A 130505-nucleotide genomic window follows, 5' to 3' on the forward strand; every position below is an offset into this window, starting at 1 on the left:
CTCTTCTTCACCGGAAAATGCAAACTCAACACCTGAGCCAGATCGGCACGGTTGAGATTAACACGAACCAACTCAAAGAGAGGGGTTGGTTCCTCTTGGATTGCAGGGGTTTGGATCGGGGAATGAGTTTTGTGGGTCATGTTGTTTGGGTCTTGCTAGTTTTTGTAGGGGTTTGTCTTGTGGGTCATGCTGTTTAGGTCTTGAGACCGAGAGATTTGATCTTGATTTTGAGTGGTCATTTTGTTTGGGTCTTGAGACCAAGAGAGTTGTTCTTGTTGCGAATGAATGGGAGAGCTCGGATTCAACAATGAAAGAGTGAGAGATGATAATTTGTTTTTTCTTTTCTTTTCTTTTCTTTGTTTACCCAACCAACGATGAGAGCTTCAATCTTTAAGTTGAGAAATCTAAGAAGAACATGAAGAACAAGTTGTAATGTTCTTGAGTTCTTCTGAAAAAAAATGAAAAGTATCAATTTTTTTTTTTATAATCTAGGTTTGAGTTCTTGTAATTTTCTTATGAAAAATAATAGTGAAAAGTTCTTGCTGAGTTTGATCTGGGAAGAACATGAAGAAAAAGTTGTAATGTTCTTATGAAAAATAATAACGAAAAGTAACAAATTTTCTTTAATTAAATTAGATTTAAGGTTTTTTTAATTTAATTTCTTTGTATATATAAATTTTCTGACGTGGCTTTGTTTAAAAAATTAAAATGCTAACGTGGCCTATAAAAATGCCAAATAATTATTTTTAATAATATTTTAATGGTCGCGTCAGTGCCATGTCAGCAAGCATAGCACTTTGTCTACCACGTAGGAGGTTTCCGTTAGTGGATTGACGGCAAGGACCAAAATAGAATCAATTTTCTTTTTTTAGGGACTACATTAGTAGCAAAATCAATTTAGGGACCAAAATGAGAATTGACCCAAAATATAGGAACTAATGCTATGTTTGGATGTTGGAGGAAGGAGGGAGAATAGAGTAGAGGGAGGGAGAGTAATTTAATTACCTTATTTAGATGTTTTTTAAGGAATGAGGGGGAGGGATTTGGAGGGGTTTGAACTACTTCTAACCCCTCATTTTTAATTCCCCCAAATTGGAGAGATTTGGAGGGAGAGTGGAGTATAAAAATGCTTGACCAAATGAAATATCAAATTTACCCTTACCATATTAACAAAATTATAAATGAAAAGACTAATTATTCCCCTCCCTTGTGCTTAATTTTAAAAACATCCGAATAAGGTGAAGGATAACCATTCTCCTTTACTCTCCTCTCCACTACTCTCCTTCCCTCTACTCTCCTCTCTCTCAAAACTTCCAAACATAGCATAAAAGTGCATTTTCGCTCCTTCTTCTTCCTTTTTTTTTTTTTTTTTTTGGGTGGCTCTATACTTTCTAGTACCTAAAAGACTTTGGTAGTAGTACCTTTTCTTTCCCTTTTTTTTTTTTTTTTTGGTGGCTCTCTACTCTCTAGTACATTCTACATTACTACAACTACATAACAAAAATAATATAATATATTACATTTTTAAAAAGAATTTATGTAAGTTTTTAGCATTTTACATCTTATATTTAGAAAATAAAAATACCAAAATGTAACAAAGAGGATCTTATTTCTAGAAAAGTAAATTAACAAATCCACATACATTATAATAAATTTGTACTAAAATTAATTATTATTTAATATTTTAAAAAAAATTTGAGAGATAATTACAACATGCTGCTAACCTCGCAACTCGAACCCTTTTCCCCTGGTGCCAATTCAGTTACAAGGCCTTATACTATGAATAATTATAATTTAATATTTTAAAATTACATATTAAATATTATTGTACATTTCTTATATATAATATTATACTATGTAAATCATGTAACTATGTAAGTTGTTCTCCAAAAAAAAAAAAAAAAAGTCATGTAAGACTACAATGTGGCTCTCTACTCTCTAGTACTATCTTTATTTTTTTTTTTTTTTTTTTTTTGTGACTCTCCACTCTCAAAGACTCTAGTAGCAGTACCTTTTCTTTTTTTTTTGGTGGCTCACTACTCTCTAATAAACTCTACAAAACTGTGGGTTCCAGTTAGCTCAACTGGTAAAGTCTCTGATGGTTGTATAAGAGATCTGGGGTTCAATCCCCGCCTACACCAAAACTGATTGGTGTCTTGGTCTGATAATAAAGAGCCATTATCAGGAGCAGACGCCATAGGTTGAAACTCTCTCTCAAAAAAAAAAATACACTCTACAAAACTACAACTACATAATAATAAATAATAAAATAAAGAACCCTATTAACTAGGCAAGGTGGCAAATCCATTAAATACCCACCTACCTCCATCTCTCTTTTTTTTTTTTGATGAAACACATTTGTTTGTAGAAATCATCAAATTTGCAAACTGCTAGAAATCACCCAACAACAAATGAACGATACAATATGTCATTCACGTAGATCAAAGAATTCCTTCTTTTTTGTACGCTAGACAGGTACTTTTGGTAGATACAGGTGAGTTTTTGTTTTCTTTGGTGATTTTTATGGTTTCACGTTCGAGGCTGGAGCTTGTTTTCAGTTTTTATTTTTTATTTAAAAAAATATATATTAATTTTGGTGTTTAAATAATAATTTCAGCTTAAATGTAAAACAGTGCCTTTTTTGGTATTTAACCAAGACTAAAGGAAGACTTTGATTAAATAAGTTTGAAGTTAGATGACTCAATTATTGAACAAAGTAAAATTAAAGGCCTAAAATAAATTTCAGTCAAATTTATAAGCTGTCATTTGTAATTGGGTTTTACTAACGTGTGTCCTTAGACATACATTAATAAACCATTTTAAGAAACTTTTTATAGAAAAATAAAAAAGTGATTAATTATTTTAACAACTTTTTCAATTTTTCATAGAAACTTTCTCAAAATGGATACATTAACTGGACTCTTTATAATTTATGGCCTGTTTGGATTGAGGGGAGAGTGAGCGGGAGTAGAGGGGAGTAAAATTGACTGAAAATATAATATTTCTAACCAATTCTACTTTATTCTACTCTCTCAATTTAAACAGACAGTTGATCTTTATAGAATTACCCATAACTAGTCCCCTTAACAATATGTACAGTTGCAATTTGCAAATATTAATTGCTTGCCGCTGAAGATGTACTAGTCTTCATTTAACTACAAATCCCACTTGGAAATAAGTTGGGTCGTGTATACTGGTCTTCATTAACTACATAACTTGTCATTATAATCAATTTGAAGGGCTACCAACCATGTTGCCTCCAATCAGGATAGCAAACTAGCATGTGAAGATTGCTTGAGATCTATTGTGGGGACTAGTTTTTGTACGGACCCCAGTTTCTGTATTTCTTTTCATTATCTGAATATCATCACTAGTTTAGAACCCCACAATTTAAAAAAATAAAATAAAAATAATTGCCCACACACATAGCATACATACCTAATTGTGGGATCCAATAATTTATGGGTCCGGCCCACACGCTTATGGGAAGCCCACCGGTCTTAAACTGAAGGAGGCCAGGACCCCAAGCTCGAAACTAGGAAACATAAAAATAGCCTGAAGACATAGCCGAGGACGGTTTCGTCCTCGGCAGGTCCAAAACCTCATGGATAGAAATGGAATATGAGTAAGTTGGAAAGATCAGAAAATATCCTGGGGAAGTTGTCTTTAATACCCTTCCCTGACATGACACTGCCCCTAACAGGGCCGGGATCTTAGGCTTTATGGATCATCTCCTGCAATTTTTGGGATTAGACTGATGGGACAGATAACTGTCCTAGAAAGATCGACCCTACACGTGGACGAAGGACAACAAACGTAGGCTAGTATAAAAGAGAATGTTATGTGACCAAAGAGGGGGGCTCCCATCTAGCTTCTGGAGAAAGACTTGATGAAAGAGAATGCCTGGATAATATATGCTGGACACCACATAAAAACCCTCCGACGGGTAACCGGGGACAGCACCATCGTTCCTCGGACATGATCCGAGGAGCCAAATCCTCCTAGATACAAGGTTGAAGGGCCTGAATATCCAGCCCAAAGCTCTTTCTCATATTGGTTCATCTATAGTCCGGCCCGAAATGTCACCCTGTGATCCAACGCTGGCCTTTCAAGCCCACTCTCTACAAATATTATTGTGAGGGACTTTCCGTGTGCGAGCCCAACATCGATGTTGGGCCGTTAAAGATTTTGTGTCCTTACACTAATTATTAGCATTATATAAAAAGTTAATAAATTTGAATTATTTTAAGCTAGATGGACAAATGACATTGAAAAGTATAATCTTTTTTTTTTTTTTTTGAGAAAGAAGCTGACTTATTTTATTAACTTGAAACAATTACATCCAAATCTAAAATCGAAACAATATGCGATGGGACATCTTCCATCCATACTTGAAAATCTGGTATGCGTAATGCATTTTTCGCCAAACTATGAACAACCCTATTGTCGTTTCTCTTAACATGAGAATACAACAATCATTCAAAACTATTAGCAACCCTTTTCACATTGTCTACCAGTAGACCTATTGGAGATAGGCTACACTCTGTTGACTTCAAAGCTTTAATCTGACCGAGAGAATCTCCTTCGAGAGTAGCTCTTTGAAAACCCAACTCACGCGCAAATGTCACTGCCTTCAAAGCAGCCAACGCCTCAACCTCATCAGGCTTGTAAGCTTGATGAATTTTTTCTGAACAAGAAGCCATCACAGCTCCATTATTATCCCGAATTACCACTATTGCCGCCACTTGAAATTGATTTCCCTTGGAATATTTTTTCAAGGCATTAATTGGATTAACTCCAATTGTACATGCTAGCTGGCTGGTAGACTCCAAATTGGGTGTAACAATCCTTGCCAATAATAACTCTTCATTATTATTTATATTTTAAAAAAAAAATTGAGAGATAATTACAACATGCTGCTAACCTCGCAACTCGAACCCTTTTCCCCCGGTACCAATTCAGTTACAAGGCCTTATACTATGAATAATTATAATTTAATATTTTAAAATTACATATTAAATATTATTGTACATTTCTTATATATAATATTATACTATGTAAATCATGTAACTATGTAAGTTGTTCTCCAAAAATAAAAAATAAAAAGTCATGTAAGACTACAATGTGGCTCTCTACTCTCTAGTACTATCTTTATTATTATTTTTTTTTTTTTTTTTTTTTTTTGTGACTCTCCACTCTCAAAGACTCTAGTAGCAGTACCTTTTCTTTTTTTTTGGTGGCTCACTACTCTCTAATACACTCTACAAAACTACAACTACATAATAATAAATAATAAAATAAAGAACCCTATTAACTAGGCAAGGTGGCAAATCCATTAAATACCCACCTACCTCCATGTCTCTTTTTTTTTCTTTTTTTTCTTTTTTTTTTCCTGAATTTGGTTTGTAAGTTGTAACTGTGGGTGGGTTTTTATTTATTTTTTTGGTTGGGCTGTTAGGGAAAAGGGGCCAAGGTTTTGGAAGAGAGGGGCCCAACCCTTAAAAAATAGTTAAATTATACTCAATAAAAAAAAAATTATTTTTTGTGCCGGGGGGCTGAGCCCCCTCCTAGGTCAGCCATTTTCTAGCAATCTGCAAAAATTTGATGAAACACATTTGTTTGTAGAAATCATCAAATTTGCAAACTGCTAGAAATCACCCAACAACAAATGAACGATACAATATGTCATTCACGTAGATCAAAGAATTCCTTCTTTTCTGTACGCTAGACAGGTACTTTTGGTAGATACGGGTGAGTTTTTGTTTTCTTTGGTGATTTTTATGGTTTCACGTTCGAGGCTGGAGCTTGTTTTCAGTTTTTATTTTTTATTTAAAAAAATATATATTAATTTTGGTGTTTAAATAATAATTTCAGCTTAAATGTAAAACAGTGCCTTTTTTGGTATTTAACCAAGACTAAAGGAAGACTTTGATTAAATAAGTTTGAAGTTAGATGACTCAATTATTGAACAAAGTAAAATTAAAGGCCTAAAATAAATTTCAGTCAAATTTATAAGCTGTCATTTGTAATTGGGTTTTACTAACGTGTGTCCTTAGGCATACATTAATAAATCATTTTAAGAAACTTTTTATAGAAAAATAAAAAAGTGATTAATTATTTTAACAACTTTTTCAATTTTTCATAGAAACTTTCTCAAAATGGATACATTAACTGAACTCTTTATAATTTATGGCCTGTTTGGATTGAGGAGAGAGTGAGGAAGAGTAGAGGGGAGTAAAATTGACTGAAAATATAATATTTCTAACCAATTCTACTTTATTCTACACTCTCAATTCAAACAGACAGTTGATCTTTATAGAATTACCCATAACGAGTCCCCTTAACAATATGTACAGTTGCAATTTGCAAATATTAATTGCTTGCAGCTGAAGATGTACTAGTCTTCATTTAACTACAAATCCCACTTGGAAATAAGTTGGGTCGTGTATACTGGTCTTCATTAACTACATAACTTGTCATTATAATCAATTTGAAGGGCTACCAACCATGTTGCCTCCAATCAGGATAGCAAACTAGCATGTGAAGATTGCTTGAGATCTATTGTGGGGACTAGTTTCTGTACGGACCCCAGTTTCTGTATTTCTTTTCATTATCTGAATATCATCACTAGTTTAGAACCCCACAATTTAAAAAAATAAAATAAAAATAATTGCCCACACACATAGCATACATACCTAATTATTAGCATTATATAAAAAGTTAATAAATTTGAATTATTTTAAGCTAGACGGACAAATGACATTGAAAAGTATAATCTTTTTTTTTTTTTTTGAGAAAGAAGCTGACTTATTTTATTAACTTGAAACAATAAATTTTCAATCATGTCCAATTGATCATGATCGAGTTTTTTTTTTATCAAATTAATTTCCAATCGATGATATGGATAATTAGCAAATGAAATCAAGCCATGTGATAACATCAAATGAAGAAAGACACATGCCAATGTCAGAAGAAAAGACTCATATGAAAGGTTCTTATTAAATTGAAAACCAAATTAAATTCATAATTAACTCTCAATAAAAACTGAGAGAAAATTTCAAATCAAATGTTATTGAGTTGCTTATAAATAGAGGCTTCTCATATGAGAAAAAGGGGACAGAAACTTAGAGAAAAAAACCCTACTAATACTCTGCCAAAATAGAGAGTCATCTCTAAGTTCAAAAGAGCACCCTTGCTCCCTCAAAAATCAAGCTCATTCCTACTTTTTCAAATCAAAATAGGAATTTTCTTTCAATTTAAATCGAGATCAAGCCAACAACCCTCGCATCAAATCATGTACATTCAACTTAGAGGCATTAGGGCACGATTCAAGATCAAACTTCATAACCCTTCAGATCATAAAGTTTCTTAGAGATCGAATCATATGAATTTATTATATTCTTTTATTTGTAAAGAGTCACATGAAGGATTGTAGTCACACATCTATAAATCAATATAAATTGATAATTTGTTACACTATTTCGTAACCATATAATTTATCTTTTACAAAAATTGTGTATACAATTGTACACAATATTATATCCCTACCATATCTACTAACCTCATAAACTACAAGGTAGGCTTTTGATTTGATTTTTTTTTTTTTTTTTAAGTGTCAATTTGGGCAAAAACTTTTGTCTATTTTAGTATAAAAACTTAGGGCTCATTTAGTAACGTTATTTTAGTAACGTTATTTGTATTTTTTTTAAATACATATGGGTGAAAATATGTGTGAAAATACATGTAATGTTGTTTAAAAACTGAAAACATATGTTTAAACATATGTACCAAACAGACTCTTACTTTTCCTATTTTACATACTCACTTTTAAAACATCTCATATCAAATTATCTATTTTACACTACATTTTATTAAAATATCAATTTTTCTTGATTATTTTTTTAATTATTTCTCTTTCTTCATACTCAATAACCACCATCCACTTTCTTCCTTCATCATGAAGATACGTAAAGAAAGAATAAATAACTAAATGCAAAATGAATAGTGTCAATTTAAATTTATATGATTATTGTTACAAAGTTATAAATTTACATATACACAAACTAATGTACATCATTTTTAAGCAAAACTATGAAAATTTTATACTTTTTTCTATTATACACAAACTGATGTGAATGTTATAAAGCTCCAAATCTTTCATATAATACATCTTTGTAAAAGACAGAAAATTTTGAGAAAAAATACAAACGATATTTTAATGAATCATGTTGTCCCCAATGGCATATGGTATACTATTTAGGGATTCAATATAGGTTTATGGGATGATCATAAGGTCCAAAATAAAGAACGAGGTCATGCAAGAGTAGCTTTGTAATTTGGAACATATCACCGAGTATGAAAACCATATTTTCTTAATGTATATATTACAATGACAGTATAAAACGCAAGCAAGCAGATTTTATAAACTGTTACTAGTACATATTTCCTGGTTTTTCAAATGGAAAATAGAACACAGCAGAGTTTCTCAGACATGAAAGTTTCACATTACAGTCATGGACATTATCTGACGAGCAAGACCGGGATCTTGCTGCAACAGCTCCCTCAAGTTGTTCTCCACCTCTGCCATCTGGTTCTCTAAATATTCCTTCGACGCCTGTACATAGCACAACAACAAAAAAATAGTACTACCAAAGTTAAAACAGAGAAACTTGAACATATTTTTTTCAAAAGAATGATGATTTGCTTCAGAAAGTTAAGCCAAGGTTGGCCAGGCACAGCTAAGGCCTAACAAGTCAACAAAGGATTGGCTGAGTTTGGCTAATTCAAAACCTTTATTAAATGGCTGATTGCCCATGGCATTTATCAATCTACACAATGGTAAAATCAAAATAACACATGACGTATGGCTGCTATGTTTTCTAACTAGAAAATTATATCTTCTAATTGTTTACTCCTGCTTAAACTGAGCAAATCTTGCATTCTCATCCGTAAATTGAGAAAGTTTAAAAATTGGAGACACTCCTAGAAAGAAATTCAATAACTTTTTCATTATCCAGTTTTACCATTTTCACCCGACTTTTACTTGGTAATGGATAACATCATACAAGATTTGCTTAAATACATCTGATCATGATTCGTGATACTCAATTATTTTTATTAAAACAAATAAGATTGCTAATTACTATGTAATTTCACCAGTAATAACTTTGTAAAAGGTTTGGAAAGGGGTGGTGTAGAAAATAACATAGAAAGAAGAGGATTTTTAGCAGCGAGGAAAAAAGAAAATGCACCTGTAATGAGGCAATTGCTGTTTCACTATCCTTTAGCTTTTGTTCCTGTTCATTCATCAAAACTGACTTGGGCTCTAAAACAAACCTGGACACGAGAGGGAGAACACAATGTTCTAAAAACCAGGCCAATCAACAAACCAGACAAGAGTCAAGTGCCAGAGGTTTGACCTTCCAGCCAACCATGGTCAAACTGTGAAGTCATTCATTTTTAATTACTAATGATTAACAAAAAGACAGAATATTTCAAAAATTAGAAAAGTAAAAATAATACATGATGACATGTAGAGTTAGTCATATCCACATGGAATTTAATCTTATAATGTACGCGTAAACATGAGTATGCTTCATAAATAATTTTTGAATTAATGGCAAATGGTTTTCATATGTAATTAACATCAGAATAATTATATTGACAGTACCAAAACTAACAGAAAGTAATCAGTGGTTTGTTGATTAGCACACCAAATTTATAAGTCAATTCTCTCTATTGAAAGGAGAAGGAAGGCTAGAATCCAACAGGTGCTTATTATTGAATACACCCAACCCAATAGTACCCACTTTGAGATAATCTGGTGCCAAAACCACCAAATAATTAAGTCATCAATCCCAAAAAGTGACTATGTACTTTACCTGCTAGATTACAAGTGGCATTTTATCAGAGGTTTCTACCCCTGATACTTTCATTAAGCTTCATTTTTTCAAATGAAAAGATATACCCAACTGGACCCAAAAGGTTAGAGAACCCAAGGCCAGGTCAACGGTTGGACCATGTTTGACAAAGTCTCAAATCCGTTTCTTTGACCAAGTTATCTAAGGGGCATGACCAGACCAAAATCGAGGCCAGTCAGTGGTTAACTGCTCTGACCGGCCAATGCAGTCTAGGTTTTAAAACTTTAGAAAGTGTCATATCTATAATCTGAAAGCTCATAAATCCAAAATAATAATAATAATAATAATTTATATTCAATTAACGGCAAGCTCAGATAGGTTAATTAGAACTCACGTTCTCCCTGCAAAACAAAAAAGAAATAGATGTCATATTGAGGATAAATAAGCAAGAGAAGCACAATCACGAAATTAAAATGTGAGATATAACTGCTGTTCATGATTGATATGAAAATCACAGAGCCTCTTTTCAAAACTTTATACAAATAGAGAGTCATTTTCTAAAAACTAAAGAAGGCACATTTATCTTTTTTGGTGCTTCAGGCACTTTTACCTACAAGATACTCATACACAACTGGCGTTTTTAACATATTTCAACAAGAGAATATGGTTTTCTTTACATACCTATAGATTTGTAGGTATTTGTATCATTAGACAATTGTCGCAGCTCCTCCAAGGTAAGGAAAGCACGCTTCTTTTCTCCTTCTTTGTTTCGCATCTGATTTTGCACCTGAAAGACAAGTGATCACAAACTTCAGCTCGAAGTACATTCATGAATCGTCATAAATTTATTAAGAGAAACTCATAAAGGCATAACCCTAATACAAGGGAACCCTTAAAAAATCAAAAGAGAAGCTAAACTTCATATCTAAAAGAACCAAAAAGTCAAAGTCCGAAATTAAAGAGAAACAACTAGTTGCTTTCATCCAAAAAGCAACCTCCATGATATAAAGTTAGTAAGCCTTAACTCAAATGGCACTTCCTTCTCTCACAAGGGCGGGTGAAGAGTGAGGTCGTCAGTTCAAACATTCATACCATTTCTCTCCCACTAAATTCTCCTCATAAGACAAGATGAGATTGCATTCAAAATCACTATACTTGTTGTCTATGCAAGACCTTATAAACAAAACAACAAATCCAAAACCAAGCTAGGCATAATTGCGAACAACAACGAAAGACAAACTAAATTTTATGTGCAATAGGCAAAAGGAAAAAAGAAGATCCATCATCCCTATGCTTATTTACACAACTGGAGCTTTTTTTTTTTTTTTTTGATAAGAATGTTATATATACAAATGGCTACTCTATGCATGAAGAACATAGAGCAAACCCAGAAAATACAAGAAGAAGAAAACAGAGAAAAAACAAAAAAGAAAACCAATCAACAGATTAATTACAAAGAGAAAGAGAGCTAAGGAAAGAAGGGAGAGAATCACTAGTGAGACCAATCAAAAAGTGTCCCACTAAAAACAGCAAACATCTAATCACCGGAACTCTCCAAATCCTCAAAAGTCCGCCAATTCCGTTCCTTTCAAATACACCAAAGGATGCACAACGGAACTAAGTTCCAAATCTGAGACAAGTGCTTCCCCAACCAATTCCACCAGCCAAAAAGCAAATCTGGGATCGATCTAGGTATAACCCACGACAAACCAAAAGTTATAAAGACAAAGCTCCATAACCGATAAGCTATCTCACAATGAAGAAGTAAGTGGTCTTCCGTCTTTCCACAATGTCGGCACATAATACACCAGTTGACAAAAACCAATCTCCTCAATCTCAGGTTATCACCCGTTAGAATCTTATTCCAAGCTACACACCAAACAAAAAAAGAAACTCGCCTAGGGGCCTTTGCTTTCCATAGAGCTTTCCAAGAAAGACAATTGAGGGAGAATCCCTTAATTTGTTATAATACGACCAAATGTCAAAATCCCCATTAGGTTTCAACTTCCATCTCATCTAGTCTCCAACATCCATTGGAGGAGTAATAGCTCCCAATATACGAAGAAAATGCAGCCCTTCATCCATCTCCCAATCATTAAATTCTCGAATAAAACGAACATCCCAAATTCTTCTATCCTCCGCCTCCTACCTTGACAAAGAAGCTTCTACAGATGCCTCCTTATCAATGGCAATACAGCCTTGGGGAAGCCAATTGAAAATGTTGATCCCCATACCACCCATCCTGCCAAAACCTCACTCTATTCCCCAACCCAACAACAAAATGACAATTTTTGCTAAAATCCTCCCATCCCATGTGAATACCTCTCCACAAACCACACCCATGAACTCCCCTACCCAGCTTTGAAGTCCATCCCCCACATTCTTCCCCATATTTTGAAGCCATGACCCTTCTCCATAACCGATCCTCTTCCTTCCCAAAACGCCACAACCATTTCCCCAATAAGTCCTTATTGAAAGTAGTAAGTTTCCTTATCCCCAAGCCACCATTAGCTATAGGCGCACAAACTTTATCCCATCCTACCAGATGAGTCTTGCTACCACCCCATAGAAAGTCTCTTTGCAACTTTTCAATTTTATTAGCCACATGAGTAGGAATGGTGAATAACGATAGAAAATAGGTAGGAAGACTAAGTAGCGTACTCTTGAGAAACATCAATCAACCCCCCTTAAACAAATACAACTTCTTCCGCCCGGCTAATTTCCGCTCAAAATTTTCCAAAATAGAATTCCAAATTGAAGGGGAATTATGTGAAGCCCCCAACGACATGCCAAGATAAGACATCGGCAAAGTTCCAACTCTTGCAGCCCAAAATTTCAGCCAGGGCATGTACATCATCAACCTCCCCTATTGGAACCATTTCACTCTTATGCACATTAACCTTCAAACCTGTTACCGCCTGAAAACTAAGTAACAACAACCGAATATGAAGAATTTTCTCCACATCTGCATCAGAAAATAGGATAGTATCGTCTGCAAACAATAGATGTGAAACACGTTCCCCACCACCCCTCCTACCCTCAACTTTAAAACCATGGATCAAGCCAGCTCCCTCCACTCTTCTCAACATCCTACTAAACACCTCCATCATAATCAAAAACAGCATAGAAGATAGCGGATCCCCTTGTCTTAAACCCCTCAAACTACCAAAAAATTCAGCTGGAGACCCATTAATCAAAACAAAGAACTAAATTGTGGATATGCAAGTATGGATCCAGTTACACCATTTCACTCCAAAGCCCATTCTATTCAACAAATTCAGCAAAGCCTTCCCAATTCACATGATCGTAGGCTTCCTTAATATCAAGTTTACAAATGACTCCAGGAACCCTACTCTTCCCTCGGCTATCCACACACTCATTCGCAATAAGAACCGAGTCAAGGATTTGTCTCCCACCCACAAAGCTATTTTGAGTCTCAGAGATCAACTGATCTAAAACCACTCTCAATCGATTTGCCAAAACCTTAGCCAAGATTTTATACACACTCCCCACCAAGCTAATAGATCGGAAATCTTTAATATTAAAGGCATCATTCTTTTTAGGAATTAATGCAATGAAGATAGCATTAAGGGATTTTTCAAACTTACAATATTGAAAAAACTTGTCAAAGACCACTAAGATGTCTTTCTCCACTACTCTCCAACAATGATGATAAAACGTCATAGTAAACCCATCCGGACCTGGAGCTTTGTCCCCTTCCAAGTCACTTACAACTTGAAGTATCTCCTCTCTCTCAAACTTCCTTTCAAGCCAAACCCTCTCCATATCCCCAGTACAATCAAATTCCAGACCCTCCACAAAAGGCCTCCACCCCTCAGTCTCCTTGTACAATTTTTATAAAATTGTACTACCTGATTAAACCTTCTATGCGAGTTGGCCATTTTGTGAAAAAACTTGGTTTTATTATCCCCTTCCTTGATATATAACATCCTAGATTTCTGTCTCTAGGAAATTTCTTCCAAGGAAAGAAGATGCTCCACCTGGGACCTCAAAGCTGCCCTATGACATTTCTCCTCCTCAATGAGACCAAAGTCCCCTTCCTTAGCATCTAATTTTTTCAACTCCTTCAGTAATTGATTCTTTTGACACTCTACATTACCAAACTCTTGGCGATTCCATTGCATAATGTCCTCTTTCAGAGCCTTCAATTTTTTTGCAAGCACGAAACTAGGTGTACCTACAAAAGAATGCCGATTCCACGAGGATTGAACACTATCCACAAATCCCTCCGTCTTTAACCACATATTTTCAAATCTGAACGGACTTTTCTCCCTTGCCATTCCCCCTACCTCCAAGAGAATTGGACTATGATCTGAGATAGGACGGGGTAAAATCCTTTGAATAACATCTGGGAAATAGTCCTCCCAATCTGGAGTGACCAAAGCTCTATCAATCCTAGACATCGCTGGTTGATCAATACCACTTGACCATGTATAGCTACCTCCTTCCACAGGCAAATCAACCAAGTTAAGATCCTCAATAAATTCAGAGAATTTTTCCATAGCCAGGGTCAAATGTGTTGAGCCCCCATGCTCACTAGGAAAGCGAACAATATTAAAATCCCCAAAGCAGCACCACAGTATCCTCCAATACTGCTGAATGCCCACCAACTCATCCCACATGGGACCCCTCTCATTATTCTCATTTGGGCCATAAACCCCTGAGCATGCCCATATAAAACCGTCCCCCACCCCTTGCCACTTTACCAAAACTAAGAAAGTACCAACCATAACCTCCACCTTATCCAAAACCCTTTTATCCTACATAAGCAAAATACCACCAGCAGTCCGATTAGCCTCCAAAACAACCCAATCAACATATGGACAACTCCACAAACTACAAACCAGTTGTCTATTCATGCTAGCAATTTTCGTCTCTTATAAACAAACAACATCACACTTCCACTCCCACAACAAATTCTTCACCACAAGTCGTTTCCGAGGATCATTTAAACCTCTCACATTCCACGAAATCATTTTTATCTTCATAAACACAAAAATATCTCCAACTACTAACACCAACACAAGACCATCCCTCTATCTCCCGTCATAATTCACCGAAGAGATCAAATTTTGCAGCTCTCTACGTCCCTTGTTTTTGGACTTAGCCACTTTTTTGCTACCCATTGCTTTCCTGTGTAACACATTGGCTGCCTCCATCTCAGTTTCTAGCCTCTATAAGAGAGCAATGCACAACTTCTCATGTCGGGTCATCGACAACCCCACCAATTTACTGAAACCAAGAATTCTGTGTTTCACCCACCTAGAAATATGTAACTTAGTCTCAATACTCAATACCTTAGTGACCTCCTCCAACTCTGCCAAATTTGTCGACACACTTGGAGCAAAGATTTGCAGAGGTAAACAATCTGACAATTCTGTTTCACCAACCACAGAAAAATCAGCTGCATCCTCCACAAGCATGACCTCCCTAGGAATGCTTAAGAGTTCCTTACCAGAAGAAGAATTAACCTCCTGACCCGATACTCTAAAACCCAGTGACCTAGCTCGCAAGAACTCCAGAAAAAGATCGAGAAAAGAAGGTCCAACCAATCGCGGCACAAATTCGAGAATCACCGACCTCTTACCTTTAGAAATCAACCCACCCAACAACAAATTAGAGCCCAAAATACTGTTCCGGTCAGAGCTAAACCTGAAAACCATCATCGGAGGAGACTCAGTGCACCCCAACACTCCTACCGGCAAAGCACAACACTAATGATTAGACAAAACTCCATCTACATCAGTCTGTGTCGCCCCTACCGGCGAAACCACATGCAATTGATTGACCAAGAGGCTCCCTTCATCATCACTCCTTGACATATCTACCGGTGTCACTAAACCAGTTGTAAAGACCGTGGGATTCTCTCCAATCTCATCGGGATTAGATGTAGAAGAGAGTGGGCCTAAAAGAGTGTTGGAGCATTCTCCAGCCTCTGAATTACATGGGCTTGTACTCAACAGGCTTAAATTAGGCTCACAGTGGGCTACGGACTGTTTTGGGCCCAACCCGATACTCAACTTCTCATTCTGTTCAATGGCAGCCCGTATCACCCATTTAAAAGAAGTTTTTCCACCTTTGGACTTATCCCAAGAAACCCGTCTCTTCCCATTCTCAGCCACCTCCACTATTAATCCCTTCCCAATCCATCGTGAATCCCTCAAATCATGCACCTTCCCATATTCAGTTTTATTTGAATTCAAACTAAAACTTAACAGAGATCTTGTTTTATTTTGTACCGGTAATTTCTCACCTAAATTAAAATCCAAATTAATGCTCCTCTCTCTCCCCTCCCCTCCCCTCACGGCTGTTGTACCAGGCTGACCCACTGGACCATCCACCACCTGATTCTGAGATTGTTTCAGAGGCACTGCCGTCGTTTCCTTTGTCCTATTTTGCTGTTTCTCCCCCATCGCCTCATCTATAATATTTTGTCCTACATCCTTGGTTTTATGGAACGAATGAATACCACCTTTTGCCTGCATTGGAACCTTCACTGTCTCGACAAAAGACCGAGATGGGTGAAACACTGAATTGCGCTTCTGTGCCCGAGGGATAAACTTTGCATGTCCTAAGTCACCAAAGGCATATTGATTGGGTTCTAACATCTTCCTCAGTTCTAGACCAAATACCTTCCAACCATGTTTTTCTTTCCCTTCAGGGATTATGACAGACCTCCAGAGCCCGCCAATTTTGAGTTCAGACATTAGCAAGAACTGACCAAAAGAGTTTGATGCCCGTTGCAAGGTGTAGGCAGTATCACCTTCCCTAAGCGTGAAAAATTGTTTGGGATTTACCCCAATCACCGTATGTTCTATATTTTTCATCAACAATAATGCCGCACTTTTGCCCATACTGATTTCGTGAAGTGTTTGCCCCGTTCAAAAATTCGTAACGCAAAGAAACTCCCTCCTTCCTCCACCACTAACTAAAAAAGCTTCAATTCAATGAAAAAACTACGTATCCCTCCCATACTGATCAGAATGAAAAAAGAAATAGAAGAAACAAAATCTGACCAATCTGAGGTAGCCAGGCCTCTCAAGAAGTTGAAAATGCTACAACTTCTTGACAAGTAAATATCTTCCATAGATGCATTTGTAAGTGTCCACTTCCTCTATCCTATTAACCTGAGAACTCTTTGTTCCTAAACACGTTTCAGTTCCTCGCAGCAGGAGCAGGATCAATGGTCCCTCCGGAGCTGATAACCTCTCTCTCTCTCTCTCTCTCTCTCTCTCTCTCTCTCTCTCTCCAGTCCAGAGGCATAAGAAAGTTGGAAGGTACAATTGAATTATCCTGCTATAGGAAATTCAATCCACACCAGAACAGAAGTAATAGAAATATAACAATTAAAGAGTTATTAGTTCTTGACTTCTTTGAAAGCTAGGAAGGATAAGTTCATAGTGTTTCATGTTTAGGTTTGTGTTACACAACTGGAGCTAAACAAATACTATCTTCTTTCACTATCTTTTTTTTTTTTTTTTTTTTTGAGAATATATTTATTCACTATCTAAGATAAGCACAGCCACACACATGACATGACATGACATTCTCAAAAAATAATTAGGACACAACACAACAGGGACACAGCAATTAATTAATTAATATTTTTAGGTATATTATCTAGGAAGCACCTACATGGATACGAGCACAAGTACGGGTACAAGTACGAATACAATACACTAACACAACAATTTTTGAAAAAGTAAGACACGAATACAGTGGGGATACGTATATTAATTAATTCTAAAATATATTGTTATATATAATTAAGCATTTATTTTCCATATAATATTAAACATATATCAATTTAAGACATATAAATATTTTATTTCTATATATTATTAATCATTATTTTTTATCAAATTAAGAGTACCAATGAATAATAAAGCAAATTTATGACTATTAAAGGATTTTCATAAATTAGAATACAAATCGAGGATAAAGATATTTATTAATTTTCAAATGCAATATTATTATTCAAAGCATGAATGTTCTCTTTGCTTTGTGAAAGGGTGTTCAATTCCTCTTGTTCTCATGTCCCAGCTATGTCCTGCATTTTTTTTTTTTTAATTTTTAAAAAAGGACACAGCTGGGACATGCATGCAGAAGTGTTCAAGGAGTGTCAAGTGTCCGACGCATATCTGACACAAGTACAGCAGCCCAAATGAAGTGTTTGTGCTTCCTAGTATATTATATAGGCATATTTTATGTTTATTCTAAGTTTTTGAAGTAACAACCGTCAAAACGTTTAAAAACATATCTAATAATAGGCAGCAAAGAAGTGCACTGATACCCATAAAATGATGTCTAGAATACAAATAAACTATGATAAACATCTAAATAAGAGAAAATAATAGAGAAGACTTCAAGATGATCCAATGACAACATCATCCCCTTCATCACCTTCACCATCATAACCATCAACATCATCATCACTAACATCCCCAAAAAGACTTTTCACCATCACTACCATCAAGTTAAAGATCTACAATCTCAAGCAACCCAACTCCTCCAAATAGCTCATCCCAAGTATCCCCTATAATTATCCACATATGAGTTTCTCTTTATTGTACCCTTCCTTACTCTTTGAAAGAAGTTGAAGATTAGCATGCACGTATACTAGATCTTAAGCATGCTTAGAAGCCATTTGTTCCTCCTCAATGAAAGAAGATCAAAGGTACGCACCTATAAACTTACTAAATCACCCTTTTATGATATGATGTACACATTGATTGATGGATTAAAAATTACACACCACTCATTGCAAGGCGTTGAATCCTAAGTAAGTGTAATAATTTTTTTGATAATTAAGTTTGCATGAGGTTTGCATTCCCAAGTAACACAAAACAAAACACAGGATCCATATATAACATGACATTAAGCAGCAACCTCTAACTAAAAAAATGAAAGATTAAGCCAAAAAAAATAAACAAAAATAAAAAATAAAAATAAAAAGACATAGCTCACACCTTATACAACTAAATAATGAAAAACCCAGTTCACACATTGTATTTACTAAATCATGAAAGACCCAGTTCACATTTTGTTACCAAATTCATGCTACCATATGATTTAACACAAAAAGAACCCAACTTTAAGTTGAAATTGAAACTAAAAGCTAAAAACAAACAAATAAATAAATAATCCAAAATGTGAAACAGAGTGACTGACCTGCTTCAGTTTTCCAGTGGTCTCAATCATGCGACCTTGAATCTCCATAAAAGCCTGTATTTAAAAAAAAAAAAAAGGGTCTGTTTGGTTGCTAAGAAAAATGAAAGAAAATATTCAAAAACTTACAGCTCTGTTCGCTTCGTCGGCCATTGCAGAACTCAAAAGAAGATTTTTATCAAATCAATTCCGATTGTGATTTGCTAATTAATTCCGACTGAGTATTTGTTAATTCATTGATTTTGGAAATGGGTCTTAGGGCACGAGATGTTGGATAAGGGCTTGTGTCTGGTCGACCCGGATTGTTTTGGGCCGTATTACTTGACCCAATTGTTAAATTTCCCTCTTGAGAATCTGAATATAATGGTCTAATGGATGTCTTTTTGTTTTGTTATGATTGACAAACAATGAGAAAACAAAACAAAACAAAAAAGGTAAAGTTTATCTACAAACTAGTTTATAAGCAATAGTTACAAATTCTCACTAAAAAATTTAAAAGATTACTAATAGGATAAATACTTTTATTTTGTTATACTAATTATTTTAATTAATGTCATTTTTCTAAGATTTATAGAAGAATTGATTTGAAGAATGGTATTTTTGCTCAAATTTAGTTTCTTTTTCAATTTGAAATTAAAAAAAAGTCCAAGAAAAGAAAAAATAATAATAATACACAATTAATCATGTAAAAAATAATAATTGAAAGATATTTGCATTTTTATTTTTTCAAAACAATATTTTCATTCTTGAGAACATGCATATATATTAGTCACTATATCATACTATTTTCAAATTTTAAACACATATAATATGATCAAATCATTACACCATTCTTATTGTCTATCTATTTATTTATAAAATAGAACACAAAATATTAAATTTTTTATAAGAAAAATTATTAAAATATTAAAGAAAACTAATAACAAATCAGTGCCATGATTAAAATATATGATGCAATTTGTCAAAGGAGACTTAAAGTAGTAGTTCATGGAATTCTGTCATTCTGATCATTGTTCATAATGACGTTGACGTAATTGATAGGTTATTTGGGTTGTGAAAGAATCACATGGCAACAACTGTAGTATGTTCAATTTTCAAGAAAATTTATGTATTTATAGAAGATAACTTACAAAAACGATTGAACATACTTTAGAATTTTCAAAACTCTGATGGAGGATATATGAATTGGGGTTTTAGAAATTTTCAAAACTCTATTTGGTGGGTGAGTTAAACTCACATTTTTACATTTTAAACAACATTACACATATTTTCATACACTTTTTTACCCACATGTATTTCAAAAAATTTCAAATAACAATTTTCAAACTACTTTATTAAACACCCCCTAAATTTCTGGATAGTAATTGTGATTGTGTTTGGTATCAATATGTAATACAAGAGAGGAAAGTTTTTGAAGAAATGGTAAATAACAGTTCAAAAAAAAATAACTAGGAAGAAATAAAAAATTAAGAGGGATGAATGGAAAAGAAGAATATAGATTTAATCTTTCTTTGCATTTTCTGTTTTCTAAACTTTTTTTTTTTTTTTTATAGGCAGTATGGTGTGCTATAAATGTTTTTATAGAAGGATTGATTGTGTTGATGGCTGTGTACTAGCAAGATATTTCCATGAAGAAAATTTATCTACATATAATAAAAAATGTCAAAGAATTAGTGTGTTGTAGTGCTAGGCTAAAAATATTCTTGTGCTGTTTATAAAATCCAATGTTAAAATAATTCTCAAACAACCGTCTGAAACAATAGCAAATAATTAATAGGAATGATAATTGTTTACGGCTTAAATTACATAAACACATAGAAGATAAGCAAATTTGTGGTTGAATCATTACCAATCTTCCAATAACTTACCACTGAGGCATAAGAGAGTTCAAACTTTTACATTTATTATAAGCAATATAGAAACTAAGTCCTGAGTATTATTTGTTTGACACAATAAACAGATATCTAAATGATACTGTGAATTGGAGCACTCAACAGTAACTGGATCCTTTTGAAGCAAAGAGCGCAAATTCATAATCTCTTCAGCATGATTCTGTCCAAACAAAAAACAAAAAAAAAGAGAGATGATGAATTTCGTGAAGGTTCAATTCATAAGAATATAATGAACAATTAGAAAAGATTACTTATTTATCATGTTGGAAACCATTAGTTCCAAAAACTTAGGGCCCGTTTGGTACATGTGTTTAAAAACTGAAAATTGTTGTTTGAAAACATTTGTGGAAATACGTATGAGTGAAAAAGTGTATTGAAATACGTGAAATGTTGTTTAAAAACTAAAAATTGTTGTTTAAAAACACAAACCAATCACCCCCTTAAGTCGTAACAGAGTGGATTAATAATATAAATTGAGCATGTCATGAATGCAAAAACCATTAAATTCAAGATAAAAAGAAGAAGAAAAACATATAGGGTTAAGAAGCTCACCTTTCTAAAAGAGCCAGGGCAAACCTTCATGAAAAATCCTAAGTTACTTCCTGACATAGATCTTTGGGATGTGACACACCTTGACATTCTCTCTGGATGCAATTTTTAAGTTCCATTGAGACAGATCTCAAAAACAGTTCTTTGGAAATTAAAGGTATTAAGGGTGCGTTTGAATCGGCTTCAAACGAATTCAGGAAATCAATTTCTGGAAAATAGGGCGTTTGGCTGTCATGGAAAATATTATTTTCCGGAAAATGTTTTCCTGTTGACCGAAGTTTGAAGCCTTGACCACGGAAATGAATTACTGCCCTCATTTTCACTTCAATTCATTTCCGTGGCTTGCAAAACGCAGAGAGAGAGAGAGAAAAAACAGAGAACAGAAAACATAAGCGAGAGAGAAAGAACAAAAAAAAAAACAATCGAACGAGAGAGAGAGATCAAGTGCGGAATAGATCGACGCCAACGAACGAGATCGACGCCCTCTAACGAGATCGAAGCGCGGAATAGATCGACGCCAACGATCGAGATCGACGCCAACGAAGTCGATCGAAGCCAACGAAGTGCGAGAGCGAGATCGAAGCCAACGAAGTCCGATCCGGCCAACGAGTGAAGCTTATAGCTTGAACGAGAGCCAACGATCCGAGAACGCCGATTGATCCAGCCACCCAGAGCTCCGATCCGGCCAACCAAACACAAAAAGCACGAGAGCCAACGGTCACGCCGAGCTCTGCCAGACGACCACCGCGCCAAACGTCGCAGACCCACGGTGAGAAAATGACCTGCTCAAACTCACACCGATCCACCTAGGGCGCACACCTCACCTCCGACCCACACGTCCGATCCACACACTCACTCACCTCACCGATCCACTCACCTCACCGATCCACTCACCTCCGATCCACACTATAAATTTCATAGTTGTTTATTTATATAAATATTTATATAATTTTTTACATGTTTTTATTTATTAATTTTTGTATTATACATTGTTTATAACTGTGTATTTGTTGGTAATGGATATCAAAATTTTGGGACTTTTCTGATTGCAGGTTTATTAATTTTTTCAATTATCCATTGTTGATTAAACTGTGTATTTGTGGATTATGCATATGAAATGTGATGATTGGTTTATGAAACTGTGTATTTATGGGTGATGCATATATCAATTTTGGGGCTTTTCTGATTGCAGGTTATTCCCAATTGCTTTGTGGTTTGAATTTTTTTTTAAGCTCTTTTGGGGCTTGACTGGTTATGCATGATTGGTTTTTGCTGTGATTTTTATTAGAATTTGGTTAGTTGGGTTCTGTGTAGAAATTTTGGGGCTTCACCCATGCTTGGTGTTATTATGTTCTTGCAGACCAATATGTGTGTGTTTAAACCTTCATTGAAGGTGCTTTGGGTATATAGGTGATTATAAATAGAATGTAATGTGATGGTATTGTGCTATATCAATGTGCAGTTATCAATGTGATGGTATTGTTATAGTGTAAATAGAATGCAATGTGATGGTTTGGATGTTATATGTTTGTGGTTGATTTTATTTATGGTGTAATCAATAGCATACTTGTTTACATATCTCTTAGACTACAATGTTTGTGATTTTGTTAGATGAAGAAAAAAACCAAAGCCGCAATTCTTACATCAGTTGCATCTGTCCTCCTTGTGGGGGTTGCATTGTTAAAGAAATTACGACGTAGACGTAGAGATCTGCCTAGGGTGCCTTATGTTAACCATGCCGCCGAGAGAGAGGAATACATAAATAGTGTTTTGCATGGAAGTGAGAGACATTGTGTGAATCAACTTAGGATGAAGCCTATAGCTTTCCACCACTTATGTCACACCCTCACTGAGGGGGAGCACGTACGTCCGACTGTTCACATGTCTGTTACGGAGCAAGTGTTCATTTTCTTGCACATTATTGGTCATAATGTGAGGTTTCGTGTAATGGGTGGTCGGATCTATAGATCAACTGAGACTGTTCATAGATACTTCAAAGTTATCCTTAGGGGGGTCCTGAAATTATATAGAGCTCTAATAAGACTGCGTAGCGAAGATACACCTCCAGAGATAAGGAATAGCAGAAGGTTTTACCCATATTTTAAGGTAAATATTGCGACTTGTGTATTTTTGTAAATTGTGAAGATTTATGTAATTTTAAACCATTATGTTTGTCAAAAATTAGGATTGTGTTGGAATAATAGATGGTACACATGTTCGTGCATCTGTGCCACCTGAAATACAAGGAAGATTTCGTGGTCGCAAAGATGGAACCACGCAAAATGTGTTAGCTGCCATTAGTTTCGACTTAAAGTTCACTTATGTGTTGGCTGGATGGGAAGGCAGTGCACATGATTCACGTGTATTAAATGATGCATTTACTAGGCCAGGGGGATTTTCAATTCCCAATGGTAGTACACGATTACTTCACCCTTTTGGTTTGTTAGTTTAATAAATATTATGTGTTTTCCTAAACATAGTAGTGATTTGGTTTTTTTTTTAATATATGTAGGTAAATTTTATCTTGGTGATGCTGGGTATGGTAATAAAAATGGAATATTGTCACCGTATCGGAGTGTACGATATCACTTGAAAGAGTTTAGTGATCGTCCTCTTGAGAATGCGCAAGAATTGTTCAATCTCCGACACTCTTCATTGAGAACTACCATTGAGCGAGGGTTTGGAGTGGTGAAAAAACGTTTTCGAGTGTTGGATGCAGAACCATATTGGTCTTTCCCAACCCAAGTGAAAGTAGTGTTAGCGTGTTGTGTGGTTCATAATCACATTATGGGGGTTGAACCAAATGACCATATTATGGAAGATGCAATGAACCAAGTAGAGCTTAGTGACCACCAAGAAGAAACACAATCCCGTCGGGAGTCCGTCGAAGATAGTAGATCATGGAATGCTAAGAGAGATGAGATATGTCAAGCCATGTGGTCTGATTATATCAGGAGTGGAGAGTAGTACTTTATTTAGATTTTTATGATTGTAATGTGTTTTTTCTTTTTGTTTTTTTTAAAGACAATGTATGTAATATAGACTTTTGGTGATGTAATGAAAAAGTATTTTTAGCATTACATTGTTATTTGATGGTATTACATTGTCATTTCCATAGTTAGCATGTTCCATTTTGTTGTGCACATTCATAAGCGTGGTTGTATGTGTGTTTGATTTGTTATTCATGTTCCGAGTGTAATTACTAAATGCTACTCTCACTATACTATTTTCATATGTAGTAATGTCAAAGGGTAAGGAAAAAGTTAGCGGCAGCAAGCAATTTAGGTGGCTGCCACCTATGCATGAAATGATGCTAAAGATACTAACAGAGGAGGCTGGAAAGGGCAATAAGCCCTCTAATACTTTTAGGGCCGGCTCCTTTGCTCTTGTAGCGAAGGAGATAACGGCCCATTTCGAGGTTGAGTGCCACCCTGTATTTGTGGAGAACTGGATGCGGACTCTAAGGTCCATGTGGGCAACTATTCAAGAGCTTAGAAAGAAGAGTGGATTCGGTTGGGACGAAAATCTGAAAATGATAACTTGTGACGCCAAAACATACCAAGAAGAAGTTATGGTATGGCTTCCAACTATATTTTCTTAATATAGATAATAATATATGTTTTTGCATTTTATATGAAATTTATAGTGTCATTCTTTTTAGGATTCCATTGCTTTTATAAGGTTTTCCAAACATAACTTTCATGTCACCTTACCTATGTATTATATCTATACATATCTATGCGTTTTCATCTATCTATATGTGTATATGTGTCTGAGCTACAATTTTATTTGGTTCTCGGTTTGGTTGCTAATAAAATGTTAGGAAAGTAAAGAAAAGATTGATACTTTCTTTTTAAGGTGATTCTTTTAATGTTGTGCTTGCTGTTCTATTTTTTTTTTTCTTTTTTTTTTGTTAATTGGGCTCTCTTAGCAGTGAAGTGTGCATAATAGTAGCATAATGTATTGACTTGTTTCATCCTTATTTGAGAGTTTTTTTGCATTACTTGTTTGATTACTGAGAAAATGTAGGAAAAAGTATGGAGTATTTGCTTTAATTGTTATTGCATAGTCTTTTATATTGAATTTATGAGTGAAGTTATTATTGCATTATTATATACGTTCTTTTCTCCCTTATAGGCACATCGGAAGCATGCCGAGTATCTGAACAAAAAAATTGCTTTTTACGATGAATTAGCGATTGTGGTGGGGAAGGACACAGCCACAGGTGCCTTTGCTAAGTCCGGAGTGGATATCGAAAATAAGCCAGATAATGGAGATAATGGGGATAGTGCAGAGTTTGTGGCAGATAATGTGGATGAATGTGTGGTTGAAAAGGGGAAGAACGGAAATGAATCATCCACCACTGGGTCGGGAATTTCCAAGTCCCGCAAAAGAGGGCGTGCAGCTTCTAATGCTGATGATAGTGTGCTGACTGATCTGTCTGGTCAGCTGAAGGAAATAGCTGTCGCTCTAAAAGAAATTAATTGGGGCCCGGTAGATTACACAACTTTGTATAATGAGGTAATGGCTATGATGGCGGATGGATATAGCGAAGATATGCTCGCTACTGCCTTCGACCATCTTTGTGAGAATGAGAAGACGGCACGTGGATTTTTAGCCAAGAATGCTAGGTTGAGGAAGTTGTGGTTAGATGGTTATTTTTTCTCACAAATTTGATTTGCTTATTTCATGTTGACTGTGATGGTAGATTTAGGAATTAACTAGACATTGTAGTATTAATATTGACGTATCAATGTATTATATATGTACTCTTTTGTATTATTGGGACGATACAATTGCCCAAATTATGTATTTGTACTGTTCAGATACCACAAATAGGTATCATTTTTGTATGCCATTGAGGTGTAATGCCAATGGTGAACGATTAATGTGGCTGTTTTTATATAAATATTATGGGTATATTCGAATGATTATGTTTGATGTTGAGCCAAATGTGCTGCAATTTTTGTATTGTTACAGATATGTATAGGGAATGCAGGTTCTTGAATTTTATCTATAAGAGCAAAATATAGCATTGATCTTCTCCAATTCCTCCAAAACTTCATTCAAGGATGGACGATTTTTTAGGGCCAGATTCTAGATCATTTTCCGTAAAATGATCCAAATTATTTTCCGTAAAGTATTTTCCGAACCAAACATGGGAAAACGTTTTCCGTAAAGTATTTTCCGTAAAGTATTTTCCGTAAAATATTTGGACGAACCAAACACCGGAATTAATTTTCCGTAAAATATTTGGACGAATCAAACACCGGAATTGATTTTCCGTAAAACGATTTTCGAGACAGCCAAACACCCGAATACATTTTCCTTTTCCGGAAATTAACATTTCCGGAAAATATGTATTTTCCGGAAAACGTTTTCCAGCAACCAAACACACCCTAAGTTTCATTGGATAGTTGCTGGTTCAAAAAGAGAAACCCAACTACAAAAATAATATATATAATAAAAAAGGCCTATGGTTTTTAAAGGGAGGTCCAACTACAAAAAAAAAATTTTGAGAATCTAACTACAAAAATTATATATATATATATAAAATAAGAAAAAAAATTTGGCCATGGGGCCCGAGCCCCTTGAGCCTCACCTGAATCTGCCCCTGTTTAAAACTAATTATTTATATAGTACTTTTTTGCAAGTATAAGAAAACTTTATATGTGATGCCGCCATTGCTTTTTCAGTTTTTTCCTCACATGGCATTTTTCTTTCTTTTTTTTTTTCTTTTTTTTCTGGTAAACTCGAATGGCATTTTTACGTGACTTCTCTTTGTAAATTTCACGAATTTCATTACAGTCTCGTTAAATAGCACTTCCTCCCCAACTATGGACAAAAATGATATTCTTTCCTTTGAAGTTATCATAGGTTTCACAAAATAACTCATCCCCAAAATAGGGACACGATATTCTCACTTCTTTTTCTTTTTCTTTTTCTTTTCTTTTTACAATAATTCAGTATTACAATGTGGAGGGGGATTTTGAACCATGATTTTCTTAATAAAGAAACACATGTTATTTATGCCACGCTACAAAGCTCCCAAAGTAGTTGCCCTAACTCACTCTTTAATAATATGGCGCTACTTGTCTCTCTCTAATATTGGCATGACTATATATTAAACTAGCCTCATCACACACGCTTTGTACGTGTGATGAGGTTTTATTTTTTGGTCTAGTGTCTTAATTTCATCCTTTTTTTTAATAAAAAAATGGATAAGTTTGTTTTGAAGACATGGATTAATAAAAGAGTGTCCTATTTTGTAAGTAATTTAAATGGAGTTGGAAATATATTTTTATTGGATTATCCTTAAGTTTTTTTCTTATTAAACATAAAGTTTAGAAGTATTTCTTGACCATATAAAAATTCAGTCTAAAAATGTCACACTACAAAGCTCACAAAGTAGCTGCCCTAACTCATTTTCTAATAATATGTCACTACTTGTCTCTCTCTAATATTGGCATGACTATATATTAAATAAAACTTAAATAATTAATGGCTAAAATATTGCCACCTGTAATACTAATAATATTCAAAAATAAATTAAGCCCCCAATTCCTAAAATTGACAGATACTGTATGTGCTAGATTACAAGTGGGCCTTCTTTTTCTCTTCCTTTTTGAGGAACACAAGTGGGCCTTTGATTAGATGTTCCCATCCCTGATACTTCCATGAAGCTTCGTTTTTTAAAATTAAAAAATCAACCCAACTGGACCCAAAAAGCTTGAGGACAAGGCCAGGTCAACAGTTGGACCATGTTTGACGCCCAAATAATTCAAGGGCAAAACCAGACCAAAGTCAAGGCCAGTCAGTGGTGGTCTGACTGGCCAATTCAGTATGGGTTTTAAGGTGAATTTAGTTCAATTTTTGAAACTGGGGTTGTTTTAAAAAGTGCGGTATGAAATTTGATTTTTCTGTTTTAAGCCAAAGCAATGTAATAAGAGAGTTTATTTCATTCTTAGTATCAACTTCTTAATAATAATAATAAATATACTATTGGTATTATTATTATTATAATATATTATTGGTACTATTATTATTAACGAAGAGAAATGAACCAAAGGAGCAGCAACAGCATAGAGAACCTCGAGCCTCCTACAGAGAGCAGCGTGTGAGATTGTGAGATATGGGCTGACCACTTGTGTGTTTTTTCTGTATAATCAAAGAGGTAAAGTTGGGTTTTTAAGAAAGAAACTAAGAACAAATTAAGGAAATTGATGTACGTTACAACGGAAACAGTTATGTTTTGAACTAATGCAGTAATGCATTCGTTGCGATTTGCAATCACAGCTCAAAGGCTGCCACGCAAAACATAGAAAAACACAATTCCAGAGAGAACGTGCTTTTAAAATTTGTTACTAAACACATGTTTTCATAAATTAGATTGGTAAACGCATGTTTTGGACCTTTAAAGTTGAACCAACGAGCACTAAAAACTTTTAATCTAGAAGCCCATAAATCAAATAAAAAAATTAAATTCTTACTGGAGTGAAAATAAAACTTAAGAGTGATTGATATGAAAATCACATATAGCCTCTTTTCAAAACTTTATACAAATTGAGATTCATTTTCTAAAAACTAAAGAAGGCACTTTTATCTTTTTTGGTGCTTCAGGCACTTTTATCTACAAGGTACTCATACACAACTGGAGTGTTTATCATATTTGAACAAGAGAATATGGTTTTCTTTATATACCTATAGATTTGTAGGTATTTGTATCAATAGACAATTGTCGCAGCTCCTCCAAGGTAAGGAAATTAAGCACGCTTCTTTTCTCCCTCTTTGTTGAATAATGCTAGGGATACAAATATTTTTACAAAACATTTTACAAATTGCTGATGTGATGAGTAATTATTGGTAAATGAAAAAATGATGTCAATAATGAGTCTAAATGAAAATCAATAAGTAACTGACCATATCAATAGTTTGTAAAAATGTTGTAAAATGGTTTATGGCTGTAGCATTACTCTTCTTTGTTTCGCATCTAATTTTGCACTAGAAAGGCATGTGATTGCTAAATTCAGCTCAAAGTACATTTATGAATCGTATTAAATTTATTAATTGAAATGCATTAAGGCATAGCCCTAGAACAAGAAAAATAAAAAAGGAAAAAACAAAACAGAAGCTAAGCTTCAAAGCTAAAAGAACCAAAAAGTGGAAATCAGAAATTAAAGAGAAACAACTAGTTGCTTTCATCCAAAAAGCAATCTCCATAATATAAATTCAATAAGCCTTAAGCTCAAATGGCATTTCCTTCTCTCACAAGTGTGAATGAAGTGTGAGGTCGTCAGTTCAATTCTTCATAGCATTTGTCTCTCACTAAATTTTCCTCATAAGAGATGATGAGATTGCATTCAAAATCACTTCACTTTGGTGTCTATGCAAAGACCTTTGTAACAAGCCAACAAATCCACAACCAAGCTAGGCATAATTCGCATAATTGCAAACAACGAAAGACAAACTAAAGTTTCCTTGCAATAGGCAAAAGGACAAAAGATTATCCATTATCCCTATGCTTATTTACACAGTCGTAGACAAACAACTACTGTCTTCTTTCACTATACAAGATCTAAGAAGCACAAACTCAGACATGACATAACACGACATTCTCAAAAAAAATTAGGATACTGCACGACAGGGCACTAATTAATTAATATATATTTTTAGGTATATTATGTAGGCATATTTTATGTTTATTTTAGGTTTTAGAAGTAACAACTGCAAATGTTTAAAAACAAGCCTAATAATAAGGAGCAAAGAAGTGCATTGATACCCATAAAATGATGTTTAGGATACAAATAAACTATGATAAACATCAAAATAAGAGAAAAGAATTTAGAAGACTTCAAGATTATCCAATGACATGACGTTCTCAAAAAAAAATTAGAATACGACACGACAGGGACACAACAGTTAATTAATTAATATATATTTTAAAGGTATATTATATAGGCATTGTAAGGGCAGGGTTTGAATCTTGAGCCCAAAAGGTGAATGGATTGAGGCCCAAAGAACCCAATACAATAAATTTGTAGATAGTGGGCTTAAAAACTAGGCTTCAATGGATCGAACAACACGCACAGTGAATTAAAGATAGTAAGAAAGCAAAGAAAGACAAACTCTATCAAAGAAATCCTTCCTTGGCAAAATCCGAGGAGAGTGGTCCTTGAATATATTTCTTTTAAACTTGGATACAATTTCAGTTCTTGTTGCTACAATGTTTTCTCTACCGATTTCTTCATGGATCCCTGTCCCTGGAGGATCTCTCTCATTATATAGCCTCCTTTGATTGATCTTGGCTCTCCATTTGTTGATTATGCAGGCCACTACTTTAGTGTTTGTTCCATCAAACACCCTCCCAAGTCTTTTGTGAGTTGTGGCAACCAAGACAGTACTATTCAAAGGTCTTATCTACATAAATGCGACAAGGGTGTTTGGTAAGGTGGTTAAATGTGATGGCAGCTACCATCCCTCCAATCACGTCAGAGCTAACCCCCTATTTGAAGCTCTTCCTCTACAGTGTGGCCACCTCTTGTAATGTGCCATTGACATGGCCATGACCCAACTCTCTGACCTTACCATCTAAGTGCATGGACTCCTCGAAACTATATTGGCCTCCTCGGCCTTGGATATGACACGTGGCATGATTAAATTTCTATACCCCACAAACATATTTTATGTTTATTTTAAGTTTTAGAAGTAACAACTGTCAAAATGTTTAAAGACATGCCTAATTATAAGGAGCAAAGAAGTGCATTGATACCCATAAAATGATGTTTAGAATACAAATAAACTATTACAAACATCAAAATAAGAGAAAAGAATAGAGAAGACTTCAAGATGATCCAACAACATGACATGACATTCTCAAAAAATTTAGGATACACAACAGCTAATTAATTAATATATATTTTAAGATATATTATATAGGCATATTTTAGGTTTTAGAAGTAACAAATGTCAAAATGTTTAAAAACATGCCTAATAATAAGAAGCAAAGAAGTGCATTGGTACTCATAAAATGATGTTTAGAATACAAATAAACTATGATAAACATGAAGATAAGAGAAAAGAATAGAGAAGACTTCAAGATGATCCAACAACAACGTCATCCCCTTCATCACCTTCACCATCATCATCACTACCATCCCAAAAAAAAACTATTCACCATCCATACGATCGAGTTAAAGACCTACAATCTTAAGCAACCCAACTAATCCAAATAGCTCATCCCATCCCAAGTATCGCCTATAATTATCCCACATGTGAGTTGCTCCATTATTGTACCCTTCCTTACTCTTTGAAAGAATTTGAAGATTAGCATACACATACACTAGATCTTAAGCATCTTTAGTAGTCATTTGTTCCACCTAAATAAAAGAAGATCAAAGGTACGCCTTTTATGATGTGACATATGATATACTCATTGATTGACGGATTAAAAATTACACACCACTTCATTGCATGGTTCAGACCTTGAATCCTAAGTATAATAATTTTTTTAATAATTAAGTTTGTTTAATAAGTTGAAGTCAAAGTAGTTGTATTTTTTTCTCTTCTCTCCATTTTATAGTAAACAAACTCATTTTTATGACTATTATTGCTATTTTTTATCTATCCACTATACCAACCAATCACTTGGTGAGACTCCAAATCATGTTCCTCCACATAAAATATTGAAATTTATGAGGAGATGAACAAGTGTTTAAGAAGATTCTTTCCAAATAATGAACATAGAAAGCAGGTGAATGCAAAGCATGGTATGTTTATAGGAAATATGAATGTGTTTGATTCCTTCGATTACTTGCAAGATAGGTGGAATTTAAAGCCAAAGGTTTGGTGTTATATCCATGGGACTCTTCGAATCTTAGCCTTCAAGCTTTTTGGACAACCTTGTTCGTCATCACATTGTGAGAGGAATCAGAGTACATGCCCCTTCATTTATTCATTGAGGAGCAACAAAATGACTCCTAACGTGTTGAAGATTTAGTATATGTGCATACTAATCTTCAACTTTTTTCAAGGATTAAGGAAGAATACAATAAAGAAGTATTCTAATGAAACTATTCCCATAAGTAACGACACTGCTTTGTGTTTCCAACCTTGACCAAAGCAAAGATACTTAAAAAATGCATATGAAGCAATTCCCACAAATTTCCTTTATCTTAATTAACTATGACAAAGACTAGCAAGAGACAAAGTACCCAAAAAATATATATGTACGTATGCATGTACAATCAAATAAATAAAAGCATAAGTTGTTTCAAAATCATGAAAGACATAGCTCACACCTTATACAACTAAATCATGAAAAACCCAATTCACACCTTGTATTTACCAAATCATGAAAGACCCAGTTCACATCTTGTTACCAAATTCATACTACCATATTATTTAACACAAAAAGAACCCAACCTTAAGTTGCAATTGAAACTAAAAACTAAAAACAAGCAAATAAATAAAGAGAGAGAAATAATCCAAAATGTGAAACAGAGTGATTGAAAGAAAATATTCAAATACTTACAGCTCTGTTTGCTTCGTCAGCCATTGCAGAACTCAAAAGCAGATTTATCAAATCAATTCGGATTGTGAATTGTTAATTTGTGATACACTGAGTAATTAATATTGGGCCTGGATTTGTGTCGGGTCGATTCGGATTATTTTGGGCCCAATATATTTGACCCAATTGCCAAAAAAAATAAAAAAAAATCTCCGAATAATGAATGTCTTTTGTTCTGTTTTCTTTGACAGAACAAAACATATTCCAAAACAAAACAAAACAAACAAACAAAAAAATCTCTGCCTTCCAACATTTGTTTTGCGCTTTTTTTTTTATTTTTTATTTTTTTATAATAAAGATAAATGTGTTCATATTTTTAAATAATAATTTTCTAATAATCTGAAATAGAAACTTTCCAAATTATTTTGAACTATTGTAACAATACTATCACAGCTTTCTTACAAATTAACCCCCAAAATATAAGGTTTTCTTATACATAAACAGGAAAGTATGACAGCAAATGAAAAAAAAAAAGTTTGTTTATATTCATTTATTTAGCAATGACCCAATTCACTCTTATTTTAGGCTTTGATTTAATAATGTATTTGTGAACAAGCTTATAAGTATGGGACTGGATTCAAGTATATATAATGTCATATATTTATTATATATATGAATAAAAATGTATTCATAGAGACTTGAGATTGGATTTTGTGGGTTAATATATAAGTTCATAAAATATCTATTATTTATAAATTATTTTGATGTGTGATTATTATTTTATATATTGATAATATAAATAGTCTATTTTGTAGTGAAAGTCATATACTTATATATAATTTCTAACAATATAAGATTGTTGAATCTAATTTTTGTAACTTCATAAAAGAACATCATTCTATGTAATTAAATTAATAAATGTAATTTGAATGGAAGAAAAATATTAGTTGTAATGTTTATTATATATGCTAAAATAATCAAGTAGCTTGTGAACCATCTCAAATTTGCTCAATAAAAAAAATTAATCAAGTCTGAACATGTAAGGTAGTTAGTTTAATAGTTTGAGTTCAGTATATATTCAAAATAAAATAAAATGAACAATCAATAACTTTTAATACCCAACTCAAAGATAGAATAAGTAGAACATGTATTTTCTCATTATACGTAGTTGCATTACACCTTCAAAAAGAGTAGAGTGGAGAATTCTCACAAGTAATGGTATAGAGGGAAATTTGGAACGCCTTTGGTCTTTACATGTCCCCCCAAAAGTGCGAAGTTTAGAGGAGGCCATGCCTTCTTTGTGATTCCACCCATGACCACACAGTAGCAGATGGTCTGAGAGTTTATTGGACATCCATGTTTGTGCAAGAAGCATTTGGCCTATTTGCTTTATGGAAGTCATGATTTGAGGTGTTTGTCTTGTATGACACGGATCTAGCTAATGCTTGTGCATGGTCTCCCCTTTAGCCAAAAGGCTTGAGCCTTTCCATTTGGTGTCCTTCATGGCTTCATCTGTATTTTTTTTTTAAATAAAATTTCTATCATTTCACACCAAAAAAAAAAAAAATTAGAGTGAATAAAGAAGGTGCAGCTTGTCCCATCAATTTTATTTATTTATTTATTTTCATAGGAACCTGTTGAATTATCTTCATTAACAAAACTCAAACAAAGTCATCAGGTATGTCATGAGCAATTACAGCTTCTAAGAAAATGGGGGTTTCCTTCAACCCATACTATAAAATCATCAAAGAATTTTGCTTAATGAGCTAAGATATGGGCTCCATTTGTACTCAATAATATTCTTTCTTTGTTTTCTTTGAAGGATTACAAACATGAAGGTGGTCCTAAACCTTCTCCCTTTTCATAACACAAAATACACCTAGGGAAAGAAGGGTATAGGACCACTCTTATTACAATGTCTAAGTTTGTTATTGTATTTGATATGTTTTTTTGTGTGTGTGTGTGTTAGGCCATAATTTTTCTTCATGGATAACTTTGTCAATTCATCAATAACTTTGCTCGATTTATGAAAGTATAATGGATGTATTATAATTATTTTTCTTCAACTACTTTATTTTTTATTTGTTTTGAATACTACTCACTTTTTATTTTTTTTTTGACTCGATCAACTGCTTAATAATTATTTTTCTATCTCTTTATCTTGGTTCTGGTCCATAAGATATGATCATTTTAATATAAATCTTATAGAAATATATTTACATATTTTTTATCAACCAACTGCTACAAAAATCCTAGTTTGGATACCTTACAACAATATTTTGTTAAACATCGTTTATAACTCACTAAAGTTTTTTTTTTTTTTTTGACTGAGGAAGCCTCAACTGGGAAGATCAAACCAAATCCAACTAAAAATTACAAACTTTGTAGAAAAAAAAAACTAGTGCTCAATGGATGTAGAACTCTGTGTGTTATAACAAATTTGAATTGTGTCCAATTAAGTCGAAAGCTTTATATAACTGTGAAATTCATCAACTCAACATCAAAATAAAAGGGTCATCAGCCAAAATTGAAGTTATGTATAACATTTCTAAGAAAACCAAAACAGTCAAATCTAAATCAATCAACATTTTTTTAGCATACAAATCATATAAATATGCTTACACTAACAAGAATATAAACAATTGAACTTTGAGAGGGTCAAGTAGTTATGACTTTTTTTTTTTAGATTTACTGAAAAAAACATGATTTATGGAATAAAAGACTATCAGCCTATTGTAGATTTCTTCTAATTTATAAGTTTCAAAAAAACAAAAACAATTTTTTTTATAAATATGTATATTTTCAATGTCATTCAATTGTTTTCTAATTAATGCCTGAACAAATGTAATCTCTAGACAGATGCTTAGTTGCATTCAAGGCTTGTGAATCCACAATCATCAAATAATATGTTTTTTAAATAAAAAAAATGCATACGAAAAAAGATAAATGCAATAGCTTTATTACAATTAACAAGGTAACATAAATGTTTGAGCACCAATTTTCATATTTTGAGTGGGTTCGATAATACTTCAATCAAAAAAGCTCTCTCAATTGAAATTTGATAAGCATATCAGAAAAAATCTCGAATAATAAAGAATGTATGTTAAAATACTTAGTATTCTAAAAAAATAATAATAATATAATGGAAATTCATGACTGTCCTCAATCAACCTCCAAATAAGACTAGCACTAATTTCTCTCTCTCACACACACACAAAAACATATATATATACATATATATATATATATATATATTCAAAGGTGAGAAAAAATTCAATTAGATTTTCAACTACAGTCTAATTTTGTGTCACATGTTCATATAATTTTTTAATTTTGTGTCAAGTAAGTTATTGGTGCAAAAGTTGAAAAGTCAAAAATAAAATAAAAAGTAAAAAAGAAAAGTTTGATTTGACTTTTGCAAGGAAGAAGAGTAGTTTGGAGAAAATTAAATAAATAAATAACGAAATGTTAGACTTAGACTTCAACTTAGGTTTCGTTCTCATCTATTCTAGACCAATTTTAAATCAATGAAAATTAAAAACAAAAAAAAAATTAATAACATTGAGAATTTAATAGATAACAATTTAAATGATTTTTTATATTTTGTTTTTCATTTGTTTAAGATAAATTTATATTTATTTTATAAGTAGCTATTTTATATTTTCAAATATACAAACATTATATATAAACTTGGTAAAATTTTTATTCTCATTTAGTTATGCTTATTTGTAAATGTATCGCATGCATATATATAAAGATTATAAGCTAGTATTCTTAATTGCTACATTATGCCTACCCTTAAGATAAAATTAAAGTAACAAATGCAGATTTGTTTGAGAGATTTGAAATTGAAATCCTCTTCATTTTTGCCTCCTCAAGTACTATAGAGTCACTCTCCTAAAATTTTAGAGCAATTATTTCCTTCATATTTGCTTCGAAAGTTATGGAACTTCTCTCATTATTTTCTAGTTTTTAAACTTCTTTAAGTATTGAAGTCTTTTTTTATGAGTGAATTTAAATGTTTGAACTTTTTTTATTTTGAAGAAAAATATTCGAAATATTTTTGGGTTTGACTTACTTCTAGTACTTTTTTAACTAGACATGTTCTGTTATTTTAAATATACAATGACAAGTGGTAGTGAGTTTTAATCTCCACCTTTTATTTAATTAATGGGTGATGTGGCAGTTTCTTATTAAAATAAAAGGAGATTCCAGTTAAAAAAGTACTTAAGGTAAGCCACACCCAATAATTTTCCTTGTTAGAAGCACAATCCCCCCAAAAATAAGTCATGTAGTTCTTTTAGGTGAACGGTCTAGGGACACCAAATAGTTTCGATTTTTTTTTTTTCCAAATATCGGTTGATTTTTTTGTATGGAATAAAAATAGGTTGATATAGCCTATTTGTGATTGATGCATAACTCCAATAAATAATACTTTACTTTTTGAAAAGTATTGTGTTCCTAAGATTTCTCTAACAATATTCTCTATTTATATATTTTCATTATATATGAATTTTGACTTATCCACCATGAAATCGCGTTTTTTTTATTATATGTTCACAAAATTTCAAAGAGATTAAATGTCATCAATCAAATGTTTAAATTTCAAGTTTTTGTAGTCTTAGATTATGCATAAAAAAATAAATTTATAGATCGAATAATAAATAATATCCAATTTAAACGAAATTTAATATGTATATTAAGAACATAGAAAACATATAATCAAAATGCTAGATTTTCAAAATATGTAACTATGCTCATTTTTTAATGACACTTTCTAATCATTACCTACAAACTAGTTTGTAAGCAAACTTTTTTCTCATTGTTTTACCGAAAACCTCCAAATATGATTTTACTTCTTAGGCAAATAAAGTCAAACTACAAAAATCGAAAAAAAAAATCACATTATCTCAAGTACGTAACGTTTGAAATAGTACTTTATCAAAATCGTTACAACATAATAAAACATGAATGGTGTGAATAAGTCAATGAAACCGTGTTGAGAAACTTTCCAAAAGATAAAGAAATTCAAATTAGTGTAGTCACAAAATTAGATATTAAAAAAAAAAAAAAACAAAAAAAGGATTATGCCAGTATCTTAAAGAGGAAACAAAGCATATAAAAAAAGACAAAAGCAAAAAAACAAAAACAGGAAAACAAAACTCAAATGGGAAATTGAGTAATAAACTCAAACTGAGGCCCAAAGGAAATGCAAACCCATTAGCTTCGGCTGCGAATCGTTTGGCGCTATCGGCGCCTATTGTAAACCAAACCATTGGAATCGTCCACTCATTCACTCTCTCTCTCTGTCTGTTTTTCTCTCTCTCTCTCTCTGTCACGCGCGGACACACACACACTAGACACGCTTTCTCTCTCTCTCTCTCTCTCTTAGTTGGTTTTTCTTTCGAAGTTTGTGCCTTTCACTTTGAAAAAAAAAATTCTGGGTTTTTGTTTTTTCCGGCAACCCGGGTCAGAATCCAGTGAAATTGGCAGAAATCCCAGCAACCCATTTCGGATTTGGAGCCACTCGGATCAAATCTGGACATTTTTTTGGGAGAAAAATCCAACATTTACATTTTTTGACGTTGTTTAAGATAAACCCACAAGACAAGTTTTTGAGTTTATGAGTGACCGTGATGAAATAGAAATGGTTTCTGTAGAATTGTAATGGGAAGATGAAATGCAAATCTGGATTGTGCTTGTGGTTGAGACTCATGGGGATTTGTTTTAGTATTGAAGAGCAAGAACAATTACAACACCACCAACAACAACAACATCTATACCAACGGCAACAACAACAACAACTCCAGTTGCTTAATACGAGTCAAGGTAATTTTTTAAAAAAAAGTAATTAAATGAGCATTTTTTTTTTGGTTACATTTATGGATATTCTTAAATTTGTTCAATCTACCTTTTCTTTTTAGTGTATTTGTTGATAATGTATTTCCTTTTTCATTTAAAGGAAATTTAGTTTTCTGGGGATCCATAAATGTTCAATAATTGGTGGTTTTAATAGATTAGTAGCCACTTAATAAGACATTATGAGAATTTGCATCTGGTAAGAGAGACTCAAAGTGCTAATAAAAATAAATGGTTGCATTTTTTGGCATACATTTTGTTTTTTGCTTTTTTCATAATAGAAAAATATGTTACATCCATCGACTCTTCCACTCAAAATTTTTTGGCAATGAGATTAAATTAACCTCCAGATTCTTGAGCCGTTATATAGTTCTTGAATATAATTTGGTATGTATAATACTTGGAGAAGTAGATTTGAGGCCTATGCCAGTAATCTTGCATGTTTGTGTTGTTGTCCTCTTCTAATTCTAAACTAATAAGTTATTGCAAACAGCAAGTGAGCATTACATTTTTGTTTTGAACATTCCAAAACATAAATCAACTGAAAGATTTTGTGAAAATTGTTTTCAATTTTTAAATTACGATGTGCTGAATTTATGTCAGAGAAGTTGTTAAAGGCAAGTACACAGTATTTAACTGATATAATTATTGATGTTTAACTTGATAATATTTCCTTCTTTTGTGAAATTTCAGTTGAAGTAAGACATGAATCGGCTACATGTATTAATTCACAAGAAAAAAATGCAAGTAGCAATTCCTTGGCTCCCAAGAATGTCAACGATCTCCGTGAAAATCCTGTTAATAGTAATGTTGATATCTTTACATATGAGGAAATGAGGTTGGCTACAAAGCGATTCCGGCCAGATTTAATTCTTGGTGAGGGTGGGTTTGGAATTGTATACAAGGGAGTTATTGATGAGAATGTGAGACCCGGTTACACTTCCACCCAAGTTGCCATCAAGGAGCTTAATCGAGAAGGGTTCCAAGGTGACAGGGAATGGCTGGTATTTGACTTTCCTTGTTCTCTCTGTTTATTTATTTGCTTTATCAATATGAGGTTTACATGGAAAAATTGACTTTTGATGAATGAGAAAAGGTAAATTAAATCTGTTTCTGCTGATATAATGAGTATGCAATAATGTGAAAGGATCAAACATCAATCAGCATTATAGAGATACAGTTTCTTAACTTTTAAAGAAAGCTTTATAAGTTTATAGATCAGGAACACTTGGTTTATTTCTAATTATTAGTTTTTTCACTTAGAAATACAGTTTCACAGCAGATTTTATTATTATTATAAATGACTTTACTACAAAATTTAATAATGCATACAAGCAGTTGCATTTTACTTTATGTTGCTGAAATAGTTGGTCTGTTTTACCGTACAGTACTCATTTATTTAAGGATGTATCCCTTAGTTCTTTTTCTTTTTTCTTTTTTTCTTTTTAATTTAAATAACTAATGTATCTTTTATTATACAGCTGACCTTATTAGCAACCATCTAATCTACTGAAGATGGGTTTTCTAATTTTTGCTCAGATGAGTTATCCATGCTTTAGTAGTTTCTTAAGACAAATCATGCCCAATTGGGGAAAAAAATGTGGTTGGGGGGGTTGGAATTTAACCGTTAATTAAAGTCGGTATTCCTTTTTCACAAACTTATACTTTTTTTTTTTTAAATACTTTGCATTAAATGATGACCCTTAAAAAGTTGGATTTTCTAAATAAGACCAAAAATATAGGATGGAGAGTATTTATCTTAGATTGGTCAGTATCTAGCATATTAGAGAAATCAATGAACTGTCCTGGTTAATGGGCTTGAGAAGTGACTTGGTAAAGAAACGAACCTTCTCACATATAATCTTCACCCCTAATGGCTTAGCTCTTTACACTTGCCTCAGGGCTGTTTTCGGCAGGGGGCAGTACTTCAAAATTGTGAAATTAACTTGGTAAGGAAGACCTAAAAAAGGGAGCATTATCTTTCTTCCCGTTGTACTTTCAATGACTATTCCTCTATAAACAATTACTAGTTATGCGTTGTACTTTCAATGACTATTTAGCAGATGTCATTATGTAAAGATCACTTGTTATTGCCATCGGCCATAAACCAAGCTAGTTATTAATAATGCCATTTCATGTTTTGGGTGTGGGGGAGGCACGGGGGGAGGGGTGGTGTTTAATTTCTTGTATTCACCATTCTTTATTTGTTTTGTAGACAGAAGTCAACTATTTAGGACAGCTCCGTCACTCTAATCTTGTGAAGCTTATTGGGTACTGCTGTGAAGAGGAGCACAGACTGTTAGTTTATGAGTACATGGCAAGTGGGAGCCTGGAAAGACATCTTTTTCGCAGTAAGTATCCAGTGGAACTTTTTTTGACTTGATGAAATGAGGTCTCATGTGGTACTAGTTACCCTTAAACATTAACATATTGTTTAAAGTTCTATCATGAGTTCTTCTGTATTACAGTATGAAGTAATGCATGTGATGCTTCACTACCCAACTCCACTGGGTATGGAAAGTAGTGGATATTCTCTGACAATCCAAATCTTAAATGTCCGGTTTCTCAAAAAAAAAATTTCTTAAATGTCCTGAATCTCATGATGAAAAAAATGCACACTTTTAAAGAAATTTAAGCCTTTGGTGCTTATTGTTTCTTCATCCTATTTGGTTCTGGTGGTAGGAGTGGGCTCTACATTAACTTGGTCAAGAAGAATGAAGATTGCATTAGATGCTGCAAAGGGACTTGCTTTTCTTCATTGTGCAGAACGACCCGTCATATACCGTGATTTCAAGACGTCAAACATCTTGCTGGATGTGGTTAGTTGTCTTTTCTTTGATATATGTATGTTGCTTTTATAATACATACACACACACACATCTTGCTTCAGTTGCCATTTGGAAAATAAAGAAAACCAGCCTCCTGAGCATGAGTTTGGAAAAAATCCAATATACTTCCTAGCAAAGCTCCAATGCAGGACTTTGCTCTGCCATAGACTAGGAAAGAGAGAAGATCCATTCAGTGAACTTGTGCTCTGTATTGTCATGAAGTTTCATCTTTCTTCTTGTTCTCTTTTGGGAAGATAAAAAACTGGTATCTTTTTTTTTATCAAACAAACATAAGTGTGCAAGTGCTTAACCAATGAATGCTTTTTCCTAAGGAAGTCTGGTTGTCTTCAACTAAATAAATTAGAAATAAAACATGCAGGATTTTAATGCAAAACTTTCAGACTTTGGCCTTGCAAAGGATGGGCCAATGGGAGACCAAACCCATGTTTCAACACGAGTGATGGGTACTTACGGATATGCTGCTCCTGAGTATGTAATGACCGGTGAGTTCCTTTTATTTTTTTAAGTAGTCAATTATGCAGATTTATTTTATAACATAGTGATTTTGCTTTCTTTTTTCTTTCACTTTTAAGAATATCTCTGCCAAACAAAGGAATTTGTTCTGACTTGTAATTATGATCTGGATCTATGACTAACATTTCACCTATAAAAAAAAATGACTGTACAACCTTCACTATATTCAATTAACGTTGAAGAACTGCTAAAAGACATTTTCATCACTTCCAAGTAGGAAAAATGGTAACTTAGATTGCTTATTAATGTGAACCTTAACAGTTTTTAATTGATTTGAATCTTCTAAGTTCTTTTGTTACTAAGATGGAAGGAAAGAGGAAGAAATATCTTATTCTTGTTGTCTGTTATGCTCCCATATAAGTTAAATAGTATTGTTAAAACTGGACAGGATCTGTGACAAGCCAAAGAAATCTGAAAAACAATTCAGATATTTTCTTTTTGGTTTTTTTTTTTTTTTTTCTTTTGCATATAATACTAAAAATAATAAAAATAAAAATAAAAACCTTCTCCAATTTCATTCACACAACCCAACATCAAAATGAAATGAAATAAAATAAAATATTTTCCTACTTTCTCTTCTCTTTTACAATTGTATCCTTTCTTATATTTGAAAGTCAATATTTGATCATTTTAAAGCATTCAAATATGGCAGTTCAAGGTATCATTGATGAGTTATTTTTAAATTATAACCCTCAGAGATTGTTATAGAAACTACTATAGTCCATAAACTGAAATTTTAATTAATCTTGACCAGGGCATTTAACAGCTCGAAGTGATGTTTACGGATTTGGTGTGGTACTACTTGAGTTGCTCATTGGAAGGAAAGCATTGGACAAGAGCAGGCCCAGCCGAGAACATAACTTGGTTGAGTGGGCCCGCCCACTCTTGAACAATAATAAGAAGCTTCTGAGGATCCTAGACCCTAGGCTGGAGGGGCAATACTCTAATAGAGCAGCAATGAAGGTGGCCCATTTGGCATACCAGTGCCTTAGCCAAAACCCAAAAGGGAGGCCTCTCATGAGCCAAGTAGTTGATATCCTTGAGACTTTCCAGTCAAAGGCAGAAAACCATGAAGAGGCAATGCTTCAAAGTGGAGGCAGTCTAACCCTTTATGAGGTTCCAAAGGGTACCTCTGTCACTCAGTCACAGAAGAGAGAGCCATTTAGAAGTGAGAGGGCACCCGAGGTGCGGAGTAGCAAACCAGGAAAAGGAAGGAGCAAAAGTGAGCCTTTCAACGATGCTGATGTATATAGTCCTTCTCCAGATTTATTGTCCAGTGAGAAGTCAGCTTCTACCAGACGTTAAAACTGTACCAAATATAGACATGGAAGTTGAACTTGTATAAGATCTGTAAGTGGTGTTTTGAGATAGTAGTTATCCTCCTTCCCTTAGTAGCAAATCCAGCCAAAGTATTAGTACTTTCATTCTCTACTTAAGCTTAGTCTATTTTATGATCTATCAAGGAAAGAGAAAACCCTTTTGAAATTGTAACCTGCTGTGCCGGCTGTTCATCTTTCTATGATCATCTGATGGTAGGTAGTGGGTTTCTCATCTTGACAATCAAGGCAAGGGTGTAAATAAGTCTGTTGTTGTTATTGTTCTTATTTGCTTACAGCAAGTGCGGAAAGGACGTAGAATCCAAGTTCTCCTCCGCTAAAGAACTAGACGGTGCTGTTGAGTCATTAAAGTCGAGATATAAGCCAGTTTATTTATGATCTTGTAATTTAGTAATATTTCTTTCTATGATAGACAACAATTTTGGTTTCAATTGGGAAGAGGACTCGAACAAGTCCTCCTCCATGGAAGAACTTGATTGTGTCACTAAATCATAAGGCTCTTGATAGATGCCAATTTATTTATGATCTTGTAATTTAGTGATATTTATTTCTGGGATAACCTTTAATTTTGGTTCTTGAATTGTCTCATTTGGGCATGAGTTATTGATTGTGTTCATTTATTTCCTAGAGTTTGAAAATGTACCATATTACCCTTCCCTCATGTTTTTTGGAAAAAGTTTGATGCTAAACATGTTTGGAAGCTAAGGATTCAACTTAATACGCATTGCACATTACAGAGACATTTCATCTTCCTAGCATGTTGGTGATGAAAAATATTTTATTGCAATCCTCAAAATGAACCCATAAATATTGCTTCTTTGGCTTGCACTAAAAATATTTATATTTTATGAAGGCATAGTGATGGTAAACACAATGGTGGTATTGATGAAGGTGGTAAGGTGGTGGTGGCAAAGACATTAACGATGCTGGTGGTAGTGTAAAGAAGTGGGGAGAAGAAACAGTGGTGGCATCACATGGGAACTAGGGGAGGAGGTGCGAAAAAAAATTTCACTTACCTTTTGTTGACTTTGAAGAAGGTTTAATGTTAACTAAAATTTATAATTATGTTAAATATAAGAAGAAAAAAAAACTATTTTTTACTTAAGAGTTACCAAATTGCCCATGACCCATAGATTGGTCCAGTAGCCGCCAGCCCATCGAAATACCTTACTACCACGCACTTAATTATTGGATGGTTAAAATATTTATGATAAATTATGTTTTATATATATATTGCTAGTAGTTTGGTAACTTTGATTTTTAAAATATATATAAATAAATAAGAGTTAAACAATTTGTTTATTTAAAATTAGAAAAAGAAAAAATTATTTAAAAAGCATAGTTGGCCGAATCTAGTAGCCCAACCCGCTAAAGATAAAATAGGCATTACCCATAAACCGGGGTTTTCTCTTTCAACCTAATCTTTTGAGTAATCAACAACCTGCTCGGCCTAATCCACCAAGCCTATAGGCCAAGTAAAAATGGGGTAGACCAGCCCCGCCCAACCCATCAACAAACCTTACCAAAAAAAAGCATGGAAATCAAGTGATTAAGTGAACTTTAATCCTTACCAATCTACTAGTATCAAATAATTTAAAGCATATAAAATACATACAATTTCAGCAATTAATTTTAACTGCTAATTGAATGTATTATATTGAATTCTGACAAGTAGATAAAGGACAAATATAATTATTTTATCTTTTTATTTGGGAAAACATAGAGATTCAACCTATTCAAGTCATTATTTGCCAATCAACCTATTCAATTAAATTTTCGTTCTTCCTATTAGAAATAAAAATAAATAATTTTTCCAATGGAACCTTCGTTTCTGGTCATGTCATATAAGCTCAAGTCAAACATCCAATTGCTACGATTTGAATTATCCGAAGAATGCTTTATATCAAAAAGATAGAAAAATCAAACCTATTTCTCGATTCAATAGAAGCCTAAGGAGATGAATAAAGTCCCAAATAACAAGGGAGGTGTAAAAAGCAGATCCAATTACGCCTATTCCAAATCTTAAATGGAATGCAACAACGTAGGCATCCATATGTTTGCAATAAACAAATGTAATTTGCAAAAATCTCATCCATACATGATCATCAGGAGTTTAATATTATTATCATTATTTTATTATGTGAAGGAGGTTATAATTCATAATTAATACAAAACAGAACATAAATACCAAAAAAAATAGATTGGAAGCCATCCAGAATATAATTCATAATTAGTAAAATTAGAAACTTCTTAAGTTATGATTTTAATCATCTAAACAATGTAATACTGCTAGGCAGCGCGTCAGGCTTATGATGTTAAGCACCATTACCTCCTGCGAGAACTTTAGCTTGAAAAGTTTAGCATTGGAGAAATCAAAATATTCGACCATTATATAATAATAATAATAAAAACTTCACTGTTAGATCAAAAAAAAATTACTAGTATAAAAACACCTAATTTATTACAGAAGAAACTAAATTATTGAATTTACAAAAATAAATAAATAATAAATAAATAAATAAATCAATATATTACTAAAAGCTGAAGCGTATCGTTTAATGCTACTGCGCTCACGTTGAGCCACGTCAAAGTCCACGTCATCATCTTTTTCTTTTTCTTTTTCTTTTTTTTTTCCATTTTCTTATAATTATTTATAATTTTTTTTTATTTCATATTTACACTTCTCCAACCTTTCTTCCTCCCTTACCTTTTCATCTCCCCACTACTTCTCTAACCTTTCTCCTTCTCTCATTCTCTCACCTTCTCATCTCCCCACTACTCTCTACATTAATATCATTCTTCATCTTTCCCTTCATCTTCCTCTATTTTTATCTTACTAAAAGCTGAAGCGTATCGTTTAATGCTGCTGTGCTCACGTTGAGCCACGTCAACGTCCACGTCATCATCTTTTTTTTTTTTTTCTTTTTCTTTTTTTTTCCATTTTCTTATAATTATTTATAATTTTTTTTTATTTCATATTTACACTTCTCCAACCTTTCTTCCTCCCTTACCTTTTCATCTCCCCACTACTTCTCTAACCTTTCTCCTTCTCTCATTCTCTCACCTTCTCATCTCCCCACTACTCTCTACATTAATATCATTCTTCATCTTCCTCTATTTTTATCTCTTCTTATTCACACTTTCTTACTATAAATTTGTCACTATCTCATTCATTCCATGCATAGTTTTTCCTTACAAAAAAAAGGTTCTCTCTCTCTCTCTCTCTCTCTCTCTCTCTCACACACACACACACACACACACAATTTTTGAGTGGATTTTTATTTTTTATTTTTCTTGCATCTTCGCTTTAGGTTGATAATTTTTTATATTCTTTAATCTACTTTAGGTTAATGCGATTCAGTTTTCTCTCTCTCTCTCTCTCTCTCTCTCTCTCTTTGATTGTTAAATGTTATCCTATTGCATTATAAAGGATTAAATATAAAAATATAATATTATTCTAATACATAGCATGATTTGGATAATTTAATTTGGTAGCTACTATAATTTGATAGCATGATTTTTATAGTGCTCAATTTAGATGTTAAACTATGAGACTTTAACCATTTTTGTTTATTTTTTAATCCTTTGTGGTAGACAAAGTACTCTATAATGCAATTTATTTAGAGAAAAGCAAAGGTTGGCTAAATAAAAGTTATTGGATGAGAGACAAATTTTATCTTTCGCAATTTTACTTTAATTATTATTATTATTATTTTATAACAATGCATATATAAAAATTTAATTCTTAGATTTTGCTAATAATTGATTATTTGATAATATGTTTTGGGTGGACGAAATTACAATTTCCGCAAAGAAAATAACCTTAGTAGATTATAAATAACAAATTTTTTTCCTAATTGGTTCAATTAATCATAGTTAAGTTTTATTAATTTTTTTAGTTACTTTTTTCAGTGTTTTGGATTGTAGGCAGAAAAAATAAGTTTGAGAAAGTTTGTTTAAAACTAAAAGAATAATTTCTAAATTTTATTTTCTTTTTAATGATTCACAAAATGTTATAAATAACTTTTATTAAAAAATAAATATTTTCGTTAAATTGCCTTTTGAATTTTTGAGAAAAATTGTATTTTTTTTCATTTTAGTACGACAAAAATTATTAAATTTATGATTTATGATTGTTTCTATATTACATTTATGATTATTGTTATAATGAATAAAAATATAATTACAAAATACATTACTCTTTATTAAATTAGTTTAAATTGTATAAAAAAAATTTAATAAAACTACCATAAAAATAATTATCATGCGCAACGCGCAGGTTTGTGGCTAATATATATATATATATATATATATATATATAACCGAAACCTTTGGAACTCCCACAATTTTCCACTTCATCACTATTTTCTTTTTCTTTTTATTTTAGATTCTTTTTATTTTTGGTTTAATTTTCCACGTCATCACTATTTTCTTTTTCTTTTTCTTTTTATTTTGGATTTTTTTTATTTTTGGTTTTATATCTTATCAAGTATTACAATAGTTTAGTTTAAATAAAATTCTATTAGATATATGTTTCAAAAGCTTGAAAATAGCCTTTGGAACTCCCACAATTTTCCACGTCATCACTATTTTCTTTTTCTTTTTCTTTTAGATTCTTTTTATTTTTGGTTTTATATCTTATCAAGTATTACAATAGTTTACTTCCTCAAAAAAAAAAAAAAAAAAAAGTATTACAATAGTTTAGTTTAAATAAAATTCTATTAGATATATGTTTCAAAAGCTTGAAAATTCTATTTCAACTAAAATTCTATAACAAAAATTTTCACAAATATAAACTTCTGCCAAGGTCGAAACCCTTCATACTCACTCAAATTTTCACAAAGAAAACACACATATCAAATTGAAGCCATAGCAGGAAGCAAGTTGATTCTTCAACGAGAACAAATCCTGTAGTACAAAGGCCACCTAATTGCTTTTAGTTTTGAACTCGATTGTCTTATTAACAACAAAGTCTATGAATTGCAATGATGGACAGCCGTCCACAAATAACATCCACGCAATGGCTTGATGTTCTTCTTAATTATCTCATATAATTCTAGGAATTATTTTATTTAATTGTTTTTGGAATTAATATATTTAGATGGTTGGCATAGCAGACAACGTAAAAACAATTTTCTGTTATTTATGTTGCCTTCTGCATAACCCTAAATCAATGTTGAAATGTTGTGTTTTACAACTATCTGATCTTGGTAACCAAACCCTGCACCTATGATTGTTTATGATTATTTTTGTTCATTGTTTGTAGTTTAAACCCATTAAAACTTATTGGCTGATGGTATTTCATGGTTTTTTTTTTTTTCCCTTTACTTTTACTTTCAAGGTTGCTAGGAACACAACCTAACATGTGATTTTTTTTCATTGTTTAAAGTTTAGACCCATTAAAATTTAAAACTAATTACTTTATAGGTTCATGTACTTTTTTCTTCTTCTTATTTTTCTCTTTTGAATAGTCATATATTTTGTGTTAGTTTTTGCAATATTTGAACATGTTTAGCAAATTTCAACAACTATACCATGTATTATTCTTTTGAAGGTAATCAATTTTTCTTTTATATTTTTCTATTATAAAATCATATATATATATATATAGTTTTGTTTCAATAATTTATAGGATGTAAATCTTATGATTCCTTAATATTTTTTGGCCTTTTGGAAGTTTTAACATCTGACTTTTTGAGTTATATTTTTGTAATATTCAAAACTATCTGGAAAATTTCAATAATTATAACCATGAATTATTATTTTGAGTGTAACAAATTTTTCTCTTATATTTCTCTGTTGTGTAGTCACACACACATATATTTTTATAATTTTTAAGCTCTTAATCTTTTGATTTTTTTCAATAGTTATAAGTTTATAGTCATGAACTATTCTTTAATATTTTTCGTAAGTCATTGCACGTTCAAACAATGATTTCTTTATCAAATTGTAACACAAATTGAAGTTATACAAGAGCAATTCATGCAATAATATAGTTTATTAATCAATTTAAAATTTTATAAAATCAATTTAGTTTACCACATAAATAGGTAGGTTCCCGTGCATAGCACGGATTGGCGACTAGTTATTGAATAAATTAGATAATTCAATAGTTACAACAGGGAAAACGTCTTTATTTGCAACACAGCACTGGTTAAGCTACAATACTCTTTGCTACATTAGCCATAGTACGTGTAGTCATTTTGTGGAACGCTCTGAGTTATGGTGACTAATTATCGTTTAGCTTGGGAAAAAAAAAAAAAAAAAAAGTTCTGCTACAAGACGCCCCCAGATGGAATTTAATTTGGTCAAAGAAACACAACATAATAATCAAGCAAAAATCCTCATCACAGGTACATCTCATAGACTGACAGAAAACCAAACACATGGTATACTAATAACAGAAAACAAAGGATTTGGTCATTACAATGGAACTTATGACAATTCAAATATTATTACACTAAACAAGTGATGCCCAACCAGAAAGCACAAGTGAACCGTTGTTGAGATGACCATACACCTACAAAATCTCATTTGGCTACAATTCTTCAACTTTACAATTACTGCACACAATGAGTTCCTACATGAAATCAGGAACATTTTCCTATGGACACAAAAATCTCATTGTCAGTCACATCTTCCTTCAGAAGAAAACTATTTCCAAATTTGCTATCATTAGAAAACTGAAAGTCTAAGCTACATGTTGGGAGTAAAACATTAGTATTTTGAGAGGAGAAATCACCTAAAAAATAATAATAATTGGAATCTGAGATATCAATCAGAAGCAAACAGCACCACATGGTCTAGTCTCAGCCAGAAAGAAATACATTGCAAATGGAGAATGTTTGAATCACTAGAGATGCAATTACTGGCTTTCTAAATTGTCCAAGGACATAATGCATGAATATATTACATGCCTTCATTCACTGTACAATCTTATCACTACCTTTCCATTTTCAGTATTTAATTGGGAAAAAAAGTTAATTAACACATTAAAAGTTTAACTCAGGTATAAAAGAAAGAAAAACAGCAATTATAATTTTTTCTTATGAAGAAATAGTAATTTATTACTCCAAACACAAATGATGTCTAGCAAACCAAAACAGGACAAAAACAATATGTCAAATTCCTGAGATGAACACCACTCTAAGGATCTTTACATTGAGCAAACATCAACTACACAAAGAAATCAAATTTGCTACTAAAGGTAGTTGGCAAACTGAAATGAGCATAAGTCATTCTAACCACAATGTCATTATTTTTTATTAATTTCAAATCAGGAACAGTTAACAAATCACATGAGAATTTAAGTTGGGCCCGATTGGTAAAGTTGTTCTAGTAACGTTGTTTAAGTGTTGTGGAAATACTTGTAGGTGAAAAAGTATTATGGAAATACATGTTTTGTTGTTTAAACAACAAAAACTGTTGTTTAATCAACACAACCAAACAAACCCTAAAATTTTCAAATCCATGCAAATGAAATAAATAAGCATTCAACTAGGAATTGACATAGAATGAATTGGTTTTCTGAGGGAGAGAAATTAGTCTTCCCACAGTAAGACATCGTCCTCAGTTTGACGGTTGGGATCAATACAATCAAGAAATTCAAAATATGGACAATATAATAGAGATATAATTTGTAGCACAGCATGGGAGAAGGAATTCATGTTCAACCTTGGTTTTTAAGTATTACTAATGTCTGACAATTAAGTGATTCAATTGATTGTCAAGCCTTTTAGACTCAACTATATTTTTTCTAGCACAAAAATATTCCAAGAAATTTACATTTCCCGATTCTCTCATAACCTCAACCTGGATTGAACTTAACTCCTAAAAACAATTTTGAAAGTGTAAGTTTTAATGCGATATTTGCATAGTATAAGTAGTCAAATGGAGGGTAGCTTACCCCATATATGGTGGAACTTCATTGCTAGTTGAGTCACATATCTTCTCTCTGCAGGATTAGAAAACTCCATGTTCATAGCCTCCTGAATTGCAGACAAGAATTCTTGCCTTGCTTTTGCAGAAATAACAAGGTAATTTGGTCCATGAATAGTGCTCAAGTCCACAACCTAAAATGAGGAAATAAAAAAGGTTAAAAATTTGCTCAGGGACATTAATTACATTAGTACATAAGCAGATGTGATAAATGGTCAAAGACAGGAAACTACGCTCTTTAGTTTATTCTCAGTTAGTTGTGAGTTTAAGTAATTGAAAGACACATTCAAAACAGCAATAAGTGACGTCAGAATTGAATGAGGGCTCATTTTTGCTGTCTCACTTTGCATGGAGTTTCATTTGTGAGATTACAACTAAATCAGGGTTCAGTACACCCAAATTGCTCTATTAAAATGTGTAACCCGTTTTACTTTAATGAAAACAATGCCATCATAATCTCAACAATCAGGAACAGAATTATTAAAATCAGGAAAGCAAACCATATCACATTATTAAGGACTAGGAACCACAGCATAATAGATGGGTAGTTTAGTTTGGAGCCAAAACTGACCACCTTCCTGCCTCTTGCTTAATATCTCTACCTTTTTTGCTCACTCACATCCCCTCCCCATTCCAGCACAGGATTTCAGATTGCAAATTATTGGTCAGAATTTTTATGATCAATTATAAAAATTCTAACCTACACACACACATAAAATTCCCACTCATTGACTATTCTATGTTATGAAAGCTAAACTGGTTGCTTAAGCTGCCAGTGCCACCAAAAGTATATCATGTATATAACATGTCATAACTTGTATTATTATATTTTTTTGTAAATCATTTCACATGTGCTTAATTAGCCCATTTAAGTTGAATACTTCAATGTTCTCTGACATAAGTAACTGAATATGTAACCAGATTTACCACAAGCATGGCCATCTAAAAATATAGAAGTTATTACAATAATTTATGGTTAATTTCATTTTTATAGATTAAAGGAAAACTGAAAACACGCCATTTGATTTTTGTATTATCATTCAATATTATGATCATCAATTCTAACTTAAGAGATGCATGCACTTATTATTTACTCTTTATAGAGTGAAATTTTACATTACAAAGAGCAAAAACATGAGAAAGAAAAAGGGATCATTATGAGTTTATCTAAAGCATGAAACACTAAGAACCAACAATATCACAAATATCCAACTAATCATGTGTAGGAAATAGAGTTTTGCAAATGTTATTATTTCAGAATTTTCTCTCTGAACTCTACAACTAATTTACAAAGCACGAAACATTGAGAACCAACAAAATTACAAATATCCAACTAATCATATGTAGGAAATACAGTTTGCAAATGTTATTATTTCGTAATCTTCTCTCTGAACTCTACAACTAATTTACACTGAGCACAAATATGCAGTAATAACACAAAGTAGTGCCCATAAAGTCAAACATACATATCACAGTAATACAAAGCACAGAGAGAGGTTCAGGGATAAGGGATTAAGGGTTCATTACTTGCATCCTTGTTTTTCTACCAATTATTTGATATATCTAATTATACAAATTATAAGTTCATTAAAATTTCCTAGTTTTTCTGCATATGCAATAGTCATGAAAAAAAATTTCCAAGTGTTTCTGCATATGCAATAGTCATGAAAAAAAAACTCACAGGAATGACAGAATTGTGTCTTCATGTGTGCATGTGCAACATGCGTGTTTGATGCAGCACTAGTAGTGCACAGAGTAAAATAATGGGCAAAAAGGGAATGAGTCACAAAACTCTAGGCTTCACCACCTAGAAGTGCTTGGAGTCACCACGGAGTTTTGAGACAAAATCTCACTCAGGATATTCTCTACTCAAATTGCACCCTTTCAAACCATTCCTAAAGCCTCTGTTTACTAGCCTTCAGGGATTACATTAAGACACAATTACATCCCATAAAATTCTCAACAACATTAAAACCCCAATTCAAAAATGAGATCTGGAAGAAAGCATAAAAATAATTAATTCTGAAACAATTTTGGTTGTGCTCCCTGCATCAGTGTGTGTTCATGTGGGTGCGTGTCCAACTGTCTTTGTGGATGAACAGACATATGTATGCACAAAAATGTATACAGATCTGTGAGTGTGTATGAGGGGGAGAGGTCGATGAAAAGTTCATAGCAGAAGGTGTTGGCATATCAACGTGACTTTTTTTGTTTTGAAAATTACTGAAAAAATATGCTTTCTTCCCTTGGCAGGACAAGTTAAGAGGGTAAGTTACAGTATTTCATTTAACATTTTTATTTCTATTTTCTAATATCTTGCCAAGTTTACATATATATATAACCATAAACAATTCTATTTACATGTTATAATCCGATTTACACTCCGATAAATCCTAAACAGTTGTAAGTAATGGATTAATCACTTAAGATTAAGCCAATAATAACCAAGTTCCCATTTGATTACCCTAAGTATTTAGATGAACCAAAACACTCACCCTTTACAACACTAGTATGCACTTGGAAGAACACAACCAAGTATTTTATGTTCAATTAAGTACCCTAGGAAGCATTGAGTGTTAGTTTGGATACAAAACGCATTTGCGTTTGTGAATGGGCTGCATTTTTTTGTGTGGGTCCCATGCACTGTTCACGAGACCCGCAAGTACAGATTTCAGCAAATTTCTCTTTAAAACTGGGTGCTACAGCACTATTCACACATTTAAAAATTATTTTGCTACAGTGTTTTCAGCTTTCAACAATAAACAGTATCAAAACATACCCTAAATAGCATGGTATAAACATCCAGCACCCACAATCACAGTAACATAGAAAGTAAATGTGTACAAACAACTTGCCTGCTGCAACCAAGGGATTATGGAGTTCATAAATCTTTGCTCTAGGAGATATGATGTCAAAGTACTGAGAATGTCACTAACAGTCTTTGGTGACAAACTTTCCAGAACAGGACCAGTCCTATCAAGTAGCTCAACCAGAACAAGTTCATCATGTGAACAGAGAGCTTCCACATATGCAGAGTCTAGGTCCCCTTCACATAAATAACCTTTCACTCGTTTCCAAAGGTTGTTCTTACTTTCTAAACCATGTTGTCTGACATTAGTACTAGAAGCTGAAGCAAAAATAGCATTAGCATTTCTTGTTTGGCCACAACCAACATTTTGCATTCCCGGACCAGAACCTTTCTGCATGACTTTCCCCACAGGATTCCTAGTGATCTTCACCTCAGAATTTGTCCAAATATCTGTACCTTGTTTAGCAGAATTGCTTGACCTGCACCTTCCAACTGCATTTTCATCCCAAATATCAGAACTTTTTACAGACAACAATGAAGGCTGTCTATTGCGAATATCAACAGATGGTCGAGGTGTGCACGTAGAGAGTCGCGGAGAATGCACACCTTGGCTCTGCTTCAAGAGTTTGGAGCTTGCTGAATCAGAATATCTCCCCCCGAGTACAATATCTTGAGCTAGCCTGTCAACTACATGTTCTAAACCTACCACCCTTGATTGTATTGTAGTCAAGCTATCCATTACACCAGTTGTAAACACCTGCAGAAAATTTTAATACATATGACAGTTGCCCATGCTGATGGCTAAGAAGTATCACGACAGAATGACATGTATGATAGGATAAACATTGCAAATGGAATGTAACAGATCGTGGATGTTCTTGAATGTGAAGAAAGAACAACTAATAGAAAGAGGGATGCAGAAATCATGTACCAGTCGTTACATTTATGCCCTAAGGCAATTTAGAGAGATCAATTAATCTCATAAGCTCATATTAAGCAGAGAAGATCTCATACATGACTCTATAATCTTATATACTCATATTTAGCAGAGAAGATCTTATACATGAGTCTAATTGGGTGCCTCAGGCTGTTTATAAAAAAATGATTTATGTGTTATATATATAGGAGCTCTGAACCAACAATTAAGTACAAAATTTATACTACTATCTAAGAATCCTACAGTGTTTACCTGTAAGAGATCCATTAGGTTTGACTGTTTGTTTTCAATCTCCGAAAGTTGCTTTCGAATGCAAACCATTTCATTCGCTAGTTCTGAACAACATCCACGGGTAGTTTGGGAACAAGACTCTGTAACAGTAGAATCAAGACTTCTACGATCCTGCCTCTTTGCCAAGTACATTTGTTCCTCACTACTAACTTCTTCAGCTGCAAACCGCTGAGTTCTTTGGATTGGCTTGAGTAGACCACCTTCCTCAAGGCATTCATGAGAAACTGTCACAAACTTGGTCTCAAAGTTATCAGTAGTAAGATTGGACACAGAAGAACATTCTTGTTTGTCATCCATTGGTACATATTCATACCCAGTATCCTGTGGGCTTGTACCTTCAGCACTCATTCTTTCTAATGTCTTGGTAACAGAACTACCCTCAGATTCTTCATTATGAAATTCTGCTAAAGAAACATTATGGCTTTTTGGAACAGCAATTTCAATTTGCCAATCATCTGCTTTGGAAATTTTAGGGTTTTCCACATAATTTTGACATGTTTTTCTGATAGACAAAGGAGCCCTGCCCTTAGTTGAGCCTGTACCAGTTTTCTTGAGGGTGACATCCTTCCATCCAGACTCGCTGGTACTGGTGAGATCACTGTAGTCACCTCCACAATAATTTTCTGCAGAAATTGTATGATAAAAATGACATTGAAGGGAGGCATAGAAAAAGAGAATGTAAACATATACCCACATCATAGTTCCAAGTTCTATAACTTGCTCTGTTGAACAAATTGGGTAAAAGATTTAATATGACAAAGAAGTTCAAAACAGTATAAAATGACACTTCTCTACTTCCTTCCACTGAACAACTAATACAGGAAAAGATGACACACATAATTAAAAGTTGCACAGGAGCTTATAAACTACAGTAATCATTGCAATTCCAATTTAACGTAGCCCAATAAATTCCTTACAATTCATAGAATTTTCATGAAAATAAAGAGGAATAGGATATTATCAACCAAGGCAGGTTAACAATAAAAGATGAATAACAAGAATGATCAGACATTATCATATTCCCATCATGACCTTTTCCCCTTTCTACTTTGCTTTATATAAGCACCAGTTCCTTTCCTTCTAACTTTCTGTCTTTCTATAAACTTATGTAATCTGGAATAACAGGTGAATTAACGATCCATGTTAGATTATGAGTGTAGCAACTCTTGCATATACGGAGGTTCATTTGGGTAATTGAACCCAAGCTCAGAAAAAGGTCAATTAAGTACACTTGTGTACTGAGTGGTGTTCCTTCTTTTCACTAAATTACCTTGCTTCTCGAAAAAATTATATATCAACAGACCAAATGATATACACTACAGCCAACAATTATCTTAGCCGAGGTTTAATTTCCCAAATGCCTGAATTCAATACCAATGATCACAAGAACATATTTTAGATTAAGCATAGCATACAGAAATTAACCCTATTTCAAAAGTTCCACTTCATGAATTACTGCCTTAAAGTAACTAAACTCAGTGTTCCACATTCCCTATATGATCATATTCTACTTGGAGTACTTAAAACTATTTCTACAGCTACACTGTAGTCCATGCAGCACTAAAATATCCATGACCCCATAAAGATGCTTTTAATTTCTGATTCCTCTTTGACAGATTTGAAAGGCTTACAAAGCAACATGAACAAATTTTAAAAAGCTACAAGAAAAACAATGCAACTAACCAGAGCATATAATCAACATTAAACATAACACCTATCTAAACAAATATGTCATATCAATGGACATCAGCCACTAAACCTTTTATAGAAGATCCAGCTTCTGAAGGTTCAGGAGTATCAGGCCCTGGAAGACTTCTCCAGTACTGTAGGGCCTGCAGTACTGCATCCCTAACTGGTTTAACCTATAAGAAGCACAGGAAGTATCTATAGGGTCCACTTTAATCAATTGGAAGACAAGAAACTTCTCTGAATGTAGATATTTATTAAACTAACCTTATCAAAACGACAAGATTCAAGAGAGCGGATGGAGGAAGTCCTAAAGGATCCCAAGAAGGATCCACCAGTTGCAGCAATGTCCCCTAATGCCACAGAAGCAGCTTTGCGTGTTGTCCAGTCACTGTTTTTCAGAGCTTCTCGGATTCCAGCCATTGCACCAGATAGAATATTTTGTGTGGGAGCACCCCCGACCTGAAGTAGAGATTGAAAAGCTCCATGTCTTTTAAATTTGAGAGTTCACAGAAAAAATAAAGATATATGTACAATCAAACCGAATGTTAAAAAGAAATCACTTAATGGAAGTAGAGAAATAAGAGAAAATATAGGAGGTATCCAAAATAGGCTGATTGGCAGCTTGATAGCCTATGCCAAATAGTATTTTAAATGATGATCACACTGTTTTTCATAATTAGAACAAAGAACAAACATTCTTCTTGTGCTTCCTCCTTTATAATTAAGATAACAAAGCACTAAAAAACAGGTTTTCCTTCTTTAAAAGGAATAGGTACAGACACTGTGGATGGCCTTTTGGAAAGACATAGGTTCACAACTATCAATATTGAAACTGGAAATTTTTGTCCCTTTAAGAACAAAAGTCACTTAATTTATCAAAAAAGAAAAAGAATATAAATAATTAAAACAATAGTTATTTAATTTCAAATATATCCCTTCTTAGACCAATTACACTAAAAAACTTACGTAAATAGAACAAATGCTTTAAAAAATGTCGACAAACTATTTTATTGATTTTATGGCCTTAGGTAAAGAAATAAACTAAATTTTGAACTCATTATACCAAATCATAATTCATAAGGAAAAATCAAAGACAATTTAGCAAATCAACTTCTGTGCTACAGTTTAAACTGACCTGAATAATACTTCTATTCAACTCAATCACCGCTGGTTTTGCCATAAAATGTGGATTCTTAAGCAACTTTGTGGTCCGAGCCAACATCTTCTGCAAGATTGAAATTGGAGGATCATGACTGTTGTCAATGACCCTAGCCAAGCACAATGCTGAACCCAACTGCACCTGCCTATTTTGTTCACCCAAAGCTTCAAAAAGCGGCTTCACTAACACAACAAAGACTCCATCGGTCTCACCCCTACAATTACTCAATTTCGAAGCCAAAACACCGACTGTTTCCACACATGCGTCCCTCACTATAGAATCTGGGTCCTTGAGCCGCTTAACAATGCTAGCAACCATCTTGGCAAGATGTGGTCCAACAAGACCCTCATGAAATCTCGCTAATGTACCCATCAATCGAATACACTCCTTTCTTACAGCACTCTTTTGTTCTGAATCAGTATCCAATATACACGACAAAAATGGGGCAATCCCATCTGGGGTTAAACATTCAGCAGTTTTCTCGAGCTCATCAACACCAATCTGGTATGTGTCTCTATCCGCAAGCTTGTTCAGTGCGATAACCACTTTATGTTTTAGCTCAAAAATCACCTGCTGTGCGTTCACCCTAGTGGTTCCTCGCGCTTTCATATGTGCATGTTTCTTCATCTTGATATGTAAATCGAGACCAAAGTTCTAAACATGCACAGATTGGCCCTTTCAAAGTTTACATTGTTGATGGGTTAAAACATTGGTGAAAGCTCTACTTTTACCATCAAAGCTTGAAACTAATAACAATATGGATAAGATGGCAAACATTTTGCTCTTCAATTAAATCAAACCCTAAAATGAGACAGAAAATAAAGTCAGAGAAAAGAAAACTAGAAATTACGCATTCACATCAACACTCTGTTTGATATGTAAATTTCGCCTTTCAAAGTTAACATTTTTGTCAGTGAAAGCTCAACTTAAGCCATGAATGCTTGAAACTAATAACAATATGGATAATATGGCAAACATTTTAATCTTCAAATAAATCAAACCATACAATGGCTCAGTGAAAAATGTCTAGAAATTACAAATTCACATTTCACTCTCCAAAGACAATAATTATTTGAGAAAGCAATTTGAGGCTAAAAAGTTAAAACTTTTGGAAGTTAACACAATCATAATAAATAAAAAACAAAAAAAAAAAATGCATGGGATTTAAAGATTTTCCCATTCTTCTTCTCTTCTTTACTTTTCCTTTCCTCAAAATTCTTAGCAACCAAACAGAAACGAAACAAAAATGCAAGGAAAAGAAACATGCGTGCACTGTAGCAATACATGCTTACAAGTTTTATCATAATGTTTAAGAAAGGAAAAACCAAAACAAAATTAAAAAGAAACCCTCAATCCTCTGTTTGGTTCCTGAGAAAATGTATGGCAAAAAGAAACACAAATTACACATTGACATTAACTGTTCGTTTGGTTAGTGAGAAAAATTAAGCCAAAGATAGTAGTAGTTTAATCTCAGAAAAAAGAAACCACAAAACTTACTTTTAGAATTATTATAACTAGCCAAAATCATCAGGACATAGAAGACTTAGAAGTTATGAATTTTCCCATTCTTTTTCTCTCTTTCTTTCCTTCCTTTTTTTTTCTTCTCTTTTACTTAATTTTTCTCAGCAACCAAACAAAACTTAAACAAAAAATCAAAAAGAAAAACCCTAGAGATCTAACAACAACGAAAACCAAAGACTCCAAGAGTTTCACACAATAATACGTTTTGTGATGAGTTTTAGCGGCAACCAAACAGAGCCTTAATCCACATTTTTGAAAAAAGAAGAAGAAGAAGAAGAAGAAACTTACTAAGTAGTACAAAGGAGTGGAGCTGAGGGAAAATGAAATGAGATAGCTACAATTTTAGAAACTGCTAAAGTGTAATGTTTTTAAATTTTTGAAAGCTAAAAAACAAATAAAATTCAAATTTTATTTTTATTTTTATTTTTAATTAATAAAGAAATTTAAAAAGAGGGCACGAATTTCTCTGTATCTCTCACTCTCTCGCTTCGAGACAATCTTTTATGCGCTTTCAATTTCAAAGTTTAAATTCTCACACACAAAGAGAGAGAGAGAGAGATGGGAAGCTTGAAATTTCGCGCTTTCCTATAGGTTTCGAATTTGAGAGAGCGTCTAGGTGAGGTGTGGGGCCCACTTTTAGGGTTTTAAACCATTACATGTCCGCCACGTGCTGCTTCCTCTTAGCGTAGATTCCATTTTACGGTTCATCCCCCCCAATTTTTTTTTTTAAATCAAACTTTAATTTTTTTGGGTAGAAAAGTTCAAGATCCTTTTCGATAAAAATAAATAAATAAATAATAATAAAATATTTGATCCCCTTCAAAAAAAAAATATGTGATACGAAGTGTTTTGTAACTTAATTAAGTAATTTTTTTTTTTTTTTAGGGAAGTCACTTAAGGTTTAAATTTTTCTACCCAACTATCAAATTATAAACAATATTAAAAAGAAATTTGAATATAACCAATTTAATAATCATGTCAAAACCACTAATTCTAACACAGCATGTTTATTGAATGAATTGATAAATTATGGTTGCATTTGGGATAACTTATATTGAACCGTTTCTTTTATTATATAGTTTATTTTGTTACTATTTATAGATTTTAATGCACTTTTTGGTATTATTTATGAGTTATATTATACTATTTCAGCTAACTTTTAGCTTTATCTACGGTACTTTCAGTAAAAAAATTTCAATTTCAACTAAATAAGTTATTCTCAAATGAGCCCTACATATAAATGCCTAGAGTTTATACCATGCTTCATATTGTATTGAGTTCCAAGTTTAATATTGTCTCAAATTTATGAATTCATTTCAATTTGAAACTCATGTTTATTTTTGCTATTCATTTATTATTTTTTGGACATTAACAAAGTGGGGTAAGGCAAAAAAAAAAATATATATATATATATATATATATATTTATATATATATATATATATATTGATTAAAACTTTGCATTTCATCGAGGATTGTTCATAAATCAATTTAACAACCATTAAAAAAAAATGAGACAGAGGGTTCTGTTAGAGTAAGAAAGTGATTGCCAGAAAAAATAAAACTTATTATTTGGATATAATACAAAATTTTATCAATGGTTTTCTTTTCTTCTCTACTTAGTTCTATCCCAACAAAAAATAAAATAAAATAAAAAATAAATTCGTAATAGAGATAGGAGTTTAAATGGCAAAATTAAAAACATGCAACCTAATTTGAAACATGGTATAAACTTTTGGCCTTTTTATGTAATTTTACCCCTCTAATATGTGATTATTTTTTGGGGTTAGTAATATAGGCATGCATTTAAATATATATATATATTAAATACGGTCTCAACTCTCAACACATTTAAAAAAATGTGAACCGAATTAATTAACAAAATTTTATATCTTACTAGCCTCATTAATGAGGCACTTTTTTATTTTTTATTTTGAGTTTAGTGTCATAATATTTAGATGTGAGATAAAGATAGCGTCCTAATTTTTTTTTTTTTAAATGTGATCTGAATTAATTAACATAATTTTATATCTTACTAGCCTCATTAATGAGGCACTTTTTAATTTTTAATTTTGAGTTTAGTGTCATAATATTTAAATGTGAAATAGTAATGGTGTTCTAATTTTTAGGATCTTTCTGTACGTGAGAGTTTATAAAAGTTTGAAATTTTTGAATTTAAAATAATAATAAAAAGTGGTAATTCAGATTGGAGAAGAGAAAAAAAAAAAAAAAAACTAAAACTTATGAACTTTTTTAAAATAGTAAATTACTCTTTTAACCAGTTTGTGCTTTTAAATTTAAAACTATTTAACTAAAAGATAGGGAAATTTTAGAGAGTTTAAGAATTCGTGTGAGGATCTTTTAGTATGAAAAATAATGAAACCCAAACAAAGACTTCAGTTATTAGTAGTATGGATAGATAATAGGAATAATACAAACATAACCCATTTCAACTTTTTAAAAATATGACCCAAAATTATTAACTTTTTGTATATTTTCTAAGTGTATGGGTGATAGGCCTAGGATTACATATCTATGTATATATTGGGCCAAAGGCCCAATCCGAGGACATTAAGTAGTACGAGAACGGATAAACATCTTCCTAAGAATCTGTGTTGGTAAATAAAGAGATGAAGTCTGATCATGATCATCCAAGAAGGCAATTCGAAGAGGACTACTTCCTCGACTGCGCAAAGCTGAGGTCAGAAGGTGTGGTCTGACACCAAGAGCAACGTTCTAGACGATTTCACTAATGAGGATAAGTATCCAGAAGGAATAGGACAGAGGGAGGCCATGAAATATCTCAAGGGAAAACTGATACCACCGTATTAAATATTCTGCAGCTAACTCTCTACTCACATTAATGAAGAAGTGATACCTGAACAGTATCTTTTAGTCTTACAGCTACTTTCCAAAGGCTTCAAAATGGTGCTGATGTGATAAGAATCAACACTACTAATCTAGCCTACACGTGGAGGGTAAAGATGAAGGAGGATGATAGTATAAAATAGAAAGAAGATCTTGAAGAGAGGGATCAATAAATTGAGAGAAAAATATTGTAGTAATTAAGAGTGGAACTTGTAATCAAACTTGAGAATTAATATATAAGAACTGATCTCCTCGGACTATGCCGAGGATAATTTTCTTTAGATTAAACTGGTTTATCTTCATTTTCTTACCATCTTGATCCACTTTACTTGTTGTCTGACTTATTAAAGCCCAGTTTTCCAACCAATTCTCTACAAATTTATTGTATTGGGTTTTTTGGGCCTAAGTTCATACTTCATTTGGGCTTGAGAGTCAAATTGTATCCTTAGACTAAGCATGTAAATTATACTACTAGTTATAATTCTAAATAAATAAGTTTTAGACAAATTCTACCTCTTAATAACATTAATTAAAGTACTAATAGCATAAAAATACAATCACTTATTATAAAAACACTAATACCATACAATATAAATATTCTTATTTCAACCCAACGAAGTTCCAACCAAATTGGGAAATATTCAATCTATGAAAAATAAAATGAAATGAGATTTTTTTTTTTTTAAAGGGAGAATGGTTATGAACTTTGGGTTTAATGACTATAGGCATTAAAATTCTTTTGATTACTCAATTATATATTTAAAATTAAATTTTGTGTTGAATAAAAATGACATTCATTTATGCGAACAAGTTCTTATCAAACTGGTCAACGCATCTTGACACACAAATAATGAATTGAATTATTTTCGAGTCAATTGCGTGCTAAGCATGTCAACACAAAAATTGACACATGTATTAATTATGTCAAAGCAAGTGAACCTAATATGATAAATCAAAGTGCTACTAGAAAAACAAATGAATAACCAATGTGAAGAGTTGCACTACTTTGTGCAAAATACTATTTCTATATGCCTCAGAATTGCAACTAATTAAAGGTAAAAAAAAAAAAAACACAACACCGAGATTAGCAATAAAATATAGAGCATATTAAGTATAGGACAAAACTTAGCTACAGTACTTTAGGTGTTGTTCCTTAGGTTTCTCTCTTCAGATTCAGTCATGTGACTATTTAACTAAAAAATACACTTCCAATCCATGAGAAAAAATCCGCATGGCAGAATCTTAAGAAAAGAACTTAAGAAACAATACATAAGTACTATACTTAAGTCTTGCCCTTAAGCATATTGGAAGTCAAAAACCATGAGCGATAGGCCTGCCATCTTTTGTTGGTGTCAACATCGTATTTTGTCCACCTTCAATTTCTCATAAAAAGCTTGGGAAAAATGGGCATTTGCCCCTAATTTACAAAATATGTAGTAATTTGTCCCTCTTTTCAAACTATTTAGGGATATGTCCTTATTTTGAAACTTGATTTTGCTAAAATCAAGTTCTACATAAAACTTGATATCGTTAAAATTGAGTTCCCTGTGCCTTGTGCCATGGTGGAAGCTGAAAAAATGCCACGTAGAACTCGATTTTATTAAAATCGAGTTTTGCAAAAACAGTGAATAAATAAAAAAGCTAAACTTGATATCGTTAAAATTGAGTTCCCTGTGCCTTGTGCCATGGTGGAAGCTAAAAAAATGCCACATAGAACTCGATTTTATTAAAATCGAGTTTTACAAAAACAATGAATAAATAAAAAAGCTCTCTCTCTCTCTCTCTCTCTCTCTCTCTTCTCTCATTCTCCAATTAACATTTGTCTGGAACTTGATTTTGTTAAAATCGAGTTCCAGCCATATTTTTTTAATGGAAAAGCCACGTCAACTTAGTCCACCATGGCAGAATTTAGCCATAACTCCAAAATCTTGAAATTGAGTTATAAGGAGAACTCGATTTTCAAAAAATTGAGTTCTAAAACAGGGACATATCCCTAAATAGTTTGAAAAGAGGAACAAATTGCTATATAATTTGTAAATTAGGGGCAAATGCTCATTTTCCCCTAAAAAGCTTTTGTCTCAACCCTAAGAAAACCTATATTACAGTTTTTTGAAAATCTGCTAGAGGGACATTGATACAGGAATCAATTTAAGCTAACCAAACGGTCATGCATGGAGTATGAAGCATAACCCTGGTTCAAGCCCACTTTGATTAGGTTAAACCCTAATTTATGGGTTTGGCTTTAAATTAGCCAAAGTATTCAAGTGTTTGATTAGAGTAATCTAACCACATTGGGATAAGGGTGGAGTTCCCTTTAAAGTGACTACTTATGGGCAAGGCCGACGGGAGTTATAAGGCAAATAAGCAACTGCCTAAGGCCCTTAATGAAAAAAAAAAAAAAAACCCTAAATTTTATCCAATAGAGATATCTACGTACCAATGGGAGTATTAATTAAGCCCAAATATTAGCCAATAAATAAAAAGTATTTTTTTTATCAAAGAAAAACAAAAACAAAAAATCATTGGATGTGGTAATGACTGTTCATTTTTCTTAGTTTTAAAGTGTAGAACTCATTACCACCGCACACCCTTGGTGCGATGGTCACTCCACAAGTATAAGTGCTTATGGGGTGTGGGGGGCAAGGGCCGGGGTTCAAGTCTCCAGAAGGGAGCTTCACACACATATACACTTGGATTAAGCTATAATAGAATTCTATCTTATATCAAAAAAAAGTGTAGAACTCATTAATCTCCCACACAAAAATGCTAAAAGATCACTCTCTCGGTCTAAAAAAAATGCTCAAAAGTGATTTTTTTTTTTAAAGCTACTTAGTTATGCTGCAAACCATCTTCTCCCATTAAGCTTAGCAATGAGTCTACTCATTCATTTTGAGTTTGACAGTTCTCTAAAAAAATATAGTTCTTATCGTACTTTCCCTTTGTGTTTGTTCTTGAAACTTAGCTCTTAATTAAAAAAATAAAAATTCTACCTACACTTTCTTTGTGTTTTGTCCACATTAACACTTCTATATAATATAAAAATTGTAAAAAATAAATTAAATAAATGTATAACTAATCACTAATAAATAAATTTATACTCAAATTTTATTTGAAGATATTAAATATATAATTTTATTAAAAAAATTTAGTATTTGGTTGCTTCACTCAAAATTTTTTTTGACTCCCTAAAAAGAAAATTTGAACTTTTTGAGTCCCTAACTCTAAATCTTTTTTAAGTCCAATTCCAACTGAAATAAACTTGAATATGATCCCCTTAACAATCTATTCTTGCAAATAAAGTTACAATTAATTAAAAAATTTGATCGAATTCGTGAGTGAAGTGGTTGAATTTGAATGTGTTATTTGTAAGTGGGGATTGGGGCATGTGCCAATCAATCAATCAGTAATTAGGTGTTAACACTAAAAAACAATTAAACAATTAGACAAGGGGTGATTCTAAATATTTAATGAAAATGGCAATTCTAAAAGTTTGATAAAGTCATTCACATAAGGCAAAGCTGACGGTCCTAATAAACCTGTCGACCTTGCTTGTGCATTCATCAACATAAATGATGATATCATAAAGCCAACGGTTCCACCATAAGGCCGACGGCTGCGCCTCGAGATCAACAACACCTGAATGGGGCGACCAAAATGCATAAACGGGACAAGAAGCTAGCGTAAGGAAGCTGAAGGGGATAAGTAAGCCTTTGATGGGTCTGACATGGCCTTGCTTGGCCTCCACACATGAGTATATAAGGAAACATCTTGTTCCCCATGACTAATCCTAGTCAAGGGGATTGCTACAAGGAAAGGATCCCGCAAGATACACATATTAATGAAGAACTTCTCTACAAGGAAAGGCCCTCTGTGCCAAGGAACGGATGTCAACTCAATGCCACTATAAAAACCCCAAAACCCTTACAAATCAAGGTACGCATAATTTCTCTCAGTTTTGGCACTCTAGAGTTGTGAAGAAAGTTTTATAACTTAACCTTCAGAGGGTTTTCGGCCGATACTCTCTTAAGCTCTTCTGTTTCTGTGTTGTGCAGGTGTTGTCTTGAGCACACGAGGACTGTGTAACTTACTGACGATTTTTGGCATCATCATTTAAAAATATATATATAGATAAGGGGGTGGGGCAGGGGAGTGATTGAGTGAAGACAAAAACAAATGTTAACACAACAAAAATTTTCTTAATAGAATTATAAAGACCAATAGTTGTCAAAGTTGAGTTGAATTGTTAAATAAAGTTACAATTAATTTATACTTTTGATCAAATCTGTGAGTGGAGTGGCTGAATTTGAATGTGTTTTTAATTTGTTATTTGTTAAGTGGTGATTGAGACATAAGCTAGTCAGTCAATCAATAGTTAGTAAATGTTAACACTAAAAGACAATTAAATAATTGGACAAAGGATGATTCTAAAAAATAAATAAATAATTAGACAAAGGAGTGGGACAGGAGAGTGATTGAATGAAGACAAAAACAAACACAATATAAATTCTTAATAGAATTACAAAGACCAATAGTTGTCAAAATCGAGTTAAATTGTTAAATAAAGTTATAATTAATTTATACTTTTGATCGAACCCGCAAGTGGAGTGGCTGAATTTGAATGTGTTTTAAATTTGTTATTTGTTAAGTGGGGATTGAGGCATGGGTCAGTTAGTCAATCAATAGTTAGTAAAGATTAACACTAAAAGACAATTAAACAATTAGACAAAGAGTGATTATAAATAATTTTTTTTAAAAAAAGAAAAAAGACAAGGGGGTGGGAAATGTGAGTGATTGAGTGAAGACAAAAACAAATGTTAAGACAACAAATATTTTCTTAATAGAATTTCAAAGACCAATAGTTGTCAAAGTTGAATTGAATTGTTAAATAAAAGAATTGTACAGAGTAAAGACATAAACTAATTAATAAAATATTTTAAGCAATAATAATTAATATGTTTATTGCATTTTTATTTTTATAATTTGAGATAAAAATCTCACTCTAGCCTAATCTAAGTGTATATGTGCGTAAAACTCCCTCCTAGAGACTTGAACTCATCCCTTGCCCCCCAACCCACAAAAACTTGTACTTGCAAAATGACCATTATGTCAACAGTGCGTGGTGGTATTGTAATTTTTATTTTTTTTAAAGATAAGTGGTATTGTATTTATAAACAATAGATTATTTTCAAGATTTAATATTAACAATCATAATTAGTATGTTCAAAGAAACAATATATCAAATGAACTTATAGTTTATCTTTTATTATCTTCTTAGTACTATGAACAAATTTGTTATAAAACCATGTAGACCACAAAATTTATCTCCTACTCAAGATTCATCTTCTTATTAACACCCTATTAAAAAAAAAAAAAAAATGTCCATAACATTTTCACAACAAATTCTAAGTGGCAAATTGTTACTAGTTGTTACTATTGGAGCAAAAAAATAATCTCAATGATAGGTTCAAATTTGAACCAATAACAACTAACCATGTATTATTTGTTGTGAAAATATTGTGAGCGTAACACCTATTATTTATTGTGAAAATATTGTGGACGTAATGTCTCTAGCCCAAATCCCAGAGTCGCCATTGCCCAAACCGCTGGCCTTATCCTCTTGGTCTTCGATTATTTTTTCTTATCATCTTTTTTTCCCTGTCATTCAAACACTCTTTCATCCTTCCTTACTTCAAGAACACAGAAAACTCTTTCATTCACTCTCTCATTTCATAATCTCTCTCTCTTCCTCACAAAAATTCCATAAACATTCATACGAGATCATCCTTAAGAACACAATTACCCCCTATCTTTCCACCGTCACATAGGTAAAACTTTATTTTACCATCTTTTTGCATTTTTGTCAAGTGTGTGTGGGTATTTATGCTTTGTTGTGTTGGATCATTTATTGTGTTTTGTGCTCTTTATTTGGGCTAGGATTCACATGTTAGCTTCATGGCTAATGTGTGAACTTTCCAAGTACAAAGATCAATGTCCTCTCCTGGACCTGTGCTTGTGGGCTGTGGTTAGGGTTTCCATGTGAGTTTGAACCCCTTTGCTACACAAACCCAAGGATCCACCATTCACCAAAGGGCGGGTGGGTTTTTTTTTTTTTTTTAAAAAGGATCAACCAATAACTTGACCACCTACTTGGTTGAAACCGTTTGGGACCCTTCAAATTAAAACTAAGTTGGACAGGTGGACAAGGTTGAATGGGTTAAGGCACTTGACCCATTTAAAAAGAAAATGCTAAAATACAAAACTTACCCTCTAAATTTCACAAATTTTCATTTCAGTTCTCTAAGTTTGAGTTTTGTCATTTCAGTCCTTTAAGTTTTATTTATTCTCAATTAAATCCTCCGTTAACAATTTGTTAGTTGCTGCTGTTATGTATAGCAAAACAACATTGTTTTGTCTTTTAAAAAAAATTTAAATTATTATTTATTTATTAATTTTAAGAAATTGTTAATTTTAAAATAAAAAAGGCTTAAATGTCCTTTTAATTCCTACATTTTGATTTTTTTTTTCCATTTTGCTCTCTACATTTTTATTTCACCACTTTTAGTCCCTAAACCAATTAATGCATATTATTTTGGTTCTTTCCGTCAGTCAACAGACAGTAATATCTGAGGTGGCTGACGGAGGAATTAAAATATTATTAAAAATCCACCATAGCACTCATCACCCATGTGGCATGAGTGATGAGTGCCACAGTGGATTTTTAATAATATTTTAATGTCTATTGACTGACGGAAATGACTAAAATAACACGCATTAATTGGTTTAGAGACTAAAAGTAGTGAAATGAAAATGTAGGAACCAAAATAGAAATAGGGCCAAAATGTAGGGACTAAAAATGCATTTACGCCTTAAAAAAACCCAAAAATTAATTTGAAGAAATGGCAATGTATGGAGAACAACATTGAAGAACAAAAATTCAAATGTAAGTTCAATCTCTTTCTCTTCCTCTCAAATAATTGAGTTAGGGATCTGTTTTTTGGTTTTTTTTTTTTGTTTTTCAAATTAACATTTTACTTTTTGGGTTTGATTTTTTTGTTCTTCATATTAACGTTTTAATTTATGGGTTTGTTTTTGAGCGTGGGGGTTTGTTCTTCAAAGTAGGGGATATTTGCCCTCTAGCATCATATATAGTTCGTTAGTAAGCAAGGCTTTAAAACAATTTAAGAAAGTAACATCTCGAGCCCTAGAGGCTCGACTTCAGTGTCAAAACTCGAGCTTCAACGGCTCGAGTTCTCATTGTTAACATGGAGATTTTTGCCACTTGGAATTCGAGTCTCTAAGACTCAAGTTCCATAGAAGAAGAATAAGAAGAATCAAAAGAAGAAGATCTGGAGAATTTGAAGAAGAACCCATGAAGGAAGAAGAAGAAAGATCTGAAGAATTTGAAGAAGAACCCACAAGAAGAGAAGAATAGAGGAAGAAGAAGGAACTCACCTAGACACTCATGGAGGAAGAAGACGAACAAAGGAGGAAAAAGAACAGGTGGTGAACGCAGGAACTCAAGTATTTAAAACTCAAGTTCCAAGCGGATTTTTTTCCACATCAAATTGCCACCACATGCAACTCGAGTTTTAAAAACTCAAGTTCTAAGATGGAACTCAAGTTTTGCATTTTGTCCAAAAGAAAATTATAAAGAATTATTTAGATTTAAAAATTACGCATAAACAATTATTATTTTTTTTTTTTTTTGAGAAACAAACACACACACACACAAGGGAGAGGGAAAGAAGTTCTAACACAAAAGCATAAACAAAAATTGACCTTAGCTTATAGACTTTTTTTTTTTTGAGAGTCAGCTTATAGAAAGACTTGATTGACCATACTTATAAATGTGAGATATTAAATTGATCAAATTGAAATTTTAAGGACCAAAATCGATAACTTGTGTAAATAAGAGACTAAATTGCATTTAGCCTAAATCATACTATAACTTTATTCACAACTATATAATATTGGCTTTTTTTTTTAGCAATTCAAAACTTAAAAGCAACTAATCCAACTCTATTATAACATAGGACACTATTCTCAACTTCCTTTGCATTATACTTGTTGTGATTATGATAATAACTTTTAAAGATAACGAACTCTTTGTCATACCTAAAACTTGTTTGGTAAGTCAATTTAAGAACAATTTTTAGTTTTTAAAACAAAATGTGGTAGGTCCCACACATATTGAAGTTGTTCCACAAACTATTTTCAGAAACCATTTAAAAATAAATAAATGTACCGTGCATCGTGCAAAACAATTTTTAGAATACAATTCCAATCTATTTTTAGTTTTCATTTTATGTTTTAGCTTTTTTAGGTGACTCTTTTTTGCAAATATTTGGATGGTATTTTTGTAACTATCTTCAATACTAGTGGTCATATCCTTCTCTCTCTGAGAAATCATTCATGATGCGAACAACAACAGAGAATCCTCTGTCATGAGAATTCTCTGGTCCTGCCGTCAGTGAAAATTGTTTTTTTATTTTTATTTTTTTTAATAATAATAAATAAGAAATAGAAGTAGAAAGCAAGGCCAAATTTTTTTTTGGGGGGAGGGGGGGGGGGGGACTACTAAAAATTGCTTTTGAGATTTTTTTTTTTTTAAGATTCGATAGTTACAATATGGGAAAGAAAATTTAAAAGATATTGATATTAGAATCACTCTACTAGTTAAACTATAAGGCTCTTGAGACTTGACAAAACAATTTCTCAAAACACCTAGAAAACTAAAAACATAAAACACAAATTAAATAGGCTCTTATTTTTCTTCCTCTATTTTTACTCATTTTCCTAACTTATGGATTTTTTTAGAATCTTTTTACTTTTGACAATTTGATCCTCATTGTTTAAAAAAAAAATTCATATCTTTTTCTTTTTTGAATAAAACATAGTTAACCCTTGAGGATTGGGCTAGTACCCACAAAGTCTAAGATTTTTCAAAACTAACCAACTTAATTCTTAGTCATTGTGAGAAAGAGGAGAAAAATGAGTAACAATTTAGAAACCAAGTGGATTAATTTTGAAAAGTCTTAAACTTAATTGACATTAGCTCAAATCTCAGAAGTATTAACTGTATTTTACCTTTTTTTTTTTTTTAATGAATTTTTAATTTTTCCATTTTTTTTAATAAGCAAAAGGTGAGACAACCAAAACGGATATATGTATATATTAGAGGAATTGCATCATTTAGTGTAAAATAGAAAAAGTTGCAAATTTTACACATTTTTACCTAAAAAATGCCCACATCAGTGGTCTATAATTCCATGTAAATACAAAATTGCTACTATTTACACAATTAATTATAGCTTTCTATTTGATTTTTTAAATCATTCTTTTTCCCTCATCTCTCTCACCCCCTCTTTCTCTCTCTCTCTTCAATCCATAGAAAAAGGCGAGGAAGAAGGAGAAGAAATTAACTCAAACAAATCTAAAAACTCATCACAAATCGAACTCAAAAGGACCCAAAACAAAATCCAACGGAAAACCTATTTGAAGAAACCAAATCAACCCAAAACCCACGCTAAAGCTACGGTTGCTGCTGCCATGGAAGCTTGGGTTGAGTGCTTGCCACCACCATGAGAGAGAATGAAGATTCGGACCTAACTGAATTGAATCAGGTCTGTGATGGTTGGTTCAAGGATCGGATTTGCCTTAAGATCTATCTACAAATGCCAAAAATGGACTTGGATTGATATGGGTTTGTGTTGAAGTGAAGTTTTTAAGTTTGTTTATGGAGTTTTTTTGGTGAAAGAAGAGAGGAGGAAGAAGAAAAAATGATGGGCAGAGAAGGAGAATGGATGACACCATGAGAGATAGAGTATTGTTCAGACAAAAATAAAGAGAGAGAGAGAGAGAGAGAGAGAGAGAGAGAGAGTGTGTTTTAATGTGGGTAGGGGTGGGGAGGTTAAATAATAATAAAAAAAATGAATAAAAATGATTATTTAAAGAAAAGAAAGTATATAATAAATGATTAGATGTTGGGGTTTTTGCAAATTGTTAAAATATGTTCTTATACTAAAATAGACAAAAAAATTTTAAATAGACCAATGCGAATCCTCTTAATAAAACAAAAAAAGAAGAGGTTTTATTTATTTATTTTACATCTCAGAAAACCCTACAAAGATCTGATGGGAATAAGATTAACCCTATACAAAACAGTAAATTTGAAATATAGAATAGATGAGCTAGTGACTTGTTACAAATTTTCTCCCTTTTCTCTTTTGAGTTGTTTTGTGCTCAGGTGACTGATTCCTACAACTCGTTACTTGTAAAGTCCGAAGGAACTAGGGAAAGCTAAAATAAAAAATTTTAAAAAGGGCTGACAAAGTACTTCAACTTCCTAAAAAATGGTACTGAAAATAACAGCAATGTTGGCTTATGAAGTCTGCAATACCCGACAGCGGTATTCTCCCAATGCCCAAATAGGAAATATGTTCCTGTAAGCAGCGTAGGTGATCATACAATTCCTGTTGAAGACCCCCATGATTTCCTGTGATAAAAATAAAATAAGTATTATCAAACAGAAAATTAGCATTGTAAATAAACAGCAACCTTTCCCTTTTTCCATAATAAGTTTCTACAAATATTTCATAAATCAATGCGCTCAGGGTTTTCAGGATCTAAAATAGTTGGTTCAACTCACAGTTTTTAGGATCTTAAAAGCATGAGCTCAACCCCCAATTTCAAAAGTGGCACAGTTTTAGCATAAGTTTCAGACCAGATTTTCAAGTTTATTTATTAAAATGCAATTTTAAGCCACCAAAGGAAACATTGAAAATTGTTTCTATAACTATTATTAATCTATAATTGCAACGAGAAAATATATAAATAAAGAAAATTATCAAAGAAACAATAAGCAATTTATCATGGTCAAAGAAGGGCATAAAAAAGAAGCTTTAAATCAGAGGAAAAAAGAAAGAAAACAGGAATGACATACATGCCGAAGCCATGTACTTTCCATTTACCATCTGCCTACTTAGGTCTAAGAATAATCAACGACTTCAACCCAGATATAAGCGCCGACATTTTGAAAGAATGATGTAAGATGCTGGTTTTTATGGAAATCGATCAAACATGCTATACCGAGTACATTATATAATTACCTGTTGAGGAAAATCTCCATTCTCCATTTGAGAATTTATCAAAAATTTGGCCGCCTGGTGCAGTGGTGTTGGGTCCCTCTCAGCCTGGTCCAGAAAAATTACAAGAATAAAATAAATTGCACGTGCAAGAAAATAAAACCTATCACAAGGTATTTATTAGAAGACATATCCAAATCCAGCTCCTTTGCAGTTCTCACAAGGAATTCCAAGTTGAGTTGGAAAATCTCAACTATGGAATCATGGTTGAAGAATGAGATCATGTCAAATCATTCAAAAAATGGCACTCTTTCTTTTCATCTTTCTTTGTTCACATGGATTTGATGTGTCCCAATTTTGAGTTTCACCCGCAGCCAAAGGTTGCCAAACAACACATGCAATTCTGATTGGAAACTCTGGAGGAGCCCACTCTAATCCAAATCCTTATCAACACTAGAAAATTTCATTGAAATAAAAACATGTGGCACAAGCGTTATCAACTAAGCTCATATTCTTCAAATACTCTTATAAGGAAAAGGAACTTCCATTTTTTCTTAAACTGTTATTAATGGCACTATGAACATATGAACATACTTCAGATCAAAAGTAAAAGGAGGTCAAAGAGGCTATATGATAAGTAAATTAAATCAAAATTGTCCATTAGAATCACAAGCTAAGGAACCCTTGTCTACAAAACAGGTCATGAAGTAAAACTTGATGCATACCTGCCCAGCATCTATAAGTGCCGAAATAGCCCATGCAGTATTTACAACATGAGCCCTGTTGCCCTCTAAATTTGAATACACCTGTTGCCAACATAGAAAAAGCAACAGAAAATGCATTTAATATAACGATGGACAAGACCTATATAGAAATATCAGCATTGAGCACCGTTGGATTTTGTTTTCTCACCCAAGATTAGTGGTTTTATAAGCTAATCCATGTTATCAAGAACCATTTCAATCAAGTTAAATATACTACATAATTTCCTTTCTCTTTGTTTACTCTTGTAATAAGTCTATACTCCAAAATTTGAAAAATGCAAAATTTGAACATAGAAAATAAATAGAAGCTTGGGAGCCACCCCACAAAATTTGAGAGAGAAAACCCCCCCTCCCACTTATCAAAACCACAAAGGAGGATTTGAAATTTTTGGACCTTGGCCACTAAGAAGCCCTTGGCTCTGCCTCAACATGGAAAGGGATCAACATTATAGTAAGGATGGAAGCTATTAGCTACACCAGCATTGTTATCCAGAGAAACTAATAGCGTTGGTCAGTTACAGATTATGAATAAAATTAAGAGAAAATGAACAGGCAGTATGGGGATACTGCTTCGGGGATAGGGGTCTCTATCACAATCCCCATCAAGCTCAGAATACTATCTTGGAATGTCCATGGTAAGAATGATGTGGGTAAAAGGCAAAGTATCAAAAATCAATTAAGGGATTAGAAGGAAACATTGTGTGCTTTCAGGAGACAAAAATTAGGTCCTTGACCAGGTAAACAGTGAGGAGCATTGGCAGAAACCAATTTGTGAATTGGTCTTGTTTGCACTCAGTGGTAACTTCATGTGGTATTTAACTATGGGACAAAAGAGTCTTTTACAAACTGGAAGAGGCAGTGAGCAGTTTCTGTTTCCTGTAAGTTTAGAAGCACTGTCGATGGCTACATTTGGGCTTTTTCAGGAATATATGACCCAACGCAGCTGGGGAATGAAGACAACTGTGGCAGAAATTCGCAGGGGTACACGGTTGGTGGGGATTTGTGTTGTTGGGGGGGGGGGGGGGGGGGGTTGGGGGTTATTTTAACGTCAATCATTTTCCTAGTGAAAGAGTGGAAGCAGAAAGGATTTCCACAGCCATGTGGGATTTTTGTGATTTCATTTCAAATCAGGGGCAGATGGATTTACCATTGAAGCTGGTACTTTTACCAGGTCTAACAAACATGAGCATCAATGTCCAAATTGGACAGGTTTCTCATTACACCACATCGGGAAGAGTACTCCAACGACCATTTTCCAATTATGCTTGATGTTAATAGGATAAACAGAGGGAAGGTATCATTTAAATTTGAAAATGTGTGGCTTAAATTGGAGGGTTTTGTAGATTAGGTTAAACAATAGGGGACAATTTATCAGTTTCTTGGGGCACATGTAAGACTGATATATTAAATGTCATGCATGCCTTTGGAAAGAAGAGCATATCTGATGCAAAAATCAATAAATTTACCTTGTTTTGACATGAAAGATAGCTCTCTCCCCAGCCACCAGAAGGAAGCTGCTTAGACAGTAGAAAGTCACAAGCTTTCCGGATACTAGAGCAATTGTTGAAGTTCTTTCCAGCAGCCACCAACCCTTTTACCCCAAACCACGTACCATAGGTGAAGCAAACACCCCAAGAACCATACCTGTTCAGCACTTTTAGATATTAAAGGTACATAACCCATGAAATAACTAGCAAAAGCAAATTACTTGTCACACTTGAACATGAATAAACAACAAAGAATTCAGTGAGACACAGCTCCTGGACTAATAGATGCAGAAGCAAACCATGAACCATCTGATTCTTGTATCTTTTCAATGAACGTAACAGCTCTTTTGATACAGAGTTCTATTTCTTCTTGACGATGCCCGGGATATGATTTCTTAAATAATGTCAAAGCTTGAATTGCTGCTGAGGTGCATTCCACATAACTACGGCCATTAAATTCATTATCAAACATTAAATTCATCTCACAAGAGAACATAGCAACTAATTGAAGTCAGCGTAGATATCTTACGGATAATCAATAACAATGTCACCGAAGGTTTCTGCAGGGTTGATCAACTGAAGACAAAGAACAAGATGGAATATATTACCTTTCCATGATCTACAGCTTAACTAATGATGGAACACATGTTTCTGTGCATGTTTTCTATGCATGACAACTGAGGCAAACTCATGACACATTTTATAGTGTGCAAGTTAACACAACTTTTTTTCATTCTTCCAATAAGATTATAGTCTATGAAAATTATTGAAAATTTTCCTGGCCTTTAACTGTGGTAAATGACAATAAATACATCAATACTTCATCCACTAACCCAAAAAACAAAAAATCAAGCCCATTTTACACTAGTAAAATTATTTAAATTTTATGCAAGTATACAATCTGTTACTACATGATTTAGCCTGATATCTTCAGCAAAAGAGACGTAAGCTCAAAATCAAACATTAAAGAAAAAAAGAGGTGGGGGTAGTAGGGGAATTAAGGGCCTAGTGCATTAGTCATTCAAGGAAAAATCAACAAAACAGAAAGAAAAAAAGAAAGAAAGATAATATAACTGAAAAAAAAGGTGATATAAATGATGCCTTCTGGCCCCCAAAAGAAGAAGAAAAAAGAAACAAAAATTTAGTAGAGACAAAAAGGGAAAGAGAAAGAGGATGGCCAGATAATTTTTGAGGAAAAAAAAGAGTAGAAACATATAAAAGACATGCACAAATTACAGGATAAGAAAAGAAAAAATAAAGCCCCTATACCAAGGGAAAAATTCCAAAAAAGGGGTACTTCATCCAAAGTTAATACACCCTCTTTTCTCAAAACAATGGAATAGGGGTGACATCCCACAACACCTTGAGTTTACCCAAAGCCCCTAATAATTCGACCTAGGAGGGATCATTGACGAAGCCTTAAAACTGATGAAAATAAAATACCAAAAAGATTGAGTGAGCATAAACTTGTGTGAGAATAATAAATAAAGGTGATGATCAACTGAATCCTTAGAGATAAGCCAGGCAACAGTGAAGCACAAAATAGAAACATTAACAGCAACAGGTCCACCGAAGAGGCTCATGGTAATGGGGTATGATCTTCGTTATTTTTATGTGAAGTTCCAGATCTCAAGATTAATGACCAAAAACATGCATCAGAAAGCTTGAGATTTGGACTTGAAAGGGGGAACAAATATGAAAGTTTCATCCTTTTTCTATATTTCATACATGCTACATATTTGATGGGTAATCCCAAAAAAAAAAAGGGAAGAAGACATCCCACATGATAACAACCACAACATCTAGACATAAAAAAGAACAGACTCAGCCATATATATATAAAAAAGAACAGAATGAATGCTTATACCTTATTGATTATAATAAACACACCCTAACACTATACTGCTCAAGGAAGGAGACCATTAAAAGTAACTCATGGTTGCCCACAAGCCTTAGAACGGGATAAAATACAGTAAGTAAAATAGGGAAACTTAAACATTACTGGGAACAAGCACTAAAAGGAGGCTACCTCCAACCACTGATAGGATCTTGTGAGCTCATATGTTGCAAAACCACCATCTCCATTCTGCATTGATATTAAAAAATAGCCTATCAGAAATTATCTCAAACACAATGGTTGATACCGTGTACAGATGGGAACAAGAACAAGCAGCAGAATGAAAAGGCTTAACAAAAGTTACTTATTATACAATTGGCAAAGTTTGCGTGAAAGTATTAGCAGATGACCAAATTTTAAACCCATAAGTATACTCACATAGACATGCAGACCACATATTACCACTTTCAGAGAAGGTATGCTCAGCACATCGAGTAGAAATGATTGGTGATCCACTGGCTATTAAACCAGTATAATTATTTAATTAAATTATCAGAATGCAAACTACCTGTAATGAGAGAAGGACATTTACAGCGTCATAGAATTGCTTTGCGTCTAATGGTTCACCAACATATGTTGGAATTTTAGATAATAAAAGGGCAGCCTGAAATATAAAAGGAAAAAAAAGTTATAACCCACAAAATAACCAAACAAAATAGTTTGAGATTAATAAACTCTTACTTTCAATCCTTCTGCTGTGCAGTCTGAGATGGGCCAACCATGATCGGCAGTTGAGAAAGGCCAGGCGCCTTTTGAAATGTGGCGATACCAAAAATCAAGATTGCCTGGGCAATCATCTAAAACCTTCAGAGCAAAGAAAAACCAATCAACAAGGAAAAAGGTGAAGGAATTGAATTAATCACAGTACTAAGAAGCCCTAGACAACAAATAAGTATTAATAAATGAAGAAAAAAATTCACCTGCGATTTTTTTATGAACGTATGTGCTTTTTCGAGAGTTGGACCATACTCTTCCAAAAGATTGGTTGAAATGATTGCTTGAGCAGCAAAAGCAGTATCCCATAATTGACTCCCATTATAACCCTGCAACAAAGTCATCAGTATGCACTATAAATTTTGATATATAACCACAGTCAAATTGTATGAAACATTTTAATAATTGCAACTTCATGAAAATTGCACATTTGAATTGGTTATAGAAAGGAACAACATGGACCTGCATTTTCATGCCATCTTCAGCAATCCACAGATAATCATGTATTCTGGGAAGATGCAACTTAAAAGCTTCTGAATTTGGATCTTCCACCCAACAACAGAGCATATTTAACACCTGCAAATCATAGTAACTTCAAACTATAATTCTCAAATTGAAATAAAAAGCCTAACACCTTGTCTCAAATTGGAATACAGAGATTAGATTATGAACCAAAAGAAATTGTATAATTCTTAATAATAAATTAACTGCCAGTACTGACAGCAAGTACCTCACCCTCCTGTTTAACAGATAGAAGTTCAACACCAAAAAAGAGTACGGTTGAGACAAAATACCTTGTTTACAGGTCCTATGCAAATATAACGAGTATTTTCATCTTCATAGTGTATGTGCTCAATCGCAGTGTGAAGAGCCTTTTCTCTCAATTTTTTTCCAGGCCAATGCATTAAAACTGGCTCAACAACTTTATGAAGAGATGCCCAAAGTACATCCTGCACCAGTGGGTGTGGGTAGTACAAATCTTCCTGTGAAAAGAAAATAATGAATCCTTTTCCCATCATAGCACCGATCCAAATGAAAGTATAAATTGGTAGCTGCTAACACCAGCAAAATTAACTAGAGAGTTATGCTTTTTCATATTCCTTAGCATTTTACTAGAACCAAAGCACAAAGTCTCTCCATTCAACCTTATTGCCAAGGTTCTTAGAATACCCAAAACCCATAGAAATTAGCCCGTTGTGATACCTGAAATTTGTTTGCATCGCACACAGGACACAGAATGTCAACTTTAATGCATTACTCTCTCATGGTACCAAAAAGAAGTGACCACCAAAAAATGGATCATGTTCAATGAGTTCACAGTGTTATTAAAAAAACTCAAACCAATGGCACTTTTACTAAGGATTCTATTCACAACTTAGGTATCAATACAGCATTTGCACCACAATTAAGAATTCAAGCTAAAACACGAAAAGGATTGATAGAAAACAATCCAAGTTACTTTCTCAGGGTGGTTTAGTATACGATCTTTTATGAGTATTTGAGACATGTGGCTCTATCTACATTCCCTATAGCCCAGGAGTTGTGGTCTTTTGCATTTACAGCCTTTGGAGTGATAGGGGTGATGCCAACACAGGTGACTTTCTGTTTTCATGGAGAGGAGCATTTGGCTGTCATTGAAACCTCGTTCGGCAAGCAACTCCTAATTGCATCTTGCATCATGTGGACCATTTGGAGAGAGCCAAACCACAGGACTTTTGAAGATGAAGAGAAATCAATGCAAGATATTAATAATAGTTTTTTGAGATCTTTGTTTGAATATTGTGCTACAATTGTCACTTATAAAAATATATTGCACTCCAATTCGGCGGTGGGAGGGGGGGAGTGTCATGTAACTCTGTTGTTGATATTTTGGACCATATGAATGTTTGTTTGTAATTGCTTATGGAAGCACGCCATTTTGAGCTATAATTTCCTTTGAATAAAATATTTTACTTATAAAACAAAATTCTCAACATTCTTATGTTGAATAGTCCAAGGCAAGAATTGGCTGTTGATACGTTTGTGAGCAAGTAATGACGCATGGAGTTTCAACACAATGGTTAAAGTCTGTAATTATAGGAATTTTAAAGATACAGATTTTTTAAAACATCATCAAAATTTCTTCCAGAATTCTCAATAAGGTGCAGAGAAGAGTGCAAAGTAATGCAAAGAATTAAAAATGTATCTTTACATGACAAGCTTAGATTTGAATGGATAAAAATAACATTTTGACCAACCTTTGCACATAGGCTGCGTGCCTCATTCCAATCTATTTCATGATAGGGGACATTATAGAGCTCCTTCCTCAAAGACAAAACTGTTGGTGTAATTGGACCTACAAATCTCTTCCCATATAAGTATGACATTGGCAAATAGACCATCCGGCAGTGACACCACATCCTTCCTGCAGAGTGGAATGAAAATTAATAGCTTCCCTTTGACATAATTTTGGTGCAAGAATTATGCACTTGTTACATACATCATTCAGAAACCAAGTTCACTTCAAGTTTTTTGACAAATGAAAACATCATACAATGCAAAAGCAGAGGACAACCATAAAGGCTAAGGATAGTTGCATTCATCCCAGTTGCAATTTGTGCAAGAATCTTTTGGGGAAACTGACAAGTATGTCAGAGAAGTTTTTTTTGGGGGGGAGAGGGGAGGGGGGGGTAATCAGCAACCCACAGCATGAGGAAGATGCTAAAATAGGATGCAGAACAAAAAAAAAAGGAGAAATAATCAATATATACGTCATAGACTCAAATTTCTCTCAAAACTGAGACTGGTGACCTTTTAGTGGTAAGTTACACACGTTATACAAAAAAAGTAAGTAACACACGTACCCCATCGGTCTGGGACCTAAGACCTTACCTCTATCCCATTATTGAGGGAGGAGGGTGCCATTTGAGCCAGAGCTCATTAGCAACTGAATTCTGATCTTGTTCAGCTCAAAAGCATCATTTTCATCCCTCAAAAACAAACTCAGTTCATTTGATTTAGATTAATGATTTCAATCATCAGCACCACATTCTAATGATATCAATAGAAAATATTGAAATTAACTTTAGAACCATTAAAGTTAATCAAATCCAAATCAAATTTTCAGTTATAAACCTGAATATCAACACCATGTCAAATAAATACAAGTCCCAAAGTAATGTACACAACCTTAGTGCATAGAACTTCTAGAAGAAAAACTCAAGCAATCAACTGTGATTTGGAAAAAAGTATAAGAACCATTTATCCTCTTTTTTATAAATAAAGCCATATTAGTGTTTGTTTGTATAAAGTATAATAAATGGTTGTTTACCTGGATGAACTGGAAGCAAGTAAGGAAGAAGCCATATCTCAGGGGGAAGGGGATTATTGCCAGACCATTCAAATGCTCCAAGTACCTATTACCAATAAGCAATACAAAAGGAACTAAGCAAATGCCCTAGATCACCAGCAAACATCAAGTTCATTGTTTAAACTGAAAAGATAAAGGATAAAGTCTCAACTGAAAGCCACATCTTCCCCCATGATGTTATCGCAGTAGCACTGCCATGGCTCAGAATCCAGGTATGCCCTCTCTCAATTGCTCCTTGCCCATCATTAGCTCCTTCACCAAGCAACCTTAATGTAACATAGCTTAAGACCGTACCAAACATGGTACTTGGGCCCTCAATGTGCAATCCCCACCCACCATCTTTGTTCTGCACTTACATATCTTTACATTAAGATGGTTTTTGGTCCAAGTGCAAGACTCTACAAAGGAAAGAATTTAACAAACAACTGAAAATAACTAAGAAACTGACAACATATAATACAGGAAAAGTCAGGATAAGCTGTACTTGTAACATTGTAGAAAATTGTAATTACCTGATGATTGTAGAGGTAACGGCACATTTCCTTTTTATGTTCTTCAGATAAAACTGCATTTAGTGCTCCAGTGACAGACAAAGTAATTACCTAATCCATTATACAGGCAAAAAGTATGTCAAGAATAACATGATTATTTCTTTTGCAGAAAATTATAAAAAGAAGATACATATCAAGAAAAAAGGCATTATAAAGAAGATAATTAACTTTGACACCCCTCACACATTTTCTGAAGGCAAAATACAATTGTATCGCAATGATTACCAACCACAGAACTTATGAGGTCGTTAGAATATCTTCTACAACAAAAGAGGCGCTGGTGGTAAAATTAGCACTTACCAAGCCAGGCAAAAGAAACATAGGACCTCCATAGTCCCCCGGCCAATGTCCATCATGGGCTTGGATAGTTGAATAGAAACTTATAGCCCTTCTTAACGTCTTTGTCACCATCTCCTCTTTAACATCCTCTGTTTCCTTTACTTTGACTTGGGGTAGAACTAAATCATGTGGGTTTTCCTTGGAAAACTGTATTCAAGTAAGGAAAGGCCAATGGTTAAATATAAATGATGAAATTCAAGTATCAAAGAACTTAACATATGGCTTTCATGCAATTACTAGAGTACTAATAATCTCATTTATTATTCTTAAGTCCCAATGCAGTAGAGCACTTTTTTTAAGGCAAAAAATAACAGAGCATCAATACAATAGTGAGCCTATAATTCAATCTCCGCACAAGATGGAAGACGAGATGCATTTGATCCAAAGGCCATAGGACACACCAGAGGAAAAAAAAAAATCTTCAAAGAGCCAGATATTTACCAATGTATGCCCCTTTTTTACTATTTTTATTAGGGAAGGAATTTGAAATTTCATGTCTTTTATTACTAATGAAAAAACTAAGAAAAAAAAGTTATATCTTTACATTGATTTTCTTCAATTATATTGGACCACATATAAGATGTGGAAGGAGAACCATATGGCTAATTGCCAAAATTACCACATATAAGATGCCAATTGAATATCTTTATATATTCACTAAGAATAATCCACATTCAAACAGATTTATTTATATAATTCATTTGATTAATTCAATTAATCCATCCACAAAAAAACCCTGATTGATTAATGACGTCATTGTACAGCGAACACAGTCTTGTAGACACTATCTGGCTTGTTTGTTACATCAAGAACTCAAGAAGATACAAAAGCATGTTCTTTCCACAATCTGATGATAGAAACAAGGAATTTTCTTCTCTTCTTTCAAGAAACTCGGACCCTTCTTGTGAATGAAAATCAATTGACCCGAGAAAACACAACATGAAACCCACAATCATATTTCTTACATCATTTAAATCTTAAGTTGTAATCTCTAGACACGTTGGTAAAAGTGTCAAGCGCACTTAAGCATAGGCCTTGTAGAGCCTAGGTGCAAAGCGCATGCGCGCACTTGATTGAAGTAAAGCGCACAATTTTCAAATATAATATCTCATAACTTCTAATAGAAATATCTAACAAATAATAAAAATGAATAATAACTCAAAATTTGTATACTTTACCCATTAGGTAAGTGCAATTGTATAATATTTGTAAGTTCAAATTTTACCTAAGTTATTTCAATTCTTAAAATTTTTATATAGTAAATTGAAAAAAAATTATCAATGGTCAATATCATAATGATCTAGTCATAGAAAGTTTAAACATAATATTTTATATAATTCTCTTGTGCTTTATAAAAGTACATAAACATTATAGTTATGATCAAATGACGTATATGGTTCAATCAACATACATCTAAAAGTCAAAGAACAAAAAGCACAAGATATGTAAATTAACCTTGTTCATGTCATAATAAATAAAAAAAAGTGTTTGTGTAATACAACACCCTAAGGATAGTGGTTGTGTAGTAAATAATTGGTTTATGTCATTTCTTTCAACATCAAGCAATTAATTTTGACGATTCGTATCTTTTTTAGCAATAAAATAAAAAAAGCATGCCTAGGCGTGCTTTGGGCTTCTTCAAAAAACTCCAAAAAAGCATGCCTAAAGCACGCTTCATTAAATGAGCTTTTTTTGGGCCTAGCAAAGCGTTGAGAGCTTGGGGCTTCGAGCTTTGAGCTTAAGCGCGCTTAAAGCGTGACAACACTTATTGTACTTAAGCGCGCTTTTAACAACACTTACTTTACTTGGAGCTGGAACTACTCCCCCCCCTCCCCTTTCTCCTTTCCTTCTTTTCTAGTAAATTTATTGCTTGTCATAGAAAATCATCTAAAAATATGTCAATTATTTTATTACTTGTATGATATGAGCAGGTCCAAACTCGTCCTTCATTGGTTAGAGTAAATTTATTTTGATCTACATTCATGAGGTCACACTGTACTGGGTAATACTGACCTGCATGAATCATGATCAGCATAAAAGTACTGCGGCACACCTTGTCCCACTATTTAAAAAAAAAAAAAAAATCTTTAAAGCTTTATCAGCAAAAAATTTTTATTTTTATTTTTTGATAAGTAGCTTTATCACCAACAACTAAGGGATGAGAAAGAAAATATTGCAGAATATTAATTATTCTGAAGTTTATTTAAATAACAAAGCATATCTGATTTATTATAATATAATTAAGGTAGAGTGAAGATAGCGTTTGAAAATGGGACCACCTGCTCTTATACCATGATAAATTACCCATTGTCTCAAAAGCTTAAGATGTTAGTAAATGGTGACTTTCATCATTCTAACACTAAATAGTAAAGTATAAGGATAAAAGAACACAAAGTGCTCAATTAATTTTTGGGATCAAAGGGTTCTTTGGGATTATTTCAAGAAATACTAAAAAAGAAACCAAAGTTGGATATGGGGATTAGAAGTCACCACTCAAAAAAAAATTTAGAAATAACGCTGTGAACAACTAGAACAGTTTCTGAAGAAATAAGAAAACCAAAAAAAAAAAAAAAAACTATCATAGATTCATAGTGCTAAGAGTTCCTGTCGCTGCTATTGTTGACCATATGGTTATGAATCATCAACTTGCTGACCACAGCATTAATGACTATGATACTGAACCATTAAAAAACAATTCATTTAAACTCATCTAACCAAGACACCACCTCTAATTTGAATTGAGTTCTTGTCACAGTCACACAACTGTGATGACCTAACCAACACGTGAAAATCTCAATCAAGTAGTTTAACAACAAACAAGAAACAACCACCAACTTCTTAATAAGGCACACTCTCTCTCTCTCTCTCTCTCTCTCTCTCTCTCTCTAAGTTCACATCATATTAACATTTATCAAACCGCACACGAACCAAAATCACTCTATCACAATTCAATTTCTGATTGTGAATACATACATACACACACACACACACACACACACACACACACACATAATTTTCTACAATTTCTGTAAAGTATGAGCATTCCTAATCGAATATTCCCAAAAAAAAATCATAAATATATAGAGAAATTGTCAAATTCATTTCAAATTATTAAAAAAATCAATAGTTAATAAGAAAATTTATACTCAAAAGGATATCATTTTCGAAACAAGCAGAATTTCAATATTCATTAAAATAAAAAATAAAAAATCAAACTCAATCACAAGGATAAATACATGCATATATTCATTTGAATATACCTGAATGCGCATAATTAGATCTGAGCTGTGCTTTTTGTGGAAGCGATTCTTGGTGAAATTCTCGCGAGCCGCCTCGATCTCGGCGAGTTGTTCCGGCGATCCAAGCTTGGGATCGAACTCCCAAACTTGTCGTCCTACGTGACCGTTCAGCGTCCTCAGCCATGGACTCCCTCCCTCCGCGATCTTCAGCTTCCACATTTTCCGCTACTACGCACAACGCAACAAACAATCAGCAATGCAACTCAGAGAAACAAAACTTCGAGAGCGTAAAAAAGAAATTGACAATGGAGAGTTTTGCGTTTTACTTTCCAGTAATTGAAAACAGAATGTGCATGTGAATGAGAGAGAGAAAGTCAAGAGTGTTTGGTTCTCGAGAAAATGAAAGAAAGAAAATGCGAGAGAGAGAGAGAGAGGAAAAAGCAAAAGGCATTTTTTTTTTTTTTGAGAATCAAAAGCAAAAGGCATTACCTATTGATTTGTCACTTTTTTCAAAAACGGATAGAAAGAAAAGAAAAACGGAGAGTTTAATTTATAGCAATGCGAAAGGCTAGAGAGAGAGAGAGCATGCAAACAGACACAAAATACGCACAAGGTTCTTGAATATAACTGAGATTTTTTTTTTTTGAAAGCGAATATAGCTGAGATTTCGAGATAAGGGCCAGCTGTTATATGGCACTTCCTTCTTCCTGTATTTAGCTGAAATATCTTATACAATTTTTTTTTTTTTTTTATAACTAAAAATATCTTATACAGCTAAAGTTGAATTTTTTTTTTTGCTATAAGTATAGTAAAAAAAATTAATTGAATAGTATAGTGGGACTATGGGTAGTGCTAGCCATAGCTTAGGGGTTTAAATGAATTCCTTGACTTGGCCAAAATATATATAATATAATATAAAAATTTTTATTATTTTGATCCTCTAAAATAAAATTTTGAACACTCTAATCCTAATTTTTTTTTCAAGCACAACTAAAATAACCTTAAATATAATCCTCTTACCAATATTTTATCATTTTTAAATTAAAAAAAAAAAAAGTCCAACAACAAGCCAATTTAATCTAAAACATTGAAAATAAAAATTAGTTGTTAAATCTGAAGTGCTTTTAATTTGTTATTTGTTGAGTGAGGACTGGGCGCATGAGACATGCCAAGAGTGATTGAGTGAAGATAAAAGTAAATGTTAACACAACCAAAAAAAAAAAATTTGAGTATCTATTTGGGAATAATTTATCTAACTTTTTGCTAAAAGTATAAAATAAGTAAGAACTCACATGAAACTCACAAATAGTAGGAATAAAGATGAACTAATAAGTTGGCTTATAATCAAGATCCAAACACACTTAATACAATTACAATGTACAATAGTTGTCAAAGTTGAGTTGAATTGTTAAATACAATAATTTTAAAGAGTTAAAACAAACTAATAGATAAAAGAATTTTGAGTAATAATAATTAAAGTTCACTTAGCGATAATAATTAATATGTTTATTGTATTTGAAAACAATAAATGATTTCCAAGATTTCATCTTAGCAATAATAATTAATATGTTCATTGTATTATGAAACTATATGCCAAATGAACTAATAGTTTATATTTTATTTTCTTGCTAATACTATGTTCATTGTATTTTTTCCCCCTTTTATGCAGAAAAAATGGGTAGGGGAGCGACCAATGTAGCAATCTTACTCTCGATCTCCTATCTATTTGTTAGTTGGGAAAAGTTAACGAATGCGTTGAGGACATTTGTTAATAAACTATTTTAATAAATTTTCTATGGGAAAAGGAAAAAAAAAAGCAATTAATGTTTAAATTTTTTTTTCAATTTCCAATAAAAGTGATATAAAAACTTTCCTTAAATAGTTTATTAACCATTGCCCTAAGAAAACCCTTTAACATGACCCTTATTAGTTTACATCAGTAATACTTAAAGAGTACATATAAAAATGTGGCTCAAGGATTATTACTTTGGAAAAAAATTGCTAATATTTGCCAAATTTTTTACTTGATAGTTGATACTATTCATGCAAATTGATCGAGAAATAGAACATCCACAATATTTTTACAACATTATTAAAATAATTTCTAGATGGTAAATTTTAATTGTTACTAATTTGATCTCATCACTAAAATGATTCTTTTTTGTCCACTATTAATATTTATGATTTGTTGTAAAAGTGCTGTAGATATAGTATTTCTCTGACCAATATATATATATATATATATAGAGAGAGAGAGAGAGAGAGATTAATTAGAATTTGAAATTAATATCTAATTTTGCACTATGTGCTTAAATTTATATATATAGAGAGATCAATTAAAATTTAAAATTAATATCCAATTTTGCACCATATATTTAAATTTATGTACGTATTACCTTATAATTATTTACTTATAATATCCAATTTCACGACTTGGCTTAATCTACGAAGACATCTGGTGTTTGGCTGCAGGTTTCAGGTCCATCTCTTATAATTGTATTAAGCGTAGTGCTAATGGTGTTGCTCATTCTTTGGCTAGGTTTGCTAGATTACTTGACAATGAAATTGTTTGGCTGGAGGAGGATCCTCCACCTGCTGTGGATGCTTTGTATTTAGATTCTTCTTTTCTTAATTAATGATATTGGTTCGGTTTCAAAAAAAATTTATGTGATGTATCCACTTAGATTGCAATAGGTTATATCCATCAATTTTACATAAGACAATTATTTTTTTCTACGCTAGTCAGCCACATTATTGCGGGACTTGCGGCAAAGATGTAGCCCCAAGAGGGTAGGGACTAGGGACTGTTCATTGTTGTCTTGTCTATCAAACTCTTTTAAGAAAAAGATACTATAGTTTATGGCAAAGGTCGCTTTCTGAATTCTCTCTGACTTTTCTTCCGCGCGCGTGGCGCGGGCGGGCCCCCCCGGGGGTGGGGATAGTTTTTATTTTTTGCTGAATAAAGGGGGGGTAATAGTTTATGACTCATAAATGTGGTGTTACAATTAAGGCCCTTAGCCTACTTGGTCTGCGTTTATTGTTTATACTGTTTGGTATAAATGCATGAGACTTATTATACTTTTAGATATTTTTATAATTAAAAAATACAGTAATTTTAATTTATAATGGGTATAAATTATTAATCTTTATTAAAAAATAAAAAAGCTTATGAAGCTAGTCGTTTATAAGTCATTTAATGTTACCATTACCTTGCTAGGCCCACTTTTTTAGTTTTTTTTTTTTAAAGCATAATTAAATATTCTGGGAGTTCTTTTGGTTAACTCAATTGGATTTTAATAATTCTAGATACACATTTGTTCTCAACCCCAATTTTATAACATGTTAATACGTGCAATTGTGAGCGATAGACACTTTCTGTCCATTACAATTTACACTAATCCACCAATTTTAGTCGATCACTTACAATGGCATAAGTCAATAAGTTATAAAATTGAGTGTGAAAATGAGTGTAGTCATACTCCATAGTATCGTCGGTTTATATTTTTCAAAATTCCAACCATCTCCATAATTGGTATATGGTTAAGTACCAACAAAAAAGAAAAATCATTAACTCAAGGGATCCCACCAAAAAAAAAAAAAAAAAAAAACACCTAAACTAGCAAATTTTAGCTAAAACCCCAATTCTCTACTTAAAATCATAGGCGGAGGGAGGGTGTTAGAGTCCAGCTAAGCCATTGATTCAGCTTAATCATGATTACTGTACAATTATATAAATAATCATCTTTTATAATACACTTCACGTTACCACACATTCTACATAACCACTTCCAGTTTTTTACTATTAATTTAAGATTTTATGTATTATTTAACATTTTCTTTTTAGTGTTTTTTTATTTGTATTTTAAAAAAAGACAAAGATAACATAATTAAGTTTCTTTTTTTATTTTTATTTTCTTTATTATGTGAAAAAAATAAAGGCTATGTTGAGTCAACCTAACCCCTAAAAAATAGGGTTAGAGTAATAGATTCGATAATCCATTTAGGATGTCTTGATTTTAACACAAATTGAACTAACCAAAACCAAGTCAACCTGACCCAATTGACAAGTCTAATTTAAACCTTAAGGGCTAACGGTGTTAGCAAATTCCTCAAGAATTAGGAGGAAAAGGTTACTCTAACTTGTTTGTAATTTTAAACTCTAACTTCATCTTTCTTATGTTTGTTTGAAGGGCAAGAAAGCGAAATATAAGATTTATTATTATTTATTTATTTATAAGAAAGTGACGTCCTAATTTTTGGCCAAATAATTTCATTCTTTGCCCATAAAACACCATTGAAACCCCATGGACTGATAGTGTAATGGTTTGAATTTAAGACCTCTAAGTATACTTCTTGCTCCAAATAAATGACTCCAACACCAAAGTACTCTCGTGGCTCATGGGGGAGAAAAAGAATAAGAAATTTGATTGGAAGACGAGGTGATTTAGGCATTTTATACTCCAAATGACCACTATGGTTTTCTATTATAAAACAAAAATGACTTTGTTTGCTAATTGTTTTTTAGATAGTCGGATCAATGAGTAGGACCTCTGTAGTTCCATCAAACTCAATTACATCTTGATCAAATATCTTTAGGGCTTGTTTGGATTATTTTTTTTTGTGGGGGGCGGGGAGGGGGAGTGGAGAGGAGTAGAGTAGAGTAGAATTTGCTGAAAATAGACTAATTTTGGGATAACTCTACTCTACTCCCACCCCTTCCTCTCTATCCAAAGATTCCAAACGAACCATTAAAAATACTTGAATTCAAAGTAAGGATGTTTTTTTGTTTTTTGAGAATCAATTCAAAGTAAGGATGTTAATTAGTTAAAACTATCTATAAGAGAATGGGAATTCAATTTTAGTGTCATTATTTTGGAAAGTTGATTCTCTTTAATCTACTTTCATTTAGTCTTTACTTACCCCTTTTTTTTGTTCTTTTTCTTTTTCCCACTCCTTAATTAAATGTCTCAAAGCATAGAAACTTCAAATAAGTGAAAACAAAACAAACAAAAATGTTTTTATTTTTTATGAATCAATAAACTTTATTAAGAAGAGGAGGGGCTACTCCTAGAAACAGAAGCAAGTACTTCAACTAAAATGGGAATCTTTTTTTCTTTTTTTTGAGAAAAACTAAAGTGGGAGTTTGAATTACAGAACAGTCCCAAATGTATATTGTTTGCAGATCGGGGAATCCCCTTAAAATTACAAAACTCAAAAACTTGGGACATATCCAAATTCCAAAATTAAATATCCATATTTACAACAGAGGATCTCCAATTTGCCAACAAAAAAATGTTTGTGCTTAAGAAAGCAACCCCATTTTATTATACCTTTTTATTAGGGTTTCAAAAAGTTATGATGAGCAAAGGAAATATGTAGGAATAATTATGTCATTCTTTTAAACTAGTGTGTAGTCCGTGCATATGCACGGATACAATTAAAAACAATCACAATTATACGATTCAAATTATACACATTTTTTTAGAAGAAGTTCAAATTATTCATGGTATTAACTTACACTTTTTTTAAAACCATACATTTCTAAAATATATAATAGTTTCTCATTATATATATATATATATATGATTTAGAATTTAATTGAATTTTCTTTGAACTTTCAAAAAATATATATATATAGATGTGAAATGCAAAACCTTCGCTATGTAATAATTTTTACTAGAATCTAGGTAGAAAGAAAAATGAAGAAGTATACAAAGAACCCACATCCCCTTCTCCCAAATGCGCAATGATCCCCTTGGATTTATCATTTAATAAAGAATGTATATATAAATGTACTTTTGTAAAGTGCTTGATACAAAAGTAGAGATAGAAAAAGTTAGTGCATGTGACACAAAAAATATGAAAATGGGAGAGGACGTGGGTTTTGCTGTACACTTCTAGAAGACGCATGTGAGTAGTCCAAGCAAATCGGCAAATCCAGTCCTTTGAGGTCAAACCCATGATACATGAAGAGTCTAATATTACATTTTATATATGTACACGTACAATGGTTCTTATAAATTATAATAACCCATGATTCATGAAGAATGTCATCCTAGCCACTGCAAAGCATTGTTGATAAGCAAAAACATTTGAGTCTAAGGCTGCGTTTGTTTCGGGTGAAAATGGAATTGGGAAAATATTTTATATTTTTTTTGCATATTTGAGTGCACATGTAAAATAAAGTCAAACTGAAAATAAAAATTTTTGACTATAAAATATGTCTCTTGACCCGTAAAATAGATTACACATCTATTTTACCTTCAAACAATTTCCGGACTCACACAAGCCAAGAGAGAGAGAGAGAGAGCTACTCATGCCAAGCCCATGTCAAGAAGAAAGAAGAGGGTACCGCCAGTGAAGCCCAGAACCAGCCCCCAACCCACGGCCCCGCCGTCGTGCTTGAAGCTCGTCGTTGCTGCCACTTGAAGCTCATCGTTGTTCAAAGCTTTAGATCGTTGTTGCTTGAAGCTCATCATCGTTCGAAGCTCTAGATCAAAGCTCATCATCGTCGCCGCCCTATAGCTTGTCTCCTCCACCTCTCGATCTCGTCATCGCTGCCTCTAGATCAACCCCCATTGATTGGATCTCTATTTCTTTCACAATCTACCTCTCTCTTTCTTTCAGTCTCTCACTCTTTCTTCCTCTCTCTCTCTCAGTTTCACTGTGTTTGAGAGTTTAACAATTGGTTTTATTTTGATTTTTGTTTCTTTAAGTTTATAGATTGAAATTTTCTATTATAAAATTTGTTTGGAAGTTGAGAAAATGGCTGAGAAAATGTTAGAAAAATGTAGAAAAATAGCATTTTCAGAATGTTACCAAACACCTGAAAGTATTTTCCAATACAATTTTCAGGATGCAACCAAACACTTAAAAATATTTTTTTTTTCCTAAAATTATTTTCATCCGAAAATATTTTACACTTAGAAAATAATTTACGTGTTGCCAAACACAGCCTAAGAAAAATTGAGTTTAGCTGACACCTCGTTTGCTTTGCTAGAAAATGTTTTTAGTGAAAATATTTTCAGATGTTTAATGTAACATATAATTTTTTAAGTACAAACCACCAAAAATAGTGCCTCCCAACCATTAGATTACGGGAGGGGGTTTTACATCTTTTTTGATAAAACATTTTACAAAATTTTATGAAGAATTTTATGGTTAACGGAAAACATTTTCAAGTTTGGTCAAATTTTACAATGAAATAAACACAATAAAATGTTGAAAATATTTTCCTAAAAACATTTCACGTTGAAATAAACGGAACATCAACTCTACTTCTACTATTAAAGAATGCTGAAATCAATCAACACCAAAATTAAGAGAAGAATTACATGCATAAGGGATTTGGCTTTTTATGTAAGAAGAGTTATCTTCTTTTTTGTTGCATTTTTCTATTCTCTTAAAATTTTCTATTAACATAGTTCATTTATTGCTTAAATTTTATATTTTTATATTTTAGATAATTGTAATCCATCTTAATTATTGATATTATGTTTTTAATTTGGTGTTCTTGATAGTTTTTATCAAGATTAGGTTAATGGTTATTTCCTCAATCATTGCACTCATTAAAAATGACTAGGCTTGGTAATGAATTTGGAGTCTTCTATATATATATATATATATATATATATATATATGTAGGGCGTAGCCAGGATATTTTGCTTGGGGAGTAGAATTATATATTCCTATGTTGAATTCATAAATATATGTTATACAAAAAATTTTCAATTTAAAATATAAGAATATTATTTCTAAACTCGAATCAATTCATCTAAAACTTTTTTTTTTTTTTTATACAAGATAGAATTTGTACTCTAGTCTAATTTAAGTCTATATGTGTGTAAAACTCCCTCCTGAAAACTTGAACCCCAGTTCTTGCCCCTCACGAATATTTATACTTGTGGAGTGACCACTGCATCTAAAACTAAAATTAAAAGACAAAATTAGCTAGGGAAAATATGAGATGATGATGAAAAGATCAAATTTGTGAAGAAAAAAACTCATAAGTTTGTGTTGTCAATGCACAAAATATACATAGGAACACTGCACTTTTGGATGCAAGGAACACAATGCATAGCACTTTTGTATAATTATAAAAAAGAAAGGACACATGGCGTCTAGGCATTTGTTAGGCTTTGGTAAAAGTTTATGCTTTAATTGGGTGGGGTCTACTTGATAAACTAATAGTGGGGTAAACTAACTAAAATGGTCATTGTTTGATTTTAAAAGAAAGAATAAGCAAACTCATGTAAACTAGGATCTATGAAATTTTTGTTGGGGCTAATCCTTACAATTTTAAGAACTCAACCTATTTTAATATATTATTATAAAGGGATTTCAAAGTTTAAGGAAAGTTAAACATATACATGGCAAGTTGTGATTGGTGGAATATAAAGTGAAACACAAAAAATTGTACAAATGATTTGTATTCATATATATATATATATATATTCCTCTTTTAGTGCCCTAATTTATATATCACTATTCAATGTTGCAAAAACTTTACTTCAAGAAAATTTTGCCGAATCTTTATTCGCACAACTTAACTTAAATAGTTTATTACATATTGTAAAAATGTCATTTTCCTTAATTTTTTTTCTTCAAAATAACTCATAATTAAATACCATTTAAATTGAGAGATAAAATAATGGATAAGTGGATAACGATAAAACCAATGTTGTGGAAGTGTAGTGAAAAAGATTGTAGGAAATTATGTATTTTCACAACATTTTTTTTATTGGATATTCTCACAACAACTTTAAGCTTTGTGCTTCATGATTTTAAACCATAGGAAATTTTATGGCTACATTCTCACCTTCTCTTGACTCTCTTATTTAACCATTTGTATGGGTTTTTTTTACTCCAAAGAAAAGAATTGGAAATAGGGATACTTAACTCTAAACTAGCATTTGGGCACATGCGCTCTTCTATATAAATATATATATATATATATATATCCCCCCTAAAGATCAATACCCCTCATTCATTATGATTTTGGGTCACTATATTTTTCAATTACAAAATTACCTAAAAGTGTGATGAGATTTATGTGTTTGTGTGTAAAATAATTTTTTCGTATATAAATCTCTTCACACGGCTAGGTATTTTTATTATTGAAATATGTAGCAACCCAAAATTATGATGAATGGAAGGTATTGACTTGACCTTTAGAAAAAAAAAAAAATAATCAAACTACAAAATAGGCAATTCATTTTCTCTCATGTAAAGCGAATAGGCAATTCAGTTGCCCATTATCTTGCTAGATCATCAAAGATAGGTAATGTAGTGCAGGTTTGGCACGATTTAGTTCCTGATGATATAGCCCCCTTGGTTACACGGAACTCTTTGTAGCTTTTTTTTGTTTTATTATTCAATAATACATGACCTCATGGTCTGATTTCTCACAAAAAACCTATTTCATTATATTGTTTATTACAACTTGCCAAGTATGACCTAATTATTACTAACAAACTCATAAATATGCTTTGTTTGTTTTAGCAATGATACTTTTTAGAAAATGAATTATTTTCCAAAAAACATTTTTCATAAAACTATCTCATTTTCCTATGTTTGATAGCAATTTTAAATGAGTTGAAAAACAATCTCATAACTTCCCTTATTTAGCTTGTTGTGAGATAAAGTTATCTTAAAAAAAAAAAATTAGTGAAAAATAATCTCTTAAAATAAGTTATACTTTTTATATTGATTAAAGATAGTTTTCCTTTTTAACTCATTTTTCTAATGCTACCAAATACAGAAAATTATTTTTACACAATATTTTCTATCAAAATAAATATAACGTGTGTGTGTATATATATATATATATATATATATATATATTCTTAGCAGTGGGACTGTGGTCCAATACTAGAAGTCTAGAACAAATCAAAAAATTTCCTGTCAGGATCCTTCCAAAAGAGAGTGACTTAAAAGTCCACATTTATTAATAATTCCAAATATTAGACTATTTTCAAGCGGATCATCTTTCGTCTCCTCTAAATTTAAGGTGTCCTATCTTATTAAATTTAAATGCATTAAGTCTTTTTTTTTTTTGAGAATCAAAATGCATTAAGTCTGGTTACCCACATTACTAAAGTGGACCAAACTCCTACGTCCTACCGTTCACATTTAATGAATTCCCATAAAAAGAAAAAAGCATTTAATGAATCTTATTTTAAAAAAAAAACCGTTTAATGAAAAAGTTTCAAGGAAAGAAAAAGGAGACATTTAATGAATGAAAGAAAGTAGTGGAAGAAAATTTCCTGACAAACTGTTCCTGTCTTTTTTTATCAATCAATGTGTCGTAAAATCAAACGACAAGATCATTTTCATCTGCGGTTGTAAAATTATGTCATTTTAAAATATCAAAAAACATATTTTATTATTTTATTATATTTTTTTATGATATATTTTATTGTTCAATTTTATATATTAAAATAATAAGTGATAGAAAACATCACTGAAGTTTGTGACCAGATGTTAGCGCACAGTAAGTCAATGTGCTGTAGGTGAGAAAAAAAAGCTCTGCAACCGGAGAGAAAAACTGAGAGCTGGTGATGGCAAGGGAAAGGAGCACTGAAGAGGAAGATACTTTAAAAAGGAGCACAAAGAAGTTTAAAGATGACCACTCGGCAGGAGACTCTTATGGGAGAGGACCTGGGAAGGAAACGAAGGCAGGAAGTTTTTCTGGTAGCTACAGAGACCTGCTAGTGGGTTCCATCCCAGGTGCCTATGAACAGGCCTTTGGGTTTGAATCAACTATGGAGGAAGAGATTGAGTCGGATGAGGAGGAAGATGATTTGTGTGAAGGAATGACGTCGTTATCGCTATCAAAGGAGGAAAAACGCAGAATCAGAGAACCTTAGGGACAAGCTATCATTGTTAAAACGTTTGGCAGGAATGTGGAATTCCTTTACTTATCTACTAAACCAAGGTCCATGTGGAAACCTATTGGACGAATGGATATTATTGACTTAGAGTGTGATTTTTTTCTTATCAAGTTTGACCTTAAGAGTGATCTTGACGATGTGTTAAAAGGAGGTCTGTGGTTTGTTGGGCAACATCTTCTTGCCATCAGACAATGGGAACCAGAGTTTAACCCCTCGAAGGCTTCGTGTTCTTTAGTTGCAGTCTGGATACGACTACCTCAACTCCTTATTGAGTTCTATGATCCATCCATCCTTAAGAAAATTGGGAGCACCATAGGGCCTGTGCTTTGGATAGACTCGCATACTATCAATGGGGAGAGAGGCCGGTTTGCGAGGCTGTACATTCAGATAAACATTGACAAGCCTCTTATCAACTGTGTCAAGATTGGTAAAATGACCCAAACCGTGCAATATGAAGGCCTTAACTCGTTATGCTTTGCATGCAGACATATTGGGCACAGGAAGGAGGGCTGCCTTGCACTTATTAGGAAGCCAGAACCATCACCGGAGTGCCCGGTTAGTAATGACCAACCATGCAACTCAAGCTTAGGAGGCGCCATGTCCTAGGAAGATGATACGTGTGAAGGTGAGGAGCATGAGGAAGGAAAATACGGTGATTGGATGGTTGTGAAGAGAAAGAAAAGACCGACCTAGGGCAGAACACGCTATCCTAATGATAATCTAGGAGCAACAGATACAATTCGGGTGATGAACACGCAAAGTACACCTCGAGAAGCGAATTCTAACTATGGAAAGGATGGGAAGAGAAAGGCTGTTAATCTTGATGGAGTAGGGGAGTTACGGGCTATAAATACTTAACCAGTTTGGCCCAACCGTAACCAAGCTAGTTCCAAAGGAAATAGGAGTGAGTTGGCCTCTACTAAAAGTGGGACCCGAAAACCATACCAAGGTAAATTTTCTCTTGACTGTGGTGGAGTTTCTAACTCCAGCAGATGGGATAAAGCCACGTGGCCCATTAACCCACCTCTTCATGTGAACTCTCCCTCTGAAGATAAATTACCCCAGTTAAGCTTAAACTTCCAATTCGGTGCTGGGAGTAAAGAAAATGGATCTCCAAGTGAAGAAATGGGCAATCTTCCTCAGAGGGAAAGTTATTCCAGTAGGAGACAGCACAATAGAGGTGATTCAGAGAGACCTAACAGACATCATGGGGTGGTACGAAGCGGAGGCAATGGAGGCGTAGAAAAACATATTCCCTTTAACGGAGGTAAGTGCTCGACTGGGTTATCTTCCGATGGAGGACAAAGCATGGACCACCACACCGAACCCATACTAGCATTTCCTTATGGACAAGCCAAAATTCCCACTCCTAGTAAGCACTCCCTCAGCTCATCAAGAGAAGCAATCATGGATGCACCTCTGCGAAAAATCTCTGTGTGCTCTAGAAAAAATCCATCTGGAACCTGTGATTGTTCAGAGGAAAGTACTCCTGGAAAGACCCATCGAGATGGTGGTAATGGGGAATCTATATGTAATCAAGCTCCTCCAATTCTCAATGCCGATAATTGCTTGCACATTGGTTATCCGCAGCAACCAAGCTCAAATGGGGATTTTGAAACATGCTGTGAACCTCATTCCAGGTGTATTGAGGGAGAAGACCATGCTGAGGCAAGCATGGACATTGAGGGAAATTGGGGAGGAGCCATCCCTGACGTGTTTTGACTCTCGCCCCTCTCCAACTCCAATAATGAATATTTTAATTTGGAATTGTAGAAGGGCGATGAAGCCCACTTTTAAGAAGACTGTTTTGGATTTGGTTGAGTGGCATCAGCCAGTTATTCTTGTGATCACTGAGACCAGGATTGATGGGTCTAGGGCCGATGACATCATTCGAAGGCTTCCTTTTGATGGCGCCTACTCCACGGAGACAATTGGCTATGCTGGTGGAATTTGGTTGTTATGGCGCTCAGATTTTGTTTCCATGGACATTCTCTCAGCCACGGAGCAGGAAATTCATGCCATTGTCCAGGTTTGATCCTCTTCCCTCTCCTGGCTTTTAAGTTCAATTTATGGTAGTCCGAGATTTAGAGAAAGATGCATTCTGTGGAGTAATTTAAAAATCTTGTCTGAAAGGCATAATCTCCCTTGGGCGGTTATGGGCGATTTCAATGATGTGGTTAGTGAAGAAGAAAAAATGGGGGGGAATGGAATCTGTAGAAGAAGGGTGATTGAGTATACTAGCTGTATGGATTTTTGTAACCTTTTTGATTTGGAGTTCACGGGCCCAAAATTTTCCTGGACTAATAAAAGAGATCTTCCCGGTTTAATTCAAGGGAGATTGGACAGGGCGTGGGCTAACCCGGACTGGAAGGCGTGCTACCCTGAAGCCTTAGTGAAACACCTAGCGCGAATTAACTCCGACCATTGTCCTTTACTTCTATCATTAGATAACCCACCCAATGGTTTAGGTGATAGGCCATTTCGCTTTCAACTGATATGGCTTAGTCACGATGGCTTCCCTCCTATTGTTAGAGATGTGTGGGATGGAAACCAACACAATGTCACTGAAGCAATTAGCACATTTACTCGAAAAGCCAAATCATGGAATAGGAAGGAATTTGGGAACATTTTTTGGAAGAAGAGGAATTTAGTGGCGAGACTAACAGGGGTGGAAAAGGCCATGGCTCGTAACTCAGGCCATGGCTGATTAACTTGCATACTTGGTTGTCGGAAGAGCTGGATAAAATAATGGCTCTAGAAGAAGAACTTTGGGGAATCAAATCTAGGACTGATTGGTTAATTCAAGGTGAAAGAAACACTACCTTCTTTCACCTTTCCACTCTTATCCGGAGAAGCGGGAATCGTATTACTCGAATTATGAAAGAAGATGGTTCCTGGGAAGAGAACATTGAGAGGGTGAAAGATATTTTTACCAATGGTTTTGATAAACTGTATAAAACTGAGCAAGTTATGTGTCATAGAGGTCCCAGCCAAATCCCTATTTGGGGAAACTGTCTGTTGGCTTCAGAAGCACAAAATTTGGCTGCTAACCCTACGGATGCTGAGATTTTGTTTGCCTTGAAATCTATCTCTGCAATACAATCTATAAAATTGTGACTAAGATTCTTGTGAATAGGTTGAAATACCTTATGCCGACCCTAGTATCAACTTCCCAAACAGCATTCATATCTAGAAGACGAGGCACAGATAATGTGATTATAGCCCAGGAGTTGGTCTACACTATTGAAAGAAAGAAAGGGAAGGTAGGATTCATGATATTAAAAATCGATTTGGAAAAAGCGTATGATAGATTAGAGTGGAGCTTTGTGAGAAGTATGTTAGTGAGCTTGGGGTTCCATCCAGATACTGTGGAGTTAATCCTTAGCTGCATTTCCTCTACTTCGGCTTCCTTACTCTTCAATGGGAGTCGGATTGGGGAGATTTTCCCGTCCCGCGGTCTAAGGCAAGGAGACCCAATATCCCCTTACATTTTTATTATATGCATGGAGTTTTTGAACACCCTTATCAATCGGAAGTGTGAAGAGGGAAGTTGGAAAAAGATTAAAGCTTCTCGCAGTGGTCCGGGCTTCTCACATACTTTCTTTGCCGATGACTTTTTACTTTTTGCCAAAACTGATGAGAGTAATATTGAAGCTATAGTCGATGTGCTTGATGAATTTTGCAATCTCACGGGTCTTAAAATCAGCAAAGCAATATAAATTTTTTTTTTCTCGCCTAATGTTGCAACGGAGGAAAGGAGGGAGATTGTGAATCGAACTGGCATTGGTGAAACTCACAACCTTGAGAAATACCTTGGGTTCCCTATCATTCATATGGGGAGGAGACGAAATCAATTCCACTTTGTTGTGGAGAGGGTTCAAGCCAAACTGGCTGGTTGGAAATCGAAATGCCTTTCACCGGCGGGAAGATTGGTTTTCATAAAGGCATCAGTTTCCTCAATTCCTGAATATAATATGCAGTGCTACAAGATTCTGGCTAAGGTATGTGAGGATGTTAACAAATTGACTAGGGACTTTCTTTGGGGATCTACGACGGAAAAGAGAAAGCTCCACCTTGTTGGTTGGAACAAGGTTACCAATCCAATTGATTTGGGGGGTCTTGGAATTTTTGAAATGAAAGCTAGGAACTCTGCCATCTTGGCTAAGCTTTGTTGGAGAATTGCCTCTAGCCCGGACATGCCTTGGGCTCAAATGCTTGCAAACAAATACCTTACCCCGGCATGCCTAAGAGGTGAATCAAGCAAGCAGACCGTCTCTTGCATTTGGAGAGCTTGTAAGGTTGGAGGTATTGTTTTTAATAAGGGTCTGAAATGGTCCATTGCCAATGGAGATAAAGTGTGTCTTTGGAATGACTACTGGCTCCCTTCGGGACCTCTTAGGAATCTAATTGAAGGGCCTTTAACAGATGGGGAGGATAGGCTATCAGTCAGGAGTTTTTTAGATAATATGGACAACATCTCTTTTATTCTTCCTCATGGAATTGTGCAAGAAATTAGAGGCATACCTGTGGCTGAAAATCCGGACCAAGAGGACATCCTAGTTTGGGTTTTCTCTAAGGATGGTTCTTTTTCCCTTAAATCTGCCTATCTCATTGCTAAAGGGTTTAACATCTTGAACCTTGAAACTAGCCCTCATCAATGGGTGTGGAAAGCAAGTACTTTACCTAGAATAAAGTTTTTTCTGTGGTTGTGCACTCACTGTAGTGTTCCTATGAAGGAAGTGCTTGGTTCAAGAGGGTTAAATCTTGACCCAACTTGTGAGTTGTGTGGAGAAAGTCCCGAATCCATCCTTCACACTCTCAGAGATTGTAAGGTGGCAAAATCTGTGTGGAAAGATTTGGGAATTAAGGAAGGTAATCTGGAGTTCTTTGGGCTGAATCTGGATGCTTGGTTGAAAAACAACTGTGGAATGACTAGCATGTATCCAAGACCCTGTGTGCTTTGTAAAATTCTTTTTCCTCAAGCGGTATGGACGTTATGGCTGCATAGAAATAAGGCTATTTTCCAAACTGGGAAAATTGAGGAGGGCACAAGTACTTGCTGCATTAAGAAAGGTGTGGAGTTCTATGCCATTGTCCCCAATGGCCCGAACAAACCAAGAAGAATGCAAGTCCAAGTGAGATGGCTTAAACCCCCCTCCCCCCCCCCCCCCCCGGGTTGGACAAAGCTCAACATAGATGGGTCCGTGCTTAGTAACCCGACAAAGGCGGGTGGGGGTGGCTTACTGAGGTGCAGTAATGGTGAATGGTTGGCTGGCTTCACGCGAAAACTTGGAAACATGTCAAGCATTATTGCTGAACTGTGGGCTTTAAAGGATGGACTGAATATGGCCAAGCAGCTAGGGATTGATAATATTTGTATTGAAATGGATGCTGAATTTATTGTACACCTTGTTTCTAATTCCTCAATAGTCAATTTAATGCTTGAACCTCTTTTAACTGACTGCAAGAATCTGATAACGACCTTTCCTAATCATACAGTGACACACGTGTTCAGAGAGGCTAATGGTTGTGCTGACTGCCTTGCCCGCATGGGAGCAACTCTTAACCATGATTTTGATGTTCATCTTTTGTATAACCCACTGGATGTGGTGGTTGATTTACTGGCTATAGAAAAAGTCGGAACTGCTTATTGTAACAAACTTATTGTTGCTTAATCTTAATTCAAGCGTCGTTTACCAAAAAAAAAAAATATTAAAATAATATATACTACACATTAAAATAATATTTACAATTCATCAAACACAATCAACAGCCACCACTTAGCTGCCAACAACCAACAGTCACCACCACACAACCACCACATCCTCCACAACCCAAAACACAATTCAAAACAAACCCATAGCCCACCAACACCAAATCGAAAGCCTCACCACCACCACTACCTCAACCACAAATCCCGACAAAATTGAGCTTTCGGCCATGGCCATAGGTTAGAGACAAGAACCAAAAAAAAAAAAAAAAAAACAAAACAAAACAAAGGAGGAAACAAAATATAGAAGCAGAGAGATGGTGAACCTCAGTGGTGGTGTAGGCCTTAAAGCTTTCGGCCATGGAGCTTTCAGCCATCAATTGGAACTCACAGGCTAACCCACCCACCGCCGACCCATCCGTCGAAATCCATAGCCTAACCCACCCGAATCCACCTACAGCCTAACCCACCCACCATAAATCCGCCCATCCAAACCCACCCACCACCGTTGGAACCGAACCTAGCCAACATTATCTGAACCCACACATCATCGTCTAAACCCACCCATCAAACCATAGCCAAAAAATAAAGAAAAAAGAAAAAAGAAAAAAGAAAAGCCATTGCTAGAGAGAGATCGGCGTGGAAGTGATGTGTCGGTATGGAAGAGCAGTGAGGGTGAGAGAAGCAGTGGCAGAGCCAGGAATTTAGGTTGGGGGGGCAAGATTAAAAGATAAGATTGAAAGTAAAAAATTAATCAATATTAATAAAAAATAAATAAAAACTATATGTCAATTAACAACAAATATATATATATATATATATATATATGCATATCATTAAAATAAAGAAAAAAATTACAATTTATGATTAAGAATAATCAAATTAAGAGATCATTATAAATACAAATAGTTTAAACATATAATTTGAACTATAAATTTATGGTTAAGAATAGTCAAATCAAGAGATCCATCTAAATATAAACAATTTAAACATATAATTAGATTTTTCAAAAAAATAAATAAAATTAAAGCAAAAGTATTAAGAGCATGCATACCTGTGAATATTTGAACGTGTGACTTAAAAACTCAACTTGAATGCTTTTAAAATCTCCATAGAAACTTTGAGGTCCAAAGAAAGGGATTGGTATGAAAAGATTTTTTTTTTCTTTTTTATGAGAGGCGTACTTTGTTTGCATTATATATACTCCCATTTTTTTTTTCCAGAGTTCTATGCTAGTACTAATTTCTATTCCGTGTAGGTGTAGCAAAGTCGTTATTTTTTTTAATCATTACCAAGTGGGACACACGGTTTTATATTATAGTTGTAGACTTGTAGTACGTTTTTGTCTGGTCCATCAAGTTTTTGTGTTCAGACTACTATTCAATAGATCAATGTAGATATTTGTTTTTTAATCATTACTAAGTGGGACCCACTGGTTTTATATATAGAATTTTAGTAGGAGTAGAAGTCTACTACTACTAGGAAAGGTAACGTGAATTCACTGAATTGAGATTTTTTTTTTTTTTTTTTTTTTTTTTGTCTTTTTGTGTGAAGGGGGCAAATAAGGTATTTCAGGTTATTATAATATTATTAGTCAAAAATTGAAAGTTTTGGGGGCACTGCCCCCCCCCCCCCCTCTCTCCCTCCGCCGTAAAGAGAAGAAAAGATGAGAGGTTGAGAGAGGAGATGATTGGAGTTTGAGAAAAAAAGAGAGGAAGAGACTGATAGAGAGATGAGAGAGAAAAGTAATAAAAAAATCATTAAAATTTTACAACATCTGTCCCTATGCTTCCATATTTGAGAGTGCATTGTTCATCAATGTAAAATATTTTGACATTTTGAACAAGTCATGAGAGATTTTTTTTTTGGTGTTTGGTGTGCCAAATGCCAAATATTTGGCATTTGGCACACCTGATGGTAATGCTCTAAGTAAATGTGATCTTGAGCTACAATAGCTTCTAGCAATTGCTTTTGCCAATTGTTTATACCAGTTCCTATATTTGTTGCACTGTAGCTTACTTACTTCAATGAGAACAACCCTTTTTTTTGGGACTTGGTTTAGATCCAGTACACTGAACCCGGTCAGATGGTGACACGTGTCTAAAAGGTGGACATATGTCATCATCTCAATGGGTCCAGTACTACTGGAAATTGGACCTAAGCCTGACCCTTTTTTTAATCTTCAACCCAACTTAAGCTATCTTGCCTTGGTCTAATGGGAATAGTGATTCTCACACATGTCATCATCTTAACGGGTCCAGTACTACTGGACATTGGACCTAAGCCTGACTCTTTTTTTAATCTTCAACCCAACTTAAGCTATCTTGCCTTGGTCTAATGGGAATAATAACTCTTGATAGCCTTAATTGAAGTTTCATTAAATAGCTCATTCAGCAAATCTTCCCTCCAAAGAGTGTCATTAGGCTAATGAGGCTAAAAACCCAAGGCGGCTCAACAGCTTTGTGGCCTTTAGGCAAAAATTTTAAGTTGGGTCGTTTTTATATTTAAATATTTGTCAAATTTATTTATTTATTATTTAAAATCTATTTTTCTTGTTTTTTGAGATGCAAAATTACTAATTCAGTTTTTGTATTTAAGTTCTTCTAACATTTCTTTTTCAATTGATAATATAGCTAATCCACTTCATCTTTCTTATGACATAGTAAATCTTAAATAATATTTTATTAATTTTAGTTTTGAAAAACTTCTTTCTACATATGCAACCGTAACAGGTATTGTTAGTAATATTTTATAAGCAATATATGCATTTGGAAAAGAATCTAGCATTTTTAAATAATTAAGTACTTGGAGTATTTTCATCTATTTGCATAATTAAGTACAATAAATTAATATCACTATAATATAAATGGGTTGATATGATATACATCAAATTATTAATTGGTGCGATAACTTATAATAATTGATAAAGTAAAAAGTAAGAGACTAAAAGATAGTGCACAGTGCAGTTGGTGTGTGCCTATGCTATGAGTATACGTTGAGATTGAGTGTTAGACGTGGGTTAGTGTGTGGGCCAGCTGGCCAGGTGTGAGTTGTGGTGTGGCCATGGCCTTTTTATGCAGTGTCAGTGTGCTGTTTTGTCATTGCCGTCAACTATGTGTGCAGTGGCAATGTGCAAATTAAAAAATACATTTTTTAATAGTGATACAATGGGGCCTTTTTAATCTTTTGTATTTTAAGACACAAAGGAGCCTTTTTGATGAATTCTATTGACCAATAAAAAGATTAAAAAAAATTTTGTAATTAATATATATATATATATATATATATATAAATTTTTACAAGTGGGGGCATTTTTTTATTTGGGGTCTTTAGGTGATTGCATTAGTTGTATCTATAGTTGAGCCGACCCTGTAGTCACCATTAGGCATTAGAGGGTAGTTTTTCAACAATATCGTTTATAGGGATTGGAATGAACTCTAAATTCATGGTGGGGTCCGCTCATTAAATTTATAGTGGAGTTCATCATGAATGTGAGAGAAGAGAATACTATTTTACTATACTCCATAAGTACCCAAGTATTTTTCTTCTAACAATACCATTTCAATGCAAACTGTACACTTCCATGGCAAATAGTAGACTTAAATGTGATGCAACTAAGGGTGTGTTTGGATACCTCTTATTTTACTGAAATTAAAAAATTATTATTGAAAGTATTGTAGATAAAGGTAAAAGTTAGTTGAAATAGGACAATAGGGCCTGTGAATAGTGCTAAAAAATGAAGTGGGACTCAAGAATAGTAGCAAAAGTAAGCTAAATAGTGAAATAATTTTAATTTTTCTTTACTTCCCAAACGCACACTAAGTGTTTGTTTGGGATGAGTTGAAATTTTCTGCTTATTTGCTTTTTTAGCTTATTTTTGCTACTATTCATAGGTCTCATTATACTATTCAGCTTATTTTTCAACTTTCTTTTTTTCTACATTTTTAGCAAATAGTTTTCAATTTCAACTAAATAAGTTGTTCTCAAACAGACCCTAAATTTTGCAAATCGTGGTACAAGATACTATCATGCATTTTTGGACCATTGATTAACACTAAGTACCTTTGATGATGTGCTGAAATTGTCAGTGAGTTGCAGGCTTCAAATCACACCAATGAGTACCTGTGAAATAAAAACAAAAGGACCAAACAGAAGGCATTGATGTGGTACCGGCCAAGAACCTTTCGAAGGTTAAGTTAGCGAATGAGAAATCTCTAACAACTCTATAGTGAGAGAGCTAGGGATTTTCTGCATACCTGGGAAAAGAGGAGTTTTGATGTTTATATAGTGGTGAATGGCGAATTGGGATCCCTTTAAAGTAGGGATCTTTCCTACTAAGGGAGATTTGATACTTACAGTTTCCAAGATTTTAGGGTGTCTTTCCATATGAAGGAGATATGGATCGGTAGTGGGCTTTTGTGCATGTTACGCAAGATATTTCCTTATACGGGTAATTCTGAGGATCACACAAGGCCACGCTGGACCCGTCGGCTTTTTCTTCCATTGGTCTAAGGTCGTCTATTGCTTCAAAGGTCTCTGTTGGTCAGTGTAGGTGTCGCACCCGTCGGTCCCTAGAGAGAGAGACGCTCGTCACTTGAAGGTTCCATTCGCCCTTGAGGAGCCGATGGCTCTATAGGATCGTTAGCTTACATAGGCATTAATTTTTTCAAAAACGTCCCTATTAGCCTCCATTTTCTTGCCTCTAGAGTCTAGAATCCAGTGACTGATACCATAAGGCTATGTGAGGGATACCCGTTGTTGTAAAGTCCATAATCATCAGTGAGAGAAATATTTCAAACTATCAATTGTTGCATTATGATGCTTACTGTCAAAGGAACGCCTTAAATACATGAATGTTCCTCTCCTCTGGTATAATAGTTATACTTTTGCACTACCCTGAATTTCATTTAATATTTTGAGTAAATGTAAAAGGCTCCATCTCACCCTATAAAAACATGATCACGTTAGATTTTTTTTATTTATTCATTTATTTTTTTATACAAGATAGAATTCGACTCTATCCTAATTTAAGTGTATATGTGTGTGAAACTCCCTCCTGAAGATTTGAACCCCGACCCTTACCTCCCACACCCCACAAGCACTTATACGTTAGCATTCTAGTATGTGAGAGAATTTGCTATAACATTGTATGTAGCAATTACTGCATATAGGGTAAGGTGGCAGCAATGGCGGAGCCACAAATTTTGAGTTGGGGGGGGGGGGGGGAGGGGGCTGAACTATTTAGTTAAGATAAACTCAAATCACAAATACACTCCCCTACAAAAATCCACATAATATATGTGTGTATGAAAATATAAATTTTAATTTTCTTATTCTAAAGTAAGTTATATACATATACACAAAATTATCAACTTTAATATCTATATATACACACCTAGACACAAGATCTTCTTTATAAGAGAAACTTATAATCTACTTAAACTCTAATATGTATACAAACATTGTATAATTGGGTATACAACATACAAATATATAGAACCAAAAAAAAAAAAAAAATCGAATCTAGTATCTTTCATCAAAGTCACACTTAACAATAATACTTCACGTAATAAACTTCATAAATTATTATTTATATAGCAAAATTATTCATAATTTCGTTTTTAATATATAAATTTTTTGCAAAACTTCATCCATGTTTGACAAATCAAAATCATAATGGTATAATTGAAGTCTCATATGACCTTTTTTTTTTCTTTATAAAATCTTGAGAATAGGAAATTTCAACCAAATTGCATATATTATCAATATTGAATGATTTGAATGCAATAATAGGATTTGAAATTGAGTTAAAAATTAGGGGTTCCACACTTATACTATTTACTCACAAAACTTACTACCAAATTATTTCATTCTATTGGAATTGTATATCAACTCTAAACTTTCTTTTTTTGGGAAAAATTACTAAATTATTTGATCAATGCTTTCTTTTGGGGGGGTCAGCTCCTATTTTTTTCATATAACCTTTAAATATTTATAAAATATACCTATATTGAAAAAAAAAGAAAATTTGGAGGAGCCAAACATACATGTGGCTCATTCACTGGGTGGTAGCCAAATAGAAGTGGCATGTGTCTAAGAGTCATGTACATTGCACATGAACAACTCCCTCAAAATTATTTTAAAAAAAAGATTTTCAAGTTTATATATTACTTTATATATATATATATATATATATATATATATTATTGTGGGGACCGGCCTAGAATAACAAGTTGGCTGGGCCTTGGGCCCGTCCGAGGACCATTCTTTCTGAGGAGACGTCGCGGCCCATAATCCTTGCCTAATCCAATTGGGGCGAAGAAAACACGTCCGAGGAGTAATTCCTCCTCGGACATTCCAAAGTCTAGGTCAATGATGCATCCCAGTTACTGTAGCCCTCACTCCAAACACGTAAGAAGAAAGAAGGCTCAAAATATCTCAGCAAAGGCTGTCACCACCACATTAAATACACCACAACTACTCTCCTGGCCGCATTAATAAAGAGAAGACCCCTGAACAGTGTTACCTTGGTCACTGCAACTCACAAAGAACTGGTAAGGGCGTCTGATGGGACAGGTGCTCAAGTGGGGGATTGGATGATCAACAAGTGTAGGACCCAGATGATAAAAAGGGGCCTATATAATATGTAAGAGTCCCTCAGAAGAGGGGGACGAAAAGAGGGGAGAGAAGAGAGAAAAAGCCAGGATTCATTGTATGAATGCAGAGCCATGAATAAAACTTCCATTTTCATATTCATTTTCTTGATTCACGTTTCTACATCTGCTAAGAATATGCAACGAACCGTCTAAGTCAACTGGAACCGAGTTCTTCAGCCCATACTCTACAAAATTCATTGTGTGGGACTTCTTGGGCCAGGGCCTGACCGTCCAGGACCGGGTTAACCAAAATCGTGTCCCTACAATTATTTTTCTAGGTAAAGACGGCATTTCGACCTACAGATAATGTAGTGGATTTCAGTTAACTCAATTGGTTAAGTCTCTTGTTGTAGATGCCATAGGTTAAAATTCTACCTCTTAAAAAGCAAAAAAAAAAAAACACTAACAAGTAGTGTAAATTTATAAAAGTATACAATTAAGTGGCTGAGCTTGTTACTCCTTAACTTTGGTATCCTTTATTGGTAATTTTAATTTGTGCAAATTTGAATTTTCAAGTACATTAAGGGTCCATTTGGTTGAATTGAAATTTGGAAGGAGAGAAAATGGGAAGGGGGGTATGTTTGGTTGGGGTGAAAAGGAGGAGAGAAAATGGTGGGCCCGAGATTGAGGAGAAAATACAAACGAAAATAAGAGTTGCAGTTTTAGATGAAATTGCCTAGCACATTCAAAGTTATTTTATTTATGTGCTTATCCTTTTCTTTTTCATATCTTATCATTCCCCCTTTTTTTAATAAAAAAATTATTTATGTGCTTATCCTTTGCTTTTGGTCTTTTTTGATATTATCATTATTTTCTTTATTTTTTTTCCTAGTGTTTGAGAATCCTTTCTTTTCTCAACCGTTTTTACTTTTTTTTTTTGTTTTTGATTTTTTGAGAAAAAAGTTTTCAGTTCTTGAACTTCTTGTGCTTTATATTTTTGGTTGAATGAAGTGCTCATTCATACACAATTTTCTAATAAAATTATAATGTGTTATTTTTTGTTTTATCTAATAGGGACATAATAGTAAATTTATACAAACTCTGTTCCATCCATCAATTTTTCCATCTCCCCAACCAAACACCATGAGAGAAAAATAAAATTTTTTCTATTATCCCACTTTTCCATCATTTTTCCATTCTCTATCTTCTCCCTTTTCCAATATTTCAACCAAATCAGACCCTAAGCCCTCGTTTGGGAGGAGGGAATGTAATAGAATGGAATGGAATGAAAAGAATAATTTTAGAATATTCTTTCATTTCCTTATTTGGGAGTTTTAATGGAGAGAATGTAAAGTCCATTATCTTGTTTGAGAGTTTAAGTGGGAGAGAATGAAATGGGTAGCAAGGAACATTCATTCCTCTCTATTCTCTTAAAATTTCAAATTTTCATTCCCCCAAAAACTGGGAGGAATTGAAGGGAATGAAATTAGGTTTAATGATTTTTTTACTAAACTCCCAAAATACCACTATATATTCAACACTTTATTTTAAAATAGAGAGTCAACAGTAATATTGTCATAAAATGATTCAATTCATTTCTCTCTATGTTACTCCCAAATAAGGTTACTTACATTCCGTTTATTTCTATTCCTTTATTTTAAAACATCCAAATAGGGTTACTTAATTCCATTCCATTCATTTTCCTTGCTTAAATACATTCCATTCCATTCCATTTTTATTATTCCTTTCTATTCCATTATATTCCCTTATGAACTCCTAAACAAAACCTAAGGTAAATCTATGATAAAGGTCGATGCCTGGTGGTGGTTGACCACCTATCATGGCGACGCTCATGCCTTTCTGAATGGGCTTGGAGCTTAGGTGCTGTGAAAGAGGAGTGGACCCCTGGTGTGTGACTAAATTGAGTCGATTTTAACCTATTATTACCAAAGGTAGGTGAAGTTGCCACCAACAATTGGTTTTTTTTTTTTTTTTTTTTTTTTTTTCTATGGTATGATTGGTAACTTGACTCTATTTGATTTTATTATTAGTTCTAGGCTAAGAAAAATGGTTGTTTTTCCTAATTTAATATGGATGACAAAAAATCTTAATTCTTGAGTTTGGAAGTCTGGTTACGTGTGGGGAAGGTGTTATGCACCTTACAACGCTTGTTTGGAGACATTCCTTTGTTTTGGTAAAATCTTAATTTTTAGACATTGGCAGTAAAAAACAAGTTATTGGCGTTAGCTTTTAGGGCTTTTAAGAATTGAGCTTTTGAGGTTTGATTTCGGAAGGGGTGTGGCCTTTATCAATGCTTTGCTAGCATGTTTGGAATTGTTGCCAAATTTCCATGACGAAAATTTGGCAGCATTTCACCTTATTTTCGTGGCGGAAATTTGGCAGCGTTTCGTCTCAAGTGCGTCATAGCACACAAAACACTATCCATACCAAGCTTTCGATGTGAGAATACGGCAAAAAGATGCCTTATTTTCATGGCGAAAATCTGACAAAGTTTTGTGTTTGGTGTGTTATGGCACATCGGCAGGTTTTCGTGCCTGTATATATAGTGTGCTTCGGCATGTTCATACTAAGGCGGGCCGAAGCTCACCAAAGCATCAAACACGTTGATGCCTATTGTATACGTGGGGAAACCGATGCCACTAGCTGACATGGATCGAGACAATCATACTGCGAAGATCATGCACACAATGTAGCATGAATATGTACCTACAGTAGTCGACTTGAGTGCATACCCAAATTACAAGGTCAAGAGCATCCATGATCATGAGAGGGTTGCTCTCCTATACACGTGAGTCCATCATACAAAGTGCATGGCCATCTTTAACAAATAGACATATACATATATAGTATGCATAATGCAAGCACACAGAGCAGGAAAGTAAACTAGACATTGCCAACGTTCCAAGAGTATGGTCTAGTAAGGTATAGGAAAAGTAAATTAGACATTGCCATACCCAAGGAATACGGCCCAAGCAAGGTACATGAAAGATAAAATAGACATTACCTACATCCAATGGGTATGACCCAACAAGGTACAAAAAAATGTAAATTAGACATTGTCATACCCTAAGAATGCGGCCCAAGCTAGATACAAGGAAGGAAAGTCCTAATCTAGATACATGGTTCTAAAGAACAAAGGCTAAGAGAGAGAAAGAGATAACCACACGGGGAGGCTAAACCTCATAATCTACTAAACATTGCCCTTTTGGGCTTGCGTCTTTTTGCCTACATTTTACTCCTTTTTGCTTGCATTTTACTCTTTTTAGCTTGCATTTTGGAAGTTGCACCCTCGCTCTAAGCGTCTACATCCAACAAAAAGGAAAACACAGAGCCAGTAGACAAGCAAAAGAGATAACAAAGAAACAAAGGAAAGAAAGCACGCAAAAGAGCAAACAAATATGTTATCAAATAAACAAGCAAGAAAAGGTGTCCTAAAGGGACAAATGTAGGTTTGGATTGGTATTCGTAGTTCCATTAGATTGGAGTATGGATGACATATGTGCCATCAAGTAAAGTTCCAAAAAGGGACTCAGGATCTCATATACAAAGATGGGGTGTGTGAGAGACCACGAAAAATTGGGTACTCTCGAAAAAGAGATTTTGGTGCTTTTAAGGGCACCTCTCTTTTTGGGTAAGTGGTGTGGAGTTGCCACTTATTTTTTATACAAAAAAATAAGAAAAAATAAATACAAATTAGATGATCAAAATACTTCATTGTCATTGATTGAATAAAGAAAAGTAAAATTTGGTAAATTAACCTTACAAGGCTTTGGGTCCTAGTTACAATCTATGCAAAAGAATACAAAGATTTGGTCCAAATTACAATCTACCAAAATTAAAAGACAAATCACTAATCTACTTATCCAAAAATCCGAAGCTCAGGGGCTAGGTTACGAAATGAGAAGGTGTTAGGCACCCATTTTGCCTAGACAAAGTCTGTTCTTTTAATCTCTAATGACCAATATACCTTTTTGTGCATGATGTTGAATGATACGTTGAACACACATGACAAACACTGGACAAAAATGAACTTAGCTAAATTTACATTATGGATGTGCCCTCTTTCTAAAGGAAAATTCAGATTTGTTTTGAAAATTAAAAAAAAATAAGACTTGGTTTGTAAAAAAATTAGATATGCTTTTGTGAAAGGTTAAAAAGAAAGATTTTATTAAGAAAAATCAGATTTGTTTTTGTAAGGGGTAAAAAGAATGATTTGATTTGTAAAAAAAAAAAAATTAGATATGTTTTTGTGAATTAAAATAATAAGACTTTGTTAAAAAGAATCAGATCTATTTTTTGTGTGTAAAGTTAAAAAATGTGATTTTATCAAGAAAAATTAGATCTGTTGTTGGGGACAAATAAAAAGGACTTCTGAAGGAGGATTCACATTCATGAGAAAAATTTATTATTCATGCATCACATATTAAAAAAAACTTTATCCTAACTTTCAGTCCCTTCTTTTGAATTTCAAAATCTGCAATTTTATAATAAAGAAAACCTTTCAAGAAAAAATCAGATCTGTATTTAAAGAAAATAGTATTTAGAAAAAAATTAGATCCGTATTTAATGAAAATACATATCAGTTTTGGGTTTAGAAAAAAATCAGATCTGTATTTAATGAAAATACAAATCAGTTTTGAGTTTAAGAAAAAAATTAGATCTGTATTTAATGAAAATACAGATCAGTTTTGTGTTTTGAAAAAAATTAGATCTGAAAATATAGATCAGTTTAGTGTTTTCATAAAAAAGTTTTGATAGTCATTACAGATTTTGAAGTCAAAGAGAAAGAATTGAAATAAACAATCATCTAAAGCATATCTAATCATGACAATCATATATTAAGAACAAGTTATAATAAAACATGCTAATCATATTCATGCATTAACACAAAAACATGCTAATTAACGGAAAAAGAAAAGAAAGAAAAACAAAATACCTCTTGCATGAGCGTGCTCTTCTAATGAATGAATATTTTAGAAATCAAAGAAGTTTATTCACCTCTTTGAGGTCTAAAATACTTTACTTACAAAAAAGAAGTTCCTAAAGCAAAAGCCTCTAAAACGTCTTTAACGTAGGGGGATTTGAAGAATCAGAAGAAGAGCCAGAAGGAGGGGGGGGGGGGGGGTTAGAAAGTGTGCTGAATGTTGGGAGGCCTCCTCTATTTATAGAGGTTGGAATGCTTCGAAAAATTAGTTGAATTATCAGATACGAATTGGGACGCATCCTCATCTCTAAAAAATTGAAAATGGTAGGGCTTATCTCAATCTAGGAGTCCTCGGGTCAAGCCTCGAGTTTGTGCCAATCGGCACTCCAAGAGTGCCGAATGGCCTTCTTGGGTGCTGAACCCACATTTGAATTTTGGTCCAATTTGGACTCCTTTCTTGAGGATTTTTGAACTGGGAATTGCACTTAGACACATTTTAATCTGTATTCTAAAAATTAATCCCCTTTTCTGGATATTCAGGTTTTTAAAGTGATAATTATCTTGTAGATAAACACTCCAAAAAAGTCTTAATTATCTACAATTTCTTTGTTATCTGATTGTCCACTTTGTTCCCATGCAAGCAAGTCTATTTTTGACACTATCCAACAACCAATCACAAAATTATTTAATTAATTTTAATTGTTTAGCCAATGAGAATTAATTTAAATTAATCATGCGTGATCGGTTCCACCCAAACAAAATGCATGCAGACTATGCAAACTTGATCATATGATATCTTTCAATTTGACGGTTTGATTTGGAAATCGGATACACCATCACGACTGTTAGAACCTCAAGATCATTATGATATGCAATGAATGAATTAATGCATGTAATGCAACTCTAAATGTCGGGTATATGAATGGTCACTCTAGTCTCTAGCCATCTTCTTTGATTAAATTATGGGTGCAAAATCGAGTGTCTACAGGGTGTGAACCTGCACAAGATTGTAGATAAGAACTAAACTTGATGACACAAACATGCACACAAAGACACATGCATGAACATATAAATAAAGGTGCAAAGATGCAAACAAAAAAAAGAAAGCCAAACAAGATGGCACAAAGCAAGTATAGCGAGCATAAAAGAAGCAAAACATGTTATCACACAAAGGAGAAGGGTAAACATGTTAAAAAGGCACAAACAAAGGTTAACATGAGAAACCCTAACATGAAAAGCTAAGCAAAGGAGAGAAGGGTAAGCGGCAAGCAAACCAACATCACTAGGATGTACTCTCACACAAGATTGTTTCCAAAGAAGCCACAAAAGGGGAATGGACACAACTAAACAAACAAAAAGGCCCCAAAGACCAACAAACGCAAACCCCCAAAGGGAGAACAAATAAGAACATGGCAAAGACCTAGATCTAAGCAAACATGCATGGATCTAGATGTAAAAGCAAGGATCTAAGCATAAAACACCCAAACATGGCATCACATGAACATATTTAATAAAAGGAACACACAAAAGCATGTAAAAAGGGGCAAACAAAGCATAAACATGCAAATAGGAACAAATTCAAACCCTTTATTGAACTTGGGTGCACGGATGTAGGCCTAGATCACTAGATCTAGGTCTACACCCTACCCAAAAGCCAAAACACAAGAAAGAAGCATAAACAAGATGGAAAAAGTTATAAAAGCACAAGGCATAGCATCCAAACAAGTAAATCTAAACACATAAACATGGAGAAGAGCAAATAAACATGGCAAAGAACACAAACAAAAAATAAGGCATATCCTAGCCCAAGAAGGCTAGACCAACAACATTAAAGCAATAAAACATGTGAGAAAGCAAGTAGACATGCTAGGAAAGCTACAAAACATGTTAGAAAGCAAATAGTCATGCTAGGAAAGTTATAAAACATGTTAGAAAACAATAAACAAGCTAGGAAATAAATAGGTGTAGATTGTAGCTAAAAAGCTACATCTACACCCCTAAACCTCAATTATGATGAATGTAAAGTATTAACCTTTAGAAAAAAAAAAAAAAATAGAGGACCCTTTGTATGGAGGGTTTTTCTCCATTTAGGGGTCTTAAGCTATTCCCTAAATGAGGGTTGAGCTGTCCCGGTGAGGACCAAAATAAAACCACTAAAAAAAAAAAATGATTAATGTACGGCACCGAGCTCCCAAAGCCCATACTGGCCTTGGGCCCAGACCCATCTAGGCCCCGGGCCCAAGCCCATACCGGCCTTGGGCGCAGGCCCAGCAGAAAGTTCCAGTTACCTTATGCCCTTCTTGAAACTGCCTTAGAGCAAAAACAAGTTTTGGGTATTAAGTTCCCGGGGTTGACCGGTTAATCTTTCCCGGTAGAGCGCATGAGTCATATCCGGGAAGGTCATGATATGCACGGGAACGTGAGTTGCCGAACATAATCGGTGAAAATGGAACCAAGTTCCAAGATCATAAATGCTGCACCGCCCTTTCACCTAAACAACCACTTTAACCAGATAATACTGGACCTTCAATAGCACTAACGGTGACTGTAATCATGATCTCCCCACTAACCTTGGCTATAAATAGAAGAAAGTTGGGAGAAGAAGGGGTTCAGAAAAATTGAGAGAAAATAGTCAAGGAGAGAGTATCAACTGAGTGTTGCTTTGAGCCTCTCTGCCGAGAACGACCCATTGTAGGAAATCCTTAAAACCCACTACAAATAAATTGTGAGCCCAAGTGATCTAAGGCCCAGAATTCTTGTACTTGGTTCTTACAATTAAAAACATATTTCAACCCCAAATTTTTTTTTTTTTAATCTTTTATTTGGTTTCTAAAGACAAATTGTTGACTCTGTGACTAATAAAGTCATGTCATAACTCTAGCATGGCTACTACAAAACCACCACAATGTTCAAAGGGTCTCACGTTTGAGCGATTCGGGGTGCAGCAGATATATATAATCACTACTCTTATCACCACCAACATCTACTCTCAATGGATATACATCACTATCAGTTTCTTTAGGACATTCTCTCCCTTTCTCCATGTGTGTTAAAATACTTAATATCTTCTCAAAAAAAAAAAAATCTACTCTCAATTTTTGCCACTTCTACCTCCATAAAATTACACAGATATTAACACTGCTATCATATTTTTTTTGGTAGTTACAACTAAAAAAGTGTTCATGTTTTTCGACTCATGAACTTGAAAATTATTCAGGAACCCAAAATAAATGGAGTTGGGAGTTGTGTGGATGAACATAACAACTGAACCCATAAACCCAAAACCTTTGGGTTTGGAATTGCTGATGTACTAGCATAAATTACTTTTCCCGTGGGCTGGACTGCTTAAACTACATTAGGCCACTGGGGATTGACCTATTGGGCTTTCTTTAAACTATTAGTCCAAAGTCCGAATGACTCCGGATGTAATGGGCTTGAAATCATGCATCACATTGCTTGATTTTTTTTTTTTTTTTTTGAGAGAGAGATTGTCCACTTTCCTTCATAAAGAGAATTGGGATTCAAATCCTACATCTCCATTGTTGTAATTATCTAATTATGAAATAAAAAAAAGTTTCAGGCACAAATTGATTTGAAATTTTGAGTAAAATATAAATGCTTCTATTGTAGTGCTATGAAACTTTCTTTCATGTCTTTTGTTTGGAAAATAATTGAATACTCCGTAAGTACTATAAACACGTACTCTCCCCTTTTACATGAATTGTAGGTCCTATTATAAATTTAATTAGTGAGATCCAAAATTATATGAGAGAAGACAATATGCATTTATGGCACTCCAAAAATATTCTATAATTACTTGTTTGTTCAATTGTCTAAGAGTAAGGCACAATGATCATTTCTTAACTGCACACATATGAATAAATAAGGCACATAATTTTTTTCCCAAGAACACGAGCCTAAGAATTTCACATCATTTATACCAAAGAATCTCATATCCTTCATGATATCTAAACTTATACATTAAATTTCTATTTTTCCACTTAGTTAGGCACACACTTGCAAACGTGTACCTGTAAGTTTGTAAATTGTAACCAATAAGGCGGCATGTTTTGTACACATTGGGTGTATATTTAAGTTTATACATGTGTGAATTTGACCGATACATAAAAACATTTTATGTTGAAAGTTTTTGTTTTTAATTATTGATTTTTTGGTTTGACTTACCTTCATTACTTTTTTAACTGGAATCTCCTCTTGTTTTTAATGAAAAATTACCACATCATCCACTAACTAAATAAAAAATAGAGATTAAAACTCATTACCACTTGCTATTATGTATTTAAAATAAAAGAATATCCCCAGTTAAAAAAGTACTGGAGGTAAGCCAAACTCTTGATTTTTAATACAATATGTGTGTTTTGATACTTTAATAGTTAGAATTAGGTGTGACTTGTGAGGGGATAGTTAAGTCTGGAACTTATACCAATGAGTCATCCTTTGACTGTTACTGTTTTGCTTCCCTTTTAACAAAAAAAATAATCTAATTAGTAAGTAAACTAAGATAAAGGCTAAAGGATGATTTAGAAAAGGAACTTGGTAGTGTAGGGAAAGAATAAAGATAGAACTTTTCCTTTATCGGGGTAGTTTGATCATAAAGCATCCAACAACAACATTAAAAAAAATTCAAAGAGTGCAACATGCTTAAATGGACATGTCCAATAATGTTAAACGAACATGCTTAGCAAAGTAATGTAAAAAAAAAATTGTGGGTTTCATTAGCTCAACTGATAAAGTCTCTGATGGTTAAATAAGAGATTTGAGATACAATCATCATCTATACTAAAAACTGATTGATGTCTTGGTCTGATAATAAAGATTTATCATCAAGAGTGAATGCTATAAGTTGAAACTCTCTAAAAAAAAATGTAAAAAAAATTTAGCAAAGCTATGTATTTCTCATAGTCAAATAATTACAAAAAAGAAGTGTCTCATCATTTTTTTTTGAGAAACAAATACACACACATGCAAAGGAGATGGAAATAGGTTATTATACAAAGTCACACCACAAATTCTACTCAAAAGCTATAGTAAGTGCTCATGAGCCCAATGGATCGATTAGCAAAAAGCCCATCCCATGTAAAAGTAGTCCTTGACTTGAGCTTAAGACATGTTTTAGCCGTATCTCTTGTACTGTGAGTCCTCCAAATAGGCATTGGGGAAAAAAATAAAGAGGCCCATGTGGCCCCAAAAACATAATCTGGCTATGGGACCACTACCTTTACAGAGTTTTGAATGGGCCGCTTGTAATTGCACAAAAGAATTGGCAATCCTGGTTTAAAGAAGGTGAGTTAATTTTCAATTTCGGGACAAATACAAAATAATAATAATAATAATAATAATAATAATAATAATAATAATAAAAATAAAATCAACTACTTATGCTTCTAAAAAAAAAAAAAAAAAAAAATTAACTACTTACACAACATGTTTAATCTACATATTAAAATGTTAACAAATTTGCTATAAGATAGGATTTCACAAATTACATATAAGCATAAGTAGTTAAGCACAAATTTTGGATGTTCTATCAGGATTACAAGATGAGGATCAAGTTCATAGAGCCAGAAAATTGATCCAAGATTAGAGAAAGTCACTTACTCTTAGTCAAATCTAAATTTAGAAGTCACCTTGGGGGACTTTCCTTTCTTCTATTTTCCATGACCTGGCAAGACTTCTTTATTCCATTTGCTTTTTATAGACTTGAAGACTGTCAAGTAACAAGAATTGTGCAATGTGTTTAGTTTTCTACAAAACATGAGTTGCTGGAAAATAATGTAGTATGTATCATTCAAAAATATACACACACAATCCTAAGCCAAAGCACACAAACAGAACACGATCAGACAAAAAAAGGACCTTATTCATAGAGAAACAGGACACAAGGTGGTCCCTACATGAGCTATAAATTAAATAAATAATACTTAAAATGATACGTAGAAACATAAAAATGCCATGAGTTCCAATTAACTCAATTGGAAAAAAAAATTTTGTTGTCGGAATAAGAGATTTGGGATTTAATTTCTGTCTACACTAAAAATCAGTTGGTATAATAATAAAGAGTAATTATCATAAAGTGGATGTTATAAATTAAAAAAAGCAAGAGGTAAAATCTCTTCCTTAGTGTGTAGTTAAAACTTTGATTTTTTTATTTTTATCCATTGGATCAAACCTAACCCAACCAATGGCCTTGTAGCCAAGTGGCACTCGGGTTCCTTCGTAACCTGTTGCTTGGGGGTTCTATCCCTTGCACTTACCTAGCCAAAAAAAAAAAAAAAAAAAAAAAAAACCTAACCCAGGTTTAGTCAATAAGTATTTTTTTTTCACTTTTAGTTCATTTTAGGGGAAATTATATTTTTTTCCACCCGAAACAATACTTCATTTTATACTTAGCCCTTAACTACAAGAATGCACTATTGGCCTTTAAACTGAAACCTATGTAACACTTTATCTCCTCCCATCACTTTCTCTATTAAGTCTAACAAAATGTAGTATTAAAAGACCAAATTACCCTCTAAAAAAGCAGGAAATGTTACAGAATTATAACTGTGGTTTGTTATATCATCTATACACGGGTGGCTAAAAGAAGAAGCACCAAGAGAGCACGCTTGGGAAGAAGCTAAATTGCCCTTTTGATGGTCTCAAAAATAAAGAATCTTAGAGCATTTGCATCTATCAATGTAAAATAGAAAAAAATGTATCAATTTTACACATTCAACCCCCAAAATCACTCACATCAGTAAAGTTAAAATTGTGTAAATTTGCAAAGTTGGTACAGTAACAGTGTAAATTTACACTGATACTATTCATTTTATATATAGTTTTTTATTATTTCTTTACATATCCCGAGTCTAAAGGAAGAGAGTGTATGGTGGTTATTGTATATGAAGAAAGATAAACAATTTAAAAAAAATCAAGAAAAATTGATATTTTAATGTAATGTAGTATAAAATAGATAATATGAAGTGTTTTAAAAAGTGAGTATATAAAATAGAAAAAGTAAGTTCTTATGCTAAAATAAGCAAATTTTTTTGCACGAGCTAATATGAATGCTATTATGCTCTCCAACATCATTACTTAGTTTAGTTAAAATAAAATGACAAATTAAAAAGAATAAAAATCCACCCCTTATTGTAAACCAAGCTATATCTCTCACTCGCTTCTTTCTTTTTATTTTATTTTTTAATTTTTGTTTTAATTTTTTGGTTTTGAGAATCAACCAAACTATAATCTATGCAAACCATGATGGCTAACAACACTTTTCTTTTCTTCTGCCCAAGTTAGGTTATGATGAATTATAGTACTACTACGGGAGGTAACCTCCGCAACATTGCAACTGCAAGTGGAATGGAATGCTTTCTCTCTCTCAGAACAAGCGGAACTTGCCTGCAGCAATAAAAAAGTAAAAAAAATGTGAACCATGCCGGATTTTGTGAAGGCCAAAGCTCGGGGTCTTCATCTCCTAGTTTCGCTTGGGGTTCTGGCAGCCAAAATGCTTCATTCAGAGATAAACTTATGGGTGAAATACCAGGTGCATACACGCAGGCATTCTGTTTTGAGGAGTTCATGGATGACGAAGTGGAAACGCTTAGGCAAGGTATGGTAGCTATGAAGTTCTCGAAGGAGCTTAAACAAGAGATCCGAAGACCATGGGCGAGAGCTTTGATTGTGAAAGTATACGGTAGAGTTGTTGGATTAAATTTTCTCCAAGCTAGACTATTATCTTTGTGGAAGCCAGCAGGGTGTTTGGATGTTGTAGACCTTGAACATGGCTTCTTTCTCATAAGGTTGTCATTAAAAGAGGATGTTGAGAATGTATTGAAGAAAGGTCCTTGGTTTTTAGGAGACCATTTCCTTTCGGTTAGACCATGGGAACCAAATTTCAAGCCCGAGTAAGCCAAGGTGTCTTCCATTGCAGTTTGGATAAGACTCAGTGGGTTACCTATTGAGTACTACAATGCTAAGGCTCTCCAACACATCGGGAAGGCTATTGGCAATGTGTTAAGGATTGATACCTTTACGGCGACTGAATCAAGAGGCAAGTTTGGAAGGTTGTGTATTCAAGTTGATGTGGATAAGCCGCTTATCACTACAATGATGATAGGTAAACTTCAGTAAACCGTTACATATGAGGGTATCCATAACTTATGCTTTGAGTATGGAAGAATGGGCCATAGAAGAGAGTTTTGTCCATTTGTTATTAGGCTGGTGCCGTCGTGTGAGGAAGCAGAGGTGGGAGGTGCAGGTGATAGAGGTGCAAGCACACACCTTGTGCATGATGCTGACAATGCTGAGGTAAATATGGGACCACATGGAAAGGACGATGCCGTGCGAGAGGACTTGCATGAGGGATCGTATGGACCTTGGGTGGTCGTGGCACGTAGAAAGAAAGAGACAAAATTTCAGAGGAGTGGTGGGTCCTTACCTGACCACGGTTTTGCTTTGGAGTAGAGGAGTAATGGTCATCAGGTAGATAATAGGAGGAATTAGGTTGGTGTGGAGAAGATTGATGGCTCTAACGGGCTTAACAGGGAGACAAAAAGAAAATTGTCTCCCTTAAGGATTCTGGAGAAAGCCCAAGTGGAGCAAGTTTTACATAGAATTGGGAAAGAAGCCCAAGTTGGTTCGGCCCATAATGCAGGTATGAAAACTAAAGCTCCTAAAAGTGATAAAGCCCGTAAGGCTAGTTCAGTTAAAGGCATGAAGGCTGAGGCACGTGCAAGGGTTGGATACAAGATTTCGATCGGTGCCGCTGGGGAAGAAAACATAAAGGATCGCTCGCCGTCACACAGGATGGGGCAAGCTGGTGCCGTCGCAGGGGCTGAGTTGAGTCAGGTCGCTGTGGCGCACCTTAATGCGCCGTCGCTTGATGGAGATTTCCTCTTCACTGCCGTCGTTGTGTCCGAGATGGGTCAGGTTTGAAGAGGAAGCTCCAGAGTAAATTTTGGTGATTGGAGTGGCCGTGAGGCAAGCAACCTGAACTGGGAGTATGGGTTTGGGCATCATGAAGATCAAGGCATGGACGAAGGGCTGGCTGGCTGTAACGACAATATGCTGGGCTGTCCTGGTGATTGTTCCAGCAATGGAGATGGATTACAGGTAGCTCGATCTGATCATGGCTCCTTAAGTGATGGGAGTGGGGGTTGTGCAGCTCATGGTGCGGATTAGATGGATTTGGAAGGGAGAGGCGATGATGGGTCTTCCCAATGAGTTTGTCAAGTCCCAGCTCTTAAAGTCCTTATGAATAGCATTATTTGGAATTGTAGAGGTGCTTCAAAACCCTCTTTTCAAAAGCATGTTAGGAAGATGGTTCATAAGCACAATCCGGCTATTTTGGTGGTAATGGAAACTCGTGTTGGGGGTAATAGAGCAAGGGAAATCATTGAGAGGCTCCCTTTTGATGGAGCTATTCGCTCTGATGCAGTTGGGTTTGCTGGTGGAATATGGGTGCTGTGGATTTCTAATAGAGTTGACGTTGCTCATTTGGCCAGTACTGAACAAGAAATTCATTTTTACGGTTAATGTACGAATTTCAAATGTTATTTGGCTTTTCTCTGCTATGTATGCTAGTCCTAGGTGTGCTAAAAGACATATCTTGTGAAATAACTTTATGAAAGTAGCAAACCTTCACAATATGCCTTGGGTTATAGCAGGGGATTTTAATGAATCTTTGGTAAATGATGATAAATTTGGTGGTAGAGCGGTTAGTGTGAACAGCTCTCTTTTGTTTAAGGAGTGTTTAGATAAATGTAATATGATAGACATTGGCTTTGTGGGACCTCGTTACACTTGGACCAATAGAAGGAAAATTCAAGCTTTGATACAGGAGAGAATAGATAGGTTCTTTGTGAACCCTCAGTGGTGTTTGCTTTACCCGGATGCTAAAGTTACCCATCTACCTAGGTACCATTCTGATCACTGCCTTGTTCTTTTAGAGATGCAACCATGAGTAAGCAGGGGGAAGAAGAGGCCGTTTAGGTTCCAAATGTGTTGGTTGTTAGACCCTACCTTCCCTGATATTGTTTCTCAAGTTTGGGGAGGTGCAAATAATCTTGTAGAGGCCGTTGATAGCTTCACTAGGAATGTTGTGGATTGGAATAAAAACTAGTTCGGGAATATTTTTTCAAGGAAGAAAATTCTGATGGCTAGGATCAATGGTATTCAAAAGGCTATTGCTTTTAAACCTTCTAGTATTCTTCTTAAGTTGGAAGTGGATCTCCTTAGGGATCTTGATATTGTTCTCAATCAAGAGGAGGAGTTATGGGCTCTGAAGTCTCGGGTAAATTGGTTGGTTCAAGGGGATCGCAATACAACTTTCTTCCATGTTTCAACTTTGGTTAGGAGGAAAAAGAATCAGATCATGGCTATTAAAAATTCAGTGGGGGATTGGATCCATGAGGAGAATGATATCAAAAAGTTTATCAGAAGCGGTTTTAATGGGATATATGTGACATCTCATGAGACTGTTTCAAGGGAAGAACCTAGTTTTTTCCAGTGCCAGGCCAGCCTTCCGGATGGGGATAGGGAGAGCATTGGTGGAGAGGTTACTGAAACAGAAATCAAGGCTGCCTTGTGGTCCTTAAAACCATTTAAAGCCCCGGGTCTGGATGGACTTCATGTGGGCTTCTTCCAAAATTTTGGCCGGTAGTGGGGGACTCTATGATTGAGGAAGTTAAGCAGATTTTTAGGAGTGGGAAAGTGCCTGAACATTTGAATAAGACTCTTATTGCTTTGATTCCTAAGATCCAAGGTCCTGAGACATTAGGTAATTACAGACTTATTAGCCTGTGTAATATGGTGTATAAAGTGGTGACCAAGATTATTGTGGCAAGGCTGAGACCTTTCTTGGATAAGATTATATCTCCCTTACAGACGACTTTTGTCCCGGGTAGAAAGGGTATTGATAATGTCATCATTGCCTAAGAGATAATTCATTCCCTTGGGAAAAAGAAAGGGAAGACGAGGTACATGGCCTTAAAGATAGATTTGGAGAAGGCTTATGACAAGCTTAAGTAGGGATTTATTCGAAACATGCTTACTAGGATTAACCTTCCCACAAAGCTCATAGATGTTATAATGAGTTGTGTGTTGACGGTCTCCACTTCCATATTGTTTAATGGGGAAGCTTTGGATCCAATTCTTCCTTCTAGAGGGATAAGGCAGGGTGACCTGCTCTCCCCGTATTTTTTCATCATTTGCATGGATTTTCTTGGCCAGCTAATAGAAGAGAAATGCAATATGAAGACATGACAGCCAGTTAAAGCCTCTCAAAGTGGTCCTGAATTCTCTCATCTCTTCTTTGCGGATGACCTCATCTTTTTTGCTAAAGAAGATTGGGTAAATTGCTCCACCATTAGAGATGTTCTTGATGATTTTTGTGATTTATCTGGGCAATTAGTGAGTGAAGCTAAGTCGAGGGTGTATTTCTCTCCAAATGTAGACCTAGACACAAGGGAATCTCTTTGTGACATTCTTGGGTTTACTTCCACTCCATTCTTGGGGAAGTATCTTGGCTTTTCTCTAAAGCATCTTTTCTCTTCATCTCAGGAGTACAATTTCATCCTTGATAGAGTGAAACAAAAACTTTCGGGTTGGAAGGCTAACATGCTCCCTTTGGCGGGCGGAATGTTCTCATTCAAGCCTCTTTGGCTGCTGTTCCTTCGTATGTTATGCAATGTAACCTGTTGCCTGGTAGAATTTTGGATGGGTTAGATAGAGTGAATTGAAATTTCCTGTGGGGTTCATCTGAGGCAGCCAAGAAGATTCATTGGGTTGGTTGGGATAAGGTGATAAAATCTAAGGAGGAAGGGGGGCTTGGGTTGCAATTAGCAAAGGGGAAGAATATAGCTCTCCTTTCTAAGCTTAATTGGAGGTTCTATACTGAAAAGGAGGCTCCTTGGGCTAGAGTTTTGAATCTAAAATATTGTAATTCGAGAAGAAGAGTTGCTACCAATGCTAATAGGCTTTCTTGTTCTCACATTTGGGCTGCGATGAAAAAAGGTATGGACACTTTCAATAAGGGTAGCAGGTGGATGGTTGGTAGGGATAGTGGGCTTAATGTGTGGTAAAGCAATTGGACAAATGGGGGTTCTCTTAGAGGTTTGATTCAGGGTTCTATCATGAGGGAGGCTAGCCAGCTAGAAGTTAAAGACTTTATGATAGACACGGGTTGGGATTGGGGGAAGATTCCCTTTGAACTTCCTGTTGAGGTTAAAAGGTTGATTCAAGCAACCCTTGTGACGTTGTTGAGTAGAGGTGTTGATAAGTTGACTTGGTCGGGGTCTCCTAAAGGCACCTTTGATTTGAAGAGTGCTTATAGGATTGCCATGGGGGATGAATGTATAGATCCTTTCCCAGCTCGTTGGATTTGGAAAGTGAATACTCTTCCAAGGATTAGAACCTTTCTTTGGAAGTGCGCCCATAACAGCATTGGAGTTAAGGTTTGCCTTGAGAGGAGGGGTGTTAGTCATGATACTACTTGCCCTTTATGCTAGGAAGGAGCTGAAAGCATTTTACATGCCCTGAGAGACTACCCTCTTTTAAGATGCCTGTGGAATCAATTGGGGGTTTTACCCTCTAATCAAGCCTTTTGGAGTAGCAACCTCCAAGATTGGCTGATGTTAAATAGTAAATTTAAGCACAGTTTAGGTGCTACTCAACCTCCTTGGAATGTTGTTTTTCCTTTTACTGTGTGAAATGTCTGGAAGAGTAGAAACAATGTGGTCTTCAATGGCAAAAGTAGGAACCTGAAGCTAGATTTGGTGATTGTAAACCAAGCTGTAGAATTTTTTCATTGCCTTTCCTCTCCAAGGTTGTTGTCCCGTAATGTTTTGAAGAGGATTAGATGGGAGAAGCCGATTCAAGGCTAGTGGAAGCTCAACATGGATGGCTCCTGTTGTGGTAACACAGGTTTGGCAGGTTGTGGAGGGGTGATTAGGGATGATGCAGGTAGGTGGGTTATGGGTTTTAGTAGGAGTATTGGCATGAAAAACAGTTTTGCCGCTGAACTGTGGGGTTTAAGGGAAGGTCTTCTTTTATGCAGCAATCTCAACATTAATGCTCTTGAAGTTGAACTTGATGCCAAGTCTATTGTGGATGCCTTAGGAAATCCTTCCTATGTGAATAATGTCATATCGCCTCTATTGGATGATTGCAAGCTTTTGATTTCTCGCATTTCGCAGTTTTGTATTAAGCATTGCTTTTGTCAGGCGAACAAGTGTGCGAATAGTCTTGCTAGAATGAGCTATTGTCTAGATGCTGATTTTTCTACCTTTGATAGTCCGCTTGTGGACTTAATTGATGTTGAGGATGGCCTCAATGTGATGTTTTTTAATAGGGCTTGTTCTGATGTTATTGCTGCTGCTTAGTTTGTAATGAAGCATATTTTCACCAAAAAAAAAAAAAAAACTCTTTTCTTTTTGTAATTAGAGAATTAATAATAAGAAAAAAAAGATTGGATTTTTATAGGCATTGGGTGCAGATTCATTACAAATGGTATTCTAATTTAAAATTCTCCAAATAAAGAAAGTATTCTAAACCTTAAGGGAAAAAAAAAATTAGACTATTCTAAATTCTAAGGGCATGTTTGATATACTAAGTAGAGATTTTAGCATATATGGTAATCATTATTATTGGGAATAAAAGGTTGTCTAGGACATTTTGCAACAAGAGCAAAAAATGCAAGATTTGCCTAAATCTCCCTTGGCAAGTGTTTATTTATGGGGAGTCAAGCCAAAAATTCCAAATATATGATGAACAAAGGTTAATGGTGTCATGCTCAAAACCCAAAAGGGTCTAAAGCATAAGATGTCGAACCTTCAAGATAAACTGTAAGGGATATATATTTCCCCCCATCAAGTAAAAAATATACCTACATGTTAAAATATTAAAAAATTGCTAAAATCTCAACAATATAAGTGAGAGCTCTATAACACATTTACAAACAATAAATCATGTCTCTCCAAATACACGTGAAATTCCAAAGCTTCAAATGAATCAACACAAAGTCAAGATCCTCCTTAGGATACACTACCTCAACAGCAAAATCAAGACCTGCCATGCCCAAGGCTAACAAACCCCCAACCTACAATAGGATTAATTGTGGCCTCGTTAAATTTAGCAAGTCACCAAAAATTTATAGCACAAATCTCTCAATTTAGCATAGTATTGTAATCACCACCAATAAAGTAAGCTCCATGCCCAAGATATGGTTAATTGATTTGTAAAACTGTTAAAGAGTGGGATGAGTTAAAAACCAATAAATAGCATAATTAATAGGGGTGGGGAAAATATAAGTTTCATGATTATAAGCATTTTACAAAACATGCCATAATTTGGGAATTTCCAATTGGATACTACAAAATCATTCTCATTGATAAGATGACAAGAATGATTATACAAAATTGCACAAAACTTATAAAAATAATTTCCATGAAAATAACACATTTCCAAAACCAAAAACCAGGAAATCAAACAAAGGCAAAATGTCACAAAGAGACTATACTACCACATAGACATTGTCATGATATCACAATTGACATGATATTGTCTTCTCTGGTATATAGTCTCTTGGCCCTATGGGAAGGAGCCTCACTCATACCCTTAAGGTTTTGCCTCTCCCCCCATGGACAGTGAGGAAGGATGTGTCATCCAAAGTGAAAAGACTCTGACCTTGATCTTATACCGTTGCCACAAAGACTACGGAAATCAAGTCAAATGATCACCGATCAATCACACATGTCATGGCATAAGATTAAAACAACGTAAAGCTCACAAGTTACATGTACTTTGAAATACATAGTTTATTTCCAAATAGTTTTAGAAAAACCTTAAATAATCACAATTTCCATAAAGTTTGTAAAGTTTTCAAATTCATTCTTTGTTAACAAGATTTTCTATCGATTTCTCAAATAATACTGGTTAAGATAAAACATCTTTAGTATTTCCAAATAATACCATAAATCCATGAAATCCATTATCAAATGAATTCAAAGATACTTGTCTTTTCTATGTCAAATATTCATGCATTTCTCCATATGCAATATCAAACATGATGCGCTTTTCATAGATAATCATATATAATAGGGTAACAACACAACACTTTTTAGGAAAACACAGTTCCATAAATAATTTTTCAAAATGTGTTTAATCGAAAAATAATGTTTTATGTCATGTGATTATTTTTCTAAAAACCCTATTGAGAAGCTACTTACCTCGAAACACCAACCAATTTTACCTCAACTATGCACGACCAAATCAAGCAATCCAATCACTAGGTCCATCACCAAAAATCTCGGAACCTAGAAATACAAGGATCAAGCCTATCAATAACAAGGCCCATTGCAAAGTTTACCATCACATTTGTCTCCAAAATAAAAGATCCTCTAAAATCATCCAAGGGCACTAAAGCCTAACTTGACCATCCTAAGACAAGTACCCCTTCCCAAACAGGAACCAAACAAGCATTCAAGAACTCATAATGCCTTAACACAATACTAAAGCATTTTAATTCTCTATTGCAAGCAATGTGCGTATATAAGCATAACATTAAACACGCCACTTCAAAATAAAGGTAGCATATCTCAAGAGTTTCCCTTTGGGTACTAAATGATTGAACCAAACCACAATTAAAATCACCAAAGTAAACCACATGTCAAAGAAAACACTTGAAATTACAAGCCAATCCACTCAACAAAGTTTTGAAGTAAATTCCACAAATTCTCTACATAATCGTCGAGCTTTCAGATTCTTAGATTCATTACACAATAGGTTAGCTCTTTTGTAAAATTTGTTTGGTCCATGAAAAGTTATCCGATTAATTCAAAAATTTAAGGCAACGTACCCTTATACGTATACAATGCACCATAGAAAAATTTGGCTTAAAAAGATTTTTTTTTTATTTTATAATTTATTAAAAATCACATACTGCAGTTGACTCAAATCTATCCATGACAGATTCAAGATCCCAATAGAAAATTCATTATAATTTTAATACTAATTGAAATACTCTAAAACTTGATTCACATGAAGGATAAATGTATTAGCTTTCCTTAAAACCATCTTAGACCTCCAAATTAAGTCTATGGCAAAAAATAGGAATTCCCAATTACAAAATGTGTAGAGTTTACTAGTTTGATAGCACGGCATAATAATTTT

At 33.9% G+C, this 130505-nt stretch overlaps 7 protein-coding genes across 11 annotated transcripts; 4 read left to right on the forward strand and 3 right to left on the reverse strand.

Annotated features, from left to right (window-relative positions):
* Positions 1-8313: 8313 nt before the first annotated feature.
* Positions 8314-19391, reverse strand: LOC126706087 (prefoldin subunit 1). Its single transcript, XM_050405349.1, has 6 exons — positions 19179-19391; positions 19053-19106; positions 10542-10647; positions 10255-10261; positions 9252-9336; positions 8314-8614 (listed from the first exon to the last, which is right to left on the reverse strand). Exons 1-6 carry the CDS (start codon positions 19200-19202, stop codon positions 8501-8503), a joined length of 390 nt encoding a protein of 129 aa, XP_050261306.1. The 5' UTR covers positions 19203-19391; the 3' UTR covers positions 8314-8500.
* An 18828-nt stretch (positions 19392-38219) lies between these two features.
* On the forward strand, positions 38220-44174 carry LOC126705552 (probable serine/threonine-protein kinase PBL17). Its single transcript, XM_050404605.1, has 6 exons — positions 38220-38825; positions 39549-39859; positions 41071-41206; positions 41538-41674; positions 42063-42186; positions 42972-44174. Exons 1-6 carry the CDS (start codon positions 38672-38674, stop codon positions 43520-43522), a joined length of 1413 nt encoding a protein of 470 aa, XP_050260562.1. The 5' UTR covers positions 38220-38671; the 3' UTR covers positions 43523-44174.
* A 5673-nt stretch (positions 44175-49847) lies between these two features.
* LOC126705820 (TORTIFOLIA1-like protein 2) lies at positions 49848-60337 on the reverse strand. 2 transcript variants are annotated; one of them, XM_050405035.1, is made up of 9 exons: positions 60187-60337; positions 58354-59178; positions 57483-57677; positions 57289-57391; positions 55491-56152; positions 54908-55058; positions 54348-54793; positions 51461-51626; positions 49848-50158 (listed from the first exon to the last, which is right to left on the reverse strand). In XM_050405035.1, the coding sequence occupies exons 2-9, from the start codon at positions 59002-59004 to the stop codon at positions 50145-50147; spliced, it is 2388 nt and encodes a 795-aa protein (XP_050260992.1). In that variant the 5' UTR covers positions 59005-59178; positions 60187-60337; the 3' UTR covers positions 49848-50144. The 2 variants fall into 2 exon arrangements, with proteins under 2 accessions (XP_050260992.1, XP_050260991.1); XM_050405034.1 differs by having other exon boundaries at positions 54348-55058.
* Positions 60338-72833: 12496 nt separating this feature from the next.
* Positions 72834-86847, reverse strand: LOC126707588 (cycloartenol synthase 2). 4 transcript variants are annotated; one of them, XM_050407306.1, is made up of 19 exons: positions 86679-86847; positions 86211-86417; positions 82912-83097; positions 82573-82662; positions 82212-82406; positions 82022-82106; positions 80949-81115; positions 79506-79694; positions 79174-79287; positions 78918-79040; positions 78679-78801; positions 78506-78601; positions 78130-78186; positions 76630-76676; positions 76400-76543; positions 76080-76257; positions 74575-74655; positions 73874-73957; positions 72834-73260 (listed from the first exon to the last, which is right to left on the reverse strand). In XM_050407306.1, exons 2-19 carry the CDS (start codon positions 86406-86408, stop codon positions 73147-73149), a joined length of 2271 nt encoding a protein of 756 aa, XP_050263263.1. In that variant the 5' UTR covers positions 86409-86417; positions 86679-86847; the 3' UTR covers positions 72834-73146. The 4 variants fall into 4 exon arrangements, with proteins under 4 accessions (XP_050263263.1, XP_050263265.1, XP_050263264.1 ...); XM_050407308.1 differs by having other exon boundaries at positions 86211-86414; positions 86679-86831; XM_050407307.1 differs by lacking the exon at positions 86679-86847 and adding an exon at positions 86516-86644.
* Positions 86848-99236: 12389 nt separating this feature from the next.
* On the forward strand, positions 99237-99788 carry LOC126704671 (uncharacterized). Its single transcript, XM_050403701.1, has one exon. The coding sequence runs from the start codon at positions 99237-99239 to the stop codon at positions 99786-99788; it is 552 nt and encodes a 183-aa protein (XP_050259658.1).
* A 41-nt stretch (positions 99789-99829) lies between these two features.
* On the forward strand, positions 99830-100800 carry LOC126704673 (uncharacterized). Its single transcript, XM_050403702.1, has 2 exons — positions 99830-100152; positions 100218-100800. The coding sequence occupies exons 1-2, from the start codon at positions 99830-99832 to the stop codon at positions 100798-100800; spliced, it is 906 nt and encodes a 301-aa protein (XP_050259659.1).
* Positions 100801-124491: 23691 nt separating this feature from the next.
* Positions 124492-124998, forward strand: LOC126704674 (uncharacterized). Its single transcript, XM_050403703.1, has one exon. It carries the CDS (start codon positions 124492-124494, stop codon positions 124996-124998), a length of 507 nt encoding a protein of 168 aa, XP_050259660.1.
* The last annotated feature ends 5507 nt before the right edge of the window (positions 124999-130505 follow it).

Source organism: Quercus robur, chromosome 11 (assembly GCF_932294415.1).
Source record: "Quercus robur chromosome 11, dhQueRobu3.1, whole genome shotgun sequence".
NCBI lineage: Eukaryota > Viridiplantae > Streptophyta > Magnoliopsida > Fagales > Fagaceae > Quercus > Quercus robur.

Excerpts from the sequence above, each read along its gene's own strand:
- LOC126706087 (XM_050405349.1), bottom strand. The coding sequence starts at position 19,202 with ATGGCCGACGAAGCGAACAGAGCT. Across the intron at positions 19,107-19,178 it reads CCGACGAAGCGAACAGAGCT|GCTTTTATGGAGATTCAAGG; the intron begins GTAAGTTTTTGA and ends TTTTAAATACAG. Across the intron at positions 10,648-19,052 it reads CCACTGGAAAACTGAAGCAG|GTGCAAAATCAGATGCGAAA; the intron begins GTCAGTCACTCT and ends CTTGTCTTTCAG.
- LOC126705552 (XM_050404605.1), top strand. The coding sequence starts at position 38,672 with ATGAAATGCAAATCTGGATTGTGCTTGTGGTTGAGACTCATGGGGATT. Across the intron at positions 38,826-39,548 it reads GTTGCTTAATACGAGTCAAG|TTGAAGTAAGACATGAATCG; the intron begins GTAATTTTTTAA and ends GTGAAATTTCAG. Across the intron at positions 42,187-42,971 it reads TCCTGAGTATGTAATGACCG|GGCATTTAACAGCTCGAAGT; the intron begins GTGAGTTCCTTT and ends AATCTTGACCAG.
- LOC126705820 (XM_050405034.1), bottom strand. The coding sequence starts at position 59,004 with ATGAAGAAACATGCACATATGAAAGCGCGAGGAACCACTAGGGTGAAC. Across the intron at positions 56,153-57,288 it reads AGCTGGATCTTCTATAAAAG|AAAATTATTGTGGAGGTGAC; the intron begins GTTTAGTGGCTG and ends CAATTTCTGCAG. Across the intron at positions 51,627-54,347 it reads TAATCCCTTGGTTGCAGCAG|GTTGTGGACTTGAGCACTAT; the intron begins GCAAGTTGTTTG and ends TCCTCATTTTAG.
- LOC126707588 (XM_050407306.1), bottom strand. The coding sequence starts at position 86,408 with ATGTGGAAGCTGAAGATCGCGGAGGGAGGGAGTCCATGGCTGAGGACG. Across the intron at positions 79,288-79,505 it reads GCATAGGACCTGTAAACAAG|GTGTTAAATATGCTCTGTTG; the intron begins GTATTTTGTCTC and ends TATGATTTGCAG. Across the intron at positions 78,602-78,678 it reads GCACAGCAGAAGGATTGAAA|GCTGCCCTTTTATTATCTAA; the intron begins GTAAGAGTTTAT and ends TTTATATTTCAG.
- LOC126704671 (XM_050403701.1), top strand. The coding sequence starts at position 99,237 with ATGGGCGATTTCAATGATGTGGTTAGTGAAGAAGAAAAAATGGGGGGG.
- LOC126704673 (XM_050403702.1), top strand. The coding sequence starts at position 99,830 with ATGGCTCTAGAAGAAGAACTTTGGGGAATCAAATCTAGGACTGATTGG. Across the intron at positions 100,153-100,217 it reads CCTACGGATGCTGAGATTTT|GTTGAAATACCTTATGCCGA; the intron begins GTTTGCCTTGAA and ends TCTTGTGAATAG.
- LOC126704674 (XM_050403703.1), top strand. The coding sequence starts at position 124,492 with ATGGCTAGGATCAATGGTATTCAAAAGGCTATTGCTTTTAAACCTTCT.